Raw genomic sequence first — 144,179 nt, forward strand, 5'->3', positions numbered from 1 at the left:
TCAGTTGCCAAAACTGGAACCGTGCCAAAAATGGAACCATACCTTAAAAGCTTTTATTTTCAATTTGTGACTTCATAAATGTTACAAGAACATTAATTATATAATAATATGTGAAATGGAATGGAATAATACAAAAAAATCAGCAAATTTAATTTTATTCGCTATGCCCACCTCCATAAAATATAGTAAATATGACTCCTATGCTTGGAAATAAAGTCAGTGATATCCATTATTACAACAAAATGTGTATTGAGCATTTTTTTAAAGATTTACTATGAACAAAAACATTGTTGCCAAAAATGGAACCCTTTTGTTGCCAAAAGCGGAACTTTTTTGTTGCCAAAAATGGAGCATGCCAAAAACGGAACGTGCCAAAAACGGAATCTTACTGTATTGACATTAAACCATATATTGATTAGACTGCCCAGAAAAATGAATTTTTGAAAACTCAATCGGCCCTCCCCTGAGTTGACTCCAAGTCCCGCCAGGAGTATTTGCTCCAAATTCTAAGCAAATCGGACAAGTCTAGCTACCTGACCAACGTGTTTGAAGTTTGTATGGGATTTTTCGACAATTTGCATGGAGAAAACCCACTAGCTCGCATTTTTGCCGATATATGGCACTATATGCATTGTATTATCACTGTAAGTGAAAATAAGAAAGATAATTTAATTGTCCACAACTTTGTCGAAGACAAATCCGGCTTTGTTGAAAGAAGTTATTAAACTTTTAACGAAGTGATGTCTGAGTCAGTTTTGCATGGGGCCTAGCAGTGAATGGTTGTGTATCAGTACTCGATTCCCACGAACTATACATTTTTGTGAAATAATGGTTAGATTTAGGTAAACAGTATGTTCAGAAGAATTGTAGTACATGATACGAGTTATGTTTTGGTTAGAACATTTTAGTTCCACCTGTGACCGCATAGAGGGCGCCAACACTAACTTTTCATAGAAAAAAAGATAGAATATTGAGATGTTCGGAAGAGTTACTGAAAAATGCCTGTTCTACAACTTTGTAGAATACACCTAATTTCTATCTCTTTCCGTTGAAAAGTTAGTGTTAGCGCCCTCTATGCGGTACCATGTGGAACTAAAATGTTCTAACCAAAACATCACTCGTATTATTTACTATAATTCTTCAGAACATTCGATTGAGCTAAACCTAACCATTATTAGGAATCAGAATCTATTGGCTTAAATGGCACGTTCCCCGTATGTAGTCGGGGATTGCCATTATTACACGAAATTGTTTAGTTCATGAAAATCGAGTACTGACTGACTCAGACATCACTTCGTTTAAAGTTTAATAACTTCGTTCAACAAAGCTGGATTGACTAGCAGTCTACAACAAAGTTGTAGACAGTCAAATTATCTTCCTTATTTTCACTTACAGTACGATAATACGATGCATATAGTGCCATCTAGTGGCGCAAAATGCGATCTAGTGGGTTTTCTCCATGTAAATTGTCGAAAAATCCCATACAAACTTCAAACACGTTGGCCCGGTAGCTAGACTTGTCCGATTTGCTTAAAATTTGGAGCAAACGCTCCTGGCAGGACTAGGAATCGACTCAGGGGTGGGCCGATAGAGGTCATTTTTTCTTGTCACTCTAATATTGATCAATATATTGATGGTGTAAGGTAGTCTTAAAAATTTTGATTCTCTAGAATTTAAATGGGATTGATAATAAGCGGACCCTACACGGGACAAGAATATTGTCAATAAAAATATTGTCAAGACTGCTTCAATACGTCAATCCCATTTAGCGGACCCTACACGAGACAAGAATATTGTCAATAAAAATATTGTCAAGACTGCTTCAGTACGTCAATCCCATTTGAATTCTACAGAATCAATATTTTCAAAATGTCCTTACACGATCAATATATTGATCAAAAATTGGTTTATTGTCAATATTTCTGCTCGTGTAGGATCCGCTTTTGATTTCTACATGATCAATATTTTCAAGATACATGATCAATATATTGATCAATAATCGATTTATTGACAACATTTCTGTACGTGTAGGGTCCGCTATAGATTGAAGCAGTCTTATCAATATATTTATTAACAATATATTTTTGTCTAGTGTAGGGTCCGCTTTAAGCGAGACAAGAATATTGTTAATAAAAATATTGACAAAACTGCTTCAATAAGCGAACCCTACATGAGCAGAAATATTGACAATAAATCATATATTGATCAATATATTGATGGTGTAAGGTCATCTTGAAAATATTGATTCTGTAGAATTTAAATGGGATTGATGGATTGAAGCAGTCTTGTCAATATATTTATTGACAATATTTCTGTCTCGTGTAGGGTCCGCTATACGTTAATCCCAATTGTTTTCTACATGATCAATATTTTAAAGATACCCTTACACCATCAATATATTGATCAGTAATCAATTTATTGACAATATTTATGCACGTGTAGGGTCCGCTTAAGATTGACGCATTGTCAATATTTTTATTGACAATATTCTTGTCTCGTATTGGGTCTGCTTAAAACCCAATTTAATAATAATTTTTATTTTGTGTTTCGGGGCTGATTTTTTCATCAACTTTTAGCTTTTAAACCAGGTTTAACACACCGCTAAGCCCGCTTTAAAACTTAAGCGTGGCCCTAATAAAATATACACGAACTTTAACCCATATAGTCCTACGATTCCACATATTGTTTGGATGATACCCTGAACAGGTCGTTGACCTCTTGGCGTACATGAAATATTTTCCATAGAGACCATACCAAGGACCATACACTACTTGGAGCATAGCATCCATTTGTTTTGTTCGTACGATTTTACGCATTACCAAAATGTGATTTAGCAATACATGGTACGTATTCTAAATACGGACGCAAAAGCTAGTGAAACAGTAATCAAGATTTAAGAAAATAACGATTTCAAATGCTATGACGTGCCAAATCAACAAATGATTCAAATATCTTGACGCGAAACGGATCCTCTTGAACAAAATCTATAGTGACAAGTAAAGAAAGCATTAGCTACCGTGTCACTGTCATCTCGATTTCTCCGAGTCGAGCGAAGGAAAATCAATGTCGAAAAGTGGAAAGCTTAATTCCCTGCCTAAATATTGAATTCATAGAATATTATAAGCTGCCCTTTTCTTCCTTTCCTAAACAATCGTTGTTGCACCGTTCGATTTGTTTTCCTTCTTGATCACCCGGATTGCTCGTTTTTGTTTTGCATGTTATCCTACGCTAAAAAGGCTTGGGGATGAATTACAATGAAGGGTCCACTGTTGGATTTTTGAATTAATGACAAACGTCTCAGTGAGAGGTTGTCGTTCAATGTTCGGAAATAGGAACTGCGATGAGTATTGCCATCACCCCTTGTTTAGATTAAATCTATCCAAACGAAATGATATTTAATTGATTTACTTTATTTTTTTTCTGACTTTGCAGCAGATGGTGTCACCTTAACCGAAGTGGTCGCAGAAACTGCTACCAAAGAGGTCGTTCAAAAGGCACTGGTTATTCCTGAGAAGGCTTCTTCGTTCAACGTTCACCCGGAGCGGTTATGCCAGGACCAATGCTTCTACTGTGGCGGCAAATTTGGCTTGTACGACACGCCATGTCACATAGCTGCAATGAAGTCCACCGACAGGCAGCAAAAAATACTAGCTAGTATGTGTTTTACTCTCAAGTTTTTTGCCATGTATATTTAAATTTTCGTTTTAATAGGCGAGGTAAAAATCAAAATCGACAGCTGTTTGTGCGATGCCTGTTTCCGGCATGTTGATAGAAAGACCAACTGCCCTTCCTACAGGAAAAAGACCGAAGCAAAATCACTTTCATCGCTTGCAAAGATTCAAAGTAATCCAGATTCGTCATATGAGGATAAGCAATCCCACGAAGAGATGGTGCTGAGCACAGCTTCGATGGCAGCGGAGAATATTGAAACGGATGCCAAGGATAACCCAGTTCAACCGTCTACCAGCGAAGATCTGGAAATAGTAGAAGAGAGAATTCACGGTAGCTGTTACGTTCAGAACTGTGGTGCAAATGCATCCCATACGATCCGCCGCAAATGGCTGTTAAAGATGAAGAAAACTATTAGTAAGATTTTGGAGATTAATCTAGAACAAACCAACGTGGCATCGAATTTAATACCGATTTGCGATGGTCACTACGAGTTGATAAGCCACCTGATGATTTGCGCCATGTGCAAGCGACGACTGCCGAAGAACCACATCTATTACATAGTTAATGTGAGTATAACCTCATCCCTTCCGCTGAAGCCAAAACATACAGCGGCCGGAAGAGGAGGAGACGATAAATTTTCCAACTTCTTAACTCCATGCGGTCTGTTCGGGTATCATGTTTGTGGACCAGGGGAGGAGAATCTGTTGAGCATTTCCCTAACCGAGTCTCTTCTTGCAGGAAATTCCACAATTAGAACGCCTTATCCAGGAGCAGGGCATAGCAATGAAACTTGGCAATTCAACGCTGGTCGTGTGTAAATTATGCAGATACTATGCTAATTTGTTGCTTAAGCCACCGGATGCAAAATCACAAAAAGCTCAGTTCATCAAGAACTACAACAGAAGGTGGGTATCATTTGCGTACCATAAGAAGCAGATGAAAGTAGCTAGTTGTCAAAGTTTAATTGGTCGTTTATTGGAACAATTACTTAAAGAAGAAACATTGTCGCTTGCGGTTCCATTTGGTGGAGACGGATGGTAGTTCATGGGTTAATTTTAATATTAAATTGGCATATTTCAGAAAGATCGACCGCAATATAATCCTATGCTATTTATCAAATTCATGTTGTTAAACTATAGTAAAAATTAGGGACGTTGCGATATTTTCGATACTAGTACGGAATCGATACTTCTGTTTCCGAAGCTCGATTTTGTGGTATCGATACTTCAATCACGATACTTTACTGATATCGATACAATCTTCACGATATCGAAAAGAATCGAAAGAACCAGTAGTTGGAAGTATTCGATTCGGAATTATGAACGAGTTTAGAATTATTTCCGAGTGAAATGTGATTACCTATTCAGGCTAAACCATTGCGGAATCGGTTGTTACATTTGAGTTGCTACAATAATTGGAGCACCAATCGCATTTGATGAAAAAATCGATTCCGAACATTGCCCATTATTTGACAGTCCATGAGACTTTCTGATCAGCCAAATTATTTATTGTTTATCTTTTCTGACATTCGACGTCTGACATAATCGTCGACTGGATCCAACATCAAACGAATCAGATCAATAAAATATATTTGTCGAACGGGTTTTTCTGTTCGCAGGAGCGGAGCAAAACGTTAACTGACAAAACCCACTACTGAATTTCCAAACAACGGTTTGCAGATTACCTAATTCAGGGAATTAAGCTACTGTAAAAGCACAGACTAACAGACATAACACTCGAAAACAATGCTTCGTCCGCTTTAACGGTCATTTTAAATATATTTGTAGTTGAGACTGTGCCCACATTTGAAATTATGGCGCCACTGACCTATGAACAAGCAGATGGGGGATAGACCACTAGTGAAAAATTGTTCCCAAACCTGAGGGGTAACCCATCAGCAAATGAGCGTTTGGCAAATGAGTGGAGCTAGTGTTCTGGGAAAATTACCGGATCGATGTTTTTGTTGGAATTCCCTCATAGTGTTATGTCTGTTAGTCTGTGGTAAAAGTGCGGAATCGAATGGCGATACTTTCAAGTATCGATACTACGACTACGATTATATCGAAAGTATCAGTACTTGCATTCGATACCAGTATCGATTCTAAGTATCGATGTATTTTAATATCGAAACGTCCCTAGTAAAAATGTGATATTGAACATGAAAGGATTTGACAAACCTACGTCTGGTTAACATTTGGTTCGTCACTTTGCAATTGCAAGTCGCTCGTTGGAGTCACCGTATAGAATAATAATGAGTTCAGTTAGTTTCCATAAACTTAAAAACTTTTTGATTCCATCATAGTATGAGAAACCGGATGCGAATTGCTTTCAAATTTTAACATCTCGTAAATAAGCTGGCAGAACTTTCCTTTCTTGTGTGATGACGTCATCATAAAATGTGTCATTCAGTACAATAAGATGGTACAGGTGGCAGTTTCGTATGTGTGAGTGCGGTTGTCTTATTTTTCTCCGTGGTGCCTTTTTTCATTCTGATTGGTTGGTCATGTAAATATTTACCTCTTGCGTAAAAACGCAGAATCCCTCTGGATAAAGACTCGCCAACTCTATCTTATTCTTATTATTTATCAGTAAGTATCATTCCGATCGAGCACGAGACCTATCAAAAGCCCTCAATCCGAAGAAAATCGCTTCGAATCCTTCTGGAACGAGGGCCATTGACAGGTCTCGTGCTCGATTGGAATGACACTGACAGATAAATGGTAAACAAACAATTGACGTGGCGATTCTTATCCAGAGGGATGCAGCGTCTTTACTCTTGCGGGCCTGGTCGCCATACTAATTTTCACCACCGTCAACCTTGCTTTCAATTGGTTGGTTTTGTTGGTGTAATGCTTTCTATACCCGAATTCCATTGAAATAACTGACGTTTTAAATACACACACTGAGATCTTGAAGTTTTATACTACCGCTCTCCCTTCAGGCCCAGAAGCGGTTTGTTTGCCTCCCAATTTTAACGTCAAGCGGACCCTACACGTGCAGGAATATTGTCAATAAATCGATTATTGATCAATATATTGATCATGTAAGGGTATCTTGAAAATATTGATCATGTAGAAATCAAATGGGATTGACGTATTGAAGCAGTCTTGACAATATTTTTATTGACAATATTCTTGTCCCGTGTAGGGTCCGCTATAGTCCGCTTATAGCGGACCCTACACCAGTAGAAATATTGACAATAGCGGACCCTACACGAGACAAAAATATTGTCAATGAATATATTGACAAGACTGCTTCAATCCATCAATCCCATTTAAATTCTACAGAATCAATATTTTCAAGATGACCTTAAGCGGACCCTACACGAGCAGAAATATTGACAATAAATCATATATTGATCAATATATTGATGGTGTAAGGTCATCTTGAAAATATTGATTCTGTAGAATTTAAATGGGATTGATGGATTGAAGCAGTCTTGTCAATATATTTATTGACAATATATCTGTCTCGTGTAGGGTCCGCTTTACACCATCAATATATGATTTATTGTCAATATTTCTGCTCGTGTAGGGTCTGCTAATGAATAATATTTTGATCAATATAGAGATGGTGTAAAGCGGACCCTACACGAACAGAAATATTGACAATAAATCATATATTGATCAATATATTGATGGTGCAAGGTCATCTTGAAAATATTCATTCTGTAGAATTTAAATGGGATTGATGGATTGAAGCAGTCTTGTCAATATAGGGTGATGTGCCTATTATGGCAGTAGAGCCTATTGTGACCCTATTTCGTACCCCTTGGTTTCGAACCAAGCATATGAGATAATGACAATATCGATTTGGCTAAAACAGGTGTGCAAAAAAAGCTCAAGTTATATTCTTTATTTGTTGGGCACATACGTATTCAGAACTATCCACTAAATCCAACTTTTAATTAAAACAAAATCACCTTATTGAAATATCTGCTGATCCGCCTCACTCGCGTAGTGAACCGAAACAGGACGCAACGGCGCTTAGCAAAATAAACACTTTCGAGCCAGCATTTACCGCCTCATATCTCGTTATTCCGGCACAAATATATTAAATATTGCACTGATACATACCTTTATTTTAGCTGGAGAACCTTTTTACGATTATTTCACTTTAAAAGCACTCGTCAAACACTAGAATAGGCCTAGTGTTATAATAGGATAAAACTAAATACGGGGGTTCCTATTATTGGCATGTTTTGCTGATACACTACCACAATCAAAACCAACTTTTTGCATCCATCATACAGAAAAGAATCACCAGTGCGGCCAAACCAAAACATGAACTTGAAAACATAATGTTATGCAATTTCAGGTAGAAGTAATCAATTATTTCAAGTTATTCAACTAATTGTTGATCGCAGATATTTTATTTTCATCTGCACATACAATTTGGATCGGGAGGAAGTAATGTGTGATGTGAACTTTATATTCCAGTTGTTAACTTTCGCATGGTTATTTCCTGCATGCGCAGTTCTGGGCGCTCTTCTACTAACAGCTGATGAGTTTCTTTCGTGTGCGTAATGTTTACGTTTGTTTTCATCGGCTGAAAAAAGCAGAATAATTCGTTTTACAAATCACGCGTTGGCGTCCATGATCTGGATACCTAGTTAGAATCGACGCAAATGAAATATGAGGCATTGCGTTTCAACTAGATTGTTTTTCGATGAGGTGGAAATCGGCACACCCATGAGGCGATAATTGGAACGTTCAGGTGGGAATAGATGCACAGAATAGAACATTTATTTTCATTTATACTGAAAATTGACACAATTCTGCCAAATAAGCATTATACAGATGTTTAAGAAACAGTACACTGATACTTTATTCTGAAAAAGTTTATAGGTAATATGACTTCTTTTTAAGTTGTTCAAAAAATAGTGCGACCCTCTCCATAATGGTGCCAAAATAGGCTCATCACCCTATTTATTGACAATATTTCCGTCTCGTGTAGGGTCCGCTTAAGGTCAACAAAATATTGATTCTGTAGAGTTTAAATGGGATTGATGGATTGAAGCAGTCTTGTCAAAATATTTATTGACAATATTTCTGTCTCGTGTAGGGTCTGCTTATGATTATTTGAGCTGACAAGGAACCAACACACATACACACACACAAACGATAAATTTTGGACAAACATATAATAACGGCTTATGAGCCAACTGTCAGCGACTGGATGTTGTTGACTCAAATCAGCCGGAATGCTGGCTGGTTCTAATTCGTATTCCGGCTCCTGTGACAACCGATTCTAGTAAGGATCGGTCATGTCACTCGAGCCGAAATGCGAATTAGAACCAGCCAAATTAGAATTATTAGCATTTCAACGCCATTATAAATACTTTGGGCGAGCTATTTCAAACGTTTAAATTGGTTGACAGTTTCATATATGACAGCTGGAGGAAAAACAAACCTCCAATTAGTGTGTGTGTGTGTGTGTGTGTGTGAAATAATTTGCAAAGAACTCTTTATTCAACGGGTTTTGGTTCGAGCCAAGAACATGTAGTCCTTTTTGCATGGACTTATGTCTTCCTTTTGGTGTGAGTTTGACTTGAGTCAATTTCAAATTCTAACATCTTGATTAGGCCGTAAAAGCTAACTGTAAAAATTCTCTTTGATAAAAAATTCCGGACTAACCGTTATTGAAAAAGCGTAATTGAGTAGTTTATGTCGTTTCTGCTTACGTTATATGCTAGGGTACTCTTTTTCATATTTTTAACATCTTGCGGCAATATACATGAAACTAGAGCTTCTTTATGACGACACATAGATGTCCGCACCATAAAATGTCCTCATCCCAGTAAATTACATCCGGAATTAAATTCGGAATATGGGCTGATTTATTGTGGAATTCCAACCTAAGGCAACAACCCATCCTGAATGAGTCGGTCTTCGAATCGGTTGTTACATTTGCGCTTAAATTCTAAAAAAAACATTCCGATTGCAATGAGTTGCAATGGCCGCAAATAGATTTATTAGATTTTATTTGAAATTAAAATTCTATAAACTGTTCCCACATTTTTCTGCATCAAATGTGTATCTATTTTACAATATTATATTTTCTCCAAGATCCAAAGTTTTAATATCTTCCCCATACATTTAAATTCACGTTAGCCACCACCGAAGCAGCGCCAGCTCTTTATTTTCATGAAAGTATTACCTAATTCACAGAGAAAGTTTTTCTATTTTGTTCACTGCCAACATATGTGATTGACGAGTAACGGATTGTATAGAATTTTTCAGGGGGTGTCATCCGCTATTGAGTTCTTGTCGCTCGGTCTCACGAACACTTCTGCAGCTTCCTGGTTAAAAACAATCCCATTTGATTTTACCGCCTTTGTTTAATATTTTCCACCAGCTAGTGATGTAGTGTTTGTCATGTGACGTGTACGTACATGAGCCGTAGAAAAGTCTATGAAGATATACAGACTTTGACAATAGTCAACATATGATGGGCCTAGCCGCTTTTAGATCCATGCAGCGTTGCCAATGTTCCAGATTTATCTGGAATCCTCCAGATTTTTCCCAACTGAACAGACATTTGTTCAAGCCAGACATTTCGCCAGATTTTTAAAATTTTGCCAGATTTTTCCAGTTATTCTGAATTTTACGTTACACCCCAGCGAGGTTACCATTATGCCAGATTTATCTGGTACAGTCAAAGTTTTTTTTAAGATTCCAGCCAGCAGTGAAATCCCTTATTATATCAGATTTTTAAATTATAGAAGTTGTAACAAACAAATTTTGGAAATCCAGGTCATATTCCATTAATACACATTCTATGACGAGCAAAATTTCGATGACTTTGAGGTCGCTGTCAAGTGACAGATTTTGCCAGATATTAAAATTAAGCATGGCGTTCGGGGCCCTTGAAGTAAACATCAACATCCGAACGAACATCCTGATTTTTCGGCGCACGATGAAAAGTGAGAAAAGGCCGAGTTTCACTTCGGATTTATCGATTTGAACACTTTTTTGTGTTGTCCTTAGACGACTAAGACCGATCACGGCCCATCTCACCGATTTTCACTTTTTATTTCGAAAAAAACCGATTAAATCAACTATAACCGAACCAAACAAAACTTATGGTAACAGAATGGCCCACTACGTCAACTATTTGTGCTTTTCTTCTTCATATCCTCTTGTTTTTTCGTCTTCATAAAAGAAAAGTGACAACCGCACTCACACACAGAAAAAAATGTGCACACCTGTATCCGTCTTGATTCTGTAGCGTTAAACTAGCGCCCAGGTGGCGAAATCGTTAAAGTTTAAAGCGGACCCTACACGAGACCAGAATATTGTCAATAAAAATATTGACAAGATAGCATCAATCCGTCAATCCCATTTGAATTCTACAGGATCATTTTTTTTCAAAACGACATTATACGATCAATATATTGATCGTTAATTGGTTTATTGACAATATTTCTGCTTGTGTAGGGTCTGCTTAACGGGGAACTGGAGCGTTGCCAGAATTTTTTTATTTCCCACATTATGTTTTGGGAAACTTCCGGTAACCATCCGATACTGTTCAGGAACCTTTATTTAAAGTGTACCAGTATGATGTGGCTAGGTAGCATAACCGAGACCTAGAAACAAAATCGACGCAAAGCGGCTGAGAAATTGATGGGAGGCACAAATCTCCGATCAACATGGGGAACGTGCCATTTGAGCCAGACGCCACTGATTCCTGAAACAAACTGTGATCCACTCGTTTGCCCGGCTTACTCAAACATAGGGGCAGATTACTTGTGATGCATTTTAAAAAATCAGCGAAATTAAATGAATTTCGTTCCATCGAAATAGAAATTCATAATGTATTTTGCGTTGCGTGTAAAATGTTAAAACCCTACAAAAAACGAGTCCCACCTTCAACAAAACGTCGATCAAAGTGGATCAGCGTAGCACAGAGAACAGACATCCATGATCGAACAAAAATATTTAAAAAACGTGTGTAAACATTTGAATTAATATACTAAAACACTAGTGCCGCCACACCAACCTATCCCAACTATCCGTCAAATCGATTCCGGAACCGGTTCGAAATCCTGGATGGATTCTGCATGGAATCTAGCTCAAAGAAAACAACCGATTCCGACTCTATCGGTTGACACATTTGAGCTAGAATTCATGCTGGAAGTCCGAATCGGTTCCGGACTAGTTTGACTGGGTAGAGGAATAACCGCTGTCAATTCTGTCGCACTCCGCCACAAAAAACATGACGACAGTAGCGCACCTGGTTTAGATATCCAAACTACCTTCGAAACCGTTAGAGATTTTACACAAGTTGAATGCTGAAGATGGACGTCTGTTCTCTGTGAGCGTAGGACGTTTGTTAACCCATTCATGTCCATGTTTTTGTGGACAACAACGTTTTTAAACAGCTATAACTTTTGATTGAAGCAAGAATTGCTCACAAAAACAAGTAAGTTTAATAAATGTGACTACTGCCTTTTATTTGAGTACTAACAGTTACAAAGATCAGCTCTAGAACTGAAGTTATTGCGATTAGTCTGATTAGATTCCGATGGAGCAGTGCTGCCAGGGACAGTTTACGTTGGCGACGGAAAATGTAATTTTCATATATCTTCGTTATTTCGCAACATTATTAAAAACTGATAAAACCTATCAATTTAGACTGTCTTTGGCTACATTTTCCACGCAACTGGACTATTGTGAATATTCTAGGAGAATTGTATTGAGCATTGAAAGGTAAAAATTGAGCAGCTTCTAGCACTGCGAGGGAAGCACCTATCTTTATGAAAAAAGGTTTTTCGTGTTCCTTGACCACACCGTTTTCTAGGAAAAATAGTTTTGAAACCCTACATATACTAGAAAAAAGTTGAGCATGAAAGGGTTAATCAATCTTTTCTACGAGGGAGTGCAAAGTTAATGCAAAAATGGATATTAAATGCATTTTTTCAAATTCGATGCAAATTTGTTATATACATTCCTAGAGTGATCTGCCCTAGGGGCCTATACCTCGTTTAAATCCGACTGAGCTGTAGCGAAGTCGGACAGCATGCGTAAAAAGTGGAGTGGTGGAATCATAATAAAATTGGCAAAGCTAGTAAAATGTAAAATGTATCCGGATGAACCTATTAGCACAGACTAGCAGACATAACACTCAAAAACAAAGCCTCGCCCGCTTTAACGGTCATTTTAAATATATTTGTAGTTATGGCGCCATTGACATATGAACAAGCATATGGGAGATAGACCACTAGTGAAAAAATGTTCCCAAACATGAGGGGTAACCCACCAGTAAATGAGTGTTTGGGACTATGAATAAAATTTAGGTGTTATATTAGATTCAAAGTTAAATTTTATTGATCATTATAACACAATTATACACAAAGCTAACAACATGCTCAGTTTTATAAAACGCTTTAGCTATCATTTTGAAGATCCTTATACAATAAAAATATTATATATTGCATATGTTAGGTCGATATTGGAATATTGCAGTATTATTTGGTGCCCTTTTTCAAGCAGACATGAAGAACGAATAGAATCGGTACAAAAACAGTTTTTATTATTTGCCCTTCGTAAATTAGGATGGACAGCATTCCCTCTGCCATCTTACGAAGCACGTTGCTTGCTTATCAATATTCAAACATTAAAGGAGCGTCGCGAATTTGCAATGCTCTCATTCATTAATAATATCGTTTCGCATCGTATCGATTCAGCTGAAATTTTATCCAAATTGAACTTTTATGCACCTTCACGACAGCTACGAAATCGAAGTATATTTTCAATAACTCCTTTTCGCACAAACTATGCAAAATATAGCCCCATAAATCGAATGATGTCTATTTATAATCACTATTGCGACTCAATTGATTTTACAATGTCTAAACTGAAACTAAAGCAATATTTTATACACAAAAGAAATTCTAACGCGTAAGAGGATGATTCAGTAAAAGCCGAAATTGCTTTATTTATACTAAATTCACGAAATATACACATTAGTAATTAAGGAAATCTGTAGTCTACATCGATTGACGAAATAAATAAATAAATAAATAAATAAAAGGTGAAGCTAGTGTTCTGGGAAAATGGTCGGATCGATGTTTTTTGAGGGAATTTTCTCATAGTGTTATGTCTGTTAGTCTGTGCTATTAGGTTTTACACCAACCAACATAACCCCACAAAATGAGCTAGATGAACTTCGTTTGACAATTATCGGTTGTTTGTTTACATGGGAGTTGCGTGAGTTTGAATGTAACAGATGAGCACCCGTTACATTCGAAATCAAGCAACTGATAAAGTAAACAAACCACCGGGAATTGTCAAACATGAACTTCATTCATTATGAGTTTATTCGTGTCGTCATCTTGTATAGTTATCCTTTAAGGCTAGTTTACAGTTTGGGAAATGGATCACGGGATTTCGCACGGGATTTGCGTCGGGATTTGATCAGGGAAAATTTTCCGCCGAGATCTCTCCAAACTGTCAAACCAAAAACTCTGCTGCTTCTTAAAAATACAAACAGTATCCAACTTGCAGCAAATTGCAAACCTTCTAAAAATACTATTTTCCCCGTCGGAAACAATTTATGTTGAATTGTTCCCGGCCGGCTTTCTGTGTGGAGAGTTTTAAAATCCCGTGATGTTTCCCGCGGTTGGGTTTACAGTTCAGGAAAACTGTCATTTTTGTGTAGACTCAATTCCCGTCACGGGATTTGAAATCCCGAGCTCCATTTACAATACACAAGGACCCAAATCCCGTGACACGTTTTCCGAACTGTAAACTAGCCTTTAGGGAGAGATATGCGGAAGAAAAAAAAAGGCAAACTAGCAACGATAAATATCGCGATAAAAAACTAGCATCACCTATTGCGAACCAAGTTTAGCGTGATTTTATTGTCATAACTTTTATTTTAAAAATAAGAGATGAAGCGCACTGGAAAATTTTGTGCGAATCAGCCTTGTAATTACGCTCTAATAGCTGAAATAAGTTTTTTCGGTACCCGAAGAATGCTGCATTACGCGATAAATGGGTTGAATTTTTCAAGTTCCGGAAGACTTCCCGTTGCTGGATTCTATGCAGCTATGTAGCGCAAGTATTATACAAACAAAAATCAGTAAATATGTATATAATAAAAAGAGAATACTGCAAAAAAAACTCCGATCCTGTGTATTCGCACGTTACGCAGTTATAGGAGTTTAAGGAAAACAAAAAAGCACATTCAAACGTTTTCTCCCAGCAAACATTTGATGATGGATCTATTTCCCGCAGAAAACCATTCTTGACCCTATAGAACAACGTAAACAATCTACAGAAGATAGATTAGATGCATAAAATATACCATGCGGTAGCTTTCGGACGAGATTAAGTCAAAAGTACTCAATTTTAGGTAGGTAGAGGATAACTACCACTGAGACGTCCAAAAAAATTTTGCGAAATCTTTCAACACGGGTCCAATGATGGACATCTGTTGAACGGTTATTTGGACGTTGTCCAAATTAGTCCAACGAACGTCCTTCATTGGACGATTTTGAAACCAACCGTTCTTAAGCGGACCCTACACGAGACAGAAATATTGTCAATAAATATATTGACAAGACTGCTTCAATCCATCAATCCCATTTAAATTCTACAGAATCAATATTTTAAAGATGACCTTACACCATCAATATATTGATAAATATTAGATTTATTATCAATATTTATGCTCGTGTAGGGTCCGCTTTAGAGGGTAATCTTGTAGAACTTAATTGTAAATTGACATTTCGACGACTTTTGATTGGCTGGATGTTGCTGGCTCGAATCAAAACTTGTCGAAAGTAAACAAAGTTCATTTCATATCGTCAACCTAGCGCCCAGGTGGTGAAATCGTTAGAATTCAATGGGGTGCTGGAGCGTTGTCAGAAAATTTTTATTTCCAGATTAAATTTTACTAAACTACCAGTTTAACTCAGCCGGAATGCTGGCTGGTTCTAATTCGTATTCCGGCTCCGGTGACACAACCGATTAAAGTTAGAATGTTTAAGGGGTACCATTTCGATGCGGCTTAGCCGCATAACCGAGGAACCGAAGCGGCGCAAAGCCGCTGAGGATCCGCCGGGCGCGATGGCCACCGACCCGCCGTCGGAAGCAAGCGAACCTGTGATCCACTCGTTTGCCCGGCTTACTCAAACATAGGGGCTATCCCTAGTTTAAGTTCGACTGAGCGGTAGCGAAGTCGGACAGCACGCGCAAAAGCGATATGGCGTAGCCACATTGGGTGGTGGACACAAAATAAAAAAAGCCAACGCTAGCAAAATGTAAACACAAATGAACACTTCGGATGAACCTATAGTCAATTGGCATTTCGACAAGTTTTGATTCGAGCCAATAATATGGGCCCCTTTCGATTCGAGCCGAAAATAGGGGCCTGCGGCCAAAACCTCTGAAATTACTCCGTTTCAATGACCTACACTGATAAACATTTTCTTGTAACATTAATTTTACACGTAGCTTTTTGCAAACAACAGTGACACATGTGTTGTGTAAGTTAACAAGAAATATTAATGTTACATTTACATTTCATAACAAAATGCACACAAAACCGCATTCTATATCAATGTGAACATGAAACTTATGTGTGTGCATAAATAATATGTACAGTTGGCACATACAACTTATGTGTGCGCTTGGTAACTTAACAGTGCTCGACAAACATATGATTACGTCCTAAAAGCCAACTGTCAAAATCCACTTTGAATGGAAATTCCGGACAAACCGTTACACGCCAATCACAGATGTTGGTTGTAAATGAAAGAGAAAAGTTTTCTCTTTCATAAACTGTTGTGAACTATGTTCGACTAGTAACGGTTTGTCTGGAATTTCCATTCAAAGTGGATTTTGATAGTTGGCTTTTAGGCCGTAATCATATCTCGACAAACATATGATTACGGCCTAAAAGCCAACTGTCAAAATCCACTTTGATTGGAAATTCCGGACAAACCGTTACACGCCAATTACAAATGTTGGTAGTAAACGAAAGAGAAAAGTTTTCTCTTCTATAAACTCTTGTGAACTGTGTTCGACTAGTAACGGTTTGTCCGGAATTTCCATTCAAAGTGGATTTTGACAGTTGGCTTTTAGGCCGTAATCATATGTTTGTCAAGATATGTTTGTCGAGATTTCTCGACAAACATATGATTACGGCCTAAAAGCCAACTGTCAAAATCCACTTTGAATGGAAATTCCAGACAAACCGTTACTAGTCGAACATAGTTCACAACAGTTTATGAAAGAGAAAACTTTTCTCTTTCATTTACTACCAACGTCTGTGATTGGCGTGTAACGGTTTGTCCGGATTTTTCGTTCAAAGTGGATTTTGACAGTTGGCTTTTAGGTCGTAATCATATGTTTGTCGAGATTTGTTCTATAGATTTTAATATGTTAAACAAATAGAATTTACGGTCAAATTTTTCTCAGTGTAGGATTCAATCGTTCTGAATGTTGAAATACCGATCATTTGTTTAGTGACCAAACTGAGATACAATTATAAATAAGAATTATGCATTTCATGGCAACATGTACCACATTGGACACGTGTACCGGCCGGATCTCGCATGTCTTTTACGAGATGTGTAATAGAAACTTTCCTATCTCCCAGTATGCAATTGTTCTTGACAATATACCCAAATGCGCATGTTCAAAGAGTTTAATAATGTTTCCATTGTATTGATTTCAGAATGCTACAATTCTATGAACGTGAAAACGAACAAGATCAATCGGAAACGAACACCGTCGTCGTGGAACCAGTCCGAATAGTTTCCAATCCAGATATCGTAATTTCCGATGGGGAGGAGGAATCCAACGGCTTGGTGACGATGGGTGATTCAGTCTCATTACAGCGACGTCGTCGTCATTCGCATAAGTCCACTGAACTTTCTATAGTTGATGCTAACTGTGCTCAAATGAGCGAGCTAGAGGAGGTTACGATAACACCTGCACCGAAACTGACCACGGCATCCAACGTCAGTGGCAATAGTTCCATCATTCTTGATACGACAGATGCGTCTATTGATCAGACAGCTTCAGCTGAGAAACGACGAAAGGACGACACTCTCGATATGACAAAGGCCCTTAAAGCAAACCCAAACATTTCGATGCGCGAGCTGTTCCCTGGCGAGGAAGAATTGGCTATTCATATCAATATTCCTTTCAACACGGCTTCGACGCGAACACCGGAAGGATGGGCAAAGGTAACCTCTACCTTACAATATGACGATGCCACACGAGCACTATGGGAAGATTTGCAGAAGCCCTATGGTAATCAATCTAGCTTCCTACGGCATTTAGTGCTACTGGAGAAATATTATCGCAACGGCGATTTGATACTATCACCGCAGGCTAAAAATAACGCTGCCACTTACTCAGAAGCCGTTCAAAACCGACTACGAGCATTTGATAATGTACCAACGCCTCCTCCTGTAACGGTAATCGATAAAACCACTATACTGCAGCAATTAGGCAATGCACCAATCACTATCATTCCGGCAGCAAAGTCAAGGACTAAATCTTCCACCGAACCCGTCAGTTTACTCAAATCGAACAACCCTCATTTGGTTAGCGGATCAGAACCATCATCGGTTACAACATTGAAGCGAAAGTTATCTATTGATTCTAAATCAAAAACTCCAAGCGGAAAGATTGAATCCGCTCAGGGGAATAAAGTGATTAAGCTAGATGAGACCATCGTTATGCCGGGAAGTAAAACCCCTAGTCTGGTTCCCCCAGAACTAATAAGCATTAATGCGAAACAAAACGTTACGATTACATCAATTCCGTCGACCAAGATTCAGACATCAAATCTTCAAAGCCAGCCGACTCAGCAACAATCGCTGCTTCAACCGCAGCAATCACTACTACAACCACAGGTATCCAATAAAAAGGTTCCTGGGTCAAGTGGTACTCGTGAGATTATCAAGCTGCCAGATCAGCTTACCGAAGCGGAACGACGTGAAACGTCAAAACCGTGGCGTCCAACCCTTATTCCTATCACTCCTGGTAGCTCCGAAGCAATCAAAGCTGGTCCCCTATACCAAACAGCCGATGGACGAAGGCTACCGAAACTGGTCCAAGTCATGTCTGGTGGAAAACCGTATCACATTTCTATCAATGACTATAACCGAATGTGTATATTAAGGCGTGAAAAGCTGCTGCAACAGCAGTTGCTACAGCAGCAAATCCATCAACATCAGAAGAGACTGCAGCAACAGTCACCTCCATCTCTGACTAAGGCACCGAAATCTTCCGAAACGTCAATCAATTCTGCAAAAATGGTGCAAATTCCGAACCAGATCCTTGAACAGAATTCGCTAATCCCAATCAATAACAGTGGGCACACCAGTTCGGGCAGTACCAAGGCAAATGGTCCTAACAGCGAACTGCAGCAGCTTATTCGAACACGCAAACCAAACAGTAATAGCAACTTGATGCCGACGACCATCTCGAGTGCTGCAGCAACTGCCTTTTTCAAGAACACATTATCGATGAATGCTGCCAGCAAAGCGCTTTCGTTACCCAACAGCACCAGTCTCTTTTCAATGCCTGTACAAAATCAACAGCAGCAACAACAACATCCACCAAATGCTTCCTCTCCCACGACACCCTCGCAACTTGACCAGCTCATAAAAAGTAACAACCAATTCCTGAACAGCTTCGTTAGCCAATCGCAGCTCAACGCGATGGTGGTGGCAGCGGCAGCAGCGGCGGCCAACTCCGGCAACCCAATGATGGGCGCGGGCACCAGCGGCGGATCAATTCTCATGGATAACTCAGCCGCCCATCTGTTATCCAAAATACCAAAATCCCTAACTGTGATACCACAACAGAAACAAAGATCCTTGTCACGTGTCTCCTCGAACGAGGACCAAAGCAGTGCCTAAGCAAAAGAAATCGATGATACAAGCAAAACTGAACTGCACACTAAAGTTAGAACAAAAAGCATAACCCCTTATCGGAAGTAGAAAATGAAGAAACCAACCTGTTCAATTTTAGAATTTAGATATTTTTCTTACAATGCTAATCAAAAAATTAATTCACTAACACAGAAAACGTAGGGATGCAAATAAGCTTGGGAACTAATCAATTGCTCTAGTCACTTTGGCTTGTCTTTAAATATTTACGAGTTTTCGTTCTCGATTTCTTTAATCAGTGGAATGTGAGCTAAACGCGGGAAAACATTCCAACTCGGGTGAGCGAAAATACTGACCATTTTGACTGCAGGCGAAAAACAGGTCGTCATGTTTTTTTCGGTATGTTGTAGGCACAACGGCAGACTTTGTTTATTATCGTTATCACAGATCACAGAAGTAACAACAACTCAAGCCAGTGAAACAACATCGAAAACGCTCATTGTCACAGGACAACTAACAAACCTAACGGAATCGGAAAATAGTAATCGGTTAAGAGACGAGTGAGGTTTTTATTGCGTCGCTCGTTCCGCGTAGAATTTCTTTGCCACATGTGCAAAGATTTAATTACTTGTAAAGCACTATAATTTTCTATTATAATGATATGATTATTGCCGATAATTTATTAGACAAGAAAAATCATATTTTATGTAAACACTAATGTACTACACCCACAAAGTGTGCGTCCCCATCTGGGATTAATTCAGGCTACTCTGTCGCAACATAAACTATGTATTCTCCTTTTCGCAAATCATTTTATTTGTGCTTAGAAAACTATTAGCAACCTTTGTTTTAGGTTTAGGCTCAGCCCGAAGTCGGGACCATTAAACTCTACCGGTAAATTATTATACTATTATATATGCTTTGTCCATTTCGCTTTGATCAATTCTACAGAATAATTTTCTGCAAGAAAGCCTAGTGTTGTAAGTTTGAAAAAATACAATGCAGTAATGCCCCTGTTTACAATGTAAGTCAAATTTAATGATAGAAATATGAAGACAAAAATATGTTGGAACTTTCAAACGAAGAGATACGAATAAAAGTTACAAAAAAAATTAAAAGAGCAAACATATGAGATAGTTGACTATTATTTAATGAATTTTAGGAATCAGATAAATAAGGAATCATATTTTATCACACCTATCACTAACGGATGAAACCTAGACATACACAATAGACGTATACTTCGATTTAAAACACGTGTATAAATTTGAAATAAATTTAAAGGTATTCCATAAATATTTCGATTACTTTGGATTGTCATTGTGAAATGTTCCCAAGCAGTTTCTGACTATCTACTGTTCTATGAAATGGTCGTTGAGGTTCACCTGCGAAAACCGGACAGTTACGAAAAAGCACAAATACACGAACTCATCGATATTTTGTCTGGGATGCGAAAAGTTTCTTTCTTCGAATCACTCGTGCTTGATGTATCATCATTTGACGTATTTATGACTAGGGTACTTTACTTCCGCTACCAACCGGATGTATGTCTCCGTCATCGTTACGTTGCGCAATATTAACATTGTCGGTAAATCTAACGAGTCGGAACAGACTTCCAGTAAAACGTACCACGCTTACCACCAGTAACATCATTTGCTTGCCCAAAACAGGCCGAACATTCGAGATATCTGTCACGGCTGAATGTTTCTGCGTCAGGTCTCTCCAAAATATTTAGAATATTTGTCAATTTTTCTTTGATTTTAAAGAAGATATGGATCGACCGAGTTCATTGTGTATGACTTTAAACGGGAAGTTGAAATCTTTAGCGGACCCTACACGAGACAAGAATCTTGTCAATAAAAATATTGACAAAACTGCTTCAATCCGTCAATCCCATTTGATTTCTACATGATCAATATTTTCAAGATACCCTTACACGATCAATATATTGATCAATAATCGATTTATTGTCAATATTTCTCCTCGTGTAGGGTCCGCTTTTGATGACGCATCTTGGTCGACATCCATTTCACCACCAGCTGAATTTTTATCCAAAGATCCAAAGAATCAATGTACGTACTTCGAGTTCGGTGCAAACTGAAAACGTAAAGAATACGAAAGAAGGAACAGAAATTGCGGTAGATATAATTAATTGATAAACAAAATTGATGATAGTATAGCAAAAATGTTGTACCTATCTTCACTCGTTATATGGCTGGAAGATACTGATTAGCGGCCCTTACACGTTCAATATTTTCGTCAATACCAGTATTGACGATATTGTTACAATATTTCAGTCCCGTTTGAAATCCGTGTAAAGCGGACCCTAAGCGGACCCTACACGAGCAGAAATATTGACAATAAATCATATATTGATCAATATATTGATGGTGTAAGGTCATCTAGAAAATATTGATTCTGTAGAATTTAAATGGGATTGATGGATTGAAGCAGTCTTGTCAATATATTTATTGACAATATATCTGTCTCGTGTAGGGTCCGCTCTACACGAGACAGAAATATTGTCAATAAATATATTGACAAGACTCCTTCAATCCATCAATCCCATTTAAATTCTACGGAATCAATATTTTCAAGCGCACCCTACACGAGCAGAAATATTGACAATAAATCATATATTGATCAATATATTGATTGTGTAAGGTCATCTTAAAAATATTGATTCTGTAGAATTTAAATGGGATTGATGGATTGAAGCAGTCTTGTCAATATATTTATTGACAATATTTCTGTCTCATGTAGGGTCCGCTTAAGGTCAACAAAATATTGATTCTGTAGAGTTTAAATGGGATTGATGGATTGAAGCAGTTTTGTCAATATATTTATTGACAATATTTCTGTCTCGTGTAGGGTCCGCTTTACATCATCAATATATTGATCAATATATGATTTATTGTCAATATTTCTGCTCGTGTAGGGTCCGTTTAAGGGCCGCTTATGAGCAACAGATCATAAAAGCATCTTCACTTCACTCGCATGTGCAACTAGATGGGTAGGTAAAGCCTGGAACATAACAGAAATGTCGTGGCGGCATTTGAATTGGCAATTCAAATCTATTAACCCTCTAGTTCCTAACGCCGCCTCTAGGCGGTCTCTTTAAAAATCTAAATAAAACTACTAAAACATGATTGTATGTTTTCATCCTCACTAGTACTTCTTCCCTACGCTCACCCCTTTCATACACACACATTGTTTGAATAATCGTAGCTTTCTGTTAAAGGCAACTGAAGCTTAAAGTTGAAAATTCGATGAAAACGTGGAAAAAAAAACTATGTTGTGTTTAGTGGCAATCTCCATTAAAAAAATTTTAATTATTTTTGGAAATATTAATAACTAAAAAAATATTTTTGAGTAGCCTGTTAGTAGCATTGTACTGTAGATGTGAATTGATTTAGTGAAATAATTCGGAAGTTTATTTTTTTGGTAAAACACTTTCCCCGCCAAAAGGCGATGTTGGGCACCTGGGCGTCTTTTGTGATTACTTATCGTAGCGAAACTAGCTTTCTGTGCAATTTTAGCTGAAAAGAAGCATGTTTTAAAATCTTTGGGTGAATGCTGCTGTTAGAATATGGATGTCCTCATCATTTAATTATATTTAGGGGAGTCTGAGGTAAGTTGGCGGAATCTTTTTTTTCTCCTTTTGTATTAGACATATGACGCTGTTTATTAGGGTGGGACAAAAATTAGATTCCAGCTCCGAGCAACTTTTTAGGTATCATTTGGGCCCTAGAACAACTGTGCAAATTCTTAGCTCGATCCCTGAAACTATATTTTTGCGCCCACTGTTTAAAGTTTACATAGGATTTTGTATGATAAAATTAACTTTCACAAAATAATTCCTCCAGGAGTCGCCTATTGCTTCCTAAAAATAAATCGTTATATGGCTTTTATAGGAAATTTAACAAAGAAACAAAGTCTCGAAAACCACGAAACGATCTGACGCTTGAGACAAAAGTTATTAGGCAGAATCCGATTGATGCTCTGACGATTGATGAAATATTCATTTTTTCTAGCACCACTGCTGTTTGTTGTCCAATTATACGCAATTCTGTTTTAGTCTTCTCTTAATGTGTCTAAATCATTTATCTATACTGTTTGGTCACTTCGCAAGAGTTCTGAGGTATAAGGCTTTTTTGTACATAATAAGAGAAAGTTAAAAAATTTGTATATAATTCGACCGTCAGCAGCAGTGATTCCATGAAAAGTGAAATTTGCTTCAATCTTCAGGGCATCAATCGGTTTTTGTCTGGTAACTTTTTCCACAATCATCAGATCGTTTCACAGTCTTCTAGACTTTGTTTCCTTGACAAATTTACTATAAAAATCAGACATCTGCTTATTTTTAGGAGGTAACAGGCGACTCTTAGAGGAATTAATTTGCAAAAGACGATTTTCCCATATCAAATCCCATGTAAACTTTAAACCGTGTGTGCAAAAATGTAGTTTCACTGATCGAGCTAAAAATTTGCGGAGTTGTTCTGGGAGTGAAACGGAACCCAAAAAGTTACTAATCATGTCCAACTCTACTGTTTATAGTCCTGCACTTCAAGTACTGTGTAATATATTCTCCAATGTACTTATACTGCATTACATTCTGTTTCGTTCACGTTAAGCGTTAAGGTTTTGAGCATATTTGAATGAAGATCCTATTTTAGTCGTATTAGGGAGGGTGCCTAACCATTTCATTAATTACTCGGAATACAATTGATGCAATGCGTATGCAATGGCACCAGTATCTTTGCTTTCCAATGCGTTGAACAAAGATGGCTAACGCTGCTCTAACCACCGGCTTCACATATTTATGGCGAAAATAAGCTCATTACCCTAGGTGAAGTTTTTAAATTTCAGCATTTTTGTTATTTTGAGCTAGTTCAAAGTTATTCCACGAATGACTATATTTTTCGATAGCGCGCGAAAAGAACTTTCCGTGGCCGTATATACATATTTTGTTTGCTTGCTTCGGAATTTCACCTGAAGAATCTCGACGATTCTCTTTTACACGATCTTCTAAATCAAAAAAATAAAACATGATAAGTGAAACCATCGCCAGCAGACACTGGTCTCCCCTACTATAAATTAGAAGTCAATCATTAAACAACCACAGCACTAGAGAAATACTCCTTAGCTTGGGTAATTTGCGTTCTGATGGAGTCCAAAATATAAACCATCTGGATTCGCTTATGTTGAAGTAACTAGAAGAAAAAAAGTGTTTGTTTTTTATTCGCCCAAGTGCCCAACACCGCCTCTAGGCGGCCTACTTATTTTAAGGCTTTAATGAAAAATCCATTGCTTACATGAATTATCAACATTATTTTCGTTTTTCTCATCACGAAACCCCCCTACAAAGGTTTTTTAAGCCAAATAAAAAGTTGGGCACTAGAGCGTTAATATACTTCGTAAAGGGTGAATTATAGCGACACTTTCAATCAGTGAATCTGGGTTCAATCCCACCTGAGGTCGTTAAGGTTTTCTTAGGTGAAAACAGGTGGTCACGTCGTTCTTCGCAAGGGAGGCAAAGCCTTTCGTCCCGGTTCGTGTGCTGGTGGGTCGATATATTGAGACATTCACCGAAACGTACACGCCGCACCAACTGCTTCCTAAATGCCGCTGTACGGTTGCCAGGAAATTTTTGGTTTAACTAGCACTTGAATTTGCTATTTGCGCTTGAAATTAAGTAATGTAGTGGTAGTAATAAGCCTCCCATTTTGGTTTAAACGCAATGACAGTTTTTAGAACAGGATTTGATTGGTTAATTTAACTCATTTAACTAATTTTATAAATTCTGTAATCTAAAAAGAATTTTTGAATTACACTGAACGTGGTGAATTTGGCACAACTTGCAACTGGTATAATCAACCTGCGCAAAGCGTTGCATAACGCAAGACTATTTTTTGGAACAACACGTGTTATCATTCAACCCTTCGCCGTGCAAAATCACGATATTATGACAGATTGGCTAAGCGCGGCGCTTCATGGAGTGCGACCGTTCCTTTCAATCGGGAAATACCGCGTGAAAATTTGGGGAAATGCGCTGTGAAAAGAATCCACAAGATCTGTTACCATGTCCCGTGTACAAAATGTGCCTGGATAATCTGAAGCGTTCTTTTAAAAGATACTATAAGCACTATTTTGCAGAAATAGTGAGGAGAGCTACGCCTCTCATCACGACAAATCGTTATGCTATCTTGGCCCAGAAAGAATGCGTGAGGATATGTGTAACTGCTCATAAAAACTATAGGCCTTTGAGAGCTCTTGTATAGGTTAAAGTCAAATACCGTCAGTTCGAGATAGCGTTGACATAAAGCCGAAACAAACAGCCTCTGGTCTTAGAAATTTGAAATCAAACAAGAAGTTTTTAGCGCTTCCATCAACACCAACAATTTTAAGTAGTTCAACATTTCAATCAGAGATTTAACTTAGTGCAGTACTGGTTAGGTCTAGGTTGGGCACCGGTAACTTTGTGTTAATTCTAAACTCCCGGCACCTAGAAGAATTAAATTCTTTCTGTTCGGCATGTGGTTATCACCTCGATGATAATCGATCTAGTTTACTCTTCAAAAATTGCTACCCCTTTAAAGAGGTGGCCTACTTTATTGCCATTGAATGTGTTCTGGCTCATATATGTTTCTTTGAAGCTGAGGAAACGAGCGATAAAGTTTTTAATAATTTTTTCAATTGTGCAACTCGAGCACATTCGTCGTTTACTCTTTTATCCTTTCCTGGGCACACATACCCATTAGGGTGGCACCAGGATGTATGAAAAAATTGAATACCGCAGAACTAGGAATCCACCGGCTTGGTGACGATGGGTGATTCAGTCTCATATCAACGACGTCTGCGTCATTCGCATAAGTCCACTGATCGTTCTATAGTTGATGCTAACTGTGCTCAAATGAGCGAGCTAGTGGAGGTTACGATGCACCGAAACATCAGGGGCAATAGTTCCACCATTCTTGATGGAACTATGCGTCTATTGAGCAGACAGCTTCGGCTGAGAAACGACGAAAGGACGACACTCTCGATATGACAAAGGCTCTTAAAGCAAACCCAAACATTTCGATGCGCGAGCTGTTCCCTGGCGAGGAAGAATTGGCTATTCATATCAATATTCCTTTCAACACGGCTTCGACGCGAACACCGGAAGGATGAGCAAAGGTAACCTCTATCTTACAATATGACGATGCCACACGAGCACTATGGGAAGATTTGCAGAAGTCTTATGGTAATCAGTCTGCCTATGATTTCCATTTAAGCGTACTAGAAACATAGTATTTCTAAGTGTCATGGGAATATTGACGTGCGCCATTTGGATCCAATTAACTTGTTTTTGTTTTTCGTCACAGCAAGTTTATTTGTATTTCTTATTTTATTGTGAGAACGAATTTTCTACAAAATAAATATAATTTAACATCCACAATCACATGTCCGGAAACATTGCTGGTAAGCGGTAAGTTTACAATGAAATTTTAATAGTGGTATGACAAACTGTCGATGTAATTGATTCTTTTAGGATGACCGTAAACCAGACTAGTTGAATTCTGTCTGGAATTTGAGCTCAAGCTTCACATTGTCATCCTTTTCGCAAATAAAGTATATTTTCTAAAAAAACTAGACCACTCAATGCATTCATAACTATTAGCAGAACGACGCACTTATTTGTGACATTATATTTGTTAGGTATATAGCAAAATCTTACAGTAAAAAGTATATCGTGTATGGTAAAATTTACTATGAACTTAAATCATCACGGGAGAATATTAGTTCTCAACTTGACTACTATCATAGTAAAAACGAATACCATACGGTGAGATGAATATACTACAACCATAGTGAAAACTACAGAAACCAAAGATATCTTAATATGGTAGAAATGATTGTTTACGTGGTTGCAGCGAAATCATAATATTATCAGCTGAAAATTGTGGGTACATTGTAATTAATTTAACCCTCTAAAATAGTAATTTCAACCGAATTTTTTTTGCGTGTGGCATATCACGGTTAACTTGATTGAAGTATCAGCCAGAGTATCCAGATAGTAGATACAGAACACTAGATTAGGATTGTCGCTGGCATCAGTGGTTGGAACATCATTGTTTTGATTCGGGGATATACCTGTCAAATGGGCCAAATAAAAAAGCAAAAAAATAATCCTCTATCGTTGTTTCATAGCGACTAATCATTTTTGTTTCTTTAGCCAGCAAAACAATGGCCATTCTTGGTTGATGTATTTTCACGAATTAGAATGTACAAATTATCTAAATCTGTACTGATTTTTAATGAATTTTCATTTCCTTGTGCGGTATATACAAACTCTTCCATTTCATAACAATAACAGTCGAAAATGTACACCGAGAAAATTCGTTATATTGGATATATTGATTTTTCACACATATTTTTTTGCAACTTGAAGTAGCACATAAAAATTACCTGTCACGCATGTGAAAACTAATGACATTATAATAGTATGACACAAAGAAATTTGTTTCATAGCAGATATCACGTAATTTTTCTGTTTGCCCCTCGTTTATTCTGCTGTAAATTTTATGCATTGGACGTTTTCGATCTTGAATGTATAAAAATCGCAGCAGAATAAACGAGACTGAATTGAAGAAAGGCAAACTCTGCATTTTACTAATTCGAAGTTCAACTAAACGGTTTGTGGTTACAAGCAGGCCATATTTTTCTGCGTGTACCAAAAGTGCGGGCCAAAGACTTTTACTAGAGAGACTTTCGATAACTTGACAGATATATACCGAAAGCAAAACAAACATGTTCCGAGGCAAAAACAATGGGAACACCAGCGACAATCCTTATCTAATGTTCTGTATCTACTACATGGACTTAGAAAATTTTTGATTCCATCCAGTACAAGAAACTTGGTTCGAATTCTAACACCATGTAAACAAGCTCGCTGAACTGTAATTTTTTCGAGCATTTTTGCTCATATGACGTCATCTTGCAATGCTCAATTACACTCTTCGGGGAAGTTGTATACGGTACTCGTACACACAGAAAAAAATATTGGTATAAGAGTGTTCCGCTCTTATCAAAAAAAACAACCAACGCCAACTATTTCTCGACAAACATATGATTACGGCTTAAAAGCCAACTGTCAAAATTCTCTTTGAAAGGAAATTTCGGACAAACCGTTACTGGCTAAACACAGTTCATAGCAGTTAATGAAAGAGAAAACTTTTCTCTTTTGTTTACTACCAACATCTGTGATTGTCCAGTAACGGTTTGCCCGGAATTTCCTTTCAAAGAGAATTTTGACAGTTGGCTTTTAAGCCGTAATCATATGTTTGTCGAGATTAGGTTGAAAGCAAAACTTTTAAATTAATCAAGAATAATAATCAAAGTAAAAGTTTTCCTTTTCAGCAAATGAAGAATGTACTCAAAACAAAAGTTTTATTTTTCAACTAAGAATATGCGTTCGTTGTTTTTTGCTAAGAGTGAAAAACTCTTATTTTTACCAACATTTGTTTCTGTGTGTATTTACCGAAATTAGCATAGCATATATTTTTAGAATACATAGGAAGGTGTCTACGAAATATTAAATATTGTGGATCGTTTATCCATGTTAAATCACATACAAACTTTAAACCATTTGTGCTAAAATATAGTGCAACATATCAAATTAAAATTTTGCATGGTTGAATGAGGTCGTATAGCGAGTAGTTTTAGATCGGTTCTACTCAATTCTAAAATTTGTGCCACCCTAATACGCATACGGTGATGGTAAACTGATCTGACAGAACATTTGGCACAGAGACCTGGAATCTAGGGGCAGATCACTCTAAGAATGTATAACAAATTTGCATCAAATTAGAGAAAAAAATGCATTTAATTTCCATTTTTGCATCAGCTTGGCACTTCCTCGCAGAAAAGTTTGTTTAACAAACGTCCTACGCTGATCCACTTTGTTCGACGTTTTGTTCAATGTAGGGCTAGTTTTTCTGTAGGGTTTTGACGTCTTACACGCAACGCAAACCACATTGCAGGCAACGCAAATACATTGCACGCAACTCAAAATACATTATGAATTTCTATTTTGATGGAAATAAATGCATTTAATTTCGCTGATTTTTAAAAATGCATCGCAAGTGATCTACCCCTAGCCTGGAATGCTCCATTTCAAAGATAATTTTTGATGATCTTGATCAGAAACATCGGGAAATTGTATCTATGCAGCTTTAAAATTGCGACCGCCATTGCTGTCGTCTGGGACACCAACTTGTTCCGCTGAATGATGTTGGTAGCTCTAATGAGTTGGTAGATGGCTGAGAGTGATCTTCCTTTGCGAAACTCAAACTATTTCTCAAGGGAAAACAGAAAGTATTTGGCATTGGCTTAATTTTTCAAAAAGCTTGGAGAGCGTGGAGAGTAAGCTAATAGATCGGTAGATTTTGGAAACACAAGGATCTTTCCCTGGTTTCAGCACTGGTATAACTTTTGCTAACTTCCACATTGAAGGGAAGCTCCTAGCACCGGTTGAATATTTTATGCTTTAGCTCAGTGTTTTTCAACCGCCTTCTGTAGCCCCACATCTCGTACCGGGCATTGAGGTTCCCTGCGATGATGTATTTAACCTGCCGCTGGATCAGCTTAACCAAGCCGCTTTTTAATAAGACCGAGTAACCATCCCGGGTGCTGGTTTATTTTGAACAATAAACCCTAATGACAATGATAGGACCAAGTGAAGTGCTGACCTTGACTCCAATGGCTTCGATGCAGTTGAGTTTGATGTTTGGTAGCAGGGGGCATTGGACGTTGCGTCCCACTGTAGCAGCCACTCCCCCACCTCAAGAACTGGATCAATAGATTCTCAAAAGCCGAAAGTTTGCTAGTTGCAATGCTTAATACTCATTGTACAAGTATGCCAATTTGCGATATTAAAGGCTTCACTACCCATACTTGTTGATGAGAGAGATAGCAGCGTGAAGCTGTTCGATTCAGGTCCTGCACGTACGAATAATGATAATGACCTCGGACACCAAAGTCACTAGCTCACCTGCAGCAAGCGGGGACTTGTCGGCATTACCGAATACAGCATCAGCATATGATAACCCCAGGGCAGTTGCAGCATTGAGGCAAGGCAGAGCCATGAAACGTGTCTGACCATTGGACACTCGATGGTTGTCGAGGGGAAGGGGCTCTATATTCGGAACTATTCGACGCGGTTGCAAGGTAAGAAACTGTGCTGCAGTGAGTGAAAGGCGTACGTACATTCCGACGATAACGGGCCTTGTTGCTAACTGTCACCTTCTGGCGGATGCCGACGAATTCCGCACATATCTTGCAGCTACGATCGGTTTCATAATGATTTACACCACAATCGGTTTGATGTCATTGGTTTAGTCGTATGTCGCAATAGTATGATCCTTTGCCCATCGGTCACATCGCGGTTTCATGTGACCATATTTAGATGCATGACCCAACCCAAGACAATTCGTGCACTGTATTATATCACGATGTTGGGGTCGATATGGCTCCCACGTAACGATGATGCGGAACATATTTCGAATAGCTTTTAGAGCATTTATGGAGTAGGTACCCTTCATAAAAATGTATCAAGAACAGCTTGTCTCGGAAGCTATTGCTGCCATATACGTTGGCTCGACGAGTCATCGGGTAGACGGCTAACGTCTTTAAGCTTAGGTCTTTTTGGTGATATCTGACGTGAAAAACAGATCGAAATTAGGCGAAAGCTTAAATAAAATTCTCCCCGGAGGCAAGATTCGAACTTGCAACCCTTGGGACTCCGGCCTAATGCACAAACCCTTATGTTATTCCTGGGATATACACGATTATCGCATTGGCGTCAGCGATTTCGCCATAGATACACGATGTGATTACTGTAATGATCATATCCTGCCTCTAAAGCGAGATCACAGACAACCGTAGCCGCCACCTAACACATTTGATCTATTTAATCTTTCCGCTAAATATTGCGAATCTCATCTTAACTCCACTTTGCTACTTTTCAGCCGTGCGCCACCGGGCCGTGCGTCAAATTACGCGCCTATTCAATTTGCATCAGTGCGAGTGTGAGAGATTTGACGTTTATTTATGTTTCATTCACCCTCGAGTGTTTTCTATATAGAAACAACTGAACGAAACACTAGATTATCTCGAGATAGACAATACCAAGGACGGGGTTTTTATTTTCAAGGACTGTGATTCTCCCAAGAGTTACAAAATTCGACACTGAGTGTGCTACACTGATAGAAATTTAAATGTAAATTCTATTAGTTTCACGCACTACAGATCTATATGTAGAATAATGTTAAAGTTACCAAGTCACTGAATTTTCTAAAAATCGAAACCGAATATAGGATATATTTTGTCAGGAAGGTGCAAAGCGCGATCGGAAAGGCCCCGATTGCAAGCTACTGTTTCCATTGTAATAATTATTCAATCATTGAAACAAAAGTCTGAAATGGACAATTTTTCGTTCAGAGTTGATAACCGGAGTAAACATGGTTCTAAATTTATTATATTATTACAACTTCATTAAAAATTTCCACTCACTTCATTAAAATTAACTTTCGCCGATTTTCCATCCGGTGCCCTTCCTTATCTTCATAAAAAAACTTTTTAACAACGTCGTTATGTTTTCTCTTCCAAGTCAGACTATATTAGATAAGGAGCCGCTCATCTGGAGAGCTGATGTCGCACGTGTTGCCAACAGGGATTTCACACTTCAAACACCGCAAAATTTGAGCTCTTATTTTTCGCATCGCTTCGATGGGGGCTAAAGGCACAGCAACTGACGACAGGGTATTCAGTCATGCCACAGCTGTTGTAGAATGGAAAGTATGATTTCCTCATCAGCGAAAATTTCCTTCTTTAGGATGTACGTCTAGCCTTTTTTGTAGCATATTGCAAACCTTGTCGGACTACGATATTATAAATCGTTATGGCTTGTTTACTTTGGAGCTCTCAATTCGGTTGGTAGTTCACCTAAAGATGACCGCAACGATTCACGCTCTATAGCAATGAGGGAAAGCACATAAATAAAAGTGAATAATTTTATTACCGTTGCACGGGGCGAGGGCGGTTGATGGTCACCCATTTCAAGGTTTTTTTCCCCACATGTGTTGATACAGTGCTGAACCGAGAATCGAACGGAGCGACTTGCCGAAAACGTGATAACACTGCTAAATGAAATATTTTGCTTAATGGTTATTGTTGTGGCCTTTCACCTTGTATATGTATGAGGGTGATAAGTAAGATGCGGATAGGACGAGGAATGGGTGATTTGAATTTGTCATTGTGGCGCATTTTATAGTTAGACATTTCTTAGTTTGAAGTTAAAAAGGTTTTGTCACTTTGTTGTTGGCAAGTTTGCGTTATCTGGTCTAACCTCTCAGTGCTAACCCATATTTAGGAGTAACCTTAAGCAGCAGTGGCGTGGACTCTGCACTACTGTCAGAACAGAAGATAAAAATTTCACTGGGAGATTGTAAAATGTAGGCTTTTCTATACTTCTGTTATACTGCGTTGGATTGATTTTAATTGGTCACATTATTTCAAAACTAATTTTAGGCTGCGATCTGAAATAATTAAATCGGATTCAATGTGATAGATCCAGTTTTGAGTAGCATTTTGTAATAAATTTAATATTGCGTGTATTAGTGTCAATTCTAATAGAGATGTATCTAATAATTTATATTGGTTACATCAAGGGTGATCGTTGGTTACGTACATGACGATAGGTATAATATATGATTGGGTGGATTGGGATGTGACGTACCGTACCGTAACATATAATACATATGGTCGGTGTTAAGTCAGACCGGACTAAGTGACAAAATATTGATTTCGAGAAAAACGAGTTTAAAGGTTGAATCGCAGCATCCTTTACATTATGATTGGAAATTAATTTTTGCCATAATTCTTGTTTATTGTTGCATATTTCAAATCTGGCAAAAGTCGAATGTAGCTGACGATATTCTTTATCCAGTACTATCATTATCTCATTTTTTTATGTTTTGCGACTTGGTCCGGTCTGACTTAACACCGACCATATAATACGTTTATTACATCTATTGGCGAACTAAACTCGGTAATGAGGGTGTCGGACTATCTACAAATATTAGCTAGACATCCAGGAAATTCAGGAAAACTTGCGTTTGTGAAATAATTATGACATATTTGTTACATACCTTAGATCGTTAATAGTGTTTAATGGTTTGCACCTAATTGAGTTGTGCTGTGTATATATAATTATGAGTGAGCGATGAGAGTGTGGTTTTATCTACTTTATTTTTGTAGGGGAAGATGGGGTAAAACGCTCCCCTAAGGAAATATTATCATATCTTAACTGCAGAACGTATTCCCCAAATTCCAATGAAGCAAATCCCTTTGTAATAGTAGCCATCACAGTAAGTAAACTGCATTTAATTTGAACAAGGCGTCCGACTCGAAAGTAACGTGTTGATTATCGCGGCCATGTTTGCATTTCGAATTTTTATTCATTTATTTATTTATTTATTTATATATTTATTTATTTATTTATTTATTTATTTATTTATTTATTTATTTATTTATTTATTTATTTATTTATTTATTTATTTATTTATTTATTTATTTATTTATTTATTTATTTATTTATTTATTTATTTATTTATTTATTTATTTATTTATTATGTCCATCGGACATTAGAGTCTACATGGATATTCAGGATGGGAAAAAGCCCATCTGAGTTGGACACCTTTCATGCCATTCTCAGACGGGCGCAAAAACCATCAACTTTTAAAATTACAAACACATACAATAATAATAACTACAATTCATCTTAAGTCCTAGTACACAGGAATCTTCACATTAGAAAATAATATCAAAACACTGCAGATCGTCTAATTTTGTCGGCAAAGCGGCTGGACGGTTCACCAAATTTGAAGAGCTCTTCCACGGCGGTAAAAGCGCGAATACATGCAGAAATCGGTTCGTTGTATCCGAATACGGTTCTGTGGAATCTGTGTTGAAGTAGGGTTCCGTTTCGCAGTGATCGATTTGGTATACGAAAATCTACTTCCAAAAGTATCTCTGGAGCGTCAATCTTCCCGTTGCATCGCCTTGATTAGTTTTGCGATAAATGCCGCCTGTTTAATTTTTTGACGCCTTTGTAATGTTTCAAGCCCCAGCAATTGACAACTATCCGGATATGGTGTCAGATTAACTGGGTCTCGCCATGGCAAGCTTCTTAGTGCCATGCGAACGAAGCGTTTCTGCACTCGTTCGATTCTAATGCACCACGAAACTGGATGTGGAAACCAGATCACTGAGGCGTTTTCAAGAATCGGGCGAACGAGTGAACAGTACAGAGCTTTCATGCAAAGCGGATCCTTGAATTCTTTAGCAATTTTGAAAATAAAACCCAGTCTCGTCAAAACGACGCCGCTAATGCTGTAATCGAACATAACGGGTCGTGGAATTCGATGAAACGTTATCACTTGGCATTAGGCCACGCTAATGACAAGCTAATTCTTGTAGCACGAAGCAACAAACAGTTGCAACACACCTTGTAAGCGCCAACAATCCTCTACCGTGCAAACTAGGAGGTACAGTTTCAAATCATCTGCGTAAACTAATTTACAACCAGCTCCCAAAAGCAATTCGATATCGTTAAAAAATATTGCGAATAGTAAGGGTCCTAAGTTACTGCCTTGCGGAACACCTCATTTTTTTGAGAACTGCGATGATATGCTATCATTCAATTTTACTTGTAAAACTCTTCCAGAAACCTACATCAAATATTAAGTTCTTAACTGATAGTCAATAAAATATTATTTAGCCATATCATGTTCCGGATTCCTGATTAAAGTTAAACTGATTGCGTAGGAATGATCCCCTGCAAAATCCAATTTGATGGCTACAAATAAGCTACTAAACTACATCTGAAGCGGATCCGATTGAAAACCTATCAATATACACATCAAAACCATCTTTCACATCACATCCGACGACGATTCCTGGGACATTTATAATTTAACATGGTATGTAAAAGGCATCGTTACACTGTTAGAGGGTTTAGCAATCAGGAACCAGTAGCGACTGGATCAAATGGCACGTTCCCCATGTTGATCGGAGACTTGTGCCTTGCCGTGATTTGTCTTTTCATCCTTTTCCTGATGAGAAGAATTAGGGAAGTGGTAAGGTTAGGGATAAGGACAATAATGGCACAGAGAACACAGACAATACGGAAGTATTCTTCACTCCCAAGGGAATAAAAGATACTTTTCGATGAGCGGATACATAAACACTCCAGAGGAGAAATTGTGATAACAGAACGATAGCACACCCGAAGAGATATTACCATTCTAAAACGGCTTAAACCGAATTAAGTTTATAAACTTTCGCCATGACTTTTTTGAAGCTACAGTTCAGTTTATAACCGATTTTTCGCCACAAATTACGAAGATCGGTCATCGATACTGCAAAAATTCTGTTGCGTTTTCTCTGTAATTGACTTGGCTCTCAGAACTTCCCAGTAAACTCTATACCACACATAAGCATATCCTTGAGTTTCGGGGAGCTGTACATAGGTATGGAAAACCAAAAATCCGTACACGCAATTGCATGTCAAATGATATGTAGTTCCGTAATCGGATTCACAAAGATCACACGAATAATACTCAGAACACTGAATAGTAGCCATTTGACAATTGAGTTTACAATTTTCATTCCCCAAGCAACCAGAAGCTCGGATCATACTTAAATAGCACACTTTAAAGTTCACATAAAGTTTTTAGTGGACTTTCAAGGTTCTTAAGCTTTAATGGAACTTGAAAGCTGCTTAAACCGCTATTAGAACATAAAACGTACTGAAAAATTACTTAAAACGAGAAGCTTATGCAGCTCCCTTATACGAACTTTTGGTTGCTTGGGTCAGTGCCCTGACTAGAATACTGCAATTGTACTTGAAAAAATGCAACAAACTCTTTGACATTTACGGACTCACATCCAGCAGAAAAGTTTTTGTCCAAGAGCGAATCTTGTGCTTTATCCATCTTATCGACAGTGGTAGGTACTGGTTCTGGACCAACGAAGTCAGTCACAGCGGCCGCTCTAGTTAATTTCTCCGTCCATTCATTTCCAGTAATACCAAAATGATCGGGACCCATAGAAGGTAGATATCATTTGAAATTCTAAGTTATTAGATTTGAGTTCGACATGCGCTTACTAATTTCGATCTCGAATCTGCCGAACTAAGCGCTTTCAGGGCAGCCTGACTGTTAGCGCAAAAATATATTTTTGCCGTAAATTCCCTGTGAAGTGCCGATTTTACGTCATACAAAATCGCGAAGATTTCTGCTTGGAATACGGAACAGTATCTACAGTCTAATGTCATTTCACCACAATAGACACCAGTATCAGCTCAGCCGTCCAATAAAGAACCGTCAGTATAACAAGCTACAGATACTTCAAGTTGTTACTCCATCCAGCCAGGCAGTCATTCTTCGCGAGGGGGAATTCTCACATTGAAAATTTTAATTACATGTCAGTGTAAGGTCACTGGGAGCAGGTATATACTCATCTCAAGTAACTATTTGGGGCCACAATCTTGTATGGCTAGTTGCACTATCTGTTGGGTTACTGTACCAGAGTTCAGTAACTTTAGATGATATGCACAAGAAAGTGCCTCCATTTTCAGCAACAAATATTGTTGTTTTATGTTGTCGTGAACACAGTCATCGCTATCAAGATCATCCTCTGAAGATGGTTTAGCTTTGATTTGATTGTCATGACTTCTTCCTTCTGCCACCCCACAAGTAACTCATATGCCAACATTAGTCTTCATTGAACGAAGGTCGTGCAAGCATTCTTGATTCTGAAATCGATGTGAGCCGACCAATTAAGTTTTGAGTCTAGAATTACCCCAACATACTTAACTTGATCTGCGACAATAATTTCAGAGCCAAAGACCTGCAATGGACGAGCTCCAGTCGTAATCATTCGTTGCTTGAAAAGCACCATTGATGTTTTATTTGGAATAACTGATAGTCCAACATGAAGACACCATTGCTCTACTACAAATAAGGCTTGTTGCACCAAATCAAAAAGTGTGTTAATGCAAATTTCGGTGATCATTATATTTATTTATTTCTTATCGTCTTCGAGCAAGCTCGTACAGACTAGATGGTAACTTATATACTTATATTCATTACGGTGCAACATTATATTATACTAACAACAAAACATAACATAGTCAACAACAATTATTACGAATATCTAACACAATTCTATACCAGTAGTTCTTGAAACTCTCGAAAGTAAATTCCTTTCGGCCAAGTTGATGGGTTCAGCGCTATGTCATGTAATTCCACATCAATGCCTACTTTGAACGACACATACAGCATCGTCGATGTATCCTTCCACGGTGGTACAAGTTTCTGCGCAGTAATCGTGTCTGCTGTCTCCCCAATGCATTGTGAAACCATATCTATTACCTCTTTTTCGGTGACGGTGTTTTTTAATCTGGTAAGAAAAATCCAGCATTTCGTCGTTGGCAAGACTTTTCTACTGTTCTCTAGAAGATTTCTCGAGCCTTGTCTTAGCTTAGTCGACGACAGTGGGGATGATTGAGACGCGACTGAAACATTGAACGAGCCGGGAAAACCGGCCAGCGTTTGATGGATTCCAGCGATTTCATTCTTCAGCGCCGAAATTTCATCGTGCAAATCTGTTTCGCACTTTTTAGCTCTTGGGTCAGTGTGCGTTTCGGTAGCTGTGATGGCAGCGGTGGCGGCAGCGATGGTAGGAGCGGCGGTAGCAGCAACGGTGGATCGAGATGAAAAACTGGCGATATCAATTAGCTTGCATCTATCCCGAAATACTTCCATGTCGCGAACATTACACATTATTTCGCCACATGCAGTGCATAGCCAGTAGATATTGAAATTATTGTTGCAGCTGATCGCCTCAGAACCAGTGATAGAAGCGCATTTTAGATGATAAACATCTGATCCGTCCGAACAAAAGCCCTTACACACAATTGTTTCTTCATCGGGTGCGATCTTTGTGAAGCATTTGTTGCAAATCATTTTGATTCAACTGCGATTACAAGAATGATAAAAACTGTTTTTGTAAATGCTCTTCTCTGCCACTAATGTATAATCACTTCATTGAACTTCAGAGAAATAGCAAACAGTAACAGAGTTAATTTGACAAGCAATTTTCAACAAAATTCACAGCGCGGAGCAGAAGCAAAACAAACGGGTACGAGTATGATTATATTATAAGGTTCCTCAACAAGTCATCGGCGACGAGGTTCCATAGAAGTAGTGACAGCACACCACCTTGAGGACTTCCGCAGTTACTCAGTTTTCTTATTCATACTTGTCTTAACAAGTAGCACAGATTTCGGTTGATAAGCATTGCGTGTATCCAATTCTTGACATGACCTCGTGCTGCTTCCAAAACGGATTCGAAAAACACGTTGTCGAAAGCACCTACAATATCGAGAAAAACTCCTAGCTTGTGGGTGGTAGTAGACTTCCCCCGCTGATATGCATCCTTTGGGAATGAATTTTACAATTATTTCTCGTCATGGTAATGGAATGTATCCTGTTGCAAGACTACAAGTAAGAACTTTTTTCAAAATATGTTTGAAGTATTCATATCCTCTTTGAAGTAGGACTGGAATAATTTCATCTTTCCCGGAGACTTATACGCCCATTTGATCGGTTGTCACAATTCTACGACAAAATGCTCAAGTATCAAAACTACCTAAAAGAAAGGGGCAGTCGTCAGTGTTGGCCCAGTACAGCCTGTAAAGTATGTGTCAAAAAGACAGTTGAATACTACATTTTCTCCAAATGAGTATTCCACCATTGGCAGTTCTAATTGAACTGACATGAAAGTCTTTCGATTACGTGGGTAACTTATTTAATATACTAGCCTCGTGGAGACTAAAGACGTTTGTGCAGAGACTTTTCGAAGGGCATTTAAGTATGCTTTGCAACTCAACTTAAATAACTCCGACCCGTCCCAGCGTCTGTGATTTCAAGATCTTCTATAAGTCGAATCGACCCAGGTAAGCTCAGCCGGAAATGAACCGGAATTCTGGCTGGTTCCAGTTCGTATTCCGACTCCAGTGACACAACCGATTCTAGTTAGAATCGGTTGTGTCACTCGAGCCGGAATACGAACTGGAACCAACCAGAGTTCCAGTTCATTTCGGGCTGAGCTTTACTGGGTATGAGTGAGTTTTTTTTATCTACGACTTCATTCAGAAGTAACGTGATGATTACAACGGCCATGTATGCGGATCCGATTTCACACCAATATACACATCAAAACTATATTTGGCCACATTCGAAGACGATACCCGGGAGGGGGTGACCAAAATTGTGCGTGGTTCAATATATGTAAAAGGCATCGTTACACTGTTAGGGGGTTTAGATAGGTTTTGATGTTATCATTATAATCAATATTACTGTCATAATCACAATTTTCAATTAACAGTATTCACAAACAATGTTTTTAGAATCATGTTTCCATTCATGGCATTGGGATTCTTCTGCCAGCCGTGTCTATTGGTAGTATTTGTAAAAGTATTTGCCTTAGTTAGCACATAAATTACCGATGATAGTGATATCGTCTTCCGCTGATTTTTCAAATATTTGTTATGCCCTTCACGGCAGATGGCTCATGAAGCTATCCGCAAAAAGCTGCTGAAGTTAATTCCGTAGCAATCTCGATTTGTTGTTGATTCTTCGTCTTTGGATCTCCTCAAAGTTGTGCAGTCACATCGCAAGGGGAATGATGAGCATTTTCAGCAGACTTTGCGACAGACATGTCATGATCTAAACTCTACTTTTTTCTGATCGACATCAAGGATCGCTATTTTATTGGTATTACCACGACGTTTCATTTTCGCAATCTTTTTATTTAGCATTTTCTTGGCTTCAGATTGTTCATAGTCGTCGATTCCATCAAGAAGTGCCTGTTTGTGGTGCTGGTTAGCTTCACTATCGTCCTGTTCTGTGGTCGGTTTGATATCAACCGAATCCAGAGAAATTGTACCGATTTTAGACGAAGATGGCATCATGCTGTTGAAGTTCTCATCTTGGGAATGATATCAGCAATATTTTAACGTCATCTTTAATTACGTAATATGTATCAGCACCCGCGACACTCTGGCTTTCATCAGTTCGGTCAGTCCACAGGGTTGAACTCCAAAAACTGAGGTGGTTCTGTGGAAGCATAGTAATTTTTTTAGTATTCTCGATTACTTGGTAAATGCCCAACTGAACAACATCACTGGGCTCTTGTAAAATTGTTTCTGTATCAGATCTCGTTGGAATCATAAGCTCTAATATACCACTAGTGTAAAAACGTATTTTAATTTAAACAATTAGGACAACATCTGAGACATTTTTTATTCCATGTGCCACGTCGGTGGATTAATTGAATTCTACATTAAAAGTACGTCAATATGGCCAATGTTCCAAATTTCGCTAGCTTTTGACCCGATGCTAGCTTTTTTAATTTCATACTGTACGTGATACTGCAAGTAAATTTAACCAACTTACATTACAAAACATCTGATCATTTACATATAAGCACAGAGAACAAACGTCCATCTTCAGCATTCAACTTGGGTAAAATCTCTAACTGTTTCGAATGTAGTTGGGATATCCAAACCAGGTGCGCCACTGTCGTCATGTTTTTTGTGGCTGAGTTCGACAGAATTGACAGCGGTTATTCCTCTACCCAGTCAATCTAGTCCGGAACCGGTTCGGACTTCCACAATGAATTCCAGCTCAAATGCATCAACCGACTGAGTCGGAGTCGGTCGTTTTCTTTGAGCAAGATTCCATCCTGAATCCATTCAGGATTTCGAACCGGTTCTGGAATGGATTTGACGGATAGTTGGGATAGGTTGGTGTGGCGGCGGTAGTGTTTATCGTATATTAGTTTTTTAAATATTTTTGTTCGATCATGGATGTCTGTTCTCTGTGATATAAGTTTAAAGTTGTACAACTGATGCAACCTGTAAGTCAGTACAAATTGCAGGGCTACGACACATTCGAAGGCTTCTAGCCCAATAGGCGCGAATGATGTAAAAGTAAAATCGTTCATCAATAATGTATTCAGTATTTTAATAACGCTGGTTAAAAGGAAAAACAATGTCCCGATCCGTTCCATCCTCGAATAACCCATAGAGCGGCCAAAATCGAGTTATCACTGATTCACTGTATACAATTTCATCTTCTATGCGAACGCATGGTATTTCATTTTCACCACACAACAAGCATCCTCACGTCATTTAAGCAACTCACAGTAAGCTTTTATGCGTTACATAGTGAATAAGCAGCCAAATAGCTTCGATATGTCACCCAATCGCTTTTATGCTTAGCTTTTGATCTTCTTTATCGACCATACCGCACATGTGTTGGATATTACACAAGCATAGATTCCACATGGAAGCAATCAAAACAACACGCACACTTGTGCCTGACTGCCTGATTTGTTGACAGTTTCTTTTTGCCCACTGAACGAGCGGGTTAAGTTCAGAAAGTTGCACAATTAATATGTTAATTCACGTATTCAGAAGTGGTTACTGTAGTTCGCCGCAATATTCAGGACTATTGCGACCGATACTTCTTTCATTTCGCCACAATGGAATACATCAACAGTTTCGAATACACACGAGAATAATCACCAGCACTGAAGTAGTCAGTCGAGGCGCGAGACAATCGAATCTGTTTCATAACTCTCTGATAGTTTCATTGGGAAGAAGATACCAGTCTGGCACTAGGATAAGTAACGTTACCTCAACTACACCTAACGCAAACGATTCAAAGCCGGATAATTCTTTGAAAGTTCCAAAGGCGAGGCTGAAATCCACCGACGTAAAACGGCTGTTGGAGTTTGCAAAATCGGAACGATGGAACATTGCTGGCAAGTCCTGTTCCTCAAATATGTTTAAATCTAAATCTAGGATATTTTTGTTCTAGGTGGCATCAGCTGTTTGCTTATATCGTCAGTTATAACTATGTCCGTTCCGTTTGGATTGGGCAAAATTCTTGATGTGATTTATTCTACCTCGGCAGAGAGTGGGATAGCAAAGGAAAAGCTGGACCAGTTTTGTTTGCTCTTAGCAGGAGTATTTCTGCTTGGAGGGCTTGCCAACTTTGGAAGGGTTTACCTGTTCGGCAATGCTTGTAAGTAATAAAGAATATTCTGCCTATAATTTCAAGCATACCCCATGTAGATAGGGAAGTTTACAGAATTTGGAACTTTTTTGCAATTATGGGCAGTAATGTTGGTTCACGATTCTGGTTCCCATAACCATAACATTTAATCCATAGCTCTAAGAATTACGAAATCAATTCGTACTAAAGTGTACTGTTCGATGATGAATCAAGAGGCCGGCTGGTTCGACCGGAAAGGAACTGGTGAGCTAGTAAACCGATTATCGGCGGACACGTACCTGGTGGGTAATTCACTAAGTATGAACCTTTCCGACGGACTCCGCTCGACGGCGATGATTTTGGCTGGGGCAGGCATGATGGTGTACACCTCTCCGCATCTAGCTCTGGTGGGAATGTGTATTGTTCCGTGCGTAGCTGGTATGGCTATTGTTTATGGACGATACGTGCGAAATATTACGAAGGAATTGATGGATAAATATGCAGAAGTTATGAAAATCGGAGAGGAGAGGTTGGGGAATGTTAAAACGGTGAAGATGTTTTGCAAGGAGAAATTCGAGAATCAGATGTTTACGGAGCAATTGCTGAGTGCTCTTAAAATTGGCTATAGGGAAACTAGGGCAAGAGCCACATTCTATGGAATGGTGAGTTGAATAGAATCTAAGCTAATGCTGACAAATAATATAAATTTTTGTAGACTGGCCTATCGGGGAATATTATAATTCTGTCGGTACTTTACTATGGTGGAACGATGGTCAGTAATAGTGAAATGACGGTTGGGGCACTGACTTCTTTCATTTTATACGCCGGTTACACTGCAATTTCGATAGGAGGACTAAGTAATTTTTACACCGAACTGAACAAAGGTGTTGGATCGGCTGCGAGACTGTGGGAAATCATAGACCGAAAATTCTTGATCCCCGTAGAAGGCGGTTTGGAGCTTAGGCATGCTCCGAACGGTGAACTAGTATTCAATAATGTTACCTTCAATTACCCTTCGCGACCGAATGCTAATGTGCTGAGTAACTTAAGTCTAAGAATCGATCCGGGAACATCTACGGCTGTGGTAGGCAAGAGCGGTTCAGGCAAATCTACTTTGGCATCGTTGCTTCTTAGGTGATTCAAATTCAGTTCTACTTACAGAAATGAGACTTAATCTCAAATTTGTTTTTGTTTAGGTTGTATGACCCACAAGCCGGAAGCATTCTTCTAGATGGTCGTGATCTTAAAGAACTGAATCCAACGTCTTTACGGCGACATATTGGTGCTGTTAATCAGGTTTACCGGCCAATCGATTCTAATTGCAAAACAGTAGATTGACAATTTTATTACAGGAACCGGTTCTATTCAGTGGATCAATTCGTGAAAACATTCTGTACGGATTGAATTCGGATGAAAATATTTCCGAAAGCGACATCCAGCGTGTTATTCGAGAAGCTCACGTATATGAGTTTGCGAAGGATTTTCCAGATGGGTTAAACACATTGGTCGGCCAACGAGGGATCATGCTAAGCGGAGGGCAAAAACAACGGGTAGCAATCGCAAGAGCAATCATTCGGGTAAATCGAAAAATACATTTAGTTGATGAAAAGATTAATCTGTTTTTTGTAGAATCCTAAAATATTAATTTTGGATGAGGCAACTAGTGCATTGGATGCCGCGTCCGAGGAGCTTATTCAAAATGCACTGGAAAATTTAACCAAAAACCGGACAGTGCTAACCATAGCCCATCGACTCAGTACGATACGCAACGCAACCAACATTGCAGTGCTTCAGGACGGCAGGATCGTCGAGCATGGCAACTACCAGCAGCTGATTGCGATGCCTGCTGGTATTTTTAGGGAATTAGTTCAGCGACAAACATTCTCTACGAAGACGTGATAAGAATCCGGTTCGTGTTATTGTTAATACTTTAGGTTGCGATTGTTGTACATGGTTGTGTACAGGTGAAAGCTGGCGAGAAGGATAACATATTTTAAACGTTTTTTTACGTCAGCTTGTTTATGGTTTAATTTAAGTAGAAAATGCACGATTATTGCCACGCTTTAGTAGAAATTGTTTTGGTTTTCTCTTCAAAATGAATTTTAAAAACTAGCCACTATCTACATATTTATTGTTCGTGATATTTATATTCAATACACGCGAAGAAAAATGTTGACCATTATCACATACAATGTTTTCAGAATAACCAAATCTAACAAAACTTCAGGTGATTTGAATACTGTATTCTTTGCTGTTATTGAAGATACCATTATAGTACATCTTAATAGTAGTCTGTGATCACCAAGATATGCTGACCGTTGACAATTTCGGTGTAATCAATTGTCATTTTTATTTGTGGTCTGTTGGGCATATCTAATCTCGAAATAGGTTATGTATTTGGTTCTGACACCAACATAACATGTTACGTACGGTACAATTATGGACGGACAATATGTACCAGTTGGTTCAACTTGGTCCATCAAACTTTTACTCCTGATCTTTGTTTCATCGATGATATTCCTAGGTGACGATTTTGCGCCAGATGTAAAAAAAACTGTTCTAAACACACCTTGTAATCAAGATTCTTTGATCTTTCATAAGCAAATTGCCATCCCTGTTTAGACTGTCAGTCTTAGAGCATTGTTTTGAGAAGTAAGCAATCATTCAGTTACATCCTGTAAAGTTAGATTTACACGATACGTCAGGCTTCTGTTACCGGTACAGCACGTCAACCGTATATCCAAATTAACTTAGCTTAGGTAGACTGCCCTTAGTTGCACTTCATGATTCACCGAATGAGTGAAAATGTACAGTAAACCAAAAAATGAAGCGTGAGTTGAGCGAATTATTCTTCACTGACTCAAATTTTCATTAAATGGTCAATCACGCCAACTACGTAAAATGTTCTGTTCTACCGCGGAAGGAAAGGAATGTTATTTCGACACTCGTTGTTGATAGAGACCGATACTATCTCTGCATCTCCACGAGCATCATGGGCAAGGAATTGTGTTAGTAGGAAATGGACAAGATCAGGAAGTGTGCCTTTATAGAATAGTAGCAATTTGCGCGGAAGTCGCTCGCGATCAATTTCCGAGAATTTCTGTTGGGCAACTTGAACGGTCTGCCATCGGGAGGTTTGCTTGTTTATACTGAGAGTGTTGCTTCTACTTTATATTTAGTTTGTGCGACCGCCCCTTGTTGCAATTTCGTGATTGATTTTGATTTGCTGAACTCGAAATAACGAGAAAGTCTCGTCTCAATTCAAATTTATTATACATTAATTATACAAAATATTTTTTACGGTAGGAAAGCTAACGAAAGAGTAAAAACAAAACATTAATCGAGGAGTGTAAACAAACCGAACCTACAAAAGAAAACCAGGAAATAATTTTGAGCTGCCTAAAATAACTATTAGCTGAACCGAAAGATTTATTTTTTATGACAGCAGTATAATGTATAATGTAAGTATAACGCACGCGTCGTTTGTTTCCTTTCTCTGTCAGTATACGACCACTGATCCCAGCCGATCTTTACTTGAATCCCATTTGCTTTCACCATCTTTGTTTACACCAAGTTTTGATAGAGTTTGAGTCATGTGACGTAGACGCACATCGGCCGTAGAAAAGCCTATCCCGGATTCAAACACAAACGTGGCCTGTACCCCAGTTGCAAAATTTGGATTTTTGTGAACCAATGAAAAAACATAGAAGGAAACAATTGTAGGATTAGCTTATATTTTCGTCGTCATTTATAATTTTTTTTCAAGACGAAAAAACAAAATGGCGGCCATGGTGACGCTCTGTCTAAGGTTAGGTACGCGTGGAATTCCAAAACTGCATACTGCCTGCTGCCTCAGGATGGACCTGATACACAAAACAAATCAAAGGCTCTAAAGTAAACTAAATTTATTGGAGTAATGACCTACGAACGGATAACTTGAAATTTGACCTAATGGTGCGGTCTCAAGCTTTGAGATTGATTTTCAGCCCTTTTTTCCACTTTAAGGCTTCACTAGAAATAGCGAATACAAAAAAAAATCAGTTGTATTTCAGCCAAAATAGAGAAAAGAAAAGATTTTGTGATTCATAAACACGAATTTGAGTTAATATGTATCAACATAAATGAATAAAAATGGCAATTCCAATATAGTGGACTAAATCTCGACAAACATATGATTACGGCTTAAAAGCCAACTTCAAAATTCTCTTTGAAAGGAAATATCGGACAAACCGTTACTCGCCAATCACAGATGTTTGTAGTAAACAAAAGAGAAAAGTTTTCTCTTTCATTAACTGTTGTGAACTGTATTCGACCAGTAACAGTTTGCCCATAATTTCCTTTCAAAGAGAATTTTGGCATTTGGCTTTTAAGCCGCAATCATATGTTTGTCGAGAAATGTAACTTTAACAAGTTTGACCAAATTTTTTCGTTTTTGCCTTTTTCAATAAAAAGGTATTGCAATTGCTCTGAAAACCGACTTTTTCACAGAGGGCCGAGTGACATATACTATTCGATTCAGTTCGTCGAGTTCGGCAAATGTCTGTGCGTGTGTATGTATGTGTGTATGCAGTGATGGCATTTCACCCTAGTGATGCACTGGCGCGAAAGTGTGATGCCTACACAGAGGATACAATGATCACACACTACAGAAAAAAGCAGAACGCTCTTTCTTTCGGAGCTGCATAGACCGATTTCAAGTGTGCGCTGGTGTTGAGGTAGTTGGGTGTGAGATAACCGTGCTCTCTTGCTCTTTTAATTCTCTGTGGCGCGCTCAGATAAAGTCACCATAGCGCGAGCCCCAGAGTCGCTGTGGTGTATTCACTGACGTGTATTCACTGGCGTGTGATCTTTGGTTTGTTTTCGTCTTACAAGCGGCAGTGCGGGTGAGTTTGATTTGATTTGCACAGGTTGTTGCGTTGTGTTGTGTGGATGGTGGTGGCTTATTTAAAGCTTATATGATTTTCTACTGAAGATTTCATGCAAATTGCTTGGTAAAGCGAACGAGTTTATAAAGTATTGTTACACTACCTGCAAAATCCTACAAGTTTAAAACGAAATCTTAGATTTCGTCGACAGGCTTGACATATTCAGTAAAATTAGGTGTACGCTTGTGGCGATAATTAATTTACATACAACATCACAATTGAGTATACACCCGTTATTCATTTGTTCATTTGTCTATTATTTTGCGTGAAAATGAGCGAAATAAATTGGCTCAGTTTCGGGGTCAAGAAAAAAATGCCACTAGTGTTCACGCTTATTTTAAATGAACAATGAATCTTGTGTTCTTGTGTTTCATAAAAAGATTTGGGTCAGCAGCGAACAATGTTTATTATACGTATTCTAGATTTTTACGTCAGTTAGTATTTTAGACCGTAATTATAATGCATGGATGCATTGCACGTAATATCAGCAGCAAAACAAAGTATTAGTTAGGTAGTATCTGTCGGAATCTCTGTCAATCTCTATGAATTTTTCGTATTTTCAAGTAACAAGTAAGGTGTTTCCTCAAGTTTAAACAAGAGATTTTTGTGTGATAAATTATTCCTCATTATAAATTTCTTGAATGAAGTGTTTTATCAAAAAGGTACTAGGAACCAGTGTTATGAAAATATCAAAATATCAATGTTCACAACAGAATCTTTTCATTGCCGATTTTCTAATGAACTTCAAGAGTGCCGATGTTTGGGAACATTCGGTTCAAGCAAAAAAAAAATTGGATTGAAGAAGAAAAGATCGCTTGCGAACTTTTTTAACAACGAAAATATAGAAAAAAGTTCGCCTTATGAAAACATCTTGCACGATATTCGAACAAGGGATTTCCAAAGATTCCAAAAACCTGTAGATTAACATGATATAAAAAACTATGTTCTACAATATTACGGCGATAGCTCAATGGGATAAAGCGTCAGGCTACTTTAGTGTCAACGAAGCTTTCTTCAGAAGCCATCGTGTGAAAAAAAAACTTTTCATCAATCGACAGAATTAAAATGGGAAAGAATTAAAATGGTGCTTGAATGGTATGTTGTCAAAATATACATATGGAAAAAGCAAGTTCTGGTATGGAGGCCGGTTCTTAACAACCCGTTGTTTGTATGACCGAGTATGAAAGTTTCATATACAATCATACTTTCTATGTGATGTGCAAAGCATCTCTAAAAGCGTTTTTCGCTTCCGAATGTCTCTTTTTCGATGTTGCTTTGAGCGAACATTCTTTCAAGAGTTTCACTGAGGCAGAAGTTCGTGTACGAACTTCGATGCTAAGAATCATTGAATATTTGTCTCAAGAATTATACATTCGGATTTGATGTTTGGTTTCACAGATTTTTGTTTGGAAATGTTCTGGGAAAGATTGGTTCGCGAATGAACCTGGACTAAACTTTTATTGATAATGATTTTCCCAACACTGCTAGGAACAATAAAAAATTCCAATTGCAAGCTTGGAAATTAGCTCAAAAAACAGTTGAAAAAAAATTGCGTTGAATTTTGAGCTCCCTTGCACATATAGTTGAGCTAATGTATCTATAGTTGCATGTCCCATACGAACCGTAATTAGCAATGGCTACATTAATGATACATGGTAGTGGTAATGGTACAAGAAGTTTCACATACATAAATTGGTTAATAAACAATCTTAACATTTTTTTATCATTTTTGGGATTAAAAGTTTTCGTTTAATATATTGACATCGCCTATAGAACTTTTCATCGATTTTTTAGCAGAATTTTCACTCAAATATTCTAGTTCTTTAGGCTGATCAAAAATCATTTGTTCGAGTTACATTTCCGGCCAGATTAAAAAAAAATTATTTCGAGAAAAACACGGTTAACGTTTTCAGTATACTCGGGGTGTATATAAGAGGCGTTGCGAAAAATTTGAATATTTATTTATTATTTTCGCGATTCATTTTTTGGAATATCATTTTCAGCATCCTAAAGCACCAGTAAACAAAATTCAACAAATAAATGTTTTAAAAAATCTACAGTGCTATAACCCCTTGAAAGCACTGTACTGGTCAAATAGAAGCGCTTCTAAATTGGCACGTCATTATTGTTAATAACGCGCTACAGAAAAAAACAAGTAAGAATGTGAATTCTCGTGAAATTTATCTTGTTTTATGTGGACTTTATCTCGGAAAAGTTGGACATCGGATAAGTCTCTTCTCGCGTGAGTGTGTGAGAATTACAATGCCTGCGTATGATAATAATCGAAAACGTGTGTAATACCAGGACATTACTTGTAATGGATCACTTTACTTTTTGGCGTCGCCAAATTCGCAATCAAAATAAGTTAAATTACCATTGAGTTATTCAGTTGAACAAAAAATAGGCCGGTCTTAATGTGGATGTACAAATCCCGTCTTACATCTGTTATACGAGTAATCTGATACTACAGATCATTATAAAACTTTGTTTATAACAGCCGATACATTGATACGTAAAACGTTTTCCTTGTTTGCCCCTAGGCTCGAATACTTCTGGTTTCCCACGGTAGTGTAACAACACTCTATAAACTCGTAAGCTTTACCAAGCAACTTGTATGAAATCTTCAGTAGAAAATCATATAAGCTTGAAATAAGCCACCACCATCCACACAACACAACGCAACAACCTGTGCAAATCAAATCAAACTCACCCGCACTGCCGCTTGTAAGACGAAAACAAACCAAAGATCACACGCCAGTGAATACACGCCAGTGAATACACCACAGCGACTCTGGGGCGCGCGCGGTGGCGAATTTATCTGAGCGCGCCACAGAGAATTTCAAGAGCTCTTCTCCACACTCTAGATCGTTCCAGTGTTGGGTGTATGAAAATTTACCTAAATACGGTGGTGTATATGAACGAAAGAGAAGCGCTCTCGTTTTGCTTGCCAGAGTGTGGGGAGTAATTTCAATTTCTCTTTACTGCACAGAGGATGGGGACATCACTGTGTGTATGTATGTATGTGTGTGTATGTGCGTCTATGTGTGTATGTGACCAAAAATGTCACTCATTTTTCTCAGAGATGGCTGAACCGATTTTGTCAAACTTAGTCTTAAATGAAAGGTGCAACGTTCCCATAGGCTGCTATCGAATTTCTAATGGATCCGACTTCCGGTTCCGGAATTACAGGGTGATGAGCACGAACACGCAGAAAATGTCGATTTTAATAAATTCTGCAATGAATGTATAAAGGTGAATTTTTTTCCAAAATATGACCACAACTGCTTCGATTTGTAGTATTAGGTCACTAACATCCATTCAAAGTCTATTTGGCCACATTGGCCACCATCATCGGTTCCGGAAACCCCGGCGGAAGCATCTAAATTCAGAATAACAGTCACATCGGTTTCTCGGAGACGGCTAGACCGATTCAACTAAACTTGGTCTCAACTGAAAGGTATTGCGTCCCCGTAAATGGCTATTTAATTTCATCTCGATCCGACTTCCGGTTCCGGAGTTACAGGTTGTGGCGTGCTATCACATAGCAAATTGCGATTCAAACCGATACTCCGATGAAAGCAAAAAAGATAAAAATTTCGCTAAAATGTCTCTCAAACAACTTAAATTTGCTGTTCTAGGTCACCGACGGCCAACCAAACGTTCGTTGACTACATTGACCAGCATAGACGGTTCCGGAAGTGCCCGGGAAAAACGGCCATCTTTCAAAATTGACGAACTCACATCAGTTTCCCGGAAATGGTTGGGCCGATTTTCACAAACTTAGTCCCAAATGATAGCTATAATATCCCCACAGATGTCTATAAAATTTCGTACGGCTCGCTTATATGGGTCCGGAAATATAGACTAAACCTAAACCTATAGACTAAACTAAATTCCTATATAAGCCGGAACTCAAATTTTTTTTTCAAAGGGGGGACCCCATGAAATTTTAGAAATCGAATTCGTATTTTTGATGCCAAACATCTTTAAATGCATGAAACTTCGAGATTTTATGTTATCTCGAAAAATTTTTTTTTATAAGAATCGACTTTTTGGGACTTTGCCGATTTCGCACCTTTTTTCAGTTCAATTAATATTGACTGTGGCTGTTTTTTCTTTTTCAAAATTTTAGAATTCGAATAATGATTTATTTTCCTGTATATAGTTATCATGTGATGTATAATAATAAAATGTAATATATGCATTTAAAAGCTTTTTAATGAATATAAACAACGCACACATTCTCGTGATTCATGATTAAGAAAGGCACAATTGCACCGCTAGGTGGATTAAAATAGGTTTTTACCGTTTTCTGTTGTTGTTTGATAACTCACAATTAGTCTGTGATGCCAGGCCCGTATAACAGTCCTTGCTCCACCTGGAATTGTTCCTGGAGAGAAATGGCTCGATTTTTCTTCTCCAGATAAGCCGTCCTCGCGTAACTGGACACCCTACGTTCGGCAGCTTGCAGACGTTGATTATCGGAGGTCCGAGCGAAATGGGCTGCTTCAGACCCAACAACAACGTTTATATAGCGGTGACGAGCTTCCTTCATTGAACAAGTTTGCGGTTATACAAGTGTCACTTGCCATGGTTTGAGAAGCAGAATTCAGATATTTCGGAGACAGTCTCCACACACACCCCTTGAAACATTCATTGGAATTCTGGATATTTCCTACAGTGCACGATTAATGAAATTAGATAAACACTAATAAATAATTAAAATATGTTGAATACATTAATTTTATCGTAAAACGAAATAATTTCACTTGACTTTGAATTGTTTCCAGCGGTTTGCAATTGAATTTTTACAAATCAAATCAATGCAACCGTTTTAAAAGCCACCCTGTATATTGTTGAAATCTTTGTCTCTGGCTTTTCTGAAAGCGCGAGAATGGCCCACTGAACGAGCAACCGTTATGGTTGGACAGAGAATGCGCAAAATTCGCAAACGAAAAAAGCAGTTTTTTCCCACACCGTATGTCAGATCTTCATAAAAATCAATCAGCGTATGTAGAATGTTGTTACAGTACTGCTGATTGATTTTTATGAAGATCTGACATACGGTGTGGAAAAAAACTACTTTTTTCGTTTACGGATTTTACCCTTTCTCTGTCCAACCTTACGACGCCTCGAAGTCGTTATCACGAGATTTTCGGAGAGGCGTGCACTCAGTGCAATAGCTCGTCGGCCAAAAGGTTGACATCGATATTGAATGGTTTTCTAACAGGGTAAGTAGGTACCACTTTATTTCAGTATAGTTTATCGTGTAAATATAAGTTCGGAAGAATATGGAAGAAGATGCAAAATTTTTCACATTTTTCATAAAATCGCTGCATTCCATAGTGATTTTAAACAGTTGTTTTCTTGCTCAAAATTAATAGCATCTAAGCTGTTAACTTTAGAAGTATAGTTAACCCTTTCATGCCCAACTTTTTTCTGGTGCATGTAGGGTTTCAAAACAATTTTTCCTTGAAAACGGTGGGGTCAAGAAACACGAAAAGCCTATTTTCATAAAGATAGGTGTTTCCATGGCAGTGCTACAAGCTGGTCCATTTTTACCTTCTAATGCTCAATACAATTCACCTAGAATAATTACAATAGTCCAATTACGTGGAAAACGTAGTCAATGACACTCTTAATGGATAAGTTTTATCAGTTTTCAATAATATTGCACCATAACAAAGATATATGAAAAAAATCATTTTCCGTCGTCAACGCAAACTGTCCCTGGCAGCACTGCCCCATCGGAATCCAATCAGACTAATTGCAATAACTTCAGTTCTAGAGCTGATCCTTGTAACTGTTAATACTCAAATTAAAGGAAATAATCACATTAATGAGCCTTACTTGTTTTTGTGAGCAAATCTCGCCTCAATCAAAAGTTATAGCTGTTTAAAAACGTTGTTGTCCACAAACAACATGGGCACGAATGGGTTAATTCGGAAAAGTTTTTGTTTTTATTATGTCGCATCTACAGGAAATTATCGTTCTGTGATTAATGCACCTATAAGTCCACGTCCAGAAAGTAAGTGTACTGGTACTATCACAGATGTAGGGATTACTTTTTCGACATGTTGGCAACACTGCCGCGAAGCTTGACAACTCCCCTTCAAAACGAGACCAATCCGAGGTTATTGTGTTGAGAATTCTTGATGCAGTAGCAACTCTTGCAAAAAGTGTCGATCGTATATTTCGCCAAGTACGAAATTCGCGTCGTCACTCGCGAATTTTTGGAACGAACTCGAAGGCGATGATTTTCTCTACTCTGTTGTTACTGGAGACAAAACTTGGGTTGCCCACTACAGGTCTGAAACTAAAAGGCAGTCTTAACAATAACGTCAGACCTTGTCACCCTTCCCCAAGAAATTTAAAACCATAATTTCAGCCAAAAAATCATGCCATCGATGTTTGGGATTCTGCATTACGACGGATTACTTTTTCGAACGAATGTGATTTGCATTCTCAATAACTACAGCAAAATCAAACGGGAGCCTGCTTCGATCGAACCACATTCGTTCGAAAATGCGATCCGTCGTAATATCAGGCTGAATATCTGCCTTACGGAGAGATTATCATCGCGGTAATATACTGCGAGACGCTAAAAAATTGAAAAGCGCGATTCAGGATTAAAGGAGGGGCTTCCTGACGAAGGGAATTTGCCTCTTGCATGACAATGTCAGACCCCACACGGCCAACGCCACGAAGCAGCTCCTGGACTCTTTTGGATGGGATGGTTTGAACCACCCCCCGTATTCCCACGACCCCTTCAGTTTGCTATCTTTTCACTTCCCCTAAGGTGCAAGGGTGGGAACAAGTTTTCAACGGACAAGGAGGTGAAGGGGGAGGTGGAGAAGTGGGCGAAAGAGCTGGCGGAACTTCTTCGAGGTAGCCAATAAAAAATTGATTCCGCGGCTCACCACTTCCATCGAGAGGGATAGTGACTATATGGAAAAATAACTTACATATGTACAAGTGTAACCAAGTATGTTTTTGTTTAAATAATATTTTTTGAACCCGAAATAAATTGAGTACACTTACTTTCTGGACGTGCCTCGTAAAATCTGATTATGGCTTTCGATTCAAAATTCAAATGTCCATAATAAATAGTCCCTTTACATTTTTATGTCGCGTAATTTTCAAACCTATTGGGTGAATATTTTTATAAATAGTAGAACTAATCTTCAAATGCTCAGAAAAACCTATCTTAACGTACTAGAGTTTTCCGTCTACGAAAAACGATGTACGGTCACATCGCACTCAAGATGGTGTTTTTTGTAGAAAAGTGTTATTCAAAAGACAAAACATAGGCATTGGTGCGAAATCTCATACTCAGGACCTTTTTTTGCTTGAATTTATTTTTATTTTAACTATTATTCATTATCAACGCCTCCATCATTCATCCTCTTCCAAGCAAACTGAAATTTCACGCAGAATCAAACGCTTCCGTGCAGAGAAAATATAAATTTATTCACCAACCAAGGCATTCATTTGTTATGTGTGGACAAATTGAAAGCAGAAAGGTGCATCTTTTGCTTTGGCTTATTTTCTATGTAAACACAATTTTTCAAAGGAGAAAAAGCGTTCTTGTGAATAACGGACGAACGGTTCGTGTTGCGTATAATGGCAGTCTAGTTAACATTGACACAAGTGTGCTCACAATTGAATACTTTACGCTGACGTCACAAATGAACTCAGTGTTCATTTTTGACAGTTCGATTGTACTGTTTACATGAGGTTTGTTCCAGTACACGGAAGACACTCCGGAGAAAACAGGAGCAAAAAATCTTTGCTCCTTTTTACTCCGGTTTGCTACCAGAAGAAGAAAAAAGAGAAGAAGAGAGTACAGGAACGATTTTCTCCGGAGTACTTCCAGTTTCTCCTGGTACTGGAACAGACCTATGGACTTAGATAAATTGTTTACGATTTTCTTCGAGCGAATCTAGTCGTCCACAAATTTTTCTAAGTCCATGTAAACAGTACAAGCGAACTGTCAATTAAAGTGAGGTTAACTGTGTCCGTAAAGAACCTAATATCTAATCTTCCTTTTTGGGTTCATTTTCCACTGTTAGTAACATTGTTAGACATGTGATTGGATAAATAAATTGCCAATTATCTTTTACTCAATATCCCATGGTATTCTTTATTATTGCAATGTAAAAAAAATCTAAACTGCTATTACTAAAGTAAAATTATTTTCTACTGAGCTAGTTGCTAAAACACACACGTCTTTGAATTGTGATACTTAATACCTTATTCAGCATGAATCTACACAGCGACAAGCACTACATGTTGCAGATATTTCTTCAATTTTAATCCAAATCCAAGGATTCGATTTCCCAGATTGATATTGTACAAAGACAGAACCACTAGTTGGCGCATTAAGTTACATTATTACGTTCTTAATTCTAATACAACTTTCCCTGTTTCAATTCACAGTACATCAGTCGCAAATCAGATCATCTGTCTTGTTGGCAAGATGTGAGAATGATGAACGCACTATTGCAGATGCTGTATGAGGATCGACGTATATTGTGAAGTACCGAAAAGTGTTACCTCCATACATGAAAACTTTAAGTACTGTCTTCCTTTCAAGAGCAATACTTCTCTCTGAGTTGACGTCGTAGAATTTTTCCGGATGCGTTTTTAGGTATAGTCTCGAGGAAAGTGACTCCACCTTCAAGTTTTTTATATACGGCCACTTTTTCGGCAACATACTGCTTCAGATCATTTTCAGATACGATCGAGTTCTTTCGCCTTACAATGAAGGCTCGTGGAACTTCTCCAGAAATGGGATGCGCTTGCCCAACAACAGCAGCGTCTTCTACCTCCGGATGATCCCGTAGTATTTCCTCCAATTCAGCAGGAGCAACTTGGAAGCCTTTGACTTTAATCAGCTCCTTGAGGCGGTCGGTGATATAAAACTGAAAATTATCATCGTAGTGCGCAATATCGCCAGTACGAAGCCACCCGCCTTCAGCAAATATATCGTCAGTGGCTTGTTTGTTGTTGTGATATCCTTTCATTACTTGTGGTCCTCGTACCAAGAGCTCCCCAGTCTCGTTTGGACCGAGTGCTGTGTTCGTTGGATCATTCAAAGCTACAATCTTAGCCTGTGTTCTGGGTGGAGGTGATCCAACTGAAGAATGGTTGTTACTACCAAGCGGGCCAATTAACACCACGGGAGATGTCTCTGTAAGACCATAGCCTTGGGCGAATACAACGTCAGGTGCTTTGGCGATCAGCCGTTCAGCATCGAGCGCTCCCATTGGTGCGGCTCCTGAGAAGATATTTCTTATCGATTTCAGATGTTGAGGCTTTACCATGTCGTGATTACTCATAAATATTACTGTAAAAAGACATTAGCAAAATACATGATTGGTTACTATCAATAATCAAATTTGAACTTACCTATTGGTGGTACCACGTGCAAAACCGTTCCCTTGTGCGTCGTCAATGCATCAATGAACGTGTCTGGTCGGAATGATGGAAGTGTAACGAGTTTAGTACCAAGTAGGAGCTTTGAAACCATAGTTACTGTTAACCCGTAAATATGGAAGAATGGAAGAACGCAGGGTAATACATCCTGGAAAGTGTCCGTTGTCGGTAGTAATAGAGCACTTTGGCCTGCTTTGACTTGCAGCATTTCACTGTTGGCTACAATATTGGTGTGTGTTAGTTCTACTCCTTTCGGCAAACCGGTTGTGCCAGATGAGTACGGTAGAAATACAACATCTTCTGGGTCGCGATTGTGATGCTGCAAATTGCTGAAATGTACTCCTACAATAACACAATATTGATCATGATATACAACATACACCGTATTTCACTAAATAGGCTTACCAGATGGATTGGATAGTTCTATAAAATCAATAGCACCGTCTGGCAGGGCATCGTCGGAACTGGTTCTCACACATACGATAGGAATTTTTCTTTGAGCCAAGTTCGTTGCTTCTTTTAATACTGGATAGTTTGAGGCCGTTCCGAATAATATCTTAGTATCACTGTCGATCAGTTGTTTGCTGATCTCCTCTGAAATGGAAAGAAAAGTGGAAAACTTAGGTAAAAAAAACCAACAGATATTTTTATCAACACTTAGTAACCGAAAAAATTAAGAATCCTTCAACTTAACAATTTTTAGTATAAATGAATATAAAAAGTGTTATAGTTCATTTGACAGTAAGGGAACGTAGAACAACTTTTTAAAATTTTAATATCATTTGGATAAATCTGAATTGTGTATTGGACATCTGTACACCCAAAACTCGGCCGTAATACCTTTACGGTAATTAGAAAAAAAATCCTCTAACAGCAAAACATTTAATACTAAAACGGTCCCAACAAAAAATTCCTCAAACGGCAATACCAAAACATCCAAATCCTCTCTTCGTCGCACTCATGTTTCATAAATTTTTATACAATAAATATAACGCGTCGGATTGTTTGGAAGTGGAAGCACTTCGCTTGTCATTGTATTGCGCATCAAGAAAAGCGAACACAATGTGGATAAAGACGAGTTTTGATTTTCTCTACGCGACATATTCCATATTTGAAGATCGGCTCACTCTCGGCTAGCTTCAAAACACAGTCTGGTAAAGGGAAATGGGGATGGGCTAGATCCAGGGACTGGTCCAGGTACTGTTCCAGATCCGGGAACTGGCTCGGATATGGAAACTGGTCCGGATCCGTGAACTGCTCCGAATTGGGAACTAGGCCGGATCTTCAAACTGCCCAACAATTTTTATTTCGCTGTATAACATACCCAATAAAAAATTTGTAATTCCGGCTGGTTTCTGCCAATAGTGAGACAGATTCCAGCCAGAATTCGGGTAAAAATCTACCCAAATTCCAGTTGATTTGACTTGATACTAATTCTATCATAGAGATCGACCGAATTATTATACATACGAACAGATTGAAACATACTGAAAAGTGCTTGGTTGTTTGATGTACATTAGACTACCCAGGAAAATAATGAATGTTAGAAAACTTAATAAACTCACCCCTAAGTCGATTTTAGTCCGACCAGGAGTCCTTGCACCAAATTCGAAGCAAATCGGACAAATCTAGCTACCGGACCAAAGTGCCTGAAGTTTGTATGAGGGCAATTTACAAGGAGAAAACCCACTAGCTTGCATATTCGCCGCTAAGTGGCACTGTATTCATCGTATTGTCACTATAAGTAAAATTAAGAAAGGTAATTTAATTGTCTACAACTTTGTCGAAGACTGCTAGTCAATACGGCTTTGTTAAAAGAAGTTATTAAACATTTAGCGAAGTGATGTCTGAGTCAGTTTTGCAAGGGGCCTAGCAGTTCATGGTTGTGTACTCGATTCGCATGAACTAAACATTTTTGTAATATAATGGATAGGTTTAGCTCAATAGTATGTTCAGAAGAATTATAGTACATAATACTAGTTATGTTTTGTTTAGAAAATGTTAGTTCCACCTGTAACCGCATAGATGGCGCAAACACTAACTTTTTATAGAAGAGAGATATAATATCGAGATATTCGGAAGAAGCGTTGCAAAATGAATGTTCTACAACTTTGTGGAAGACACATAATTTCTATCTCTTTCCGTGTTGGCGCCCTCTATGCGGTAAAATGTGGAACTAAAATGTTCTAATCGAAAGATGACTCGTATTATTTAAAATAGTTCTTCTGAACATAGTAATGAGCTAAACATAACGATTACTTCATAGTTAGTTCGTGCGAATCTAGTTCTGATTCTGATACACAACCATGTACTGTTTCGCCCCATGCAAAACTGACTCAGACATCACTTCGTTAAAAGTTTAATAACTTCTTGTAACAAAGCCGGATTGATTAGCAATCTTCGACAAAGTTGTAGACAATTAAATTATCTTTCTTATGTTCACTTACAGTGATAATACTATGAATACAGTGACACCTAGCGGCGAAAATGCGAGCTAGTGGATTTTCTCCATGTAAATTGTCGAAAAATCCCATACAAACTTCAGGCCCGTTGGTCCGGTAGCTATTTGTTGTAGTTCGATTTGCTTCAAATTTGGAGAAAGTACTCCTGATAAGACTAGGATTGGACTCAGGGGTGGGCCGATAGGGGTAATTTTTTCCTGTCACTCTACGTCGCGTATGAGGAAATGCTCTAAAATGAAAACAGCCAAGAAATCATATGCAGGATTCATGTGTCCTAAATGATAAATGATAAGTTCGTTTATCATTTCTTTCATGACTTTTTCATCAAGAATTTTAAGCTCAATGGTACATGGAGAATACTGGACCAGTATTGTACCGTTGGTGCTTTGTGAAATATTCTGTTGAATACCCGGGATATGCCATCCCCGAGTCCAGGAAGGCTAGAAACTGACTAATCAAGATTGAACCCGAAACTGACTCAACCCAAAATCTACTGTTCAGTTATCTCCACGCGCGCCGGTATCTAGCCGGCAAGATTTGACATTTTTTGTAGCTCACCAGCCATATTTTTCAGATTGTCATTTGCCAATCTAGAACCGTAGGAAAGTAAAACAATGCTTCCTAAATAATGGCGAATTACGAAAGGACAACGATAACGTTATCTATGAAATGTGTTGAACAAGTACAGATTCCAAAACTCGTTTGAGGTTATCTTGCCTCATGAATTGTGTGACCTGTATTGGCTTACAAACTGCCTTGATTACCACTTGAGATACAACAATTCCGTTCTATCGTACAATAAAGACGCCGTTATTCCTACGTATTTTATCTTATCGGTTGCAATTTCGGTCACACTCCAAATTTCATGACTAAGTGTTTTCCTCATTTTAATGGACTATTGGACATCAATCAATAACCGTGGGTGAATAAACCGACGTACAAAGTGCCTTATACAGTGGCGTAGCCAGAAATTTGGTTTGGAGGGGGTTTTGACGAAAATCTTAGATTTTTCAAAAATGTTGGCGGGTCTATTGATGACATTTAATCTTTAGGCCGCGATCGACTGGGTACTACCGTGTTCTGCAGTAATAGCGAAATGGGATGGTGTGAGCGGGCATGGGCGCTATAACCCTACCCTAGGTAGAACTAAATACCTGTCGCAGGTGTCAGTTATGTTGGGTGGCGGACTACGAAACAGGTTAGGTCAAGTTCAACGAGTGGCCCAAAAACACCATTTTACTAACAATCAAGGAGAAAAGGATGAGCTGAAAACTCGCAACTTCGAAACCGCAGCATTGGAGGAACTTTGCTAGACGGGGCAGAAGATGTGGAAATTCGGGGATCGAGCGACGGCACAAGAGCTGGGCAAAATGCGCCAACGCGTGATCAAGTGGCAGGCGATCAGCGAAAGGATGTGTGTAGTGTAGATCAAAGGCCATTTCTTCGACTAGAGCATTATAAATATGCACTGACCTCACGAGAAATATGCATTTTATGCGCAGCTGGAGCATGTCTATGATAGCTGCCTATAGTGGAATGTTAAGCTCGTCATCGGTAACATAAACATACTGATAGGCCGGGGGCATTGCATAAACCGGTTATCGCACAGGATAGTCTGTACACCTTATAAATAATGTGCAGAAATTCTCACGATTGATAAGTATATTATGACGAACACCTAAATAGCGAAGCAGTAGACGACAAGAGTATTGCAAGAATCAGCTTGGAGACGCGCGCAGTCGACGACAGATTCCGGATCTACCTAAGATTCATGAAAAAATGGGATGGTTGAACCGCTGGCAATGATCAACTGTCATGTGAGCTATTCAAACACAGAGTAGAGGAATTGGCTAGAGCACTTCACTGGGTGCTTTTGAAGATCTGGAAGGAGGAGATTTTACCGATGTATAAGATGTAGGGAATAGTATGTCTCATCAATAAAACTGGTGTTAAGCGGGATTTTTGCAACTAATTACCGATTAATCACATTACTACACTGCCCTTGTATGGAAAGGTGACGTAAACGCCATCTAGTATATTTTTCAGGAAATCAATTTTCAAATCCTACATGATGCGGGTAAAAGCATGCTTTCGCCACTTTGTTTTTCGCATTTCAACAGGTTATTTTTTATTTTTATTTGAAGTCTTGCACTGAAAGATGCGAATTTTCGTAGTGAACTTAAGAATATGAAAAGGTTAAATATGACCAAAGTGGCGTTGAAGTCACTTTTGCATACTAGGATGGTAAACGTTATCTACAAGGTGTTCTCCTAAATTCTTTGTTGCCGCCTATAACCGTTAGCAGGGGAATTCGTAGTGCAATATGGTCTATAATGCACAAATATGGGTTGCATATCTTCAACCAAGCTATTTGCAATAACATTCTTGAAAACTTTGCTGAAGACACTAAGTTTCGAACCAAATTTGATTGGAATTAGTAATGCATCCAACTTGAAAAATTATTCAATTTTAGCTAGGGGCACTTTATATAAGTGATAACCCAAAAAAATCAAATGCATATAAAAACCGCTTTTGGCCTGTTAGAGAAAATATTAGTTACATGATCCCATTCTCACAATTTATAAAAAGTCTCCAGAACGTTTAAAACATTAGGTTCTCAATGTAATGAACAGATAATAAACTTCCAAAATTATTATTTGAATATTTAAATAAACTAGTCAGAATTAAACTTTTTTTCTTCCATTCAAATATTTTGGTTTGGAGGGGGTTTTAACCAAAGACCCCCCTCCCCCCCCCCCCCCCCCCTTAGCTACGCCACTGGCCTTATATGTAGTCACAATCTGGATTGCACCACACGGCCGCTGAACTTACCGGCTGTGTAGATTGGGTTGATTGTAGTAACGATTAGACCCGCCTCTATTGCTCCAAGTGTTATAGCCGGGAACTCAGGCACGTTCGGAAGACATACCGCCAGGGTGTCACCGAAGCCGAGTTTGCACTTTTGCTGTAATCGGATAGCAAGCGCTGCGCAATGGTCGCGCAGTTTGCCGTAGGTGTAGTTTCTGCCGGTGGCGCCACATACCTGGGGGATAGAAAAACTCATATCAGTGCGATATTGAGAATACAATATAGTAATGGTAAGGACTGGTGTTACACTTTTATTCCAAGTAGATAGTAAGGTAAGTATAGGGTAAGGGGTCTAATACTAAGGATTTGTTGCATTTTCGCAATGCACACGATAGCAATATATTTGCATGAAATCACTTGCGATGCGTTTGTTCCACTGCAATCGAGGTGCATAATACAGGCGCTTTGTGTGCCCGAGAAAACCACTCGCTTATTTTTGAGTGGGTAGTACTACCCATACTACTCACATCATCCGCCAGCCATAGTTATGGTTTCACTTTAAGAATTCCTAATGAAAAATCGATTATATTTTTTCTCAAAGCTTTTAAAATATCTACGGCATTCTCCCACCAATTTTCTATAATTTCCAAAGCTAGGGCTGAATTTAATCGATTCTTTGGCGTAAATATACCTCTACCATTATAAAGGGTGTCCCACATCTAATTGCATTACGGAACAAAACGCTATAGAAAATTACCTATTGGATATTTTCTCTTGAAAATTTGGGTAGAAGTAGTTTTGAGTGAATTGATTACACTGTATTTTTGTCACTGTCAGTTTTTCAATAATTGAAAAAAAATGGCGTAACCCGAGAAGTAACATCGCGAATTTATTTTGCGCAAGCACCAGGAAAATCCTCAACTCTCTTATCGGGACATCGGAACACAATTCGGAATCGTGCAGTCAACGGTGAGTCGTATGATTAAGCGTTACTACCAAACTCTGAGCATCGAACAGCAGGATAACTTTCAAAGTTTGCCAATGAATACAATATTTGGCAAGCGGTCTGCTCATGTGGCAAACGGAGTGTGCCGTTCGTTACTACCGGCACTGAGAACTGACATACAAGTAAAGTTTTCAACTTGTGTAAGAAATAAAACTGTCGCTTTGAAATGACAACAGCAAGTAGCAACTTGCCACTGGCCGGCGCTTCGATCGGCCAGCAATCGCTATACGGGACTTGTGGGCAAACTTGGATACAATTGGTGACTCAAGCATGCGATGGTGATTTTCAACGTAAATGTTTACACAGGTTTTTCGGGAAAGTTTGTTCCAGCTTATATGTCTGTTCTCTGTGCTACCGGGACTGAAGACGGGGAGATCTACCTTAAGGAGTTAAAGAACAGCATTTCACATTCACTTAACAAGATGGTTCATTTTCCATTTCTAGCAGAGTTCGATATACTAAACATTGCTTACTAAATGCCAGATTGATTTATTAATCCCGTACTCTTATGACCGAATTCTCCATAGTTGAAGCTGCGCAACACGTTAAAGACCTCAATAACAATATACCTATCCCAACCTATGTTCACCATACGGACAGACAGAAGGTCGCCAAAAGTGTCTTTGTCAATTTCAATTATAACCTCGTGCTTGTTATACTTGAATCGTGGAGTTTTAAAAATCAGAATGAATTTGACGTTTTAAGTCGGAATGACATCACTCGCACTTTTCAATAAGTCAATGAAGACATCCGCTGTATACTGATTACTCAGATCCAGTATTTTCAACTTTGATTTACCGGGTGTTGGTATAAAAGCACTATTCTCCATACTGCGCATCTTGTGATCCAATTTATCCTTTTATTTTTTTCTCGTATCGTCAGTCGGTTATAATGGTTTAAGACTGGTTTAATCACAGTAACCGGGCGAGCCTTACGTTTCGTTTGACTATTTTCTAATTTTATTTATCGCATCAAAACCATCGAGTAAGGTATTTTTGCATTTTTATCAAAAACCTCGCCGATTTAAATAAACATATGTTCATCATCATTATTCGTCGTGATCTTTCGATTTCTTCTCAAAATTTCGTCGGATTTAGAATGATTTGGATATGTTTTCAATACAATTCCTCTTTCTGTTAATTCCAACAAAAATTCAATTTCAAACGTAAAATTTTCATAACAACAGCTTTTTAAATCTTCCAGCTTTTTAGAAATACTGCAAGCTAAGTTACTCGCAAGAACATCATTCAGAGACTTGATCAATTTTTCTATTCTGTGCTCTATTGCGATGTTTATCCGTACATCGATGTTCAAATATCAAAGATTCAGATTCATGATTCAAGATTCAGAAATGGAGCCGAGTTGTTCTATTCTCTTATTCAACTCAATGACTTTCGAACTGACATCATGTACGCTACAAAGTTGGCATGATAAACACTTCGCAAATTTGTAGCATATAGACTAGCATTACCAATCACTTAATTTACCATGGTTTTTAATAAACCGGAACATTTTTAATGGTATCACAGAACACCAAGTTACTATGTTCTCAATTACAAAAGATTAATATTATATATACTATAGAGTGCCTGACAAAACAATAAGGCCATCTTTATTATCTTACATAAACTGGCAGTTCAAAGAATCTCTAAACATTTCAAGAGATCTATGTGTTTTAGGTGTCCAGATTTTGTCGCGAATAAGCTTTAGAATACATGCTTTGCAATTGTAATTCAGGATAAACAGGAATCCACGCTTCGTAAAACTCTTTAATATTTTGTATATAGACGAAATTGTTTCGTTATAGCCTAAGAACTTTCCCGATGTACCCGAAGTTTCTCATTTTCTCAACTGGTCTGGCTTCAGATTGTTTTGGATTTTTAATATCGCTATCTAAAAAAATCGGCTAGTGCAAACAGTAGACATGACAGTAGAAATGCTTTTATTCCTCTGATAAGCACTTTGAATACACCCAGGGCAACAATATTTAATCATGAGGAGGTGACTATATCATTGCTGTAGATATGGCAATCAAGGCGCCTCGTTGCATGTCCTCCGTAAGACTGTTGTTTTAGTTTTTTTGCCGAATCATTCTGGCAATGAAAGACAATGATTGGCAGAGGTTAAAGTCCGTTATTTGCGACGGTATCTCTCTCAGGTATGTTACAAGCTATTTACTTACCACAGCAGTTTTGTTCGCCCACTGACCAAAGTTCTCCCACACGTACTGATCTAGCGTGGTATGTGGTATTTTCAATGTTCTTCCATATAGTGAGTTCTGCTCAAAACCATTTTCCGGAGGAAAGGCGCAATCATCTAAATATTTGAACTGGCTTTTTGTACTTATAAGTCGAACGGATTGCTTCTTCCAAGAATTTTTCACTGCGTTGGTAATGCTGTTTAATCGAGTGATACGCGATGAAACTTCACGGAGCATATTGATGTTACTTCACTTTAGATTGTTTTCTCGCTTGGACGGCTATAGAGTTCTCCCACTAATATATTGATTGGATATGGTTTCTGTTTGTTGATTGTCTGGAAGTAGAAATTTTTGCATTTCAATACTGGAATACGTGGAAAAATTGAACATATAAAGTTCAAATTATACGGTAGCACTGATAATTATATTCTTCGTAAACATTTAAATATTATGCAGAGCCAAATTCGGGTACACATCAGGCGCGCATAGTGATGTCTGATTTTTGCAAATAATAGATTATCCATAAATCGAATAATTTTTGAGAGCTTGATTAATTCATTCGTTTAATCGACCAAGTTAATCGATTAAAATCAATAATCGATTACTTAGTAAATCTTAGTTTGTCAACCAAAAAAAGGTCGCAGGACACATTTTGAAAAATTTGAAGAAGACTTGTCATATTTTTTTTCTGCGACTTTTATTTTCAACGCACACCCTTCATTAATTATGCGCTCGATTAATTGATAGCAGCTACTCGATTTGCTCGATTATACCGAAAGCCTGTAATTGATTATTGATTTTTCGATTATTTTAGAAATTAATCGATTATTTGCGTTAATCGAGTAAAAAAAGACATCACTAGGCGCGCACAAAAATTATATATTTCAATATAGCATCATACTCATACGACCCGTTGGTTGGGCCACAGCCTCTGTCCAACTAACAAATTTGGGCCGACTGACGACGTTAGTAGTGACTGATCCAAGAGGGTGACGTGACGTCATATTTTTGTAGCACTGACACTGACACTGATTTTTTTAGCTTTCAAAGATTCGAAGCATTCTCAGTTGAACGTAAAATTTATAAAACCCTACATTTACAAGACAAGAACCATTAAACCACTATGTTAAGATATAATATACCAAGAGTTACCAACGAAATGTATTGAAAACTATACCAAATAGTAATGAAGTATTAGTTTATTTGTTTCCAAACTTTGATTTAATGCATTTCAAATAAGCTTTAGCAAATTACTTAGCTAATAATAACATTCAAATCCATTGTTACCGATTAAATTCATTTAGGTAAATTTTCCTGAAGCAAAATGGATGTTTCGAGTAGAAGTTCATTGGAAAATGATATCCCCGTACAGGGCCGGCGGATAGCGTGGGTAGTATGGGTGGTACTACCCACTCGAAAATAACCGAGTAGGTAATTCCCCACTCGAAATTTTGAGCCCATTCAAAAAATTTAGATGTACAACGCATGTATCTCGCAATACACATTTAAAAACATCGATGTACCACAACTCCATTTGCATAAATGAGCGTGTATGAATGAATGAATGAATGAATGAATGTAAGCGTGTCGTATTGCGAAAAGAGGAAAAAAAATTACTAATGGACCCCTCACCCTATGCTTTCTACCCACTCGGGCGTAACGTGGTTCGCCGCCCCTGTCCCCGTATTTCACTGTACAATTCGACCAATTTTTCATCCCTTATTCGGATACATAAATATGTATACTCATTCTAGCACACTTTATACACTTCTACTTTATCTTGTTATGGTCGTTTTCCACAATCAACGCTGAATGGATCCCCATCTTATCAGGAGAAAAATCAGCTAAAAAACAGAATTAGCCTTCGCTAAGAGCAACTTCCACTCGACTCGATGGGCCAAAAGGACTCTTTGGTTCGAGAATGAAAACAATCACAGCAACAGGTATCGCGTCGTCAGCTGGTAAATTAGTCGTCAATGGTTCCGTTTTTTCTTCTTCAGTAGAGTTGAAACAGGTGCGGAAATTTTTTTTCTATACTTATCACAATTTCATCATTTAAGAAATTTTAATTGTTATTGTGTTATATAGAGAAAGGTATGGTGTGCGTGGGCAAAAGGGCACATTGGACTTTTTGAAGTAAAGAAGCGTTAGAACCCGGTAATTCTGTATGGATTTGGTATATAATATGGTAGCTGACAGGGATGCCCAGTAATATTTTTCGAAATCTGTACGGAGCCTATTTAAAAATCTGTGTTAAGGGAAAACTAGAAATTTGTCTCATATCAAGCAGCGGTGTGCTTTTTTTGGTTTTTGCTCGAGTAGAAATTGAGCGCGAGGTCAAAGATTCAGAAATCTATGCTAGGTTGTGCATTATAACGTAAAATAAAACTGTGTAAATCTGCGCAGTTTTAGAAATTTGTACAGCATATTGAAAATCTGTGAAACACAGATTAATCTGTGCACCTGACATCCATATCAGCTGACCACACCTATAAACATGAAAGATTTGAATATAGTGGCTTGAAATTATGGGTAAGTGGCATTATTCACTGTTTTGATGCAGTTTGTTGAATTTTGGGGATTACAAATTCGCTGTTTAAATAAATCTGAATATCTCAAACTACAGCACTCTCTCAGGATGTATTGCTCTCCATTGCTGTTGAAAAATTGTCGCACGTCATTGCTACAATAGCCACTGGCTAGAAATCTATTTGGTAAGGTCTCCATTTTGAACACTCAAATTTGTAGACTTATCCGTCACAAAAACACCTATTTTCTTACCAAAGAAACAGATCCCTAGCAAAACAATCTTGAACTTGCCAATAAACTTGTAGCGAGCAGGAGCCTTGTAGAATTTGAGCTGAAGGATTTGTTTAAAACCGGGATTCACACATGATTCAACGCCGATTTAGGTATGTACATCTATTAGGCTTCGTCTGCACCTGGTCGTGCAACATATGGGCTCGGACATTGACCACTGTTTGTTATTTGGAACTTCGGCTGGGTTGTTTATTTTCTCGGTAATATTTGTAGCACTTTCGGAGTTTTAGGCGTATGGACAGTATACCGGTTAGTATATAGTTTTTTGCCAAATCCTTATCTGAGATTTTCGGTTCAGCCTTGATGTTCCGAATGACCTGGATTAATAAATATGGATAAATGGATCCTCTCCGACTCTTCAACTGCACGTTGCGAGCAGTTTTGCGAGTTTCTTTCTACGTTTTAATCGCTCGCGTCAGAGTTTCTTAGTTGCAACAATAAATAAAGAAGCAAACCAATTGCTTTGCTCTATCCCTTCCAAGCATGGATGATTTTTCTTGAGAGGCTCGTGACATCAGGTTTTCATCAATAATTTTATTTTGATATAATTGTCGCACAATACAACAAATCGTTCATTAGATATCTTATAATCATAGAGGGGTTAATGTCCACTAGGAGGATAATAGTACAACTATCTGGCTTCGGACAAACCAAGCTTAAAGGCCGTGTTGCATCCGGCGGCAAAATCAAGGATTGATCCACTATGTTCCTGTTTCCATGTCGTAATAAGCGACAAAAACAGTACAATCTCTTCATTTCGTGCACCGTTGAGGACTTTCTAGTTTTGTGTGTTAAATTAGTATATTATTTCTTGAATTTCTTCTTATCTATGCCTAATAAATCTGCTTGCTTCTATTCGGAGTAGCTGGTATGTGCGTCATGCAGCTGGTAGTCACACAAAAGAAAATTTTCACTTACAAATAATGCATATTTTGGGCCGTTCAAAATTTTTTAAAGATCTTGTCGTGAATGAAATCGATATACTTTTAGTTGTACTCTCAGTATGTTTACAATTTTTAATTATTTTATCTAGATATTTTGGTACATTATTTTTGACTTCTTCTCTAAGAATATTATTTAAGGTAAGTATATTGCTACACATTTTCTCGCAATTCGTCGTTATAGCAAACATATTGTCAGGTACCTAATGAGTATCTTGGTGACCGGACGCCCAGGTACTCGTAGAATCCAGCCCAAATATTAATTGGATTCCTATCCCTACTCTCAATCTCCCTTCTCCTGTGACAATTGTGGTGTACGCAGTAGTATATACGGCCTCTAGCAATAATAAGTGTTGGACTAACATTCCTCTGTTCTGCTGCGATCTACGCCGGCGTGTCGCAATGCTAGAAAAAACCTCAAAATTTTATGCTTGATTTTTCATGATTTAACATTTTTTCTCTTTTTGTAAATAGGTTGAATATAGTATTCTCAAAATATTAAGTTTAGATGAAATTTACAGAACTTCAAAGGTGAACTAGATAATCATTTCTGGAAAAAACTGGGTTCAAACCTATGTTATTCAAATAAATATATTTTTTTGGGAAAGATTCCGATTATGGTCGAACTGGTTTCATTGAAACTTTATGTGCTGGACTCATACTTGCCATTCGATTTAGTCGATACAAGCCTTTCTTCTCGCTTTTTTAAACAAAATTTGTAAAAAACGCGTACTGAGCACACTTTTCTCATTCAACTTTGTATATAACCCTTCAAGAGCTATAAGAAATGTACTATCACACTTCCATCATAAACATCATAAACAAATAATAGATTGTATCCAAATCTATGGAGGCTTCTTGAAAATGAGCTAGATAAATTAATGTGCAATGTTTAGAAAAGCGCTCAAGAATAAATCCCTAAACACAAATAAACAATGTTTTCTGATGCCTTCAAGAAGTAAAAATTATTTGATGCTTATGGCCTTGGAATGATAGAATGATGAGAGCCGAGAAATATGCAAATCTTAAGCAATTAACGATAAACTGTTCTGAATAAAGTTGAAAAATCTGAAAAGTAGCACAATAAATTTTGATAAAGCGTGCAGCGCCTGTTGAATTACATTCGGCACAATTTGAATAAAATTCAAACCGGAATATCAACCGATTTCGTATTGCACAAACCGCCTTTAACTAGTTACGAAAGCAACACACTTCAACGAACCTGATCTCTAGCGTCAGCAGCACAAACGATAACACAGTGGAAAGGGTATTGCGATCCCGGATGGTCCAAAAGTCCATTCGCGTTGACGCAGGCAGATGTCATTTTGCACATTGAAGTCGAAACAAGTTCGTTGATTGGACACCGAGAGAATTTTTCCACTCCTCGTATCGCAGCCGGTGCAAGGTCGGCAGTGGCACTGGATGGAAGTGTTTTTTCTCGGTGGTGATCGCGATTGTCTCCTTTACATCACTTTCATTTCTTTCGTCGAGAGCTACGATCAAAGTCCATTCTGACCAGTTAAGTGCAGACACGCGAAGTTTACGCGGGTCGTCGCAGTAACTGATTGATGCTCGTATCACACAAAAAAATACTTTTTTCTACGAGTGACAGTGTTACATTCGAAGTTGAACACGACTTTTATCGGAACCTGACATAACTTACTAAATGATACATATTTTTCACACTTGAATCTCAGTTCCTAATAATGTTCTAGAAAAAAAATCAATCGTCCACCAGTCGTACCAATTGCCACCTAATACATTTTGATGTCCAGTGCGCTGTATACACGATCACAAATTAAACACACTGAGTACTAACCCCGCATCCTATATAAACTAGAAATATCGCATAAATTTAGAGCCGCGCCTTCCACATCGCAAAGCGAGTTGATGTAGGTCGTTTAGGAGTGAACATTTGATATGGTTAGTATTACGAGCACATGCGGTTGTTGATCTTTTTATCAACTTTAAAGTCTTCTGCAACGATTGTACCACACCACATATTTGTATTGTACGTGCTTGAATACGCATAAACTATAAGATAATTGGTGTGTAACGCTCAATTATCGACATGTTTCCACTAATAACTATTTTGAAGGCTACCTTTTCGATATATACAATTGATGAAGATTTACCTTTTAGTGACACAGATCAGAACGAATATACAAATATTTATCCAAAACCACGCTTCGCAAATGATTCTTGAGATGCGTAGATGGATTATTAGATCACTCTCACTCGTTGTAAACAATTAAACCGGTGTACTGATGGAGGACCGTCCATGAACTAAACCGGCAAGCGCTGAGAATGCCCATATAAATATAACTACCCGTATAGTGGTACAAGTGAACGACACGTAACGAATTGTTTATCACTGCTACTCTAGCCGGCCCATGACTCTCTCGACCAGTGATTTTGAAATGTGTTCAATTCATCCAGCACTGCTCGGTGTTAAGTTGGACCGGACTAAGAGATATTGTATTGATTTCGAGAAAAACGAAGTTAAAGTTTAAATCTTCGGTGTAAATTTGTGACGTTATCATCGAAAATGAATCTTTGTAATAATTCTTGCTTATGCTAACATATCCCAAATCTGACAAAAGTCGAATTTAGCTGAAGAACCGATCAATTGTGAGATATTCGAATTCAGTTAATAGACTAATTACCGCGAAGAGGTTGCGTTGTACAAAAAATTAAACCGTTCATAAAGTATGTTTCAGAACACGTAATTACTTAAAATATGGTCTGGGGTTGAACAAACTAACATACAAAACTGTTATATGAAAAATATTTAAAATTTGGTATAAAAATATCACAGGGAACAGACATCCACGTTTAAACAAATAGGTTTATTAAGCAATTTTGTCGTTCGACCTGGCCTCTGTGATCATATGAATATAAAACTTTCGGATAATGAAAAAATGCAAAAATTTTCGGCGATAAAAGAAAAAAAAACCTGCCGCCTACCAAAATTTGAGCTTGTTGTGCATCCCCAATATTTATATTGTCATTATTCTTGCATCTGTATCGATTTTCATTAGTCGTTTTCGGAAATGAATATCTGAAAGACATGAAATTAACTAGACGGATAGGTATTCTAAAGCGAATTAGTTATAAACTCCGAAATTTCAATTTTGAAATGAACATTTTTCAATTGTGATACGTAATAACCTCGCGTAATGAAAATCAGTGAGTGAAAAATTTGGTTTGAAAAGATTTAGAGATTGAAACTAATTTAAAATTGGCACTAATAAAAAATCTTCTACTAGTTGAAAATTACCCGGAGATTGTGTTGCCCCCCAGAACCCCGCCCTGAGGCACGTTCATATAAGCATGACCGAGCGTAGAGTGTGAAATTCTTTGCCGTCTGCCTCTAGGATTCAAACATTATGCATGAGTCTACCAGCATGGTCGAGAAGCTAGCACGACTTATTGCACTGTGTCCAGGGATGTAATGCACCTCAGAGCAAATAAAGAGACAAATAAAAAAACGCTCTTTGCACTTTTCAGGCGAACCACCGCTCTTCTCTTTCCCAATAATCCTCTTCACTCCGATGTGTTTTGATCCCATACGTGCATTCTACTCCATGGCTGCACACCTCAAAGAGTAGAAATATTCGTTTTGTATTCATTTTTTCTTCTATTTTAGAACCGAAAAAAAGGAATAAAAAATAATAATAAATTCATGACGCTATTTGTGATTCCAAAAACCTAGTTCACACTAATAATACATATGGCGTTAGATTCGAATGAGGTTGTTTCATGGAAATTTTTGTTCTGATTCTTGATTTTATTTCACCAAATCAAGAACAGAATTACCCATATGCAATTTTTTCTAGAAATAAGAAATAATGAAGACTTTCAGACATTTGAAAATGAAGTAAATATGTTTTATACAAGGTGTAATAAAAACTTTTTGAAACTGAATGTAAAAAATGTAATTCCATAACATTGAGTAGAAAGAATAATATACAGAACATTAGAGTCTTATTGTAAAATCAACAAGTATAACAGTGTGATAGAATAAGAGATCTAGGAGTTATTATAGATTCCAAAATAATATTCATAGATCATTATAACACAATAATTGCTGATTTTTTTCCAGCTCATTCATATCTCATGTACATATCGGTCATTCCATGTCAGATTTACATCCAAAATTTTGATTCCTTCCAAAATTATGATTCCTTCCAAAAATTTTTCTTGCATTCTATAGCTAAAAATATTTGACACGTATTTTTTGTTTTGGCTTAATAATATTTTTTTCAAGTTATTAGTTTTTGAACTTTTGAGGTTTAATAAGTTGAACATTTTTTAATCACTGATTACTCGAAAACGATTGTATGCATGGAAAAAAATTAAATTAAAAAGTTGCGTCATATACAAAAAAAAAGTCAAAAAATTTCACATTTTTTTGTATATAACTTAAAATTTGCAATTATTTGAAACAAACTGAATTTTTTTAAAGTTGGACCAATTTTTTTACTTATTTTTTTTTAAAATATTAAGAATCATGTTAAAAAGATTGTGTAAATATTTGGGAGTGGATATCAAAATACTTTGCGAGATATTACAATTATAAACTTAAAGCAAGGCCATTTTACACTAAACGCCGAGTGATAGGCCTATTATAATTGAAATATCTCGTAAAATACATAGAATTCCATTCTGAAATTTTCCCACAATATTCTCGATATAATTATTTGAAATAGCTAAAAAAATTATTTTTTGGCCATGCCCTAAAAAAATATTTGCTTCTAACATTTGCAGAATACAAAATATAAATTACATAACAAAAACGTGAGGATGTTCTCGTCAAGTTGCAGTCTTTAGATGCGTCTAAGGGAGCGGGACCCGATCATTTATCACCATCGTTCATCCAAAACTGTGCGGACTCTCTCGCATTGCCAGTGTGCGTTATTTTCAATCGATCAATGACTGACGCTGTTTTTCCTAGTTACTGGAAGTCTGCTGCTATCACACCTGTGCACAAGAGTGGTAGCGTTCATGATGTGGAGAACTATCGGGCGATATCGATTCTCAGCTGCCTCCCGAAGGTATTTGAACGATTGATATACGACATTATTTATCAGTCCGTGCGTCATATCATCGTTGAGAAACAACATGGCTTCGTCAGTAAACGATCCGCAACCACAAACCTTATGGCGTATGTATCCACCATCATCGACAAAATTGACAAGCGACTACAAGTTTATTCCATTTATGTTGACTTGTCAAAGGCCTTCGACCGTGTTCCGCATCGCCTTGCTGTCGAGAAGCTTAAACGCATTGGTTTTCCGGACTGGTTAACAGATTGGATTGCTTCTTATCTCGCAGGACGAAGCGCTTTTGTTCGATTAGGCGATACACTTTCTACGCCTTTTGATATCTGTTCTGGTGTGCCACAAGGCAGTAATCTTGGACCATTGCTCTTCATTTTGTTTATAAATGATCTTGGCACGGTTTTGAAATCTCCGAAATCTATGTTTGCCGATAATTTGAAATTCTACCGACTTATAAAATCTTTGGAGGATTGTAAATTACTTCAGCTAGACATTGACGCTTTGTTAAATTGGTGCACCATCAACGGAATGGAGGTGAATATAGAAAAATGCAGCGTGATTACATTCACTCGGATCCTGTCGCCGAACATGTTTAACTATAAAATGTCGTCAGCCAACGTGCACCGCAACTTCGTCGTCAAAGATTTGGGAGTTAATTTGGACAGCAAGTTAACTTTCTCCGAGCATGTAGCGTCTACTACCGCCAAAGCTTTCTTCATGTTAGGATGTTTAAGGCGAAACACTCAGTCGTTCCAGAATGTGTGCAGTTTGAAAACGCTTTATTGTTCGCTTGTACGCAGCATCTTGGAGCATGCCGTTCCTTTTTGGGCTCCTTATCACGGTGTCCACATTAACAGCATTGAGAGGGTTCAGAAATGTTTCATCAGGTATGCTCTTCGCCTTTTAACTTGGACCGACCCAGTTCGTTTACCGCCGTATGTGCAACGTTGCGCATTAATCCACCTGCCTACGCTTGCTGACAGGAGAATCAAACATCAACGAATGCTTATTTTCGACATACTGGACGGGAACATCGAAAGCAGCCAACTCCTGGGTCAACTTAATTTCAATGCACCCAGAAGACAAACACGCCAAGTGGACTTTTCCGTTTACCGTTGTGCCGTACGCAATTCGGACGAAACAACCCGTTAAATGTATGTTGTCGTGTGTTTAATCACGTTTCATGTTTTTTCGATTTTTATGTTACAAGATGTACTTTTAGTATTAGTATTAGTTGATAAGCCAGTCTGTGCGATTAATAGTCGAAGACCTATATATAAATAAAAAAACAAATATTTCAAAAAAACCCCCGGTGCGAAAATGCAACTGTTATTATTTAATGCTTTTCTCCACTAATCTAATAGTTTCTAAGTTATGAGGGATTGAAAAATGTTCAATTTTATTAAATTTATGAAATTTATTAGAGTCAATGTTTGTATGTATGTATGTGATTTATGGACTCCCAAACGGCTTAACCGATTTCCGTAAAAAAATCATACATCGTAGGCATTTGTTAGGGAGCGTGTGAGCTATTGGTTGGGGATTATCTGCCCGCCAGATGGCGCGTCGGAACAAATTGTGTTTTCGCAATGGGTATTAACTAGTATTTTATAAGATTCCAAAACTCATAACTTGAAAAACATATTAAATTCTGCCAAAGTCTAAAATTCGTGTCAATAATTTTTAGCTAAAGAATGCCAAAAAATTGGAGGAATTTGAAATTGTAGTTGTAAATCTGACGTGGAATAACTCTCATTCTGCAAATTTAAGACTTTTTGGTGGTATCCAAGTGTTAGAAACAAATATTTTTTTTAAAGTCACCCTGAAAACAATTTGTTTTTTGATAACATAACTATATAAGAAGGTTATGTGAAAGTTTCAGAATGGAACTCTAAGTATTTTACGAGATATTTCAATTATAGCAGCACAGAGAACAGACGTCCATCTTCAGCATTCAACTTGTGTAAAATCTCTAACGGTTTCGAAGGTAGTTTGGATATCTAAACCAGGTGCGCTACTGTCGTCATGTTTTTTTGTGGCTGAGTGCGACAGAATTGACAGCGGTTATTCCTCTACCCAGTCAAACTAGTCCGGAACCGATTCGGACTTCCAGCATTAATTCCAGCTCAAATGCGTCAACCGATAGAGTCGGAATCGGTTGTTTTCTTTGAGCTAGATTCCATGCTGAATCCATCCAGGATTTCGAACCGGTTCCGGAATCGATTTGACGGATAGTTGGGATAGGTTGGTGTGGCGGCGCAAGTGTTTTTCATATATTAATTCAAATGTTTACACACGTTTTTTAAATATTTTTGTTCGATCATGGATGTCTGTTCTCTGTGATAGCAGGCTTATCACTGGGCGTTTAGTGTAAAATTGCCTTTTTTTAGGTTTATAATTATAATATCTCGCAAAGTACGCAGATATCCACTCCCAAAGTTTTACACCAAGTTTTTGACATGATTCTTAATATTCAAAGAAAATAATAAGTAAAAAATTGGCCCAACTTTGAAAAAAATTGAATTTGTTTCAAATAATTGCAAATTGTATAAGTTATATAACAAAAAAATACTTTTTTGTGAAATTTTTTCGGTAAGCTCGTTTGAAAACGTAACTTTTTTATTTATTTTTTTCCATATATCGAATCGTTTCCGAGTTATCAGTGATTGAGAAATGTTCAATTTTGTAAACTTCAAAAGTTCAAAAACTAATAACTCGAAAAAAATATCATATTCAGCCAAAAAAAATTACATGTTAAATATTTTTAGCTATAGAATGCAAAAAAAAATTGAAGGAATCAAAATTTTGGTTGTTGATCTGACGTGGAATGACCCATATGAATATCTCGTTGTTTCTCTTTCTAATTTCCATGTAAAAAAGGAAGTTGAAAAAAGAATGTCGCGGGATCTTGTTTCTCGTACTCTGATGCGACGTTGCAGTCGACCGTAACTAGTCACCCTAGTGAACCAGCGCGCAACAGAGTGATTTTGAAACAGTATACGTTCCTGAGGTTTTGCGCTATTCGGAAGATAAACCCAAGCTGTCTTGATGCCCTATCCACGGTGTATGAGATATGTGGAATGAGCGTCAGTGCCGAATCCATAATTATTCTGAGATCTTTGACGTGAGTGTGTCTAGAAATACTTGATCCGAAGAAATGATAGAAAAACTGAAACTCGGCATCGGTTTTATCCCGTATGTGTCGAAAAAATTTCATGTCGTCGGCGGAAGAAATCCGGGGTCCTTGCAATTTGATATTGGCGTCATTAAAGTAGAGGAGCAATATTGCTGGACCAAGATGGCTTCCTTGTGGGATGCCGGATGTAGCGAAGAATGGTGAAAATAGACAATCTTTAATGCAGATTTTAGGTTTCCTTTCATCGAGGTAGGAACAAAACTAGCGCAGAAGTTGTTCATGAATAGCGAGTTTGTCCAGCAATCCGTCAGCGAACCTATCGACTACATATGTCGTGAATGAGAGCAGGTTGGTCGTTGTAGATGGTTTAGGCAAAAAAATGTATTGATCATCTATAATGTAGTGTTTGCAGTGAAAGAAAATAGAATCTAAAACAACTAGCTCGAATAGTTTTGATAAGGGAATGTTCCAGTAGTGAGTGAAAGCACGAAGACTCGCAGAGGTGGTAGAAGATGCCCGCTGATGCTCTTTTTGTTAAAAATCGAAGGAACGCCATTTGGACCCGGGGAAACTTCCAGAATTACTTGGGCTTAGATTTCAGTTCACGCTCGACGTTTCGATGGTGTCTAAAAAGGCGTCGCGCCTTTGCTGTTTACATTAATCGTTGAGTTGAATGTAGTGGTTTCGTAATGCAAGTGTCTTATGATTCGAAAAAAATTTAAATGCCCCTCGTTTAGCAGTTTTTAATCATCTGAAGGCGGTTGATTGCCTGGGAGGGTGTTGATTGGTAGTAATTGTTCGTTTTGGCACATGACGGTCGATTAGGTAGTTAAGAATATTATATAACGTCATCGATGCTTCGTTGCCGTCGTCATTATTAGGTTTTTCGTCCCAGTTTATATCCAACAGCGTGTTGACGATGCTGTCGTAGTCAGCGTTTTGAAAATCGTAGACGGTAGTGCTTGTGATGTCTTCAAAGTTCACTCCTAGATTTCCAGCGATTAGAAGATGTAGTGGGGGATGATGACGCACATACTGGAGTAAAGGGGTCGGAGCAGGGCAGCAGATTGATAAGCGCAGATTTTTCGCTATCTATTCGTAGAAATCCATTACTTGCCTGGTACCACGTCAAGACAGGTAGGTTGAAATAGCCCAGTATAACAATATCATCAGACGGGGCAGTGATCGAGGTGATGAAAGAAATGGAGGAAAGATGTACATCGATCAGTCCAAAATCACGAATTCTGTCAGGTGGAAAATACACGATACACAGGAACAGATTGCAATCGAAAAGTTTCACTGATACCTACACTTGCTCGGAGCTCTCCCACCGGTCATCATTGATCACTCGGGTGGTGAACGGCGATAAGCACATCACCATCTGATGTCTTATGTGGCTGTTAAGGGCATTGCACAGTGGCTGGCCAAAACCTCAAAAATTTATTTTTGAAATATTGATGATTTATATTTTTCCTAAATTTCTTATGTATTGAATGATGTTTATTCAAAATTTTATGATCATTGGATAAGAACACGATTTTAACATCAGTTTAAACATAGCAAAGTCCGGACTTTTTAATGATTTTCATTTTTTGATCCGATTTTAGCACAACTAGTTTCATTGTGTAGAGGTACGAAAGAACTTGGTTAGCGATTTGAATACATTCGGTAAATTTGCTTGGAACTATGAATTTTTCGTTTAAATATGTTAGAGGTGGTCAGATCAAAAATACTTTTTTCACTAATGTATTCTGTACAAATTTCGGAATCATTTCGGAACAGTCACATAGTATACATTCTACGGAAAATAACCTCTACTTTTCGAATATCATGGTCCCGTTCTGCGCCTAGACGGGACGACTGATGATCGCCGGCTGCAATTGCTCGACTGTGGCGGGGGACCGAAGGTTTCTATAGTGCCAAATGTGGTGCGTCCCAGTATGCTTTGAACTCCGATGGCGCGATGCAGAGAGCAGGAACGGGACGGTAGTAGCTTACGACAAGAGTCAGGCGATGAGGTAAAAGCCTGAATTGGTTCAGCCGTTGTATCGCTACAATTCGTATAATACTTGCCGAGAAAGACGGCTTGGAAGACCCCTTCTGAGGGCCATCAGTTTTGTATTCCTAAATATGGCATTGGGACGCACTATGGTCGCTTTTGATATGTACTGAAAATTTAGTGCCAAGTTTTGTAGTGACGTAGTAATCGAAAGAGAAAGAAGCTCGCAATATTACTAAGGTTCTACTGAAAATTTTCTCGAGAACTAGTCTTATTATACAGTATAGTACTTACTCTCGTATAACAAGGGACCGTACACTAATTACGTAAGGCTTTTTTAGAGCTTTTCAACCTCCCCCTCACCCCAGATAAGAGTTCGCAAGATTTTGGTAAACTCCCCCTCCCCCTACATAAGATCTTATCATGATTATCGTAATTAAAAAATCGAATTGTTAATTCATCAAATAATAAGATAGCGAAAACGACATGTATAGAATTATTACAAGAAAACTCATGACAAAATTTAACTGTAATCATCTACAGAATTTCAATTGCATGCCAATCTCGCCCAGTAGAAAGAATAACTGTTGTCAGACAGTCAGTAACACCAATTTGGTCCATATGATCTGCTTTGCTATATTCCACTTTGTTGTTGGAGACGAACCACTGCGACCAGTATTTAGATCTATGTGCTATATTTCACTTCCTTTGAATCTATTTTCTTGTGATGTAGAATTTAAAAGAGTTTATAACCTCTTCTGGCATGAATTTATTCTGAGTTCCAGCTGTGACGTTTATCGTACGCATAGCTCCGAGTTAAGCATCTTAGAATTTTCTTGAATTAAAATACAGTTGACACTCTGGAAATATTCAACATTCAAAATCTTTGACAATAGCATGTTCGAACATTTTCCAGATACCTTGCGGGTTTGAATCGAACGTTTGAAAAGAACAAAGTCGGTCTAACAACACGAAGGGTATCAACACTTCTTAACTTGTAAGGCATATTGTGACTCCAGTTCCCGAACAGAACAATGTACAACCAAGATCCAAAAAGTTACTCATATTTTTTGATATACAAGGATTATATGGTACAAATGAAAATAGTTTCTTATTAAAAATAATATTTTCCTTATGGATTTAATTTTTTAAGCTTGTTTTATGATATCACGTAAGAAAGGGTAAACCCTCCCACCCCGTCAGATAAGAATTTGTAAGATATTTTGAAACTCTCCCTCCCCCCATATGCACTTACGTAATTAGTGTATGGCCCACAATGGGTATTCTAGAGTTCACAGTATTTATGCGCTAACCGAATATGACAATGCTTGACGGTGCTGGAAAACGCAAGGTGTTCCAAACTACAGGTTTAAAAGGTGTAGAAGATGCTAAACCGAAATGAGTAGAAAAATATCCATAAAATGTTCGAACGAAGAGAATGTCAAAATTCGCACAAAATCTTCTGATTTAGCAAGCGATTTGTAGATGCGCAGAAACGGTTCAACTTCTATTTTCTTTATCGTGCGTCCTGCGAGTATCACCAGTTCTAAGGCATCATGCTTTGTCGCCTAGTCTTGATCTCACAGGTGTCTAACATCAATATCTAATATTTGCCAACATCAATATCTAATTTTTGCCAAAGATCATTCCAACAGAAACTCATTCCAGAGTTCCGAATTCAATCATAATCATAATTTCCTATCATATTGAGTTCAGCTTTAAAGGGGTGTACTATAATATGGATTAGGGTCTTTTTTGAATAGGAAGCGAAACTGGAATCGCTTTGAAACTTAGAACAGCTCACCGAAAAATTGCATAACTTCCAACATTTGCTAAAAATGTTTTTATTTTGGGAATGCGTCGGGTTGAGACGAAAACGTTATAGAATTAATAACAAGAAAACCACCTTCCAAAAGTAGGGGAATTTATGAAAAATGGCGTTTTCCGTTCCGCCAATTTCGCAGGTTTAGTATCTTCGATGAATTTTACAAACGTTAAACAGCACATCATTTGATAAAATAATTTTGGCGTTATATCCTCTAAGAAGTATTTATGGCGAATTTACTCTTCAAACAAATTTAGTTCCAGACTCAATGCATTCAGCAAATTTTTGGAGAGTTTTATTACAAACCACTTTGTTGAAGACATGAAGGCTCCATGTGTTTAAGGTATTAACATATTTGAGCCTTTTTCTATTTAATTTTAAATTAAATTATTATGATTTTACTGTTTATGATAAATCTCTTCTATTGTTTATAAACGATAAAATTTGCATTTTATCCAAAGCTTAAGTTTGTGAAGCTCACAATAGAGAGTTATATTAGAAAAAACAAGATTCCCATTCGTGCGATAATTTATGTTAAAAGGGTATCCTAAATTAATTGGTATACTTAAGGGTTTACATGTTGCAGATAGAGAAAATTCATAAATGTTCAGCTTTTCCTACACAATATTACAAAAGCTTCTTAAACAACTGTTCCTAATAAGATTATGTAAACTATAAATTATTTGAAAATTTTTAATAGAAGTGACGGAAGGTTATCGAAAAGCTTCGTGAAAAATAAAATTCCAGTAATGATAATGATTTTCCCTAACGGGTTTCGAGAGTTTTTTATTTGTTCTTTGGAATTAGGATTAGGAATAATAATTCAGATCAAAGATATTATTGGGAAATCATTTTTAGAAAAAGTCGATATCGAAGTAAAGTTTGAACTATGCACGCATGCACTTCAGAGGTAGCGAGACATCAAGAGCTGAAATTTCAGTGCTTAGTTCTCAGCCGCGTTAGGAATTTTAGTAAACGCTATTGAGTATGAACTTCAAATCCATTCGAAAGTTTGTTGTTCGAATTTTTTGATTTAGCACGACATACATAACCCCTTTAGGAAAATTCAGTTTTACCTACACAATGCATTGATTGAAGAATTTATATATGTTATTAACAGAGCATTAGCAATAATTCGTTTGTATATCTATTTTATGGGCCATTTTTCCGCTTTTCCATTAAATTGGTTCAACATTTGAGATTTCTTGCACTGATACTGTCCTATGCTAATTTGAGCGATTCTCTGAGTCCTGCCACTATCCCATGTATTATGTGTTATCAAAAATATCGCGAAGCATCAAGTTCTCAACGTTCTCAATCGATATAATACCCGAAGAAAGTGATAAGAGTTATAAGAAATGTATCATCACACTGTTATGTGGATTAAAAGCGTTTTTTGAAACATTTTCGGTTATTTCCAACGGGGAAAACAAATCGATAACGAGTTAAACGAAAGCAATTATGTGAAAAAATCCTCCCAGAGGCAGTTTTCGAAAAGCAGCCCTTAGTACTCCGGCCCAATGCACAAACCCTTATGCTATCCCTGGGCTACGATGACGTCTCAGAAAGAACACATGGTTATGGCGTTGGAGACAGTAATCGACCACTGCCTCTGAAGCGATATCACACACAACTGCCGCTGCTGCCCAGCCCCTTTTGATCTATTTAATTTCCCCGCCAGATACCAACGACGGAGTTTTTATTATCGTCTGATGTCTGATTTTAGCTCATTGCCCATCGTACTTCAGTAGTGACAAAGCTAATAAGGACTGTTGATTTCTGGTCCTTTGCCCAGTTAAAAGAGGTATGACGGGAGCGAACCACATCCCCCTCCCTCCCCAATTAAATAGTTAAATCTTGTTTTGGGTTTTGATAAGATCCAATGCATTATTGAAGACATGTTTGGTGGTATCTAAAGGAGCAAAAAGATCGATGGTTTAGAGTTGTATTTGACTACAACTACAACCTATACTAGATCGCTTGAAAATTTTATTAAATTTTTGTTTTTGTAGCACCGTGCAATCGATTTAAAAAAAAATCGCTTCAGAAAGCCTAGATGAGGAGGGTAGTTAGTGCTTTGTAGTAGGTTGTTAAATTATGTTACTGATTGATTGAGACAGTTTTGAACAGTAATGTTGGACCTTAAAATGCTTTATTGAAAATCTGGAATCGTTCGATCGCTATGTTTAATATCCTTTTAAGGCTCAGTTGAAGAAGATTCGAAAAGCGGCCACCTTTGAAAACTAAAAAAACATTGAATATACCATCGACCAAATATTCATGGAAATCAATTTATAGCATTCTAACAATATCCCGAATGCATTAATTCCACGAAGCTTGTGTAATGGATAACAAAAAATGTTTTTTTTTTTTCGTTTTCCATGATGCTCGCTTTTCGTAGCTTTCCAGTTGAACTTTAAAAACCTTATTGCTCACATAACTTTTTCAGCCGAATCTCAGCATTTTGCACCATTACCAAGATCTCATAGAAAACACTTTGCTAGTCGTGTTCTCAATGAAACTAACTTTTGCTAGCTAAGACGTGGAGAGTATTTCTCTGTGCTGAGATATCTGCTTCTTAAGTCGATAGCAATACTCGCCGCACTTTAGCGCTAGGGAAGCATCTCAAAGGTTTCATACAACACATAGGCGTAGCAAATGACTATGATATTTTATAGTGTAGGCTGCTGGGCTTACAGCACGCTTCCCTCCATATAGTATATAAATTATTATACACCACAGAGCCACCGTTGGCCTGTTTCTTCTCTTCTTCGCGTGAGGTGCAGTGAGGTTGTGTCAGGTTGCGTTTTATACCTACTTGATTCGGTCTATTCCCTTAGATGTATTCAACATTTTAACCGTAATGGACTGCTTCTTCGTCTTTAGACAGACTTATGGAAAAAGAAAATTGAACATCGAAGCCTTGGTCATCCGAGCTATTTACTTGTAATTGCAATCAAGGTTGCTGCAATTTTCATGCAAGGTCGGTGTTGCACGCAAGTACAGTAATGCTATAAGACACTGTTTGGAGCTTGCACGCCAACGTTTCGAGTGATAATATAATGAGAAGGAGAAGTATAAAGTCCAATGCTGGTAGTCTTTTAGCTTCATTTCGATGTGTATCATTTGAAAGATTTGTCGTAGCATACGTCGTATAATATGTATATGAAAATAATATGAAAAGGTTTGGTTTGATCGACAATTTTCATGCTGATTCAATCTTTTTTTTTGGTATTCGCTTCAGTGAATCGAGACTGTACAGAGTCTGTAGTTTATCTCGACGGTTCGCTCGTTTATAGTAATTACTTTCGTTCTGGTAGGTAAACTTTGAAATCGATTACATGGATGTATTAAAACGAGGGGTTCAAATATTGACAGGTTGTAGCTAGGGCGAATTCATATATTACGCTAATTCACACTTTGACCTAGGAGTATAGAAGGAAGGACGTTGATACCATAAACCAATAATAATTTACTCGAGAACTTGTGTATACTTCAATGATAATTAAAATGATAGTTTGGGTGGCTAATAAGCTTCCCTGATCATTTCAGCTCATTTGGTAAACTGGAAGTGGTTCCCAAACAGCTCAAAATTTGTATGGGAAAAATTGCGCAAATGTTTGGAGAATCGCATAAGTTTTTCGTGAGAAAAATTAAGAATCCTCTTGTAACAACAAATCAACTTGTGGAGACTACAAGTCAATCCAATAAAATCTAACAAAGTAATAAGCGCACAAAGTTGAGGGTGCCATGGGTTGTAGTTGGGGTGGCTCTGGCGAAAGTGAAAAAAGCCGCTTATGATGAAACACGATGGGCATGAGGTAGATAAATTCGACTACATGAATTTCAACTTTTAATAACATGAAATGCTGACCATTTGGAATGATTATATCTTCGGCAAACTAAACCAGAATGTCAAAGGGTTCCCGATAAAGACTAATGTAGTATTATCCCACCAGGTAGCGCTACGAAGTATGCAAATGTTTGATAGTTAATTTATATATTAGGTCAAATCTCATGATCGGAAATGCTGGGCAGGGTGGACGCTTCGACAAAGTGAATCATCAGATAAAGGGCTTTCCGACGGACCGTACTTTAATTTAGAATTATTCCACTGGGTGACGCTAGAGTTCCTGAGAATTTCATATATATTTGATACTGGGTCATATCTCGTGAGTTCGTCGCTTGCACCAATGCAAAGTGAACATGCGCGTAATTCGACGCACGACTTGGTGGCGCAGGGCTGAAATGTCTCGATGTGGATTTTAGAAAAGATTCGCAATAACTTTGATCAACAAAATATGCGCATCAAAATAAGAAATAACGCTCCAAATTTTATGTAAATTGCATATCTGCAGGCAATTTTATGGCCCGATATTGTGTCGTCTCGTAAGAAAACAAAATTGCCTGGAAGGATACGGCTGACTTTTACCGAACTTTTTCGAGAAAATAGTCGAAATTAAATAGTTAGCAGTAAAAATCTCGGACTTTTTAGATAAATTATTGGACAAAAATATTTACGGTTTCTAAAAAAGTGATTAGTTTAGTTGAAGTTGATTGATTTCATTAATATACAAGGAATTGTTTGAACAGATTGAAACGATGCGTGAAAGTTGTATCATTTTAAATTTGAATTTATGTTCATAAAAGGTACATTAAATGACAAAATAATCGTTACCGGTAGATGCTGAACGTGTTTAGAATATGGTTTGTATTTTGTTTCGATGATTTTGGTAGAGGGAATCATCTTATCGCATGTTACTGAAAAAAGTCTCATTTGATCAAACTTACCCCGGTGATCAAAGATACCCCGTTTTACGGTACTCACAAACAATTTTAAATGATCGAACACGATTAAGAATACAGGCCAATTAGGGTTAATGTGACTATTTTCGCCCTGTTTCAACTATCACTCTATCAATATTTACTCGGGAAGTGTTATCAATTTATAACGAAATCTTTTTTTGCGCGAAGATAAGTCTCATGCAAAAAATCCGTATTATTTTGAGGAACCGTTTAAAAACAATCCGTGTTAGTAAGGAAGCCGTGCATAATAAGCAAGTTAGTTTAAGTTTTGGATTTTTCGATGCGTATGGGGCTGCCTATTGTCAAACACTGTATGTAGAGATAGGGGCGTCAGTTACTTGGGCTGGTCCAATGTGTGTAAACAGTAAACAACTTTTCAAAAAGATTTTTTTAATCATAGCCAAGATTTTCAATTGTCATGGAGATCAACCAATGAGTCAACATGGTTTTTAACTTTTCGTAAAATAGCGATTTTTTATTGAAAAACAGGTCATTGGCAATTGTAAATCGATTGTTTTGGATATGCACTTCGGCCAACACACTCAACCCAAACTAACTTAATATTTTCATTCAGAGTTAGCATCAGTCTGAGGAAAGACTCGGTCAACCGTGAACAAATCCTGTTTCAAACCGGACTTACCGAGAGACTACTACGAAAAGAGTACGGACTTTGAATGAAAAAAACGCATTAACATAACGGGTTTTTATTTGTCGATTCCGAAATATCGTGAACAGCACTGTAGGTTGAACGATGAGGCTAATGGATTTTCAAACGTATAAGGGGCCGTACACAAATGACGTAGCTTTTTTCTGGCGATTTTCGACCCCTCCCTCCCCCCTCGTAGCATTTGGTCACAAAATTCTAACCTCCCCCTTGTAAATGACGTAGCATATCTCTAACCCCCCCCCCCACGCAACGCGACCGGGAGAAGAAAAAATTTCATATGTTTTTCAATTCTTTTAAATATATGTCCTTACAAAATGTTTGACGACTTTTATCGACATTTTCATTATAACAGCAAATTGCCTACAAAAGAAGCCCATTTCATGACAAATATAGTGTGGATAGTTTTGTTTAGAATTTTACATGTCATAAAGCACGAAGAAAAGTTCACAATCCTGCAGCTGCCAACGATTTTAGGAAGCATAAGCTCAACTAAATTACTAAATTTTCTTTGATTGAATCCGAAAGAAAATTCAATTCAGCTATTAAAATAAGTCTACTAGTTAGCAATATTAGCTAACTAATGTGGAAATTTAAATCCGCATGAAAAATTTATCATTTTCTTTGCGAGCCTGCCATTCCGCGAACAGTAAAATTTACAAAATGAAAAAACCGCGTGAAAATCAACTTAGGAATGGAGGAACATTAAATTTTTTCTCTAATTAATGGGTTTTGATGCCCGCCAAAAAATTAAAACTTAATGCTACGTCGCACAACTTCTGACCCTACCCTCCCCCTCGTCACACTTCATCACAAATTTGGTGTACCCCCCCTACCCCCTAAAATGCTACGTCATTTATGCATGACCCCTAATTTGGTTGACAGTTTTACATATGACAGCTGGAGGAAAACAACCCCCACAGGTAGCAATGAGGTATATATATATATATATATATATATATATATATATATATATATATATATATATATATATATATATATATATATATATATATATATATATATATATAATATATATATATATATATATATATATATATATATATATATATATATATATATATATATATATATATATATATATATATATATATATATATATATATAGGTGTGGCAGAACACACGGTGTGCTAGTGTTGGCAACCAAAAATATGTAAACAATCCAGAAGCACAACGGGTTGACGTCATAGCGTTCACACGATTCAATGGGAGCGGAACGAACGGTACGACGATAGCAAGTCGATTTATTCTGTGATCACTCACACTACTCATGTAAGATTCATCTTACGAATACCAAAGTTCCATCTTCGCCATACCTGTATATACTACATTGCCCAAGTAGTGTGTTTTAAATGATTTGCATAGAACTCTATAGTTACGGTACCCGTTCCATTGGTCAATCATTCCAACCAGATGAAGGATGTGCAGTGATTTACTCGCGTTGTTTCAGCGAGGGGAGACAGGTCGTCTGTCGTGGAAGGCCGCGGTGTGAACATTGGGGTTCGTTGATTCGTCGCCGAACTCTAATCGGTTCTCATAAAAAGTAGAAGAGTTCTTCGTAGTCTACCATGGCAGGATTCAGCGAACATGCATCCGTATCTGCTTACTTTTAGGACTAGACACGCTGGAAAACCGAAGCCTTCCGTCGAAAAAAACTTTCACCAGAACTTTTATTTCAATTGAAAATTTCTGGAGTTTTCATTTAAATCATCATATCTAGTAATGAGAGGTTTCGTTTACTTTCTCTTCGGGTTTTAACGGCGTCACTATAGAACTTTTGACTAATTTTACAATGCGGTTCAAAAGACGGCGGCTTTGACTAGCATAGTATGCAAAGAGTTGAGGGGTAAATGTTAAAGTGACCGAATTATTAACAGAAGAGGAAGTAAACAATGAGAGTCTCTCACTGCTAGATATGTGTTTTTGAAAAAAGCCTCAAGATTTATACGCGCCAAAGAGTTCTACGCTAAAAAGATTTCCTTTCTAACCAATCTAGTAGACACTGGACAACACGAGCCCATGGGATTTGTCGTAGCACATTTTCAATTGGGTCATTGGGATCGGGTGAGTTTCTGTCTAATACATTACATGTTGTGAGTTCTTGCTATCAAGTATTTTCGAGTTCCTGAATTGGACATGAATATTTCATCCGATGAACGAAACCACAGCAACTAAAAGTGAATTTTGCAGTTTGTTTTGTGTCAGGCTCAACATTGATAAATTTTTAGTTCAAATTGTAATTTAAAGTTAGATTTTAACTTTTAATGAGTTTAACCAAATTATTAAATATGAGAACAAATATGATGTTTTTGCGTCTTGTCGAATGGAATTTGAAGGGCCAGTTAATGGTAGTTTAAGTCAATAGTTCTGGCAATTTCCAACTAAAAAATATTTAATTTTTCAACTTATTGTAGATGACTATTTAATGAAAAGATACATTTTTGCTAGTTGAGTAGTACTTCTGGATTATAGGGTCTACGGTGTCCTTCCACAGCTTACTTTTGCAATGAGGCTGTAGTTGCCAAGGATTTGTTTGCCATACATCCTTGCTTTAGACGGGTTTTTATATATGTTAAGGTATGTAGCCAATTTTTTTTATTGAATACTCGTTAAACGTTTTGCGTAGTACAATTTCTAATTTCTAAAATCAGCTTGAAAACTTGGAAAAGTACTAATACTTATTAAAGACACATTCGACGCACTTGTATCGCTTACCTCATGAAAATAAATCTGCTAATATACGTAAAAGTTGTTCTGAAATATGTTGCTATAGGTTTAAGGTTCTCAAATCATAGATATATAGAAATTTTTAAAAAGAATTTTATGACGGTCGGCAATAAAAACCAGTAATACATTTAAGTTCATTTTTTGATAATTGAATTGATTTTTCCGTACCAGACCGGCAGGTTTGTAATAAAATTAATTTGGAGTAATCTTAAATGCCATTTTATTGTTTACATATTGTACAAAGATTTCATCTTTGGACGCAGATTTGTTGAGTGAATGGATCGCCGTATAAAAGGGAGGGATGCAAAAATTGACCATTTTTGCGTAGTCCCCTAACGCAAAAATCATGTTTTGTGAATTTTTCACGGAAGAAAATCACGCTATCCATGAAATCTTTTCTAAAGCTATTAGTACTCATCTATACCTTTCTAAAAATGTGCTACATGTATATAACGAGCTTCGAAATCGTTCTTTCACAGGGGTGCACTGAAGTGTTGTCCCCTAACGCTTTCCGTTACAGTACGATAAATACATCTGCAGAGTTACTTTGAGAGCCTACAGAACAGGATACAGACTCAAAAGATATAAGCAACCTATTTCAGCAAGAGCGCAGTCATGCAGTGGTATGATGGGCCTAAGGGGTGGAGAGGGGGTGGGGTATGCTATTAGTGGGAAGGCCTACCTTATATTATCGAAAAATAATCGAGTTTTTCATTACATCTATCAATAGATAAACTATCTAAGGATAAATCAACAATTTCAGAACAGAGTTCGAAGTGATTTCAAAGATATAGAATGGAACGCATTAGAATGTCAAACAAATATAAGAGCGCAGGGAAGAATTTGGTCATAGGGAATAACACTCACTCGTCCTCCCTAAATATTCTTTCAAATTGACGGTATAATTATTGACCACGTGGAACACACCACGGTTTGTCTTTTCGGAATTGATTTTCTTCTACATGAACGTAGTTTAACGCAGCTTTTTAATGTTTTTATAGCACGTTAAAGTCAAAATTTTATCCTGAGGATATGCATTTCTTTGCATTCGCAAATAAAAGATGCAATTTCACGAAATTCTCCAGTTTTCTTTCATTGAAGTAATTCAATGACAAGACCGCAATTGTGTGAATTTTTTGACGAATTTTTTTGGGCTGTGATATAGCTACATTTTCACAAAGCTGGGTCTTTCCCTTCTTTTCCAAAAATCGCGTAAAATGGCTACATTCTGATAAATTTCCGCTATCATAACTTTTAAGTGCCGTCTTGCAAATCTATGAGTAGAAACGGTTGTACAAACGCCAGAGTTTGAACTGGGAGGGCGATATTCTCTTTCGAAATGTTTACTTTAACCGTATTATTGGTTTTTCGCGACATTATATACAATATTTAAATATAATAACTGCTTGACTGGCATAATCGTTTGACAGTCTTACTTTGTTAAATTCCTTCAGAGTCCCATTTGTTTATTTTAACGCAACAAGAAAATAAATATTGAACCACCCTAATGACGTTTTTTGATCTGCCCCAATCAACAGTCAATTTTATTTTAAAGATTTTATAATGTCAAAAAACAAAGTCAGCGCATCAAAATTACTTGAAAATAATACACAAAATAAAAATTTGTTGAGTCACCCCAATAAACAGTTAATTTTATTTCATATATTTTCCGAACTATGTATATTGACATACATATTGACAACTATACCCGATCAGAAGGACATAACAAGATTATAACACAATTGTATCAACGGTTGATATGTATAACAACTTGTGTTATATTTAGATATTGGAATAAAAAGTGAGTGTACTGATTTCAGATTTTACAGTTTCAAATTTTATATTACATCAAAATTAAATCACAATGAGTTATAACATATACATTATAACATATACATCAAATGATAAATGCAGGTAACACCGAATAAATTGTAATGAACAATAGGAAGTAATAAGATCAACTGGATGGCAAAAAATGATTTAATGATCAATAACAACGAGTGAATCAGTTTATTAGCTGTTAGTCTATTTGCGTTCTTGGTTTACAAATTGAAATGAAGTTTTTGTTAGCAGAATTTTCATCTTTTGGTTGAACTGTTACGCTCACGCATTGTTTTACTGTTTCTGTAAGCCTGAAAACCAATATGCTGTCATAACGTTCGTATGTGTACATATTATTGTATATTTTTGTAGTGATTAATTGTTGTCCCAAAATATACACGTTATTGTCATGATCAATCAAAATCCGTATGATTTGGAAGAATTTTTTGTTGACATTTATAAATGAATCGTCATAAGCAAACTTCGCACATGCTGACTTAGTGCAAATTTTAATTCCGTTGCAATACCATTTTCCAACATCATTGAATTCTCTTGGGATTACATCATTTTCGAATTCAACATTATCTTGAAGAACACAGCTATTTTTATGATTATACCTTGGATTTTTCCGTGATGAAGACCAAATACTGTCAACCCATATTTTTGCAGAAGTGTCGGTTGTTATTTGTGTGTGATGACAAATACGATTCAAAATAAATTTTGAAGCAACTTGAATGACTGGGTGGTTGTTCGATGTGTGGAATTCAATCAGCATGCTGTTTCCATTTTCGTATGGAAAAAGCGAAAAGTTCCATAGTGCTCCCAAATTCTTTACCGACGCTACCAAATGCGTAGCTAAATGAATATTATAAACAACATTTTCTAATCCGAAAGTATTCTGAAATTCTTTGACGAATTTGATCAAGCTTTTTTCGCAAATTTCTAGCGTACGTTCGGAAATGTGAAATTGAAGAAGTTCATAAATACTTGTGGAAAACAGCATTATCATATCAAGGTAACGTTTCGGTAACAGATCGTACATGCATGGATAAATGCAATGAAACAGTATCGTTTCCCATTCGCTAGCTTTGAATTTACGGAACTCATCAACCTTTCTGATATATCGCGGGAAGTAGCTTGGGAGTCTGATTGATAAAAGCCGTTTCTCTATTAATTGTTTATGGTTTCCTACATAACAGGGTCGCAATTTATTGGTTCCTTCGGCTGTTACTAAAAATTCCCATATAATTCTTGTAACGCCCATCAGACCCATGTGCATGTAATCAGGTGGTAAACCGTTGATTATGTCGAAATCTGGAACCCCAACCAAAACACAGAGTCCTTTTATACCAAATACCGGTTCTTTTGAAGCGGTTCTTTCCATTTCAAACATGATTTCTCTCGTTGCCTTATCTTCTCTTGCCTTCGTTTTCCGGTAAGGATATCTAATCTGATTATCAACTGATTTTCCCGGATGCAAGCAATACGTGCATCCATATCGACCATTATATTGCTTTGAGCAAAATAACTCACATCGACCAACGGAATCTGTACAATTTTGAAGCAAAATTACTTTGTAGAACTCTTTTCCAACAGTCATACCATTTCGTAATCGTTGCAGCTGAAGCACAAAGTTTTTATGAAACAGGGCCATGTTTGGCTTCCCTGGGTTGAACCACAAAGCGGCGAGAATGAGATTGTTCTTATTGAAACGTAATTTTGGTGGTAAGTTGTTCAGAGTTATAAATAATGGATATACAGGCTTCTTATTTGAGCATTTGATGGCAGCAGCACTGTCTTCATTTGCAGAAAGAGTTATGTATTTTGACATGTTATCCTTCATTGTTATTGATTGCGCCAATTTCCCACGACTTATGTCGCGAATATCGTCATTAACGACCACAGTTTCGTATTCTGCTATCTCTTTGCAGTACTTCATAATGATTTCCCCGAGGGTCTTTTCTATGGGAAAAGAAATAAAAAATCCTTTTTTATAGAACCACAATTTTCTACAGGACATACGGTGTCAGGATGCGGAGCAGTTTCATATCTAATTGAATAATAAATGGTTATTTGTATATGTACAGGCATCATTGAAAAGAAGAGCGTACCCGAACTGGCAATTAACACAAAAATAGACTCGTTCGATGTTGTAAGGAGCTGGAAATACATTAATGAATGTGGCAAAACTTTCAGGAAAAGTTTTGTGTGTTGTTAAAACATTCATCATTCGCATGAGATCTTCTAAACCTTCTTGGGTTAGCTTGTGTCTGATGTAAAAATTTAGGGCCATGAACAGTATGTCTTTGACCCGAATGTTATCATTAAATTTAGCATGTTGATTGTAGCTATACGTATATTCCTGGAAGAAACTTGTTCATAGTCTCATTAACTTTAAGTATAATAAATCAATAAATACCGATCCGGAATTAAGCTCATCGTTTAAATCTTCAGAGAGAAAAGAGTCTTCTGAGACATTCTCCGTATCATGGAAAGTTCCTTCGTTGTGTGATACCTCCTACGAATACGTTTTAAATAGCAAAATGTTTTTGAAACTATACTTTACAAAATTACTGTATCGTGTGCCAATTCATTCTTAGGGTCTGATTCGACTTCAGAAATGTCTCCCAACGGTGAAGAGCCATCCGAAACTGTTTCACTACGTTCTAGATCGGAGTTAAACAAGGAATTGTATCCAATTGCTGCAGAATTGACATCGATATTCTGATATAGCTCCACATCACCATCATTTTGTAGAATATATTCATTTTGATAATCAGTAGCTAACCAAACATGTTTCGGCTAAGTATCAAAACAATAATTAATAAAAACGGTCAACAGAACATCATAATATAACTTACTTTTCTGGTATATTTGCGATTGTACCACGGACTTTTTAAATGGTAATGTCGAGGTCTACGGTTCATTTTGTATTGAATAATTTTATAAAAATGTACTGAAATTCGTAGGCTGATGTGAAGGCTGAAATATAAAGTTCTAATCGAACCCAAAACAACGGTTCCAATTGAGTAATGTACACAAATATGGCGGATTTAGGAAATACGGCGTGGGGAGTATTGGGATTGAATTGAAAGGAAATGCATTTAATTGTGGTTAAATACGAAGAGCGAAACTTTATACACTTACATACTATTGTAATACAAATAAAATATAAATACGTGTAGTTTTAATCACATTAAAAATTACAATGCTATTGAGCGACGTTTTTCACCCTCATTTTGGCAAAATCTGAACATTATAAATTATTTACACAGGCTCAATAACGTAGAGCAAGACGTTTTCAGTATTCAGCTTTTTGTTGGTGGCTGTGTTCCTAAATGCGCCCCCCACTTTGACAAGTCGCCCGTCCAGTATCAATTTTGACAAATCGTCAGTTTTGTCAATTTTGACAAGCCGTTCTTCAGTCAGAACTTTTATGCGGTAGGCGTTAATTTCTGTTCTCAACTCAAACGTTAAACGTCAAATTTAAACGTTGTAAATTTTGTCGAAAATAAAAACCGATTTCTGTACGGATCTACAGTCTGGATTTATTCGATTACAACACAATTCAACAGCAGCACTAAATTAGAAATGAAGATATAGAACATACACTTTTCAAAATTTGGAATACGCAATCCACCTGCAAAAATCGATCGACTAACCACGCGCAATTTCTTCTTATTTTTTATTTATTTATTTCTTACAATCGAGTATTCCAATTGAAATACTGAGGAAAACAAAACATCAGCGACAATCGATTTCTTCGGTTAATGGTCCAGCTGGCGTTTGTCAACTTTCTATGCGGATATTTTTTTCTGTCGAAATTCAGGCGAGAACCGAGCTTCAAACTGCTGAGAATATGCTTATAAATCTATTGATCAGCATTTAGATACGCAAAGGGCAAAGCAAATTGATATCAACGAAAAAGTCGATTAGAAAAAAATTTCAAATTTGACGTTTAACGGTAGAGAGAACAAAAATGAGCAGGAAGAAGAGAGCTGTGAAACTTGAGGCTGAAGGGATGGCTTGTCAAAATTGACACTGCTTATGATTTGTCAAAATTGACACTGGACGAACGACTTGTCAAAGTGGGGTGCGCATTTAGAAACGCAGCCACCGACAAAAAACTGAATAATCTATCTAGATTGTGTATTTTCCCAAAGACATCAAAAAAGCAATTTCAGTCGTGCAAAGTAGGGAAAAGGAATCTCATTCATTCAAACTACAAGCCATTCGATGTTTACACAAAACTCCTGGTTGTCAAAACTAGCAGACAAAATCTAGAGCTTTTATTCAAAACGATATATCTACAATGAGTGACTCTCTTTGTTTACTTTCTCTTTCGATTATTACGGCGTCGCTAGAGGACTTTTCACTTATTTTACAGTACAGATTAAAAGACGATGGTTTTGACTAGCATATTATGCAAAGAGTTGAGGAATAAATGTTAAAGCGACCGAATTATTAACAGAAGAGAAAGTAAACAATGAGAGTCACTCATTGTAGATATGTCTTTTTGAAAAAACGCTCAAGAAATAACTTAGTAAACCGTGCAGCCAAATTTACTGTTCATCTCACCGCGTATTTTGTACTGTAAATATGGTCTTTGTACTGGACATCTCAATTATTTGTTTACCATTTATCAGTCAGTGTCATTCCAATCTATCACGAGATCTGTCAAAAGCATTTCGTATTCGATTAGAATGACACTGATAGATAAATGGTCAACAGGAGATAGTCGAGTCTTTATACCAGATCTTCTTTGTTCGAAACCATTAGATTGTCAAATTAGTGGCCCTCTAGTAAAAGTCTGGACATACGAAAACAAGTGTAATAAAACCAATGCCGACAAAACATTTTCGTAGAGTGAGCTTAGCAATCCTTGAAAAGTTCATGCACTCAAAAATCAATTAACCATTCCATGGGATGCTTCAGCTGATTTTTTGTTCGCTTTGTTTTTCTGTTTGGGAAGACTGGAACCACCAGTATCATGGCACGGCAAATAGTCCGCTAATGTCACAATACTTCCTTCTAGAATTTCTAACATAGAATTCTATACCCGCTTTTTAACGTGAATATTTCGCGTGAGCCCTTTTGACAATTAGCTCGAACTATTTGCCAATTGAAATTGGGCACCTGCAAATTGGTATAGAAAATGGATCTCCGACATTGGATAATTGACAATTTCAATTTTATTTAAGCCAATTTGAAAAACATGTCGAATTTTGGCATTTAATATAAATAGTTAATATTTCACTTGTATTATGAAGTTTAGTCGGCTTTGGGGAATATCTCATTATTTTTGGGTAAATTTGGACTCCCTCTCTTTCGTTTTTCGTTGGAGGAAGTAGGATGCACAGATTTTAAATTACCTACTGCTAGGTAGTGCAAGTTTTCTGACAGTAAAAATTATTAAACCTGTGTGGCAAAGTAAAACATGTATTTATTATGCATTTACCGTATACGTGGTTGATTAACTTTAACAAAAATAAGACAGAAACCATACTAGAATCTAAAATTATTCAGAAAGTGGCCTCATTAAACCTTACTAAACACATATGACATGGAAAAACGGTGCCTTTCATCAATATAGTGGATTCAAGATACAAAATATTGTCGGCATAAAATAAATGAACAAGACTCCATTTTCATTAATAAAAATAGCTACACTGTTCGGAAGATTTCGGCAGGGTGAAAATGTGCTAAAAAAGAACGCCGAAGGAAAAATAAAAAGCCGATTGTAACGTCTTGTTTTTGGTTCACACCTGAGACAAGACATGCGAAAAGCAAAAAATCGAACGCCAAATGCAGCAAAGGGGTACTGTCAAATGCAGCCAGTTCATTTAAACTATGTAAGATGGAAAAAGAGTCTATGTGAGACGAACGATGGAATAAACATAAAAAATAGAAGAAAACATCTATCGGCAAGTCCCGTCCCAGGTTTACACCAGCTTGACAGCAACGCCCAGTTGAGAATGTCGGGTGTTCATTGAATAAACATCCAACGAATTGAATTAACATAGGATGACTTTCTCTTACTGGGTGGATGACGTAAATAATTATTTTCAATGAAAGGTCTGTTGACATATTACGAACTGAACGATAATTGCCGCCATTAATGCACGTATAAAGCTGGAGAAACTGTTTTTATAAATGATATGTTCCCAACCTGTGTCTGTCTTGCACTTGATCTTGTATGTAACCTAGGGGTCATTCATAAATTATCTAACGCAAAAATTGTCCAAAATGTGACAAATCGTCACAAATTTCTCTATCCCGGCCCCTCCCCTATTACATAACAAATACTTCAAAAAAATGTTCCACAGTAAAACACATGTTACGTAACATTTTAGCTTACTCCCTCCATATGTCACTACTTGTCACAATTTATCGTACCTTTTCTCCCCCTTAAAGCGTTACGTAATTTATGAATGGTCCCTTCTTTGTTTGCATTCTACCCGTAACCCAAAGGTGTTTAAAAGTGCGCCCAGAGCGAAGCCAAATCTACCTATCAAACATGTCAGTGGCTACCCTTCGTGCAAAATAAACAGTAAAAAAGTAGTAGTGTTAATAAAAATACTACTATGGGAAAATATATCAATTGACTAAATTGAAATTTTTTTTATATTCGTATAACAATGTACAAGAAATTACATGGAAAAGTATTATAAATAAAGTGATATAAGCCATGCAACAGTAAGTTTACAATTTGCTTCGTATCAATTAATTGTGTAACTCTGTTGAAGTCACTCATAGTTACAGCAAAAACTGTGGGTGCCAGAAACAAAGAAGTAGTCGTCATTTTATGCAGTGTTGCGCATTCTTCTGTATGGGATTCTTTAATACACAGCCTCTACCGTGAACAATTAGGACAAATTACTTATTGACATTTTTTTGTTTGAGATTTGACAATTTCATATTAACTTTTCGAAAGGGCTAATTAATTTTGTAAATAAACTTTTCTTTTGTTTCTACGAAGCATAAACATGTGGAATAACGAGTATTTTTCATAAAATTCCAACCTGCAGCGAGATAATGAGCAAAATTAGTTTGTTTGCAAAATTCTCTTGCCCATTTGAAGAATTATGTTAATTCTTGTGAATTGACAATTCAAAAGTAGCATTGAAGACGCATAGACATCTGATATCCGACAATTGACAATTTTATCAATCAATTAAACCAATTCGAAAATATTACCCGTCTTTTGGCAAGTGAAAGCAAATGTTTAATATTTCACATTTGATATGCACACTGACAATACACGTAGTTTATAAATGATATGTACAAAAGATATACCCAATTCATTGCAATTAATCCAGACGTAATACTCATACTCCCGGAATCCCGTTTTACAGTGTATTTAGCAGATACGGTGATCTGGATGTTACGACGGGTTGTCTAGAACAAATTTCAATAACTTACTACTCGTCAGCGTCTATCCAAAGCCGCCTAGACGCCTTTTCGTTTACTGGGTAGTTGTCAAATGTAACATTGCCAGACATATTGCATATAGACATCTCCCAATCAAATCATCCGGAATTTAGTTTCGATATCTTTCTGATTGCTATAAGAATTCCAGTTCATGTGAAACAACCAAATCTTTCATTATATTTTAGAAAATAGCAATAGTTTTCCACCTTACCAACTTACAGGAAAAATATTCTGACAACGCTGCGGGGATGGCAGGTTTCACAGATTTTCAAAATGCCGCACAGATTTCCACAGCTTTCTGTTTTAATGCACAGATTTCCAGTTTTTTGTTGTGCACGAATTTCTCAATTTTTTACCTGACACTCAATTTTTGCCTCGCGCAAAATAAAGTCGCCACTTCTTGTTTTGTAACAAATTTGTCCATTTTCTTTATCATAGATTTGCACAGATTTGTACACAGGCCGCGCTCAGATTTTACAAAATATTTCCTGGCATCCCTGTAATGCCACGCGCGGCGTATGATGCGCCATTTTGCTTCATTCTTTCTTCCATTGAGTAAGTAATTTTTTCTATTGATCGATTTTAACATTTACAAAAGAAAAAATGGGAGGAAAATATATTCCGGTCGCGAAAAAAAAGCTTCGTGTAGCAGCCAACAGTAAGAATTTGGAATTCTTAACAAATCCGGTGCAGGTAAGTGAAACAAAATGTTTCCAAAATATCACAATCTTACTCTCATACCTTACTCTGAATTCGCAGGTGAAAGAGAAAAACACACTACCAATTAAAACGGAAATGAAGGATCAAACGAAGGAACGAAATAGGAGCAGCCGTCTGCTAAAAAATTCAGTAAGAGGACCGAATAAAGCGATCGATTCAAAATACGTAAGTATCGAACCGATAAGATCGGCATGACAACATAACCTCACTTTGCACTCATATTACAGCTCGAAGATTCCACTGATGGTGAGTTAATGATGCCAATAAACACTCCGCGAAAGACCAAGAGCCAATCAGTGAACACCCGTTTGTCGAAAAGGAATAATCAAAAGTCAGCGGCATCGCCTGGTCCGAAAAACTACTCCATTTCAGGTCCTGCATATTCCGATGAGGCAAGTTTATCTTTTATTGGAATTCTATGATCCATTATTAAAAACTGTGTTTTTCAGGCTAAATCATCCGTGCTGGGCTCCCTCGAACTGTACAAGGTCAGTCCGTCAAAAGACAATAATGTATTGGATGTACAGATGGAGTTTTTCCAGGACTGGGAGGAACCTGAATGGTTAGACTGCAGTAAACCAGGACCATCGAGTAATTCTGCACGCATGTCGATCTCCGAGCAGATCGAAGGTACTGGGAAGCAAGAGATGGCTGCTGGTCGTAACACCAGTAATAAAGTTAAGCGAACATATTTGGCTAAGCGAGTGGGAAAGGAAAACACAATGGGAAATGATGTTTTAGACGGGATCCTATCTCAGGATGAATGTGGTGAAAACCGTGACACACCAACTGCGGAAATTAATGGTATGTAAGTTGTGCAAACAACCAGCTATAATGCATGTACTTTCGCACAACGTAGTGGAAATTGCTCGATGTGTTCTGCTATTATTTAAATGAACATTTTTTTCAGAGTGCACATGTGGACAACAATCGGCTATCGAGCAGTTGCTGAGTGATAATTCCGCGATGAAAAAACAAATTCAGCGACTCAAGCAAGCGTTGCGCGAGGCAACAAACAGATGTTTTAAATTAACGGATACATTGAACTCTAAGGTGTTTGGGGACCCTCATAAAGAGATTTTTTCTGAGGTAGAAGGATACCCGAGTCGCGAGCAACTCATTGCCTTCTCTGATCAAAGAATTAAAAGCGATTACACATTTGTTCGGCTATTGATGGAAGAATTGTGGCCAAACGGCTACGTGAACCGATCGGTAAGTGGAAGATCTTCTAACAATCCACTTGGAAGACCACGACGTGTGGCGGTAAATAATACTTCGGTCGAACTACCAACTAACACTGTAAAACGTGTTCCACTGGAACCGGAAAAAGTGAAATATATACGAGGTAACCTTGATTTATAATGTATGCATGCATGATTATGTATTTGTTTTTTCATTCAGATCGTTTGTTGGAACACCGCATTTATCGGGGAGACTCACCGGCTGCAGCAAATATTTGGGCCGACGAATCTTCAAGCATCATGAGACGAATCCTGGCATATTATGGAAATGACTCAAACCAAACGTAAAATACTGGAGATTAGAACGTTAAAGAAACAGCAGTTGAACTACATATGTTTTGTATATCGCAAAATCATGGATTAATTCGTAAGAAATGAAAACCAAACCAAAGAGAAAATAAATTAATTCAAATGAATAATATTTTATTCTTTAATTAGCATTCCAAATTATGAAAAGCAGCTTTTTCCTGCAACTAATTATATCTCGGTTATTTCAAGGGTTGTTATGTAAGTACAGATTTCTACTCGATTGATTATAACTCATTTGGGAATAATTCTGATAAAACGGTATCAAAATCTGTTACAATTTGATCACCACCACTGATTATTTTGTTATGTTTTTTGTTATTTTAACAACTAACCAGTCAGATTTATAACAAGTTTTGTTACAAAATATTTTTTGAAATAAATAACTCCAGTTGATATAATTTTGTTACGTCCTTCTGATCGGGTATATGTGTGTTTTATTTCAAAGAGGCCTGCCAGGACTATGATTCCAGTTCAACAGCTTAAATGAAACTAAATATTTTGTTGGTATAGGGACTAGTGGTGTCTCGAATGATTCATTGAAAGAGAATAATATTTTTTTGAAAACCGAGACGATTTTTCCAAAAAAGGCCTACTGCATGGAACCAAGCAGAGTCGAATGCTTTTCCAAAAATTTCCTGATGCAAGATAGCATTGCAATCGGTCGATACGAGTTATAATCGGAGGCTGGTTTTCACGGTTTTAGAATTGCGATAATTCTCCCTTGTCTCCAGTCACGCGCGACAATATTCTACTCAAATAAATCCAACAACCATCTTTTGGCAAGATCAGGCAGATTCTTCGCTAAGCTGAATTTAATTCTGCCTAGCCCCGGAGAACTATTGCTGCATGAGGGCAATTGAAAATTTCATCATTGTCAGGGCAATTGAAAATTTCATCATTGGGCGAATATATGGAATGGTTCCGTGCAGGAGCAGAATCTGGATAAACTTTATTGGCGTAATAAAATATCCAGCGAATCGAAAAATCTTCGCTTTCATTAATCACGTTTTGATTCCACATTCTTTTGGCTGTGTTCCAAAGAGTACTCATTCTCTTGGCAAGCCATCAACGAAGCGTCTTACGCAAAAAATATTGTTCTTCAATAGTTTGGAAAGAATTTTTTTGCCCCAGTTGCGACGTGCAGGTTCGAAGACGTTCGTTGCGTTGAAACTCCCGAGCAAACGATAATCCCATACTACCCCATGCTCATGGTCCAAATTCACCTCCATTATATGGTATTTTGATAGTGTTTGTAATGGGTTCAACCCATGTAAAAACCATATTTTGGTGTATCTATGGGTTATTGAGACCATTTTATGGTGTTTTGATGGTAGTGAAATTTGTAACAGACCATATTCGTGTTTTTTAAGCGGTTGTATGTAGTGATGTCTTTTTTACTCGATCAACGCAAATAATCGATTAATTTCTAAAATAATCGAAAAATCAATAATCGATTACAAGCTTTCGGCATATTCGAGCAAATCGAGTAGCTGCTATCAATTAATCGAGAGCATAATTAATGAAGGGTGCCATTGAAAATGAAAGACGCAGAGCAAAAAAAATATGACCAGACTTCTCTCTGTTTTTCAAAATGTGTCGCTTATTGATTTTAATTGATTATCTTGGTCGATTAATCGAATGAATTAATCAAGCTCTCAAAAATTGTTCGATTAACGGATAATCGATTATTTGCAAAAATTAGACATCACTAGTTGTATGGTATTTCAGCCCATTGCTCGGATAGTGCATCGTCATAAAAAACTGTGTATCTTTGGATTGAAATAAAACTAAAATTTCATCCATATAGATCATTAAAAATGAAACTTTTCCGTGCATTCCAACGTACTTATTGAAATTTTGTGTGAATAACACAACAAAATGGCATATTTTTTTTAGAAAAACATAATTCTAAAAGTGTGAAAAATTTTATGCAAATATCTAAAGTAGATTTGAGGATGTTGTTTAAGAGTATCTTGAACTAAAAAGGGGTTTAACGAAATATACCAGAAGCTACACACTAAATTCCCTATTAAAAATATTAATTCACGAAAATCGGCGATCACCTGGCGTTGCGAATTTCGAATGGAAATGCACTCTTAGAAAAAATGAAAATTACATTTGACGTAAACAATGTGGCGACGTATTTTTCCCTCTGATAATAAAATTGTACATGTAATGATAATAAAATTAAATATTGTGGCTCTTTTGATGTAAAACTCAGACAAAATAAACTCGGAAAAGCCGAGCAACCCACATTTTTACATGTAATTAAATATAGATTTATGTGATTTGGAACGCTCCTTTCATGTGCATATGACTAGACGTAAAGTTACAAGGAACCGCTCGGACGTGTTTTTCTGTTCGTCCGATATTTTCCAAAGTTTCCCTATAGTATACGATGTGTTTTATGGATAATCGAAGTCATAGTCATTTCTTCTGTACAGTTAAGTGTTAATAGGTGTGAACATCGTGGGAATAGATACGTAGTGATTTTTTCATCACATTCTAATAACTTTGCAATGCACGCTCGTGAATCTAGAATCTACCGATTTTACTGACAATGGAAGAGAATTCTTGCCTCTCAATTAATTAAGATGAGGTGAAATTGTTTTATGTTATTTTTTTCAATGTTTATATTTTTTATCCAAATAATTTTCTTACTGTAAATACGGGCTATACAAGATGCAAGATAAGTTACAGTCATTTTGCACTGAAATGTTGTTGAATAAGCTCCTCATAAATAACCTGTCCTACTAACCCAAACTCCTATTCCTGAAACATATATGAAAGTAGTATGGGTGCCCTGCACTTTCACAAGTAGATGTTGAACTAACGTTCCTTTCCTTCTTCGACGATTGTAAGGACGTGACCAGGTGTACACTGTGATGCTTTTCCACTATGAAGAAAAAGCGTTGATTCCAAATGTTTTTTTCTTGTGACACGGTATGGTAGATATCTTGTTAAATATTAGCTGATCATTATACAGCCACCCACGATTTGTGCAATCGTATATGCTTTTCTATGCTATGCTATGCAATGCTATATGACTAGACGTAAAGTTGCAAGATTTTTTTACTGTGTGCCTACAATTTAAATGTGTATGAAAGGCCAAATTAATAAATCGAAATTTTAATGCGGAACTGAACATTTTCAGTATTCCACAATGCAACTGGACGTAGGTACATAATCATTAATAATATTTTTGTAGGTTATAATAATAAATATAATATAATAATAATATAATAATAAGGATTGTTTTACATCTTCGAAGGACAAACTCGCAATATTATATTACCGTGCTAAAGTGACTCTACACGGAAAACCCCGCAATCACAAAAAATGAATATTGCAATTTTTGATTTTTGTCTTGACTGTTTCAACTAAAAATTGTTGATTCAACTAACTGTCCTGTTGATTTTCGCATCATCAATTGGCTGAATAAATTAGTTGTTTTTGAAAGCTGTCAGTTTTCAGAAAATAAAGACAGCAAAAAGGAAACAAAAAATTGCAAATTTTATTTAACCATTTCTTTAGTTGAAAAGGATACGTCAGTTTTTTCGCTATGTTCATTTTGTAAAATTTTTGAGGCTAACATAAAAGAGCTTGATTTTGAAGTTTAGATTAATAAACCAGTTATAATACTTAGAAGTGCCTACCTAATTTAGTGATATATATGTGAATTTATGGAAGTATTTTTATATAATACATCAGGTAGACAACAAATTGCATGATTCGACTGATGTTCGAAAGTGAGCAAATCTTCTGGAACCAGGTGTGTATGTTTCATGTGTTTTTACAAATCAGCCATCCAATTTTCTCACATGTTAACAAATGTTAGACATTAGAATAGGACATTAGTCTCCATCAGTAAATTGATCTGTATATTCTATCATTGCATAAATAATTGTTCCATGCAAATACAGAATCTAGTGGAACATGGAACCATAATTCGTATAGAAAGTCAATGCTATATATTTTTTTATAAAATAGAATTAATGTAAACGTATTGGTGCTGAACAGTCTTAATATTTATATTTCCTAGTGATACAACGCGTTTGGATAAATCAAGCCATTGATATGATAGCAATAAACTTCTTCGAAGATAATTTGGCTTTTTATTACTGAGTAACAAATCCTCCTTATAATTAACAAAATCGTTAGCTGTTACAACTGGTTGGGATATTTTTCAATAATACAATTGATTGAAACAACCATCTTGGTTTTTAGTTTCAACACGCACCAATCTTGAAATCAACAATTATATTAGTTGTTACAACTGGTTGGGAATTATTCCAATATTACAATTGACTGAAACAACCATCTCGGTTTTCAGTTTCAACTCGCACCAATCTTGAAATCAACAATTATATTAGTTGTTACAACTGGTTGGGAATTATTACAATATTACAATTGACTGAAACAACCATCTCGGTTTTCAGTTTCAACTCGCACCAATCTTGAAATCAACAATTATATTAGTTGTTACAACTGGTTGGGAATTATTCCAATATTACAATTGACTGAAACAACCATCTCGGTTTTCAGTTTCAACTCGCACCAATCTTGAAATCAACAATTATATTAGTTGTTACAACTGGTTGGGAATTATTCCAATATTACAATTGACTGAAACAACCATCTCGGTTTTCAGTTTCAACTCGCACCAATCTTGAAATCAACAATTATATTAGTTGTTACAACTGGTTGGGAATTATTCCAATATTACAATTGACTGAAACAACCATCTCGGTTTTCAGTTTCAACTAGCACCAATCTTGAAATCAACAATTATATTAGTTGTTACAACAGGTTGGGAATTATTCCAATATTACAATTGACTGAAACAACCATCTCGGTTTTCAGTTTCAACTCGCACCAATCTTGAAATCAACAATTATATTAGTTGTTACAACTGGTTGGGAATTATTCCAATATTACAATTGACTGAAACAACCATCTCGGTTTTTAGTTTCAATACGCACCAATCTTGAAATCAACAATTATATTAGTTGTTACAACTGGTTGGGAATTATTCCAATATTACAATTGACTGAAACAACCATCTCGGTTTTCAGTTTCAACTCGCACCAATCTTGAAATCAACCATTATATTAGTTGTTACAGCTTTTTGATGAGCTGATTCGGATGGTGTGTGTCTTTGCTAACTGACAGCATCGCATTTTCAACTAGATGATTTAGTTGTTTCAGCAACTGTTTTGTTCATTCAAAAACAAAAATGAAAGTTTAGAAAAATCAACAATCGTTTAGCTGTACCAAATTTTAACCAATCGATTTCAGAAATTCGACTAATATATTAGTTGCTATGCGATCACTTTTGAATTAACAGGATATTTTATTTTCAACTCATAAAACTGACATAATTGCTGACCGGGTCGCCGTTTCTGATTTCAATTTCGCTTAAACTTTGCTGTTTCGTAAAGTACCTTTTCGCACAAAACCAGATTTCCTTTTCAAGCTATTACTGTTCTCGAAGAGTTTTATTGTGTTATTTGTGAATGTGTTTTTTTGGATCCGAGATTAGTGAATTAGTAAAAAACTTTTCAATGTTTTCGTATTTTGCGCACAAAAATTGAACATCAATTCAAGACGTTCTGCTTTGCACAACTTCGTTTTTTAAACTATGTAAGCATTACTTTGTAGAATGGACAGAAAGTGTTACTAGTTGCATAAAAGTGGTTCTGTAACGCGTGTGTGCGAAAGTAAATTCCCCAAAAGTGTCGGCTCGTGGTTCGAGAACTCTTGTCTGGTGTTGGGTCGCCGATTAAGGAAGCTAATCGCAAAGGAGCCACTTGCTTTCCAGGCTAACCATAAAGGAAACAGCATATGCCAAGCCGTTCTTGAAGTTAGAGGCTCTGCTAAATTAGCCTTGCTCTCCTAATAGCTAAATACCGCTGCAGGTCGAACTAGACCACTCGCATTTCCGTCCCGTAGCAGTGGATCAACAGCAGATGCAGCCGAGTGGAATTTGGTGAAACATAGGAAGTTGGTAACGCTAATATTTATTTGGTTAAATTTTTTCGCTTGTGTTACGAAAATCCGAAAACTCGTGGTAAGCCACAACTTCTAGACCGCCCATCATCAAGAGTATGTCCGGCAGGTAAGACTAGAACCCAATTAATGGCAAAGCCCTATTTACGAGGTTAGACATCGTCCAGTTCGCATTTTCCTTACTATTTTAAATTCTGTTTCCGATTTGCTCCCGATTCAACAGAAGCGAATGAAAAAGAATGGAAACAAACATACTTAACGAATAAGCATTGTCTCCATGAGGATGAATTTGTAATGGTTTAGTCAAAACAACACTGAGAAGATGCACTAGAGATCCAATGAAAAGCTGAATAATGCAGGAATAAACAATTCTCCACTCAATCACTTAAGCACTACAGTTAGAGATGAGATAGCCCAAGTTAAAAACGCTATTTTCAAAAAAAATCAAACAAACAAGTAGGTAAAGTGCCTATTTTCATCATATTAAGGATGGCATCAACAGCTTTACTTTATTGTTAAGAATTAAGATAATAACACAAATGCCCTCAAAACGGTGAAATGCTCGCGTGTAAGTGCAACGAAAACTCGAATGGAGTGTTCCGCTACCATTTGGCTCAATGCGTTGAACAAAGATGGCAGACCCTGCTCTAACCAATGGCTTCAAACGGGTAGGGTGATAATAGAAACATGGCGAAAATAGACTCATCACCCTATGTTCAATCTTAACGATTTCCAAGTGGTATTTCGATGGAGACGCGTGGTCTGAGATTGGTTAAACTAAATATTTATTTTATGAAAAGCTATGCAAAAGTTATATAAGTGCATTTTATATGAAATCGGTGTAGAACTTTCACTGTAATCGATTTATTTTGTTAAAATCACTTGAGAAAATACTAAAATATTAGCTTCTAAGTGAGTTTTTCACTGAATCGTGCATATACCAGGCAGGCACATGTAATTAAAAGGAAACTTGTTTACGTACGTACGTGGCTTTGAAGTACCCAAAATATCTATGACAGGTGAGTAAAGCCATGTCAAGTGATCCTCGAATTTTTCGCAAAATCACCGATCTTCATGAGGTATATTTTATTGTATAGGGATTATGGTGAATAGCTTTTGGTATAAATATTTCGTTACAACTCCTTTTTTTCTTCAAGATATTAACCCTTAAACTTTATTGCATGATAAAATTGAAAATTTTATATCTCAAAAACTACTGAAGATAATTCAATGAATTTTTGCACACTTATTGAATGATATTTGCACTATCTTATAAAAATGTTTTTACTTTATAATTGTGTGAATAACGGTACTTTGCATCTATTTAAAACTTTCAATTGTATTTTTTCTTGTGTTCTTCACGCTAAAAATTTTCAAAATGTATGTTAAATTATGCGGCAATCTTTCACCTTCAATAATTTGTATTGATAATTTTTCATTTTTGTTCCTATCGAGAGTTATAGTGGATTTTGTGCGCTCTTTCAACGCACGGCCCACTTTGATGCAGCCCGCGAGAACGTTCATATTGGCAACGTCGCACGTCGTTACGTCAGAATGCGCATCGCGTGGGAAGTGCGCATCGCATGACTAAAAGAAACCACATCTCTCGATTAGCGCAAAAGGGCAAACTTTTCAATACGGATTATCGAAGGTGATTTTTTTCCAGATATTTTGAGATGCGTTAAATTTTTTTGACCGAAGTGCACAACAAAAATTATAGTTGTTTAATATTTTTTTATTATTATAATTTAACGTTACTAACAATTAACATCTTTAAATACACTTTTGTTAGTCAAAATACATCTACGTTATATCCAAATTCTTTTTTCGTCTGCAACATTAATATATGAAAACGGAAAATCTTATTCCATCAGTATTTTATTTCACGTTTTTATTTTCACCTTTAAACAACGATGTGTCTTTTGAAAAAAGTTTACATAAAATCTGTTGTTCAATCGCATCGATGTTGGGGTTTTTTATCACTGTTGCTTCTGTTAATTCTGTTAATTGGTGGTTCTCCAAGTTCTGGTAAGATATTATTTATTTTTGTCGAATTTCAATTAATCATCAACGACCCTTATTTCAAAATCATCGTTACAGTTTTCCGCATGTACTTGTTGAGTCATCGAATATTCCAGTTCCATTACTTTGGAAAACACTATAAGAAGAAAAATTAAACGTGTAAAATTTCCTATATTTTAAACGCGTTATTGGCTCTCAAACGTGAAACTTATCCGATCGACGCGCCTACTAGATTTCATTATTAGTACCAGTCAAATGATGATAAAAATATTTTCTTGCATTGATGATGTAGGACGGTTGTACTATTTTAATTGTTTTAAGATAAACAATACATAGTTCCACAAAAAAATTAATTACAGGTGATAAGAAAAAACTCGTTCTTTCGTTTGGCACCAAAACATTCAGTCGAACTCGATATTTTATTACGAATTATTGAGATCCGGAATTATTTTTGTATTGTTGAGGTTGAGGTTGAGGTCGGTTGATTTGGATACGGGAAATGTTTACTTAAAAATTGGATTTATCAGTGGATAACCTCGACTTTCAATGCCTGCACTCTTTAATCCAGTGATTTTCGCAAGCTATCGTGTTTTTATTGAGATTTCAATCTCTAAATTTTATTTTAGCATAAACTGAAACCGGAAGAACGAATTCTTAGTGGTGTAGCAAGAAATTTACCATCAAGATATTTTTCAAACGTAGGAAACATATTTTCTTCATCAATTTTTCTTTTCATTAGATGAAATCACATTTGATTATAATTTTGATTTAGTTTATGAATTTCAAAATTTCATTTTCAATGTGTTTTGACAGTTGAAAGTAAAAACATCATCATTGCACTTTCATGCCATCTTGCGGTTACATCCAGCTTTAGATCGCGAATAGAGGAACCCATTACTATAAACATGGGATGTAAAATTGAAAATTTAACGAAAATTTATATTTTTTGCGCTTATTACGACATATGCTACACATGTGTTGACCAATATAATTTTTAAATTTATCACTCCACATGGACGCCACAAAAACAAGATACGACGAACATATTTAAAATTGTTTTAACGGAATGCATCATTCGTGCGATCGACCCATATTTATAACATAAAACAATCGATTTTTTTAGCAAATATTGTCTATCTTGAGATAATATAGCATTTCGTCGAGTTGTCTCTATATAGAAAAAACACCCAAGTGCGATCGAAACAAAAACAAACGTCAAAAAGTTTTTTTACTAGAACTGATGCAAATTAAATGAGCGCGTAATTTAACGCACGACCCGATGGCGCATTGCTGAAAAGTCGCTATGTGGATTTAAGAAAAGATTTGCAATATACCGTGCTACCTCTCAGACAGAACCAACTGAAAATAAAACGTGGTGAAGTATATCAATTTGCCAAAAATATGTCAACGCATGTTAAAAAAGTTGGCCCACTGCTCAACTTTGCTCATCGGCTCGCAACTTCCGAGTGCGCTTGTCCGAGGTATTGAGTGACAGAAAATTAAATAACTCCTGAACAATATAATAACGCTAAAGAGCATGCAAATTACTCAGAAAACATCACTTTTAATTATCCATAAAGAAAAGCTTGTCTTTTTGCTTTAATCTCAGAGATGCCAATTTTGAACATGAGATACGCTCCTTCAAAGCGATGCGCATTAGGACGTTGCGACGTGCGGCGTTGCCAATATGTACGTTCTCGCGGGTTGCATCAAAGTGGGCAGTGTGTTTAAAGAACGCACTGTTACAAAATCCTCTATAACTCTCGATAGGAATAAAAATGAAAAATTATCAATACAGATTATTGAAGGTGAAAGATTGCCGCATAATTTGACATACATTTTGAACATTTTTAGCGTGAAGAACACAAGAAAAAATACAATTGAAAATTTTAAATAGATGCAAAGTACCGTTATTTACAAAATTATAAAGTAAAAACATTTTTATAAGATAGTGCAAATATCATTCAATAGGTGTGCAAAAATTCATTGAATTATCTTCAGTAGTTTTTGAGATATAAAATTTTCAATTTTATCACGCAATAAAGTTTAAGGGTTAATATCTCGAAGAAAAAAAGGAGTTGTAACGAAATATTTATACCAAAAGCTAATCACCGTAATCCCTATACAATAAAATATACCTCATGAAGATCGATGATTTTGCGAAAAATTCGAGGATCACTTGACATGGCTTTACTCAGGTACGATATGGTAAGCGTGAGGATATTCTGAAACACTAATCGGGATTATAATTCGTCATGTTGTGCCAGTTGGATGGATTGGCATAAATAACTCTATCGAAGTTTTTTAACCGACACAATGGATCTTAGATATTTTGATACGTTAAAGTATTTTAAGAGATTTTTGATATTTGATAATTGATAATTGGAAAACTGTACACTTAAAAGACTTAAGACTAGTGATTCTTGAAATATCTAGAATACCATAAGCTATAATAACGTTAATTGAAACCGTTCACAGTTTATCATTGTACTTACGCAGCGTAGTTACGATTAAAATGTTTTTATTCGACTGCTAATAAACTAGTTAAAGCTAAAACCAGTTCTCCTAGCACAAGAACTCATGGTATGATAGTTTGGCTTACTTGCGAAGAACTACGAACACATTCACTTTTTTGTACATCTGATGCATATTTAAACTGTGTTTACTATAGAAAAAAGTCAAATGATCTACTTGTACTATAAACTTTGTAAAAGGTGTTTCACGATATAGTACAATGGTAAACAAGCTGTTTAGGCATACTATTATTATCCTTTATTATTATCCTTACGTTGACTGCGTAAAATCAGAATGGACTCGTTTCAGAAAGGTCGATAAACCAGAGGCTTTTTTCAGGACTTGCGTGCTGGAAACCTTCCCCTACCAACAACACCCACAGACATGCATATCGCCACGAACGATGGTATGTTTCACATGTTTATGTAGCGCTTGTGTCATTGCAGAACCTAGGCCGGACTGAAATAGACGGATTTCCCGGTGCTCTCAACTTAATTCGAGAGAGGTAGGTATTATTTGCTACACTGATTTCGTTTATTCGAAACAGTTCGGCATTCTTTGCGATATCGGGACTCCCGACTCGGGAGGCAGCGAAAGGTTATATTCAACAAATGGATTTTGCGAGAAATGGTGCCTTCGGGCAGTGTACTGACACCTCCTACATGTTGAACATTGAGCGAATGGGTTTAAACTTGTCAGGATTGGCATTATTGATGTTTATGAATGATTTGGGTGTCTTCTCGTGTGGGTGAGAATAGTTTCGTTGGTTAATGTAGCATTTGAGAATGTCGTGTTCAATATTTCAATGTCAATCAATTAAGGAAAATCGTGCAATAGCCCATACTAAAAGTAAACAAATCGAATTCAACATATTGGATTTCAGCCACAAGTGGTGACTTTTCGTCCCTGTTGTATACATGATTTGTTTATTTACTATTAAGGTATGATTTACCTTCGAAATTAAGTGATTGTTGCTAAAGGATCCATTTAAACCTAATTGTCAAGCAGAGCAAGAAGCTAAACGAACTTACTAACGAAGACTAACTTACAAATTAGTTATTTGTTGCAATTCATGATTTTCTCGATTTATGTCGGAAATAATAGACTAGGCCATTTAATTAATTATAGCGCAATATAAGATGAAATTAGGACAACATTCTTCTTGATTGTTGCCCAACTATATTTCCAATTTCCTCTTATATATTAAATAATTATATGACCTAATCAAGCAGCAAAGGAAAGAACGTGAATGGTTAACACAAAATAAAAAGAGCAATAACGCAATCCCTACAAAAGAAGTACTTAACCGACACCACCACGAGCCAGTAGGCAGAGGTGTCTGTTGAAGATTCCTTATCGATAATAGACATTTACCCCATTTGTGGAGCTGAGTTGATTGAAACACAAGATTCTTTCTTCCAGGCCTCGTAAAAATATTTAAAGTTAGAGGGCTATACCTATCTTTTATAAGAACCCCCCCCCCCCCCCCTATCCGAGCACGGGCCCGGCTGGCGCCTATCATCAGGGATGCCACAGTTTTGGTGATACCGTAAACCGGGGTGACATTGATCACTTTTTGAAGTAATCATTACGTATTTTTAGACGCAACACATTTTTTTAAGTTTAATATTTTTAAACCATGTACTGATGTATGGAGAACAAGATTGGATGGTTTTACCTAAAATTCTCCTCTTCCAGCTATTTTTCAAAAATGATTTCAAATTGAAGTTCGTTTTCGTATTCCGGGGTGACTTTGATAACCTGCATGTTCACCCACATTAAGTTATTGATGTCAATGTTTTTCATTCAAATGTTTGTTCAAACTAATTCTGGAAAGATACTCATTGTTAAATAGATGTTAATTGGTATTATACAAAGTATTTCAATATACTGTAAAATTCGAGTAAGCAAAATTCGTTTAATTGTGTCCAACTAGAATAAAAGATTCTGAAAACCTTTAAAACTGCTAAAATTGTTTAATTCAGTGCTTTATCAATGTACAAAAAGTTTCATCTATTTTAACACGTTGGACTATTGAACAATAAAAATATTGCGAATTTTAGCTTGAAATGATTGTCAACTAGATTCATATAAAATTGTATTTAAAATAAGCAAACTCTTAAAAATAAATTTGGCACATCCCACTCCAAAGGAAAATAAAAACTCGCTTGTAATTTATTACTCTTGCTTAAATCTGAGATTTATTTGTTTTATAAAAAATAAACACTTTACGAAGCTTCAGTAAGTAACGTAAAGTTAAATTTCGATTTTTTGTAGCTTTTGTACCCAAAAACCGAACAATATACTCAAAAAGAATAACAAATCAGTATTTTATAAGTTTAGAGTAAAAATCATTTCAAATTCAAATGATTCTGTAGACTATTCTGGTTTAATAAGCGATCTACGAAAAAGTACGTATCTAGAAGAATAAATAAAATGTGTGTAAAAGTCTGTAGATGGTTGCGTAAATCCTAGTTACATTAGACTATTGCTTTGAAAATAGTATGTAGGAGACTATCAAAGGTTTGTAAAATACAGACATGTCTGTAGGGGAATTGTGGGAAAAACTGACACTGTGGGTAAAACCAACACCCCACAACATTTCCTAGAAATCAAATTTTTATTTATTTCATAATGATACATTATTATTAGTACGTTTGTTTAGAGCATTTGAAGAAAAATTGGATTTACGTTAGTATGACGAATGTCATAAAAATAAACAAAACATACGACAGCAGCGTTCATACTCGTCTGGATGTTAAATTTCGTTGGTAGATTTTAAGGTTTTAACCGAACAAAAGCTTTTCAAATCACCACATTTTTCAGTACCTATTATTATCGGTCTGTCCTATGATCAACTAGGTGTATTGAAGACGAGTTTGAGAAATTCAATATTTTTAATTGCTTTTATAAAAAAATGTGCGCTGTTGGGGTAAATCCGACACCCTGTGGTTAGGGTAAAACCGACACGCTGTTAAGATGGTTGTGTATACTTGCGATTCATTTCAAAATACTGGGGATCTTTGTGACACTTCAATTAGCCTATTAGAACACTATAGTATTAGCAGAAATACACAGAAATACTTTTATTGTGTTTATTTTTTGTAAGTCCCTTTAAAAATCAAAAATTGGAATTTTTGCTTATCTGATTCTATCAAAGCTTTTGCTATTTCTGCAAAAAGCTCCTCAAACCGAATTTCTAGTGTTCTCTTGGTTTGTCATAGACGAACTTTATCACAATGAGACAATGATCTTATGTATACCCCAATAGATCGTTGATGATCAGAGTCCGGAAAATCAAATCTAAAACAGATAGTTTTACTAAGAAGTGTGTGTGTCACTTATAAGTGAATGAATCCAATTAGCAGAACGTAGAACGCTTGCAAATCTTCTTTTACGAAATAAAATGACACTGGTGGTTGCAATGATGTGCGCAAGGATTATTTGGAAATACTCATATCAATAAATAATCCTATAGCATAAAATACTCTTATTTATAGTACTACGCTTTCGAACTTTCTTCCCCTCACTATACGATGAAGCAATAAAAAGCATATATTTGCATCATACATACTCACACTTTATTAATCACGCATATATCTCATTTTTAATAAAGATAAAAAAATTTAATAAAGTGGAGAGAAAATAAATTAAAGGGGGTGTCGATCTTACCCCTATGGGGTGTCGGTTTTACCCGCAGTGCCTACAAAAAGTCACTTTGTTTTCCAAGTTTTACAACCAATTATTTTTAATGAAATTAATTTTTTGAAGCGCTGAAAAAATTAAGTCTTGTTAAGAATTTTCTGAAGAAGAATTCTGCATACAAACTATAATTTTATTGGTTTTGTGGCAACTTAGAAAAATTGTTAATCTTAAGGTGTCGGTTTTAACCATAATTCCCCTAAATCTGGTATCGCTGCCTATCATCATGAACTACTGAACTAATGAAGAAGCCTGGTGAGTCGCTTCGGTTTCCGCACGAGACATACATACGGGCGTGATGACGAAAGAGCGCAAAGCTCCCATTCTCATTGATTAACTTTCCAAACCTCACCAGAGGCTCCAACTCGGAAATTCATTTCCCGAGATTTTTGCTTTCCTCGAGACACCCGAATCCTAGGAATTTATTCTTATTTCTACCAGGAATTCAGGAATCCCGGACAAACATTGATATTTAAAAAAAAGATGTTTGTTCTTCACAAAAATTTCTGCAGATAATATCTCGATCTGCACATATTTGCAGTAAGATTAATTGCTTTTGATTTTAAAGCTATGTGCAAATGGAACTATCTAAATAAAGTTAGAGTAGTTTCAAGAGCATTCAGGGACCAACTCTCCAAAAATTACATTTGATGGAAATGATGAAGCCTCACATCACAGATTTGATTTATTTCAGCATATCTAGTTTCCTTCTACGTTTTCTAAAATAAGACATATTGTAATATTAATTTAACGGGTAACAAAATATAAAGCTAACATGGTCGACAATGCTGCAATACGGGATGCTTCAAGTATCACATTAATTGAGTTACACAATGCGGAAAATATATGGAAAGGATTATGAAGAATCAAGAATTCGTTTGTTTGCATTACCCAGAGCCGTAGCGTGGTTCTCTAGCGCCCTTTGACGGAGTCTCAGTTTTGCGCATCTTTGCAGTTTACTCAGGCTTTCTTTTTCAGTTCGATTTTCGAACAATAATTTAGTGTGTCAAGTACACTTATCCTGACTATTCGTGACTTCTTTTCACTTATTTTATGCAGCAAATCAAGATTTCAACGCTCATCGAAGACTGACGTCCTAGGCAGAAAATTGTTAAAGTTGCGGCATATCGGAATATGATGCGGCAATTGTGATGTTAAGTATATGTAAGACATTCTTCATCTTCTTCTTCTTCTATGCGCCGCCGCCAAGTTCTGTCAGCGGTTGCTAAAGGATGGCACAGCTGTGTAGCTATATTGTCTGTAGGACAATCCAACCGAATAGTAATGTTTATTACAATTCCCCCGAAGAAAGATCTCAGGTTAAAACTGTACGCACACGAGGCGACAAGATACATGGCACAAAAAATATTCACTATGGGTTTTGTGCTAGCTATTCCAACGGGACAACAGCAACATCGTTGGGAATGACGTCCCATGCAGATCTCCAGGATTCACCCAATGTGTACAGAGGGCGAACTACACCGATGGAAGATTAAGCAGAATTAACACATCAGACGAAGACATTTTAGCCAATTTTTAATCAATTTTGAGGTATGTATGGGTTTTATAAAAAAAACATGAAAACTAATTTTGAGGAAATTGTTCGAAAGCGACGCGAAAATCAATGCCATCAATATGAAGCACCAAGAGAACACTGTTTCAGGAGATTTTGTGAACTCAATTGACGCTAAATGTTTAAAGGCGACGGGCGGAGAATTTTTTTGTGAGACTACACGTGCGGATCTGTCTCATCATTCGTATTCTTCAAGTTTCACACTTTGCGTCAGGCTCTCGGCCCGCATATAAGATTCGTCTTCGACGACTTCGATTCCCGTTCAAAATCATACGCATTGAACTCGGTCTGACCATATCCGATCTTCTTTCAGACAAAGATAAGTATTTTGAGAACTTCGGAAGAAATATTCATGCGTTACGGATATCTCTGAATGTTCCTCAGATAGGCTCAGAATTGTGTTCTCCTGTCTTATTGTAAATGACAAGTCTTTTATGAAGGACTACTGCATCTACATATCCGTTCACATAGTTGCGATTGACGGTGTAGTTATCGAAACCGATGGTCATACGTGGAGGGAACGAGGTTGGCTGTATCACTGACCCTTTTATTCAGTGAGTGAAGATTTTGAAAGAATGGGACAAAATTGTATGTTACTTCAAACTCATATCGGGTGGCTTTCAGTGCGTTTTCTTTGCCTAATCACATGTTCTTCGATAAGGTTCGTCTGCGTGTTCGTACCGCGCGTCATGCGTTTCACTAAATACAAGCAAACAAGCCATTGTAACACTAAGACCCATGCGCAGAGAATTATGAGTATGAGACCCCTTAAAAGACGCACTAAGCACTCTTTTGCAGAAATACTGAAGAGAGCTACACGACTCATCATAGCAAAATGTTATGCTCTCTTGACTCAGGGAGACGATCCTCTTGTGGGGACATCTGCTACTGCCTCTAAAAACTGTAGGCAAGATTCCTTGCAAAGGCTAAAAATTTTCACTTGAAAGGGCACCGAATATAACAGATATGTGTGATCGTAATCGAATCGAATGCCACTACCTCTTGTCCAATGAAATACCATGTTTTTTTTCAGAACAAGCAAATATTTTCCGGGAATAGAATTGATATTTATATCTCTTTGCTGCGTTTCTTAGATATCCTCAAAATTAAATTACGTGATTACGTTGAATATCATTAAAACGGAATTTACAGTCCAACGTTTAGTCCCGATATTCCGTTTGAATACTAAACATTGCTCACACTTCTTTTTAACCTGATTTCAGAGATAAATGTTTTATGGATTGGAAATTTCTCATAAAGTGTACATGTTCATGTATTTAATGATACGAACGAAACAAACTTAATTCATTGACTTGTTCTCTCGCATAAGTATCCATTTTTTATCAAGCTCAATCCATCCTGTTTAATGTACAGATGACATTATGGAACCAGGCCTCGGGCTGGTAACCCGCCCCTTTTTGACGGTCCTCTCCAACCAAATATGCATACACAATTTACATGAACACCCGTTTCAAGATCAAACGGTCTTTTATCCTAATTATATTACTCTGCCAATTTGAACCCGTGAGCTGCGCCTGCTATAACTACCCAATGCATTATTTAATATGATAGGGTGAGAATTAGGGAATGCGATATGAAATTGGCAAATCCATTAATTAAGAAGATACATTGTTATGCGATACATACACGCAGAAAAATGAAGCATATTCATACCAAAAATATGTGTTATTGAATCACATCATTTATTTATTTTTTTTTTTCAATTTGTTTATTTGATAAGGCACGTATGCGTTAGCTTAAAGGTGCCATTTTTTCATTGTTTTACATTTTGAATTTCTTAAAACTAGGGGGATACACATTTCAATATTATTTTGTTTTATATAATGAAACTAAAAAAAAACTTTACAGCTAACTTATACATATAAAAGAGGGTATAATATAATATTCGTAAGATTTGGGGGACGGGTCATTTTGTGTGTTCTTTGTATAGTAATTCACTTTATGATTTTTAGAAGGGAGATTGTAGGAGAAATTAATTATTAACTAAGCGGAACATTTTACAAGCTTATTAACTAGAAATAACTAGAGAGAGTGGTTCAAGATTAAGGGGAATTAATTAGGGCTATTTTAAAGTAGTGGTACTGTTGCCCAACATTTCTTAACGAGATTAAATATTGATCAACTAAAACTAAGCACATAAGTTTTGGGAATATATTCAAGGGGTGAAGTCATACATCTGTGTATCAGAGACATGGGAGGGAGAGCGGACAAGACCGAAGGGGGGGGGGGGGGGGGGTGAGATATAAACTTTCAGTTTCCGGCATCAGGAATTAACGGCCAGGATTACAGATTCGAACGGATTGATCAACTAACACTAGAAGATAGGGGGGCACATAAGTTTTGGGAAGATATTCAAGGGGAGAAGCGGTGAAGTCATACATCTGTGTATCAGAGACATGGAAGGAAGGGTGAACAAGGCTGAACGGGGGGAGATATAAACTTTCAGTTTCCGACATCAGGAATCAACGGCCAGGATTACAGATTCGAACGGATGCATCAAGTATTGGGACGCCGGGCGGTTTTCCTCGAGCCGGCAGGGGTTCCTCCAGACGATTTCGTAGTACGGCTCAGATACGGATCGGAAACACACCGCGCTGCGCGTGTGATGTTGTACTGTAGATCTCGTGTTGTTGGTTCATTCGACAGATGTTTTGTCTCGTCTTGGAGTCGTATCAAACCATCGTTGGGGTACGGTAGACGGAAGAGGGCACTTCTGGGAATGATAAGAGAAAAGATAGAGGCATTTAAATTTGGATATTGATGGTTTTGAGGAACGTGTATATAAGGGACATGTAGAGAATATCGCGGCTTGCTAGTACATCTCGGACCGGGACATTGGGTGATCTTCCTCGGGCCCGAAGGGAATCGAATAGTTGAGATCTGGCAGAACAGTACTCGGCGCATGCCCAGACAACATGTTCGATTTCGTGATAACCGTTGCCACAAGCGCAGATACCGCTATCCACGAGCCCAATACGCCGGAGATGTGCGTACAGCGTGTAGTGATTGGACATGAGCCGAGACATCACGCGAATGAAATCCCGACCCACATCCATCCCCCTGAACCAAGGTTTCGTCGATACCTTAGGGATTATCGAATGTAGCCACCTTCCCAGTTCACCATTGCTCCATGAAGTTTGCCAACTTTTGAGGGTTCTGTGATGAGTAATACTGAAAAATTCGCTGAAGCTAATTGGTCTTTCATATATGTCACCGTGTAAAGCGCCCGCCTTAGCTAAAGAGTCCGCTTCTTCATTACCTGGAATCGAGCAATGCGAGGGAACCCAAACTAAGGTAATCTTGTACGATCTTACAGACAAAGCACGCAGGCGCTCCCAGATTTTCCCCAGAAAATATGGAATGTGCTTTCTAGGTTTCATTGAACGGAGAGCCTCGATTGAGCTGAGGCTATCCGAGACAATAAAGTAATGATCGGTGGGCAAAGTATCAATGATCCCAAGGGTATACTGAATAGCAGCAAGTTCTGCGACGTAAACTGAAGCAGGATCATTGAGTTTGAATGAGGCGGTGAGGTTTTGATTGAATATACCGAAGCCAGTGGAGCCGTCGAGGCTTGACCCGTCGGTGTAGAACATCTTGTTGCAGTCGACTTCTCGAAATTTACTATGAAAGATGCTTGGGATCACTTGCGGACGTATGTGATCCGGGATTCCACGAATCTCGTCTTTCATGGATGTGTCGAAGAATACAGTTGAATCAGAAGCATGAAAGAGATTGACACGGTTGGGATAGTATGAAGAAGGATTGATATTTTGTGCCATGTAATCGAAGTACAAGGACATAAATCGGGTTTGAGAATTGAGCTCGATAAGCCTTTCGAAATTTGCAATTACTAACGGGTTCAAGATATCGCATCGGATGAGCAATCGATATGAGAGGTCCCAAAATCGATTTTTCAGCGGAAGGACGCCCGCCAGCACTTCTAAACTCATCGTATGTGTCGAGTGCATGCAACCCAAAGCAATACGCAAACAACAATATTGGATTCGCTCTAGTTTGATGAAATGTATGTTCGCAGCGGAGCGGAAACAGAAACTCCCGTACTCCATCACCTACAATATTGTTGTCGGGTACAGCCTGATCAGGTCTCCAGGGTGGGCACCCCACCATGTTCCGGTTATTGTACGGAGAAAGTTGATCCTTTGCTGGCACTTCTGTTTCAGATACCTAATGTGACATCCCCAGGTTCCTTTAGAGTCGAACCAGACCCCGAGATATTTGAAAGTTGAAACCTGAGCAATAGTTTGACCCATTAATTGAAGCTGTAGTTGCGCTGGTTCACGCTTCCTTGAAAATACGACTAGCTCAGTTTTCTCCGTGGAGAACTCGATACCTAGCTGGAGGGCCCAAGCAGACAAATTGTCCAAGGTATCTTGCAATGGTCCTTGCAGATCGACGGCTTTGGGACCTGTAATAGAGACCACACCGTCATCTGCAAGCTGCCTTAGCGTGCAGGAATTGACAAGACATTCGTCAATGTCATTCACGTAAAAGTTATAGAGAAGGGGGCTTAGACATGAGCCCTGGGGAAGATCCATGTAGCTAATTCGTGATGTCGATAAATCACCATGCGAAAAATGCATATGTTTTTCAGACAGCAAGTTTAGCAAAAAGTTGTTTAGAGTCGGTGAAAGACCATGCTGGTGCAGCTTCTCAGAAAGAATTTTGATAGAAACTGAATCAAAAGCCCCCTTTATATCTAGGAAAACTGATGCCATCTGCTCTTTGCTAGCATAAGCCATTTGAATTTCTGTTGAGAGCAACGCAAGACAATCGTTCGTCCCTTTGCCTTTGCGGAAACCAAATTGTGTATCTGACAGTAAGCCATTTGCTTCAACCCAATTATCGAGGCGAAACAAGATCATTTTCTCGAACAACTTTCGGATACAGGACAGCATTGCAATCGGTCGATACGAGTTGTGGTCGGAGGCTGGTTTTCCTGGTTTTTGAATGGCGATGACCTTCACTTGCCTCCAGTCATGAGGGACAATATTACCCTCAAGAAACTTATTAAATAAATTCAACAAGCGTCTCTTGGCAGAGTCTGGCAGATTCTTTAACAAGTTAAATTTGATTCTGTCTGGCCCTGGGGCTTTATTGTTACATGATAAGAGAGCAAGTGAGAACTCCATCATCGAAAACGGTGTTTCGTTCGCGTTATTGTGAGGGGACGCGGCGCGGTAGATCTTCTGTGCCGGGGCGGAATCCGGACAAACCTTCTTGGCAAAATCGAATATCCAACGGTTTGAATATTCCACGCTCTCATTGGTACTGTTTCGGTTTCGTAAGCGCCGGGCCGTACTCCAAAGAGTGCTCATCGATGTTTCTCTCGTTAGTCCGTCGACGAACCGGCGCCAGTAGCTACGTTTTTTGGCTTTTATCAAACGCTTCATGCGCGTTTCCGCCATCGCGTACTGTCGGTAGCTAGCTGGCAGCCCGTCGTCCCGGAAGGTCTTATACGCAGCGGCCTTCTCCGCGTACACGTCTGAGCACTCTTTGTCCCACCATGGATTGGGAGGACGCCCGCGTGAATTCGCGTCTGGTACGCGTTTAGTCTGAGCTTGAATCGCGGTATCGAGAATCAAGCCAGCCAGGAACCCGTACTCTTCCTCCGGAGGAAGCTCTTGTGTCGATTCTACTTTTTCGGATATCGCGGACGCGTAGCTCTTCCAATCAATATTTCGTGTGAGGTCATACGAAACATTGATTGTATTCGGTGGCCCTGAACCGTTAGCAATATTAATTACGATTGGCAGATGGTCGCTGCCGTGGGGATCAGAGACTACCTTCCACATGCAATCTAACCGCAGCGATGTCGAGCAGAGGGACAGGTCTAAGGCGCTCGGACGCGCTGGAGGGGCAGAAATCCGTGTCATTTCACCCGTATTCAAAATGGTCATATTGAAGTTGTCGCAAAGCTCATGGAGTAGGGTAGATCGATTATCGTCATGAAGGCAACCCCATGCCGTGCCGTGGGAGTTGAAGTCACCTAAAACTAGCCTCGGTGCGGGGAGGATTTCCGCAATATCGCAAAGCCGTCGGTGGCTAACTGAGGCTCTAGGGGGGATGTAGGTGGAAGCAATGCAAAGGTCTTTGCCTTTAATTCTGGTTTGGCAAGCGACAACTTCAATGCCTGGTGTTGAGGGGAGGTCGATCCGATTGAAAGAATAGCACTTTTTGATCCCCAAAAGTACTCCTCCGTAAGAGTCTTCTCGATCCAAGCGAATAATATTAAAATCGTGAAAGTGTAGGGTTATTTCTGAAGTGAGCCATGTCTCGCATAGGGCAAATGCATCGCATTTCAAATTATTTAGTAAGATTTTAAACGAATCGATTTTCGGGATAATGCTTCTGCAATTCCACTGTAGAACAGTGATTAAATCCTTGACCTCGTTCGATGAATTAGCCATCGAAGGATACAATCGCTGAAAGGAGGGGCCGTTTCGCAGTGAACTGCATCAAGAATGTTTTTACTGCGGGGAGAAAGCTTATCAAGATACTTTTAAGGGGGTCAGAAATGTTCAACGCTGTAAGAATACGGTCCACAATGTCAGAGAAATTTATTAAGCCAGCACTGTTTTCTTTCTCTGGCTGAGATATGGGAACACTTGGGGTTTTTGATGTTCCTGGAAGTGCTGGGAACTCCTTTTCTGAGCTCAGGTTACTGAGACCGGGAGCGACTTGCTTCGGTTTTACAACAGTACTTCCTTGAGTAGTTATTTTAGGGGGACCATGAAGAGACACCTTCTGGCCTTTACGACGAAGCTTGGAAGAGGAAATGTTCTTCCTTTTTCTACTACTTCTAGGCACAGCAGAAGATGTTCCCTCCTGGGGTTCATCACAGTCGCCTTCGTCAGTAGACAAGTTGGTAAAGATGTTCGTAGAGAGAGGTGGCGTAGCTATCTTAAGCATTTCTGCAAAAGATCGCTTAGAGCGTCCCTGAAGGGAACGCTTAAGATTTTCCTCGCGCTGTTTGTACGCGGGACATGAAGAGAGATCATGTGGGTTTCCCCCACAGTAGAGACACTTTTCGACATCTCTACCACAGGAATCATCCGCATGATTCCCTCCGCATTTCCCACAGCGGGCTTTATTGCTACAATGGGAGGCTGTGTGTCCCAATTGTTTGCAATTAGTACAGTTCATGACCCGCGGCACAAAGAGGCGAACAGGTAGACGAACCTTGTCAAAGAGGAGGTAATTGGGCAGAGCAGAGCCGGCGAAGGTCACTCGATAAGAGTCTGAGTTGACGTATGTTTTCTTCCCGTCAGCTGCGACTGATGCTGAATGCAAACGTTTGCATTCCAGTATCTTCACTGGCTTAAGCATGGGGTCTTTGAAACAGCCAGTCCCATATTTTAGCAGGTCCTCGCAATTCAGACTCGAATCGGAAACGACCCCACTGACTTCAACCCTGCTAGCTGGAATATACAACCTGTACTCCCTCGTAAAGGGCTCGTAGCCAGCAATATCATTTGCCTGAGTTGAACTGTTAACAACCACCCGAAGCTTATCAGGGCGAATCTTCGATATTTCTGTCACGGCCGAATACCGTTCTGTCAGAACGCGAGAAATCTGCAACAGATTCAAACACTTTTTTTCTTTGGTCCGAAAGAAGATCACAAATGGCCCGGTGGCCGAGCTCGGATATACTTTGAGCCGGGGAGCCGATTTTGTTTCGACGTCCATCTCACCTTGAGACGAACCGCCGTCAGGGGAAGTCATTTTTGCAAGGGCCTATTGCCCAGTGCACGTTATTAAGACAACCAAGAAGGGGAAACGAAAACTAATACTTAGCTTGTGTAGGTAACGGTATCCAGACGGCTTACTAGAAGAACACTGCTTCACTTCACTGACCGACTAACGGTACAGAAACTGAAACACAAAAGAAGGGAAAAATACTGAAACCTCAACTAGGCGTAGAGTGTGCAAATAACCTTGAACGCGGATTAACACTATTTGTCGCTATAGAGTGTACGGACCGATGACAAAAGACTTCTATCTCGACTGAGTGCTCGATAACGAATGACCATCATTTATTGTTTATTACTTCAAACAACTAACTTATTGGTTTGAAAGTATTTTTTATTGCATCAACAATAAATTTTTAATTTCAATAAAAACATTTTTAATTTCAGTAATTTTGTTTTAACTTTAATGAAATATTTTGTTTTAACTTCAATAAAATATTTATTAAGAAAGGAACAATAATTTGTTTTTATTGAAACAATAAATAAATAGTCTCCAGACCAATAATTTTATTTATTGAATTTAATCCATATTTTTATTGAACCTACAAATCTTTTTTCTGCGTGTACCATTTCAGTAGAGTACAATAGCGCTTCTCTGTACGAGTTTCTGCCAAAAATATAGAAATGATTTAACTTCTTCATTCCAATGTCGTTTATAAACAATACCGTTTTGAAACAGCTATAATTTTAGGTTTAGACAAGATTTGCTCTTTTTGTGAGTATGTATGGCTAATAACTAAGACTATTGTCGCTTTTTTGAGCGCTCAAAAAAAATATTCTAGGGCAGTGCTTCTTAGCCGGGGGTAAATTCACCTCTAGCACAGTGGCCCTTCTCCCTATAAAGTTATGACAATATTACAAAAATATGGCTTATATGGCAAAAATCGGGCGTTCAACTAATTTTGGGTCGCTGAATCCAATTCAGCAAAAGTTTAAGTTTCGAAATTCCATCGTCTTTTTCGATTATTTTCATGCCCAATTAAACACGGGGGTCGTTAAATAAACACGTCAATAATAATGGCCAAGTAAATCCGATAGCAAAAATGGTTTTCCAAACTAGTAAAAATGTTCATATTGTTTAACAATATGATGTTATTTATGTAACATATTTATAAGAAGATTTGTGAGCTACGCGGCGTCTCCATAATGTCCTTAGCGCCAAATGTGCAAGAAGAGGCCTGTATATCTACAATAAATTCTTGGTCAGATTTATAATAGGTGATTCATGGGAAGCCATTTAAAAATTGCAAGGCATTTAATTACTGGTATACATTCAATTTTTCAAATGCTTCTTTTTTTATTATTTCGATTATCCCTTAAGGTCATTCGCCTTTTTCGGGCTAAAAAAATCTATTATGAAAAATTTCTAACCCTATGTGTGGGGTCGGGACTCGAACTCATGTGCGCTGCGTACAAGGCAATTGATTTACCAACTACGCTACGCCCACCCCTCAATTGCTTCTACTTGATGCAGAACGAACTTAAATTATTTCTTCACGAACATCTTGAAACTCTAGTTTAACACAATATATAAAATATTTAAAACTGCTCCAATCAACCGTGTAGTTCTTAAGATTTCGCCATTTGGTCGGTGTTAAGTCAGACCGGACTAAGTCGCAAAACTTCAAAAAATGAGATAATGACAATACTGGATCCATCTGATTTGGAAGGTTCCAATTTTCATTTTGCGAAGAACAGTTATCTAGCAATATAGTTACATGTCACCAAATTGACATAGAATACGAAACAGCTTATCAAATCAGTCGCTGAACGTTCACTTATTGTTTCTTGTCAGACACAAGCAATTATGGGAAATTTCTTCGAATATTGTCCGAGAGGTGCAAATGTCTCATTGTAGGCCAATAGTCTTCGAGAAAACACTATTGTCTTGAGACCTTCCAGCCGAGATAACTGAATAACCTTTGAATAAAATTTGTGTTATCAGAACTCTGAACGAAAATTGATCTTCGTTACCTTTTGCAGATCTACCGACAGAACTATGTGTTTCGGTTCTATAGACTCGCCATCAGCTCTATATGCAACTCTGGAAGTTTTGGTAAAATTCAAATGCTTGTGATAGTCACCGCAAATCGAACACGTGCTGACCGGATTCGTTGAGGATTTATGCTTCGCCTCTTTTTCATGTTGCCCATTATAAACGCTGGTTTCTCACTGTTCATGAACGAGTCTGACGAGCGATATGTTCATCCGTTTGAGGACACGGCAGTAGAATTTATAACTGACTTTCAATCGTTCAGTGTCCATGAAGTTTTTGTGAATCGCCTTCTCTGTCAAATCAGAATGCACGTCTATTAGTAGTATATAATATATATGACGGTAATATATGACGCTTAACGGCGTCACGCTTGATTGTGCTTCGAGCATAACGACCACGCTTAGAGGAATTTGACTCGATTGATGCGACGGTAAATTATATTCCTGAACTGATGGTATGAAATCTCCGGGCGCCGTTTTTGCGTTGAATTCGAATCTGTAGAGCTGCTTCTTCTATCAGCAGAGAAACGGTTTTTTTTCTTTTTTGAATCGTCTTGTCAGGTTCCAGAACTTTTCGTTTTCCTTAACTCTTTCGTCCTTCGACACAAATGCTTTTTACATCCATTGAGTTCTTGTCACCCGGTCTCACGAACACTTGCTGGTTGAAAACAATCCCATTTGCTTTTGCCGTCTTTGTTTATTATTTTCCACCAGCTAGAGATATAGTGTTTGTGTCATGTGACGTGTATGTATATGAGCCGAAGAAAAGTTCTATAGTCCACTTTAGCCGCATGGGTCGTTGGCCGTCTTTTGGCAGAAAGCTGGGTTTGCAATTGCTTTTAGTCCTTTTTTGCATGCAACTGTTTTTCCGCGTCTGATCCTCCGAATCCGAAATATTCCAATGGGAAGAATCAAATGTTTCGGGCTTAGTGGGAATTTCACTTCTTTGAAATAAGGAATAGTTTAGAATATTGATTAATTTAGTTGAACATCTCTGTAGAACGTACCTTTCAGTGGCTTCTACGGTGCAATCTATTATCAATATGTTTCCGGATGTTTCCTCGGCAGAAAATTGGTCGCTTTCATAGGAAGCGATTAGTTCCAAACCGGACATCTCGAAGCACACAAAAATGTAAACACCTGCACTTGTCACGGAGGTAGACAACGCAGTGAGCTATGGGACTGGTGTGTGGTCATATTAGGTTTTACACCAAGCGACATAACCCCACAAAATAAGCCGGATGAACTTCGTTTGACAATTCTCGGTTGTTTACTTGGGGTCAGAGAGAATCAGCGTTGCCAAGTATTTTGAATCAAAATCTGGCACCATCGAAAAAATGTCTGCAAAAATTTGGCAGACGTTATCTTACGATAAGTATCTCATGATAAGAAAATCTGGCAAACTGTATCATATGATGGTAGGCCATGTACGCAACTTACTTGGGCTCGATTACTTATACTTACCGAAAAAAGTAATTAACTCAAGAGTTAAAATCTCTATTATTGAAGCAAAAATAATCTTAGTATAAAATACATTACATCTATTTTTTTCTTGTGAAATCCTTATTTGCGAAAGTAAAACCCACTTTTAATCTTTATGCCTTCGAAATTGCAAAATACAACTTTTCCGGTATCTGGTGATTCAGATTTAGGGATTGACTCATCAGATTGCGATTCCTATAGTTTGTGTGTAATCTCAAGAGGCTAGTGTCCATTAGAAGGTTTATATCACTTTTTTCTTTCTCCGGACAAACCTAGAGGCCACATGGCATTCGGCAATAGAAGCCAAGAATTGACCCACACTACTTTATTTTTCAAAGAGACGAATTGATTCAATATAAAAATTTTGAATGTCTGGGAAAATCTGGCAAAATTTCAAAAATTTGGCAAATTGTCTGGCTTTTGCGGATGTCTGTTTTGTTGAGAAAAATCTGGAAGATTCCAGACAAATCTGCAACATTGGCAACGCTGGAGAGAATGGGAGAGAGATGAATAGTGTTAAGTCAAAAACACCTTTTTTTAGTTCGTTTATTTGATAGGCACAAATGCGTTAGCTTGGCGGTGCCAAATTATTTTCTTTTTTACATTTTAAATACTTAAAATTAGGAGGTTACAATATTCAAATTTTTATATATTGAGAGGAAGAATTCTACACCTATCTTAAGACTAGAAATACAGTTCTATATACAAGAGTGGGGGCAAACGATTTTTTTTATGAAAAATTTTAAAACAAGGAATCCAGTTTGATATTCAAAAGGGGAGGAATAGTTTTTTACGAAACATTTTACAACTATCCTAAAACTAAATATACAGTTTGGTATACAAAAGGGGGACCAAATATTTATGAGAAATTTCACAGATATCTTAAAACTAGGGATACAATTCTCGACAAACATGTCAAATGGTCCTACGTGCAAATGAGAGCCTCTCTCTGTCTACTTTCTCTTTCGATTATTACGGCGTCCGCATAAAACTTTTCAATATTGTTTCAGGATATATCGAAAAACGCTGATTTCGACTAGCATATTATGCTAAGAGTTAATTAACAAACGTATAAATGGACGAGCTAAAGAGAAAATAAACAAAGAGAAACTGTAATTTTCACTTAGGACCATTTGACATGTTTGGCTAGAATTCTATTTACAAGTTGGGGGACAACAGCTTCAATGAAGAATAAAAAATAACAGCTATCTTAAAACTAGGAATACAGAATACAAATTTGTTTTTTTTGGAGGAGACTTATGCTTGGTTAAGATATTCAAAGGGGCCATATTTCCATCATCGGTGTAGCAGCAGTTGTATCAAGGACAGGGGAGAGAAGGCGTATATAATGACATGGAGAGAAGAGGAGAACTTGTAACTTTCGGGCAAACGGGAGACCAGCGACACAGTGCCTTGTCAGTAGGCCGTCGAGTACCGGGTTGGCGGGTGGTATTCTTCAGACCCGCGGGGAAGTTATCAAACCATCGAGTCGCTCTCGCTTCCTTCTATGCAGGGCGATGGTGGTCGCATAGTGGCACTCTGGCACTAGTCGGGTCGACAAGGAAGGACAGGGAGCTTCTGGAAACGAGAAATAAGAGAGAGGGGTTAAATTGGGATGTTTATCGTTTTTAAAAAGATGTAAATAAGGGACATATAGGGGAGATCTCGATTTGCCAGCATATCCCGAACTGGGACATTGGGTGGTCTACCTCGGGCCCGAATGCAATTCTTTAACTGAGACCTAGCGTCACAATACCCGGCGCATACCCAGACAACGTGATCGATATCGTGATAGCCTTCATTACAAGCGCACCGATTACTCTCTGTGAGCCCAATACGCCGTAAATGCGCATCCAATGTGTAGTGGTTGAATATAAGCCGGGACATTACACGTATGAAATCCCGACCCACATCCATCCCCCTGAACCAAGGCTTCGTTGATACCTTCGGGACAATAGAATGTAACCATCGTCCAAGTTCCCCATTGCACCACGAGTTTTGCCAACTGTCGAGTGTCCTCTGATGACAAACACTGAAAAATTCCTTGAAGCAAATTGGTCTTTCGTAGATGTCACCTTCTAAAGCGCCCACTTTTGCCAAAGAGTTGGCCTTTTCATTGCCCGGGATAGAGCAATGAGAGGGGACCCAAACAAAGGTAATCTGGTAAGATTTTTCAGTTAATTTGCGCAGAGACTCCCGTATTTTCCCCAGAAAATACGGGAATTGCTTTTTCGGCTTCACCGCACGAAGAGCCTCGATAAAGATGAGGCTGTCCGAAATGATGAAGTAGTGATCTGTGGGCAAAGTGTCGATGATCCCAAGGGCATAGTGAATAGCGGCTAATTCGGCGACGTAAACTGAAGCAGGATCATTGAGCTTGAATGAAGCGGTGACATTATCATTGAAGATACCGAAGCCAGTGGACCCATCTAGGTTTGATCCATCGGTGTAGAACATTTTGTCGCAGTCGACTTCTCGGAATTTATTATAAAATATATTAGGGATCACTTGTGGGCGTATATGATCCGGGATTCCACGGGTCCCTTCCTCCATGGATATGTCGAAGAATGCCGTTAAATCAGAAGTATCAAAGAAAGGGACACTGTTGGGATTACATGAAGAAGGATTGATGCTCTGTGCCATGTTGTCGAAGTACAAGGACATAAAACGGGTTTGAGAATTAAGCTCGACGAGCCTCTCGCAATTTTCAATCACCAGCGGGTTCAAGATATCGCATCGGATGAGCAATCGATATGAGAGTTCCTATAATCGATTTTTCATCGGTAGAACGCCCGTCAGCACTTCGAGACTCATCGTATGGGTAGAGTGCATGCAGCCCAAGGCAATGCGCAAGCAATGATACTGGATTCTCTCTAGTGGGGCACCCCTCCATGTTCCAGTTATTGTCGGGAGAAAATTGATCCTTTGTTGGCATTTCTCTTTCAGATACCTAATGTGACATCCCCAGGTACTTTTAGAGTCGAACCAGACCCCGAGATATTTAAATGTGAAAACCTGATTGATCGTTACACCCATTAATAGAAGCTGGAGTTGCGCCGGCTCACGCTTCCTAGAAAAGACAACCAATTCAGTTTTCTCCGCGAGGAACTCGATACCCAGCTGGAGAGCCCAAGCAGACAAATTGTCCAAAGTATATTGTAATGGTCCTTGCAAATCGGCAGCTTTGGGCCCTGTAACAGAGACCACTCCATCGTCTGCAAGTTGCCTTAACATCTGTCAACCCAACCAGCGATTGTACAAAATTTCCAACAAAAACCATATCATAACATAAATTGATCTGAATCAGCAAATACTTTCATATTTTATAAATTTATGGTTGTATTTTTCCATCATTTGTAGTTTGCGTTCGTTGCATTCAACTAATGTATAGGTCATCGTTTTGAATACAGTAAGATATTCACTAAATAGTGATAATACATATAATTGAGGATAATTATGTTGTCTATTGTTTGAAGTAGGCAACTCTATTTTATATTCTTCTTAATGAAAATTGACGATGAAACGTCTACTTGTTCAATAATGAAAAAATAATTGGAATCGGTCAACAAACCATTGCAATATGGCCTTTTGAAGTAAACATTCCGACTTTTATCCATTTTTTTAATTTACACATTATATTTAACGTTTGGTAGACAACCCTATTTTCATATTTTTTCAGTGTATCATATAAATAACACCTTTTGTACATTATATTTATGTAATTAAATGGTCAGGTTTTCCTTTAAAAACCGCGACACGTATAAACGATCTAAATAGTCAATGGACAAACATGGATTCACACTTGAAGTCTGGTAGAAAACCCATCTATGACCGCATACCACATCCAAACCGTTATAAATTTCGATTCCGTCAATGAAATATTTTCAAACTTGCAGGAGATATACTTGATTACTATATCTTTCGAATGCCATGTACTAAATAAGTAGACAAAAAAAATTGTGTGTAGAGATAGGACCAAACTCGTGGGTGTTTGCTGGTAGCCTTATGAAACGTGTCATAAAACTTCAAATTGAAATTTCTCTCGAATCCCTCGATGGATCATTTTGAAATTCACTGAGAAGATGCTTGGATACTGTATCTTTCGAATGCCGTATGACAAATTTATGGTCATTTTTTTGTTAATAACGGTTTTAGGAACACCGTGGCGATGCTTTTGACTATGGATTGCTTAATAAATTTGAAATATTGAGTTTATTGGCTGCAGTTGGTGTATTATTTTCGCCAGCTGAATTGATGGTGTTTTCCTCAGAAATTTCGAGACGGTTAAGAATAGGATCAATTTCTGTTGTTCTGTGTTTTTGGTAGTATGCTGTATTCCTCCTTATGGAGAATAAATATGGCAAACACCAATCTGTTTCCCAAAGGGGAAAATTTTTGGGCGACAATAAGTTAGCGTTGGATTCTGATGGGCGAAGCCCAAACCCAAACACATCCATGACTGTTCAGTTAGGATTTATGCCCTTGACGTGGTTTCACCAAAAATTTTCGGTCGTTGGTTTTGTTTACCAATTTTTTCCTCCGGAGGGAAGAATATAGCATGGTGCTTTCGCATTGGCCTAGTAAGTCAAGACAAGTTTCGGCTTCACTATGTCTCATCGGCTTAACAGAACTTCTAGGCTAACGGGACATCACGTTTGACCAGTCGTTTGATTGCAAACATAAATAGTGTTACTCTCTTCTTCACTATACCTTTCTGAAGATATTATCTTTACCATTAACATCCTCTTTACCATTAACATCCAATGTTCGCTGCAAAGTTTGTGCTGGAATAAGCACATAGTTATTCACAGGCATTTGAGCTACAGTGTCATTGGGAACGTCCGTTAAACACTGATGAAGTCACATCTGTAGATGCTAATTTAGTATTCATAGTCAGGTGCGTATCAGAAGATGTAGATTTCGCTACGCACTTACTATAGTCCACGTTGTTGGGATGGAAAGGATATAGACCACAGACCCGAAAAACATTCACTATACTTGTTTTTGTTATACCCTTAGCCATTGCTTTCCGTAGTACTGCGCTGAATAACTTTAACCATACGTGTCTCCTTCATTTTCGCCACGCCATTCAATTGCAGCTGGTATCCAGGTATTCCTCAACGGTTTAAAAATAGCAACATCAGCAGGTTCAATTATTCTTGTAGTGTTCGTATGAAGCACAGCCAATATGATACCCAAATCCAGGCACATATCAGCCACTTCAGCAGCCATATGTAATGAGTGACCATCAACAAAATACACCACCGAAAATGTCACCTTTTTGCCTTTCTCCTATAGAAAGGCTATACAATCACTGAAAATCGTCTTTTTAACCGAGGCTCGGAGGGATCAGTCTCTTATAGCATTCGACTCAGTTCACCGAGTTCGGCAAATGTATGTGTGTCTGCGTATGTGTGTGTATGTATGTATATATGCGATTAAAAACATCGATTGCTCGGAGAAGGCCAAACCAATTTTATGAAACTTAGTTTCAAATGAAAGGCACAACGTTTCCATAGGCTGCTATTGAATTTCATTCAATTCCTACTTCCGGTTCCGGAGTTAGGGGCTGAAGAGTGCGGTCACACATGAATCCCCATATAAATCGGAATCAGCTTGGTATCTAAAATATGCCAAACTTCATAAAAATTTGTTTCAAATTGCTTCGATTTATAGATTCGGCACACTGATACCCAATCAAACCCACATTGACCACTTTGAACATCTTCGGCGAAACCGGCAGCTTCGGGAAGGTAGCTAAGTTCCTGAACTGAACGCATATCTGCTTCTCAAATATATCTGACTCGATTTTCTCATATATGGTCCCAAATGAAAACTACAGCATCCAAATTGAATGCTATTAAATTCCATTGGATCCGGAGTTCTGGTTTCTATGTAACGGGTTGAAGTATGCGGTCACATGCGAAATTCCCATATAAAGCATTATTATATAGATCTAAATAATACTAAACTAATTGAAACGACTTCCAATTGGTTCAGATCACTAACTGCAAATCGAAGTCTCATTGACCACATTAAGAACAGTTGAGGATTTCGGAAATTCAAGGAAATGGTTCCGAAATTAGACTCACAACTGTTTCTCACATATTGCTAACTCGGGAACCTGGGTACATTTTTCGTGACTTGTCAAGCCACCCGTACATTCACGCTCTGCTGAAAATGTCTCATGTCTCAAACTGGTTAGCTTCCAAGCCTCGATGTTTGGTCTCGTGACATGTCATGGAATCTAAATGCGTCATCGGTCTTGAGACTGGTGGTGAGGATAATTCGTCTGTCGCATGCAAGGCGATACCAGTCACAAAGTTTACCAACCCTGTACAAAGATGAACATTTTGTATTGGTTTGCTAGTTTGACCTGCATGAACTTCTTCCAACTTTTTGATAATTCATGTTGTTTGTTATTGCGAGTTACGAGGAGTTGAAAATCAATAGTTTTAGACATTTTAAACGCACACTGGGAAGTAAATGCGTCAAAAATTTTTTTTCAACTTTTCACAGATAACTATTATTTGTACTTGCGAGTTACGAGGAGTTGAACATCAATAGTTTTAGACATTTTAAACGCACACTGGGAAATAAATACGCCAAAATCGACAATGTTTCAACTTTATACAGATAAATATTGTTTGTTATTGCGAGTTACGAGGAGTTGAAAATCAATAGTTTTAGACATTTTAAACGCACACTGGGAAATAAATACGCCAAAATCGACAATGTTTCAACTTTATACAGATAAATATTGTTTGTTATTGCGAGTTACGAGGAGTTGAAAATCAATAGTTTTAGACATTGTAAACACACATGGAGAAGTAAATGCGTCAAAATAAAAAAAAATCAACCTGCATTTGTCAAAAGCCGTGGTTCTGAAGAGACGAAGTCGAAACGCAAACACCTGGACTAACTATTTCCACCATTTACCAAATTTGAAATGATTGATACAATGCTTCAATTAGCTACTATTGAATTTCATCCCGAACTGGCTTTCGGTTTCGGAGTTACTGGTTGGTTAGTGCGGTCACATAGGAATTTCCCATACGCCATGTAATTATTGCAACCTCGGCAAATAAAGCGTTTTCGACTGAAGTTCTGGCAACATTGCGCACGCCGAATCCCAACTGAGCTTTTTGTTATTTTGGTTTCGATTTATTAGAGGCTACGCGAAGGTATCTTGATTACAAAGTGTGTACGCTGTGCTGGTATAATACGGAGCTGAGTCCTGATGCATTCTAAATGTGTAGTTAACATTATCATTCATAAATAATTGCACAACTAGCTCTGGGTTGAGTCGCCTCTTTAAACATGTCAGATGCTCTGAGATTATCTTCAGATTTCGTAGTTTCTGTTTCTAGCATACTTTAAACTTTTTCATCAGATCCAATGATCGACAAATTTTCACACATTTAATTCATCTGATCAGATATTTGATATATCAAGACATTTAATTTAGTAACACCCACTAATGTGCAAGAAACTATGAAACAATTTTGAACAATTCCAGCTTTGAGAACTTCCATAGGAATACATTTCGATTTTCAGCCCGTTTTGCGTGTTTACGTGCGATTTAAGGCGCCCTTCTTCTGGATTCGGCGAAAAATCAAAGCAATATTGGAGAATTTTTCGTGGAAAAATAAAAAGACATACGAGCTTCTGCTATTGAGCTCTTATTTGGTGCTAGCTAATACCCATCGCGCATTTTGCGACTTTCAAAAAAATATGAGCAAAAAACACAATTAGTTCCGAAACGCCATCTGGCGAGCAGACAATCGGCAACCAATAGCACACAAACACACTCCATAACAAATGCCTACCATGCACAGTGTTTTAAAACGTCTTTTTCGTGCTCAAAAGTAATAGCGTCCAAACCGTTAACTTTAGAGGTATAGTTTGTTCGGAGAAGTTGTTGTTCTTATAATTGCAAATCCACAGGAGTATACCGTTCAGTGATTAATTCACTTATAAGTGATATACTAAATTTATTTTGCGAACTAATTAAGCTAGAGACTTTGTGTCTTTGACAAAGTTGCAGCAAATGTTACTAAAAAAGAAATTGCTGAAGACACTGTATATCTAGCTTCAATAGTTTACGAGTTATGGAACATATTATATGGAAGACCCCTTAAAACTAGTTTTTTCATGATAACTTTTTTTTAGAAATTCTCGTATCTTCTTGGAATCTTCCACAAAGTTGTTTGCGGTATCGAAACACATATTTTTGCTGAACATAGTTACTTCCTATCTGTATTTAAAAAAAAATATTCCAAATTTTACGATATTTTTGGGGTAACTTCCACCTTAAATAATTCGTTAAGGAGCAAAAAGGAGCAAACAACATCATAACATACTGAAAGTACTAGCTTTTTACTTTTTTATATTGTAACGACATATAATTAGCAAGGGACTGGAAGGTGAAGTAGTTTTCAAATATTAAGAGCCATACTGCTCAAGGGAGAGCAAGGATTTGAAGTAAGAAAGTTTAGAAAAGCGTGGAGTAGGGTCAATGAACAAGCTTAAAGTTTCCCGGTTACTTAGCTTTTTGTCTTCTGCAGCGCAGGAGTCAGGATTTTTTGGCATTAAATGCGAATCACCTGAGTCTGCGGCATGTCCGGACAAGCGTAAAGTCAATTTTATGACTTATGCTGTCCTTTCCGGAACCCGAACTGTCTCTGCGATAGTCCATTCCCACTTTCAGGTCGTCAGCCTGTTGAGGATGACCCTTTTCAGGAGTTTACTGAGAGCATCCAGCAGGCATATAGGCCGATACGATGCTGGATCTCCTGGTGGTTTCCCTGGTTTTGGCAGCAACACCAGCTTCTGGATCTTCCATTTATCCGGGAAGTAACCATCGACCAGGCATTTCTGTAGGACTATCCTGAACATGTCCCGAAACGCCACCTTCAGTACCACGTTGGGGATACCATCCGGTCCGGAAGCTTGCTTTGCTTTCAGCCCTTTTGCCACTATAAGGAGCGTTGGAAATCCGATTGTCACCTGCATTTTTACAATCTGCATCAGCGTACGGTGTAGGCGGCCATGCGGTTGGGTCGTGCTTCGGGAAAAGGCCCTCCACGATAATTTTCAGTTTGTCGGCGCACATTTCCACTGGCGTCATTGGACCCTTGATCCTGGCCATAACGACACGGTAAGCATTGCCCCAGGGGTTAGCGTCTACTTCTCTGCACAGCTTCTTGTAGCAGGTGGACTTGCTCAGCACTATCTCACGTTTAAAAGTGGCCCTGGCTGCCCGGAATGTTACCTTACACTCTTCTCTGATTGCCTCAGATCTTGTTCTCTGAACGCGTCTTCTGGCTTTTAGGCAAGTTGCCCGGAGGATGCTTAGCCTTTCGTTCCACCAGTACTCCGAACGCCGGTAATTGGAGTCACGCTGTCAGCACGAAGTGCTTCCACAAAAGGTCCTAGTCGAATTCCTTTTTTTTCCACTTCCGCTCGCCAGTCCTCACTCTCGGCGTTACCGTATAATTTCGCCGACCAAAGGTGTAGTGGATGGCTTAGTAATCACTATGTGTGTACTGCTCACTAACTCGCCAATCCATGTCATCCATCAGCGACGCGCTGCAGAATGTTACGTCGCTGATGGATTCCCGACCGTCTTTACGGAATGTGCTAGCGAAACCTTCGTTGGACTGTAACTTCTTGCGTTGGTCAGTCTGTTACCCCACTCCACGGTTCAAGCGCAATCTCTTCCTATAACAACCGGCGTTCGCCCGACTAACGAGTCGGTTAATGCGTCCAGCATTCGGTTGTACACCTCTGGTGTCCACCGTGGAGGAGCATAACAGCTACACACGAATACGCCGTTGATCCTGGCGATCACGAAACCTTCGTGTGTGCTATCCACGACTTCTTGAACAGAGAAACCGCCCATCACTTGGATTGCCGCCATCCCTGCACTATCCACCACCCAGTTACCGTTATCGGGAGGGACAAGATACGGCTCTGCAATAATTGCAACGTCGCACTTTCTGTTGTTGATTGCCACAACAGTTGCTGTGCAATGTCACAATGATTGAGATTAAGCTGGGTAATCTCCATCATTATTGGCCTGCCTTCGCCTTTTTGTACTCTGGGCATAAGAAGTCATGTGGTCTTTTCCGCCCTCATTTGCGCAGAGCAAGCACTTCGGTTGCTTTGTGCAGTCTCTAGCAATGTGTCCCTTCTCCCCACATTTTCTACACAGATCTGATCGTTCCGGGCCTCTACAGTTTCTTGCCTGATGGCCGAAACCCAGGCACCTGAAACACCTCTCCATTTGTTTAGTGGCTCTAGGGATCAATCGCAACGAGCACACCGACCACCCGATTTTGATCTTACCGGTCGACATAAGCTTGTTGGCTGCGGTTGGCGATAAGCGTATCACTGCTGTCTGTGTGCCACTGTACGCCTTCCTCAATCTTATTGATATCTGCTCTTTCTCTCTCTCTCTCTCCACATTTCCTTGCTCTATTAGCGCGCTTCTCACTTCGTCTTCCGTTGTAATCTCGTCCATATTCCTGCACTCGAACACTGCTTCCTGAACTAATGCTCTCACATTCGCATCTCCTCTTCCCGCTTCTGCCACGAGTTCCCGGTAGGCCGAGCTTTTGATCAATGGATCTTTCTTCAGCTCGAACAGAATTTCGCCTTTCTGAGTACGCCTGGTTCTTATAACGTTCTCCCCCAGCTCCTTCAAATTGGGATCCTCTCTCACCCTTTTGAGGATCGCAGCGTACGTCCCGCCTTCGTTTACTTTGACGACTAGAGTGTTTCCTCCCTGCTTCTGCTGTCGTGACCGAAAGTCTTCTTTCTTCTTCTTCTTCTTTCTGTTTTTTCCTCCTCTCTTCTGCGGTTTCTACGGTTCACCATTCACTCTGCGATTATCGGCTTTTTCGCTGACCTTCACCGACCTTCCTGGGCTTCTTCGGTTCCTCCTCCTCTCCTGGCGTTTCCCTTATTCTTGGCACAGAACGAGAATACCGGTCACCCTTCGGTGTCTCATAGGCTACTGCTTTTTCTATCGCTGTGGACTTCAGCGCTTTTTCGGCGTTTTCAGCTCGCTCTAGTAACGCCATCTGTTCGCATTCGGCTGCTCCTTCGGCGGATTTGATGGTAATCACTCCTTGATCTGTCCGTGCACGTTGCCCTTGCTTTTCACGAATTCCTAGAGTTCTTCAATTTTTTGCCTCAACTTCGTCCCTTTAGGTAACCCAGACTGCTAGTCTTCTTGGGTAACGCTTGGTTTCGATGTGCGCACCTGAAATCCTAGCTTTCCTTGGCGTCCAGTTGGTTTGTCGCCGCTCGTGCTCTGTATGGGCTCGCTAGGCTGCTCTCGCTACTGCTGCTGTTGCGGTTGCACTTGTTCGTTATGCTGGGTCGGTGACCTCGCTAGCCTACCTTTGGTGAACGGGTTCACCACAGTTGCTCCATTAGAATATTTCTTGTTTTTGTTGATTTAGTCTTCTTGCATGCTTTTTGGGTCCCAACTCCAAGCGGCTATCTACGCCTGTAATAAGTAGTCGCCTCACATGATCCCATGGTTACCTTTGCGAGCAGTGAGGTCGCATGCAAGGGTTGACGCGGTCCTTCATGGGGTACCGCGTTCAGAGCCGGATCAGTGCTAGTCAGGAGCCTTCAACTGAGCCTACTTGCACCAGCTAAGGTGGCGGGTTTCGAACGTACTTGGAGAGCTACCAAAGTTTTACTGAGACGAGGGCAGCCAGTACCATTAGCCCACTCGCCGTTTCGGGGAAGTGTCACCCATCCTTACTAGGGTAGTGGAATGGCGTGGCTGTCGGTCCGTAGATAAATTTCGATGAAATCCTTATTTACATCCATGTTCTGCCGCCAGTATGCCGTAATTAGGATCTTACTGGTGTCGATCCCAATGTGCCGGTTGGCACTCCAGTTGGGTGAGGGTGCTTTATGATAAAATCTTGGATAAAACCTTAGCGGAAGCGGCACCGACTCGCTTCGTCGGAGCTGCATTCGGACTGTTGATTTTACTGTTGATAATAGAGTTTCTTACATTTACCATCGGTTGAAGTCGACGAAGGTCGCAGCGCTTAGCAGTTATTGAATTCAAAGTGGCCTTATTCTCGAAATAAAAGAAGGTACCGAATTCGAAAAATACATTCTGCTGCAATTAGACATCAGTTTGAGCACTCAATTTCACTTTGAAGCGTTTCTCGAATATTTTGAAAAAAATATTTGAGTACCGGTACTACCGGTACAGGGGGCTTCAGTACCGCAATACTGGTCCTCGCTAAAATGGGTCGGTACTGCGAACCCTAAGTAGGTCCGGGGGGAGGGAAGGGTTCGTTAAGCCCCTCAACTTCTGTCCTCCTGTCCCTGCTGCCCCCTTGTGTGCGTGTGTGTGTGGAAACTATGTGATGCATTTGGCTATGCGTAAAAATCACTTTACTCACTCCACTCTCGGTAACATGGGGCATTTTAATGATTTAAAATTGACCATTTTCGCCTATCTTTTATAGAAACCACTCTCAAAATCGTCAACATAATCCCGGTGATTTTTTTTCGACTATCTTAGGGTTTCTGGTTTTTAAGAGGGGCGTAGTTAGTGATGTACGGAGAGGGGTTACTTACCGATTACCCCCCCCCCCCCCCCACACCTTCCATTAACTCCGCTAGCGAATGACGGATCTCAATAGTAGCATGTCTGTAATAACATACGTACATGCAACTATTGAGAACCAGAGCTACAGGTCCAAAGCCCTGGTAAAGGAGGATGGTTGTGATGATCCGGGCCGAGATCACCACGTAAAGCAAGGTAGGGCATAACCCCAATTCCAAGGCGTGAAGCGACCCGTGCCGAGGGATGAGTGATCGAGGGGGTGAAAAAGATGCTCGATCGTTAACGGAGCCTGTGGGGTACCTGGGCAACCCCCACAGTAAGCGTCCCTTACCACGCTAATGCGGAGCTCTGGCGTGGCGGACATATATTTCTCGCGCTACTCGTGGGACTTTACATGGAGATAAATAAAAATAAAAACAAACAGACGGAGGTGCCAAACCCCTTCGCTAGAGGTGGTTTGGCGAGGTCTCCCCCCCGTGGGGAGAGTAGTGGAGCGATGAGTGCTGCATCCGAAAGCACCAGTGACCCCCCAGCAGCGGTAGGCAATATCCCTACCAATGCATCGGAGGGGCCAATAGCTGCGATGCGCAAAGTAGCGAAGCAACTCGATTCTATAATCGACTTCGCTAGCGCAAAGCAGAACATAGCCAAGGAGTTGAAGTTGAGCCTCCTGGAGCTCCGGAAAGCTGTTCGTGTCGCAAGACAGGAACAGCAGGCCTATGTTGAGAGGGTGGAATGTCGGGAGAGGCCCGACAGAGAAACCCAGACAGTGGCCTCCAATAGGGAGGAAAGAGAGAAGGTCGATAGAGGTTCACAGACAGTGGCCTTTACCTTCTACGGAGCAGCCACGTCGATCGGAGCGGCGACCGAGTTCCCCTCGAAGGGAAAAGGAAAGGGCAATCGCAAGACGGCATCGAATGCGAAGCGCCCTAGGAAGTCGCCAGGCGAGGGTGCCAAAACCGACACCACTGGGCGTGCAACCGTCAAGGTCAAACGCCGCCTGGGTGAGGTAAGCGAGGGCGAGAGTGACCTCGCTGTGGAGAGCGATGGTACCAGCAACCCGGCACGACCGGGGCAGGGGGGCTCAAACCCCTGGACGCTGGTCACCAAGAAAAAGCCAGCACCGAAACCGGAGGTACCGCGGCCTGCGAGGAAGGCCAAGGACAGAAGCGAAGCCTTGTGGTTAAAAACCGACAAGGACAAATACGCCGATGTCCTTAAATCGATGAAGGCGGCCGAAAGCCTCTCGGCCCTTGGGCAGGATGTGCGTAGCGTAAGACGCACCAACACGGGAGAGATGCTCCTGGTGCTGAAGCGAGGCGCACAATCAAGTGCAGTATACAAGGCCTTGGCCCAAGAGGTCCTTGGTGAGGGCGCCCAAATCAGGTCGCTAGGTGGGGAAACAACTCTCCAGTGCAAGCACTTGGACGAGTTCACGACCGCAGAAGACGTCGTCGCAGCCGTCAAGGAGCAATGCGACGTTACAATCGAGCGGGCCTCTGTGCGATTGAGAGACGGACCCTCTGGCACCCAAGTAGCCTACCTCAGGCTACTGAATGCGGATGCCAAAAAGGTAACCGAGAAAGGGAAGCTGAAGATCGGCTGGTCGGTATGCCCTATTAGTATACCCCAGCCGCCTTCAGTGGATAGGTGCTATCGGTGCCTCGAATCCGGCCATAAAGCATACGAATGCAAAGGCATAGATAGGAGCAAGCTATGTCGTCGCTGCGGCGAGGAGGGACATAAAGAGCGGGGGTGCACTAAAGCATATAAGTGCCTTATCTGCACCGCTAAGAAGCAAGCCCATAAACATGCTATGGGCGGACCTTCGTGTCCCTTCGGCGAGTTAAATAAGAAGAAGCCGTGAGAGTCACACAGCTAAATCTTAACCATTGTGCAGCAGCCCAACAGCTGCTGTGGCAGTCGGTCTCGGAGTCGAGGACAGATGTCGCCCTCTTATCAGACCCGTACAGCATCCCTGCCGGCAACGGCAATTGGGTGTCGGACGGGTCTGGAATGGTGGCAATCTGTACAACGGGAAGGTTCCCGGTTCAAGAGGTAATACACCCCTCCGCCGAGGGTGTGGCGATTGCCAAGATCAATGGTGTGTTCTATTGCAGCTGCTACGCCCCACCAAGGTGGCCAATAGAACAGTTCTACCAGATGATCGACAGGCTCTCGTCGGACCTCGTGGGCCGGAAACCGGTAGTAATAGCGGGAGACTTTAACGCTTGGGCAGTGGAGTGGGGCAGCCGCTGTACAAATAGCAGGGGTCAAGCGCTAATGGAAGCGCTTGCGAAACTCGATACTGTGCTAGCTAATGATGGCTCCGCTAGTACATTCCGTAGAAACGGAGTGGAGGTGTGGATTGATTTGACCTTTGCCAGCCCGAGTCTGGCTCCAGGCATGGAATGGAGGGTAGACGAAGGCTACACCCATAGCGATCATTTAGCAATCCGCTTTAAGATCAACTATGGTGTGCAGCATCCGAGGGCGGGAGATCCCTGTCAGGTACGTGGGTGGAAGTCCAATCACTTCGACAGCGAAGCTTTCACCGCGGCCCTGGGACTGGAGGCCAACACCGACAGTCTAAGCGGGGATGCGCTGGTAGCTGTTCTATCACGCGCGTGCGACGCCACTATGCCGAGAAAAACACTGCCAAGAAACGGTAGATGCCCGGTATACTGGTGGAGTGCCGAGATTGCAGCTCTACGGTCAGCCTGTCTCAGAGCTAGACGTAGGATGCAAAGAGCTCGCACCGAGGATGCAAGAGAGAACCGCCGTGAAGTGTTTCGAGCTGCGAAATTGGCCCTTAACAAGGCTATTAAGAGCAGCAAGAGAGCGTGTTTCGACAACTTGTGCGAGAGTGCCAACGCGAATCCGTGGGGTGACGCCTACCGGATTGTGATGGCCAAGACCAAAGGGGGCTCCTCACCACCAGAACGGTCTCCGGACCGGTTGGCAACGATTATCGAAGTACTCTTCCCGTCTCGAGTCACAAGCCCCTGGCCACCTGCACTACGAGACAGTGCGGGCACGGTCGAAATGGTGGCTCCAGTGACGAATGAAGAACTACTCGCAGTGGCTAAATCCCTAGCAATGAACAAAGCTCCAGGGCCGGATGGAGTTCCAAACAACGCTCTCAAGGCAGCGATCATAGCGAACCCGAACATGTTCAGGCTAGCTATGCAGAGATGCCTTGACGAGTGCCGTTTCCCCGATAGATGGAAAAGGCAGAAACTGGTGCTGTTGCCGAAGCCCGGGAAGCCGCCAGGCGATCCATCGGCGTACAGACCAATCTGTCTGATAGACACGACTGGCAAACTGCTTGAGAGGATCATCCTCAACAGGCTCACCCCGTACGCGGAAGGTTACACCGGCTTAGCCTACCGGTGGGTCTGTACCGAATCCTGGAAAGTTAC

At 38.3% G+C, this 144,179-nt stretch overlaps 4 protein-coding genes across 9 annotated transcripts in view; 3 read left to right on the top strand and 1 right to left on the bottom strand.

Annotated features, from left to right (window-relative positions):
• The window catches only part of LOC131683418 (uncharacterized), a 99,220-nt gene extending 78,394 nt beyond the window's left edge, over positions 1 to 20,826 (top strand). For 2 of the 3 annotated variants that reach the window (XM_058965389.1, XM_058965390.1), the window contains exons 4-7: positions 3,433 to 3,654; positions 3,712 to 4,238; positions 4,411 to 4,577; positions 17,359 to 20,826. In XM_058965389.1, coding sequence (XP_058821372.1) covers positions 3,433 to 3,654; positions 3,712 to 4,238; positions 4,411 to 4,577; positions 17,359 to 19,558 — 3,116 coding nt within the window. In that variant the 3' untranslated portion in view covers positions 19,559 to 20,826. The remainder of the gene's footprint in view (positions 1 to 3,432; positions 3,655 to 3,711; positions 4,239 to 4,410; positions 4,578 to 17,358) is intronic. The other variant, XM_058965391.1, reaches the window with a different exon arrangement.
• Positions 20,827 to 42,058: 21,232 nt separating this feature from the next.
• LOC131683419 (ATP-binding cassette sub-family B member 10, mitochondrial) lies at positions 42,059 to 44,928 on the top strand. Its single transcript, XM_058965392.1, has 7 exons — positions 42,059 to 42,464; positions 42,521 to 42,727; positions 42,875 to 43,359; positions 43,413 to 43,831; positions 43,894 to 43,993; positions 44,050 to 44,274; positions 44,327 to 44,928. The coding sequence occupies exons 1-7, from the start codon at positions 42,095 to 42,097 to the stop codon at positions 44,594 to 44,596; spliced, it is 2,076 nt and encodes a 691-aa protein (XP_058821375.1). The 5' UTR covers positions 42,059 to 42,094; the 3' UTR covers positions 44,597 to 44,928.
• A 10,143-nt stretch (positions 44,929 to 55,071) lies between these two features.
• On the bottom strand, positions 55,072 to 111,894 carry LOC131683420 (uncharacterized). 4 transcript variants are annotated; one of them, XM_058965395.1, is made up of 6 exons: positions 111,694 to 111,894; positions 65,519 to 65,871; positions 62,355 to 62,565; positions 57,466 to 57,654; positions 57,034 to 57,402; positions 55,072 to 56,971 (listed from the first exon to the last, which is right to left on the bottom strand). In XM_058965395.1, the coding sequence occupies exons 2-6, from the start codon at positions 65,771 to 65,773 to the stop codon at positions 56,214 to 56,216; spliced, it is 1,782 nt and encodes a 593-aa protein (XP_058821378.1). In that variant the 5' UTR covers positions 65,774 to 65,871; positions 111,694 to 111,894; the 3' UTR covers positions 55,072 to 56,213. The 4 variants fall into 4 exon arrangements, with proteins under 4 accessions (XP_058821378.1, XP_058821377.1, XP_058821376.1 ...); XM_058965394.1 differs by having other exon boundaries at positions 111,587 to 111,894; XM_058965393.1 differs by lacking the exon at positions 111,694 to 111,894 and adding an exon at positions 71,433 to 71,591.
• On the top strand, positions 99,394 to 101,170 carry LOC131680501 (uncharacterized). Its single transcript, XM_058961212.1, has 6 exons — positions 99,394 to 99,483; positions 99,550 to 99,675; positions 99,738 to 99,902; positions 99,960 to 100,314; positions 100,421 to 100,855; positions 100,912 to 101,170. The coding sequence occupies exons 1-6, from the start codon at positions 99,394 to 99,396 to the stop codon at positions 101,037 to 101,039; spliced, it is 1,299 nt and encodes a 432-aa protein (XP_058817195.1). The 3' UTR covers positions 101,040 to 101,170.
• Positions 111,895 to 144,179: the final 32,285 nt, after the last annotated feature.

Source organism: Topomyia yanbarensis, chromosome 2 (genome assembly GCF_030247195.1).
Source record: "Topomyia yanbarensis strain Yona2022 chromosome 2, ASM3024719v1, whole genome shotgun sequence".
Taxonomy (NCBI): domain Eukaryota; kingdom Metazoa; phylum Arthropoda; class Insecta; order Diptera; family Culicidae; genus Topomyia; species Topomyia yanbarensis.

Excerpts from the sequence above, each read along its gene's own strand:
- LOC131683419 (XM_058965392.1), top strand. The coding sequence starts at position 42,095 with ATGTTAATTCACGTATTCAGAAGTGGTTACTGTAGTTCGCCGCAATAT. Across the intron at positions 43,360-43,412 it reads GAGCCACATTCTATGGAATG|ACTGGCCTATCGGGGAATAT; the intron begins GTGAGTTGAATA and ends AAATTTTTGTAG. Across the intron at positions 44,275-44,326 it reads TCGCAAGAGCAATCATTCGG|AATCCTAAAATATTAATTTT; the intron begins GTAAATCGAAAA and ends TGTTTTTTGTAG.
- LOC131683420 (XM_058965395.1), bottom strand. The coding sequence starts at position 65,773 with ATGCTCCGTGAAGTTTCATCGCGTATCACTCGATTAAACAGCATTACC. Across the intron at positions 62,566-65,518 it reads GGGCGAACAAAACTGCTGTG|GTATGTGGCGCCACCGGCAG; the intron begins GTAAGTAAATAG and ends TCTATCCCCCAG. Across the intron at positions 57,655-62,354 it reads CAACCCAATCTACACAGCCG|AGGAGATCAGCAAACAACTG; the intron begins GTAAGTTCAGCG and ends TTTCCATTTCAG.
- LOC131680501 (XM_058961212.1), top strand. The coding sequence starts at position 99,394 with ATGGGAGGAAAATATATTCCGGTCGCGAAAAAAAAGCTTCGTGTAGCA. Across the intron at positions 99,676-99,737 it reads AAGCGATCGATTCAAAATAC|CTCGAAGATTCCACTGATGG; the intron begins GTAAGTATCGAA and ends CTCATATTACAG. Across the intron at positions 99,903-99,959 it reads GTCCTGCATATTCCGATGAG|GCTAAATCATCCGTGCTGGG; the intron begins GCAAGTTTATCT and ends TGTGTTTTTCAG.